Genomic DNA, 125,993 nt, shown 5'->3' on the forward strand with positions numbered 1-125,993 from the left:
TGTAGCATAGTGTATAGTGTAGTCTATAGTGTAGTGTGTAGCGTCGTGTAGTGTATAGTGTTGTGTGTAGTGTATAGTGTAGTGCAGTGTTCACTCATTTTCACAGGGGTGGGAGGGGGAACTTTCGCCGATAAGAAGACTTCATCAGTGCGAGGGCCGCCACACATTTGAAACCATTGGGAGTTTGACAGCAGCACGACGATAGATGGGGGGTGTTCTCTCACTGTGTATTGTCGGGCGGGGCCCCGGAGGGCCGCCAGTGGCCCGCTGGGGCCTTGAAATAAAGAACACATGCATAGACTCGTATGAATGGTCTCCGGCTAAAAGCTTGCAACAGCCGTGCCTTGCCACCCATCACACTCATCACAGCAATGTTGAGCAAGCAATGGTTCCCCATCCACCTTGGTGAAGCTGCCAGCATCCCAGGATGGCCAGGAGATGTTACCTACAACTCCGGTATGCAGGAGGTCGTGCGTTCGATCCCATCCCTAACAGCCTGCTGTATATGTATTTGGAGTTTGCGTGTCACTCTCTCCCCGTGGTTGCGTGGATTTTTCTCCAGATCCTCCGGTTTTTCCCCTCCACATTTAGAATCAACGTCACGCGTTCAGAGTACTTTGCTGGTATACATTTCCACGCGAATAGCCACTTTGTTGAGCTGTCATTTGTGATGGCCCGGTCGCTTCTGAAAAAGAGCTATACAGCTCAGTGGCCTTACCTGGTAAAATAAAAAATAGTTTTCGTTTAATAGCTTAGATTGAATAATGGACTCTCGTGCTCCAGCACAGTTTAATCCTGACACCGGCAACATTCCGGCGTCAGCTGCCCGCAAATTCACAAAACGTGGAAGACAAAGCCAGGAAAATCCAAACCAGAACGATAGAGAACACTGGAAAAGGCCTCGAAAAATATCTAAAGAAGACCATAAAAGCCTCGCCGTATGCGGGGGGGGGTTACCTTTCTGGAAAATGCCGTGTTGGGAAAAAACTGCATTTAACAAATAACGGACCTTGTGGGACAACTAGGGTTGTGTTCCTGGGTCTGAAATGATCACTTCCTCCCTCTCTTTGGATAATTAATTCTACAAGATTTTTCCTAGACCACATCGCAAAAAGCCACTTCATTTGTTTTTCTCTCCTTTACATGGTCAGCAATCTTGATTTGAAGCTATCGTGACTGCAGGAATCCATACTCTTTGGTTTTTTCGTTTTATCCCTACGTGACTTTACCGAAAGAACCAAAGAGTATGGTCAGCAACTTTGGTGACCTTTTAGAGGTGGGAAGTATAATAATCTGCAAACGTCTTTCATTGCCGTACCGCAACGTATCGATGGGTCAGCATTTAGAACAAAGCTCGCATTTTGACCACGAAACAACGCAGCCTGGGAGGGCGATGGGAGGTAATTTCTACCGATGGCTTTGCCAGTCGCACACGAGGCAGTGGTGGAGGCCAACACCACGCACTTTGCAAAGAGTGCAGCGTAAAATGTATCTCTTGAAACGAAATTTTAGGCCACAAGGAGGGTAGAGGCGGGAAACATTGGAGAGTCAAGTGGGGTGTTCGTTAGCAGTTAGAGCAGTCCACCTTACAGACCACTTTGAACCAAGGGGACGAAGTGAAGGCTACCGTGCAGCGATGTTTTCGTATTGTAAACGCATTCTCTGAAGTCCTTGAACAGCATCCCTACGCCTCCACACGTTATGCCCACCTCTGGTAACGGAGTTTCTGATAACGAAGAGATATCTGGGAACGTTAACCGAGGTATTAACTGCAGTAAATGCATACCAAGACAAGTGGGGACTGGTTAACACACCGCACTGCGAACCTGATTACGAGTTTCATTCCCCACTAAGGCTGACGTGCGTGAACAAAGGTTTAAAAATAAAAACAACGTATTCTGGGCCTCATGTGAGTAGACGCAGCCTCAACACGAGTGTCTGGTACAGAGTTTAATGCATCAGCACTGGGGCGAAAAAGGCAGCCGAGTGTGGTGGTGGTGGTGTTGACCACCCCACGTGCGTGTGAACATTGAACGTCTTTCGCGCCACATGTAGCCAACCGTGCTAATCGGAGGTGTGGGGTGAAAGGACAACTGGTGGTCTCTGGCCGAGTCTCTGTACGTACGTTGAACTTATTTCGCACCGTGCGTAGCCAACCGTACCAATGATAGGTGCGGGGGGGGGGGGGGGGGGGGACAAGCTCAACACAACAAGCAGTTTAAAGAAATTCGTTTTCAATCTCGATGGTGTAAAAATGCAGAGCGCCAGTGGCTTCCTCCATCAGCTCCACCACCTCCTGGCGCAGCATTCCTGGCTGCAATAGGCTCTCACCCCAACAAGCTGCGTAATCAGCTGCGTGGGCACATTTTGGTTTTTTTTTCCATGTACGTGTTTGAGCGGTACACGTGGTGGTCAGTGTGGTCTCCTGCCAACGCTGAACAAGCAGTTTAAGTTCGGAAAGATTGTAACAGAAATACAATTTTTTGTATTAACTAGGGGCCGTGTCACGGTGGGGGTAGCGAGACCAAATCTACATACAAGGTGCTGCGGTGGCTGAGATGTTAACTACCTCGTCTGGTATGCAGGAGGTCGCGGTGGGTTCGATCCGTAGTTGTATATACGGGGAAGAGCTGATGATGCAGGCAGTGATGACAAGGAAACTGCCACTATTTGGATACACATATGTAGCAGGATGGACAACAGGGAAATTTAAAGTGTGTTGTTGTCGTTCGGAAAAATGGAAGGAACTCGAAAGAGAGGAAGACTAACAAGAGAATGGCTTGACGGTCACCTCCGATTGGCTACGTACGATGTGAACGAAGTTCTACATACAGATTGGTTTCAGACAGATGTGCACTACTTGAGCATATTGGCACTACAAGACAGGAGAAAAATGGAAACAAATAACAAAACGTGCAGTGGCTATCTGCCCATGGCTCGTGATGATGCACTGAGGGGCCGACCATAAATGACGTCACACGATTTTGGACGATTTTTGACCGCCCCCTTCGTCACACGGCGTCACAAAAAGTCAGACCCCCCCTCAAATATGACGTCACAAAGCTCTGCCCCCCCCCCCAAAAAAATATAAAACATGCTTCAAATCTCTTTCAACTATTGCCATTGTAGTGCGTATTTAATGTGGCGCTGCACTCTGATGTTGTAGGAGAAAACATTTATTTAAAAGTATATTTAATTAATGTGTTGTCTATATTTATTTAAAGTTGCGCACTTTGATGTGACGTCACATTTCTCACCCCCCCCCCGTCACACATAGTCACAAATGTCTGACCCCCCCCCAGGTGCGTGACGTCATTTATGGACGGCCCCTTACACTACATTACTATACAATACACTACTAAGATGCGCACTACTTGAGCATATCGGCACAAAACAGAGAGCGTAAAGTGGATTCAACAAAAGACGAAATGTGCAGTGGACACCAACTACGGGGCTATGTGCCCATGGATCGTGGAGATGCGTTCCCGAAAGCGTTATTTATTTAGTACGAGCAATATATGCACACACGAGGGCTTCACTGGGGTTTTGAGGTTTCCAGGGTGTGGGAGGAACACGTGTGCGGGGATAGGAGGAGGGAGCTGTACTGAATTAAAGATGAAAGTGACGCGAAGGGTTCATCTCCAAGTTCCTCGTCGTGAAATAGCTATTATTCAGAATGGGAATGTTTATCCTGGAGAAATCCGATGAGCTATGACGATCATTTTTTTTTACAGATGTCCCAGTAGGGGCACGGGGTAAAAAAGTAAATTAAACAATACAAAAACTCCTTTAAAAAAGTTTGTTTTAAACGGTTTTATTATCAACATCGTTTAACTCACGGTCGAGAAGTACGCGAATGGCGTCTGACACACGCGGCGCCTGCTTTTTGTGCGAGCCGATTCCACAGTTTAGGGACGGCAGCGTTTTTGACCTACACAAAATATATATAAATAATAAGGCATCCTTACAAAATGTAAATTGTTTTAAAGTAGCGAATTAATTGATTAATCAATGCCGATTTTGGTACAGGCATGCATTGTCACCGGATCTGAGTATGTGTGCAAAATGTGGAATTGATTGGACAACGGGAAGTGGACGAAATTTTGATCACAAGATTTGACCACGACAAACAGGAATCAAGTTAACTGTTGAAAAAGAAACACGATAGGAGTGCAAAGTATCCGAAAGGTAAGCAAAACTCAATACAAATAAATACGTAAAAGATAAATATTTCTATTAATAAAATGGGGAAGATGGCAGCATTCACGTGGTCTTCCCCGATACATTAGCACAGTTCGCGATGTAAGGTGCGAAAGACGTCCAACGTACATACCTACATGTGATAAAACACAAAAAATGCCATCGTTACAGCGAACGAACGTCTCTAAACAACCTTGCGGTCAGAAAGATTCCACGTACATGGTAGGACAAGAGCATTGCATAAGCAATATTATCCAACTTTTCTCTCGAGAGACGAAACTCCTTTTAGAATGTTCACGCCACATCGTGTGTTCTAGTGTGTATCTCTAAATTGTAGCGATAGGAAAACCCCTTCCCGCACTCCTTGCACACATGGGGCTTCTCACCGGTGTGCGTTCTCGCGTGTGCCTCCAAATTGTAACGTTGCGCGAAGCTCTTCCCGCATTGCTGGCACGAGTGCGGCTTCTCGCCGGTGTGCGTTCTTGTGTGCTTCTCTAAACTGGAACGATGTGTGAATCCCTTTCCACACTCCGAGCACTTGTGCGGCCACTCGCCAGTGTGTGATATGGAGTGTGCGGCCAAGTTACAGCGCTTCGAAAACCCCTTCCCACACTCCTTGCACACGTGCGGCTTCTCGCCGGACGTGTGCGTTCTTGCGTGGTTCTCCAAATCTAAAAGTTGCGCGAAACCCTTTCCGCATTCCTTGCACAGGTGCGGCCACTCGCCCTTGTGTGATAAAGAGAGCTTGGTTAAGGCAGAGCGCTTTGAAAACCCCTTTCCACTTTTCGTGCACACGTGGCGCTTCTCAGAGGCGTGTGTTCTAATGTGTGCCTCCAAATTGTAACGCTGTGCAAAGCCCTTCCCGCACTGCTGGCACGCGTGCGGCTTCTCTCCAGTGTGCGTCCGCGCGTGTTTCTCCAAATTGGAACGCTGTGAAAAGCCCTTCCCACACTCCTTGCACATGTACGGCTTCTCGCCCGTGTGTATCCTCGTGTGTTTCTGAAAATCAGAACGGTGCGTAAATCCTTTTCCACACTCCATGCACACGTATGTCCACTCGCCAGTGTGTGAAATGGAGTGGGCAGCCAAGTTAGAGCGGTTCGTAAACCCCTTCCCGCACTCGTTGCACACGTGCGGTTTCTCGCCGCTGTGTATTCGCGAGTGTTTCTCCAAATCGGAAAGTTGTGCAAAGCCCTTTCCACACTCCATGCACATGTGTGGCCACTCACCAGTGTGTGATGGAGTGTGTGCGGCTAATTTAGAGCGCTTCGAAAAACCCTTCCCACACTCCTTGCACCGGTGCAGCTTCTCGCCCGTGTGTGTTCTAATGTGCTCCTTTAACGTGGAACTTCGTGCAAACCCCTTCCCGCACTCCTTGCACGCGTGCGGCTTCTCGCCCGTGTGTGTTCTTGAGTGCTTCTCTAAATCGGAACACTGTACAAATCCCTTTCCACACTCTGTGCACACGTGCGGCCACTCGCCCGTGTGTGAGATAGCGTGCGTGGTTAAGGTATAGCACGTTGCAAATCCCTTCCCACACTCGTGGCACACGTGCGGCTTTTCGACGGTGTGTGTCCTTGCGTGTTTCTCTGAATCAGAAAGTTGTGCAAATCCCTTGCCACACTCCTTGCACACGTGCGGCCACTCGCCCGTGTGTGATATAGCGTGCGTGGTTAAGGTGGAACGCTTTGTAAACCCCTTCCCACACTCGTTGCACACGTACGACCTCTCACCGGTGTGTGTTCTCATGTGCGTTTCTAAATCAAAACGTGATGTAAACCCCTTGGCACACTCCTTGCAAACGTGCTTCCTCCCATCGGTAGCCACTGCCATGCACAACGCGATGCCTTCAAGTGTCTTCCCGCACTGCTTGCAGGCTTGCGGGATCTTGTTGCTTGTACATTCCGCTTTGTCTGTCTTTATTTCCAAGCCATTGCCCTTCCCGCAGTCCTCGCACAGAAGTTCTGTTTCATTTGCTTCATCTGCTGCACGTTTAGAAAATTGCAAAAGCACATTTCAATCAACCGATGCATTAACGATAAAAGATGATTGCCAAAAACAGCACCAGTAACATTTTAGGTGATCCTACTGCAGTAGCCTCGTTTCTACCTACCTTTGCATTCGCCAAATAAAGAAATAAATCTGCAAATGCTCACAATCATTCTCTATCACTCTTGTTTAAGGAAGAATAATCATATATACATGCACTTGAATGAAAATTAATTTGGATTTAGATCGAGGATGGCGCTGCCGTGATCAAATCTTCAAGATTAAGCAATCATATTGTCAAGATGAAGATTTGATCATCTTAAGCCAAACTAATGTTAATTAATATTCTTAGTTCTTTCAGGTGTGAAGACGACCGTTTGTGTTATGGTCGAAACGTCGTGAGAATTTTTTATTGTTTTATATATTTTTTATTATTTTGTTGTTTCCCTTCAACGTGACTTTACCGAAAGAACTAAGAATATGAATTACTGCAGTCACGAAAGCTTTAAATCAAAATTTAATGTTAATTAAGTCTATTTCTATTCGAGCATTCGTTCTGAAACAAGACGACGCTGCATTGTCTTTGTTAACTTGACCAAAGGAAACTCACCTTCACCAACGTCCTCCTCCGATAACTGAACTTCGATGAAGTTCTGGTCTGAAGTGACCAGACATCCGTGGGAATCCCCTGTCTCCTCTGGCCTCTCACCAGCTCCTTCAACCTTAACAATCTTCACATCTGGAGCTGTGATATGGAAAATGCACGATGGTTCTTTGAAGGATGGGAGATATAATGCACGTAATAATGCAGTCAAGCTGGTCACCTGTATGTGTGTTGCACTTGCTGTCACACCGTACGTAGCCAACCGTGCTAATAGGAGATGCTAGAGTCGTTTATCCGTACACTCTTAGAATTATTGCCTTCGTTTGGCTCTTAATTCTTGGTTTTGCTCTACGAAGCTGTATGCAGGCATCTTACCATCTTCGTCCACTTCCGTTTTCACCACAATCTTCATTTTCTCAGTGCCCAGACTGCCATCATCTTCTTCCTTGATGCCTGGTCCTGCATATGCACACGCGTTCACACTCGACTGTCACAGACGACAACTTCCAGAAGGTGGCAGAGCCACAGATATATCCTGCTGGATCAGGGTTCTATTGCTACAATGCCTCGCGTCACTTACACCGCTATTCCAGTAGCACATTCGAGCAGCGCTCCGCAGGCCGTGCCTCCGATAGCACAGTGGGCTATGTACGGTGTGAAAGAAGTTCACACATATTGTGACAAAGGCTCTTTTGCACGGGCTGTTTCCCATAGCTAAATGCATAAAGAGGGTTAACAACTGGCTAAGGGAGATAGGCAGTATGGCCAGTTTTGGGACCAGTCTAGGTGGGGTTGATAGGGGTTGGGTCCCCCTGGAGTAGTATAAAAGGCAGTGATCAAAGTGAAGCACAGAGGAGCCATAACTCTTAGCACTTCAGAAACCCATACAGCAGTGGAGGAAGTAGGGCTTCAAACCAGGAGCAGCGGACTGGACTCTGGGAAAGGGAGACTTCCTGAGACGTAAGTAGAATTTAGACATCATCATTAGGGTGGATTGTGGGTTGTTGGGAAAAGTATTGAAGGTTAGACGGGCTTTATTTGTGTTTCGGCACCCAGGGCGGGCGTTGGCAGGAGTGAGGCTGGAACGTGGCAAGCTTGAAGAGCAAGAAGAGAGAAGCACGACCGATAGCGGGACCAGTGCACCGTGCCACTGCTGGCTGTACTCCCCGTGACTCTTGGGGAAGGGGGGGGGGAGTTGGCCTCTGCTGATGCTGCCAGGGTGCCCTCACGTGGAGAATGCGTCTGGCTTGGAATATACCGTTATATGCACAGTAGTGGCTAATGTAAGACTCGCATTGAGGGCTGCATGGTGATAAATGGTGTGTCCAGGGAGAGTCGCACAATTACAGCGTAGTGTGTGTGTACGACGGGTTCACGCGAGTCATTAGGTGTTTATGGTTTTGCGCAGCGGGAATATGTCCTTGAACTCGTAAGGAGAAATTGTATAGATAGAATCATGTTAATTTCAAAGCCTCTGTGTGTGTCTGGCTGATTATTAATAGACATCTCTCTTCAGGACTTATATCTGAGACCTCCGTTAATTGTCTGACAATACACACCCACACTACAAAATCACCCCGTTTAAAGGGGAAGAACGCCCTGGCTCGTAATTTACTACTATAATGAGCCAATGTCTGTGTCCCGCGTGTGACGTCACTCCACATCGACCAGCTCCCCTCATTCACAATCATGAACAGGTGACATCCTCCAAATGGACACCCCCCCCCTCTCCATTAATAATAATTAGTGGGTGATGGCACTCCACATGGGGGGGGGGGGGGCGAGGCGCCTCCTCCCCCCTCCTCGGCGTCAACTTATAACCCTCACTACAAAGGCAGAACCCTCACGTCACGCGATCACCGTAACGCTATTGAGACATAAAAGTAAAAAGGACGTCATGATGAACAAGGGATTATAACCTTTAAATGAAATAGGTCTGTCACCGCAGCCTTACAAATTGCACACGAATGGATGCAATGAATATATCACGTCGCGGTCTGCTTTTCTCTTGCAAGTTTCAGATTTACTGCAATACACCCGTCCTTGGACGGGAAAAAGGCTAGTTAAAAAGTAATTACTATATGTTGCGGGGAGTGAAGTTTGGGGGAGAGAGCAGAATTCCCCTCCAATTCTCCCAGTCGCCCGGCGCCACATACTGAATATACATACGTGCCAAGCAAACCCAGGGTCTCTCAGGAGGCCGAGCTATGCCAAGTTGCCTGTAGATCAGAATATGTATTTATACCGGTGGAATCCCATGAGCTATAAAGAACATTTTTCCATTAGGGGCGAGTCAGAACGTTACATGCGTCATTCATCGGGGGTCTCGTATCCAAACACTGTCCAGATGGAAAGCCCGCTCGGCTTTCCACAGTGACGAGATTGGGGAGCATGCCGTGTTACTTTTATGATTTGGTTCGAGGCAGCGCGATCTTACCAGAGTCACGATTCACCGTCACGTCAGGATACATCCTCGGGCTTGGCGTTTCATCGTTTTCTTGTTTGATGAATGCCAACTCAACGTGTGATGCCATCTGAGAGGAGGCAGACACACAGACACCCAGACACACCTCGTCAGATGTGCATTTGAACGTATTGGGCCGTACTCCAGTGTGGCGGGGGTGGTGATATGAGCGGGCTGAACACGAAGCTTCACACGGTCTATGTAATAAGATGTTTTTGGGTTAGATTGCGCAACCGCTTATGGATGTTGGTCACGAAAGTCTACGTGTTAAACCTTCCAACACGGTGTGTCGCCGTATAGCAAGCAATCCAGCTCTGATGCCGATGGGCTGGCTCCGTGTTCCGAAGGCGACAAAATTTGTACTCCTGGCCACAGAGAGACTTGGGTCAGGACGGATGTTCTTCCTCGATTCATTTCTTGGCGGACGGTGGCATCGCAAAGATGACGACTCGCAGTGTGGTGGTGGTGGTGACATCACCACACGTTCGAGTCGTTAAAGCAGCTGCTGAATCTAAGTATGGTAAAGTTATTTTTATAGTAAATAATAAAAGTGATACATATTCTTGGTTCTTTCGGTAAAGTCACGTTGAAGGGAAACAATAAAATAATAAAATATATATAAAACAATATTGTAAAAAAATATAAAACAATATTGTTTTATATATTTTATTATTTTAATATAAAATAACAACATTGTAAAAAAATATATTAAAAATATTGTTTTATATATTTTATTATTTTATTGTTTCCCTTCAACGTGACTTTACCGAAAGAACCAAGAATATGTATCACTGCAGTCACGAAAACTTTAAATCAAAATATAATAAAAGTGAAATTTTGATTTAAAGCTTTCTTTACTGCAAGGATTCATCTTCTTTGGTTCTTTCGGTAAAGTCCTCCAGACAGTCTCGTCCCTTCACCTGATGAAGGCCGCTTGTGTTGTGGCCGAAACGTCGTGAGAATTTTATTATTTTATCAATTTATTATTTTATTCTCATTCTACGTGACTTTACCGAAAGAACCAAAGAAGATAATAAAATTGATTTAATTTATTTTTGTATAAAAATTGTGATTTAATTTCTTTTTATATAAAATAAATTGTGATTTATTTTTTTATTTTTATATAAAATAGTGATTTAATTTATTTTTTCTACCTACGTGACTTTACCGAAAGAACCAAAGCGTATGGATTCCTGCAGTCACGAAAACGTCAAATCCAGATTCTAAGTGCGCTACTTCTGATGGGAGAGTCTTGCAGCTACGCAAACATTGACGTCGTAAATTTCGGTGCCTCGTCTTTACCCTTGGGATGGATCACCCCCACCGGGTCAAACCGAGGTCAGCTCAAGTCGTCCCACGGGAGCGCCGTTGATTAAATAACAGGGAGTTTCAACACTTTTGATTTACATGGGACTATCGTTTTTAATAGGGGGGGGGGGGGCGGGGGAAAACGGCTAACACCGCAACGTGATAAAAATGTAATGTTAACAGGGACCACGCCCGGCCGCCTTTGTCTCTTATGCCCAGCGACGATGTTTTACTACACCACGTACTCATCATTTGAGGCCGAGTCGACCTAGGGGAGGGCCCAGGACCGGTTCAGATAATCGTCGCCTACTGAGTGGTGTTGGTGGTGGCCGTGAGCGGGAATCGAACTCGGGACTTTGCCCTGGTTCGTAGAGCCGCGCAGCGCTAACCGCTGCACCACCGCTCCCCACGCTCACTCGTTTCACCCCCGGCCTCCGTTGAAGGACTCACTGTGTGTTTGTCTCTCTCCACGTGTCTCTCGCCACGTGTCTCTGTCCCTGTTTGTCTCTGTCCCTGTTTGTCTCTCTCCACGTGTCTCTCGCCACGTGTCTCTCTCCCTGTGTTTGTCTCTCTCCACGTGTCTGTCTCTCTCCACGTGTCTCCCTGTGTGACGTGTCTGTCTCCACGTGTCTGTCTCTCTCCCTGTTTGTCTCTCTCCACGTGTCGCTCTCCACGTGTCTCTCTCCCTGTGTTTGTCTCTCTCCACTTGTCCCTCTCCACGTGTCTCTCTCCACGTGTCTCTCTCCAGGTGTCTCTGTCCCTGTTTGTCTCTCTCCACGTGTCTCTCTCCACGTGTCTCTGTCCCTGTTTGTCTCTGTCCCTGTTTGTCTCTCTCCACGTTTGTCTCTCTCCGTCTTCCTGAGTTTCCGTCTGGCGCCACCCCTGCGCGTTAGCAAGCGGAAAGATGCTGCGACAAGACGCCTCTCCCTCCACCCATTCACCACCCAGCAAGCGGCAAGATGCTGCGACAAGACGCCTCTCCCTCTCATTCACCCAGCAAGCGGCAAGATGCTGCGACAAGACGCCTCTCCCCTCCACCACCCAGCAAGCGGCAAGATGTTGCGACAAGACGCCTCCCTCCACCCATTCACCAAGCTAGCGGCAAGATGCTGCGTCAAGACGCCTCTCCCTCCACCTATTCACCACCCAGCTAGAGGCAAGATGCTGCGACAAGACGCCTCTCCCTCTACCACCCAGCAAGCGGCAAGATGCGGGGGAAGACGCATCGCTCTCCACCCATTCACCACCCTACAAGCGGCAAGATGCTGCGACAAGACTCCTCTCCCTTTACCCATTCACCATCCAGCGAGCGGCAAGACGCATCGCCCTCCACCCATTCGCCACCCTGCAAGCGACAAGACGCAACAAAAACGCACTCCCTATTCGCCACCCTGCAAGGGAACGATATGCAGCAAGAAGACGTAAGACAACTCCTACACTTCAAGCCATCGTCTCAACTCCAGCCCCTGTGACTCCCACACCTGTCTCCCTCCCACCCCCCACAGTTCAGCTGTCCTGAATTACCAACTATCGGGTGTGTGCAGTGGCTACGTTTCTCCAGCTGGGGTCTGGGGGTGAATGGGGCAACACGCAGTCACGGTAACCTCGGCATCCGACTTGCTCTGTCAACAAAAGTAAAATGTCGTAATCGAGATGCCTTAATTATCGGTCCTCTATTCTCCGGACCAACAACGCTGCATTGTTCACAAACAGCAATGAACAACTGATCAACAACAGAACTGGGGTAAATTCAGAGTTAAAACCCACAAAAAACTGGATGTGCTTGCCAAAAAACTCCAGTTACCTGGGTTTCGATCGACTAATGACATTTTTAATGTGTGTGTGTCTATGCGATCAAGCATTGATTGTTCTGCCCCACGGCAGATATGGGGGTGTGTCTACACAGGAACTTCCTGATAATTATGATGGTGTTGAGCTTGGCCACGTGACCAGGAAGTTCCGGTATTGATTTGAAGCTTTCGTAACTGCAGGAATCGATACTCTTTGGTTCTTTCGGTAAAGTCACGTAGGTAGAAATAAAGTAAAATAAAACAAATCACAACGTTTCCATCGCAACACAAGCGGTCTTCATCAGGTGGAACAACCACAGCAAGAAATTGCTTAAGTCTTGCTGTGGTTCATCTTCTTTGGTTCTTTCGGTAAAGTCACATAGAATGAGAATAAAATAAAACAATTAAATTCTCACGTTTCGGCCACAACACAAGTGGCCTTCTTCAGGTGAAAGGAACAAACCTGTCGGGACGACAGAGCTACGTTCATTGTAGCTCGTTCATTGTAGCTCTGTCGTCCCGACAGGTTTGTTCCTTTCACCTGAAGAAGGCCACTTGTGTTGTGGCCGAAACGTCGTGAGAATTTTATTGTTTTATCTTATTATTTTATTCTCATTCTACGTGACTTTACCGAAAGAACCAAAGAAGATGAATCCTTGCAGTCACGAAATCGAAAAATCGATTTCGTGACTGCAAGGTTGTTCCACCTAATGAAGATAATGCTGAAGTCTTGCTGTGGTTGTACTACCTGATGAAGACCGCTTGTGTTGCGATCGAAACGTCGTGATTTGTTTTGTTATTTCTACCTACGTGAGTGACTTTACCGAAAGAACCAAAGAGTAAGGAAGTTACGAGGCCAGGCAGGGGTGTCAGCCATTACACAGAGTACAAAATGGAGGCACAGTTAGCATCTCGGTGAAGACGGGTGGGTGCATCTGTTCATTGCGGGATTTTAAGAAGCACTGTCTGTAAGTTCAGACCTAAGGGTTCGAAAGAGTCGGCGGTTTTAATGTGGGGTGCGATTCTTCGGAGAGAAGGTGGCACACCAGGCGGATTGGTCGTTTCGCCGCACTTTTACCAGATGGATTCTTTTATGCCCCCCTTGTCGGAAGAACCCCACAAGTATTGTCTCACGTGTGTGCTCTGTATTGTTACTTAATAAAGAAAAAGGAACCCGTTCGTACAAGCAGCGCAACCGAACTACTCCATCGCCATTATGCATCCGCCGGCATGCCCATTTACAGGGACTCGCGGTTCTGCGTGTCCCAGTTCTCAATAATCGGCTTGCAGCAGTAGAGCTCTAGTGACTTCTTACGTGTGGTACCTCCACAGTCCAGCAGCAGATAGAGCAATGGTGGCTCACGTAGGTAGAAAAATAAAACAAAATAATATATCACGTTTCGATCGCAACACAAGCGGTCGTCCTCAGGCGGAAACATTTTTTATCCAGCAGAAGAACTGCTGAACCAGCGAGAGAGCTGTTACAACAAGGTTATATATGTGGCGATGGCCAAGCAAGCGGGGTCTGTGCTGGAAAGGAATTCGAAACGAGGTTTTCAGGGCATGGGGTGACCCTTAAGGTCTGAATTGGGTCTGTAATAAGGTAGGGCACTGATAAGGGGTTGACAGGTACGTAGTGGTGAGTGTACTAGTGGTGAATTTACTTGTGGTGAGTGTAGTAGTGATTGTCTATTTGTGGTTCTCCCTTGTGATGGTACTTCGTAGGATGAACGTTGAGATTTATATGTGCACGGGGTGACCAATAAGCTCTGAATTTGATCTGTAATCGGGTATGCACATCTACCTATATAATGGAACGCTAAGAGACTTTCTGTTCCCCTGCAACACTTTGCCCTCTAGTTGGCACCATCGCACAGGCCGACTGTCTTCTTGCTGAGCCTTACGTCACGTGACCCAAATGGCGGTACCCTCGTGGTACCAAATCATACAAAATGGCCGAGGCAATGAAATACTTTATTTCTGGGACGCTATTTTTTTTTAACCAGGGGTGTTACTTCACTCCGCGACCTGGGGGCACCAATCAATCTGAAACAGGCGCCACTCTGCGATGTCGAAACGCCAAACATCGGCATAAAAAAATCCGTTATCGGAAAAATTAAACTTTGAATAGTGCATCGTGTACAGTTCGTCGAGATGAGTCCATTGCCGGATCGCCGACCACCAACAGACTACAAATGACTGCATCACGGACATTATGCGCCATAAGGTTCAAGTATACATGACCTGTATCGAGTATACATAACCTGTATACTCGATGCAAACTTCCGACAATAACATAAAGGTGAGGCACCCTGCCCATGCAATAATTGATCAACTTGCGCTCAAAGTGCAACGTTATTTACAATTGACCGTCATAACACGGTGTGGCCAGTTGCCCACCTGACGTTCATGAAGTCCAACTTGATCGTAAGTAAACACGGTATGAGCAAAAGAACAGGCGTTTACCCTATTTTGGCCGCAATAAAACAGGGGTTGTGATTTATTCTATACCTGCGTGACTTTACCGAAAGAACCAAAGAGGATTAGGAGTTGTGTTAAGATGTTCAAACGCCAACACAGAAACCTTTTGCAGGGAATCAAGTGACCGCATTAACCATGCACGGTACTTGTGAACATGCCAACAATCACGCTCTGCTAATAACATTATCTGGGCATTGTCTTTGAAACTGATTGGCCTACACGAGAGGCAGTAGCCTTCTTTTGGGCCAAGTCTCACCACCAGTGTGAGGCCGGAGGACGACGCCAAACAGCGAACAGTACAAAAGGCATAGTTATTGACTTAAAGTTTTCGTGACTGCCCACCATTGGCATTGGCTGCTGACACTTGGGCTACGCCCATTTCAAACCTTTTATTAACAGTTTGCCTTTAGAAGCTGACCCCCCTTTTCCTGATGATGACTGCTTGTGTTGCGATCGAAACGTAGTTTTTGGTTATTTTCCTTGAACCTATCTACGTGACTTCACCGAAAGACCCAAAGAACAGTACAAAGGCAATGCCACCATCAGAGCATTTGTGGCGGCCTTCATAGGTGCTCGCTAACTGCACTTGCCCCAACAGTCAAAGGCTACACCGGGTGATGGGGAATCTTTTGGATTGGTGTGCGCGTGTGACATTGTAGCGAGTTTACTCGACGAGCAAGCGCTCTTGCCTCTCGTCAAATCCTCTTGGAAGTTCCTCGGGGGATCTCCTCCTCCTCCTGCCTTGGTCTGGTCACAGTTACGGATACACGAATGCTCCTCAGAAGGGCACTCCGAAAATTCGTAGTTGACATTCCACAGCGCCGCCGGTGTCCCTCGGTGGTCGAAGTCACTCTCGATCCTCGAGAAGGGAGGGCAGAACACAACGCGGAGTGTTCGCTCATCGCCTCCTCCTAACTCGTCGATTCTTGTCGTCGTTACGATCATGGGAGGAGAGGGATGAGGGCCAGCCGGTTGCAAAAGCGACAGGACGTAAGACAACTATCATCTGTGCCACCCCCCCCCCCCACCCAGTTCAGCAGTCCTGCATTACCAGCTATCGGGTGTGTGCAGTGGCTATAATCCATAATACAGGCTTTTTGGGTGAGATAAAAGTGTCGTGAAACCCACCACCACCTGACACAGCCAATTAGTAAAGGTTTGTCACGTAAACAGAACGTGGCCAATTCGTTAACTAGTACAGCACTAACCGGTTGTGTGGAGAGCAAAGCCACAACATTTTACAATCTGAGTACGACGTTTCGCCAGTAATTACAAGCAGCTTCATCAGGCAGCAGCCAGATTTGTGGAGATGTGATTAAGTGGGGGAGGGATTCATGCATATCGATGACTATGGGTATCCATTACCATTTGCGTTATTTATATGGTAATCAACGTACATTATTCATAATACTGTGTTAAACGGTCATTATGCATGCCCATGTTTGCACCCAATTAATGGCTAGCCAGGGTATAAAATAACAGACTCTAGGGGCAAGTGCTGTTAGCGAGTAGCACCTATGCATACCGGTACGGCACACGAGGGGGTGGTTGGCCAGCACCACGCCCGACCGCCTTTGTCTCCCCCAGTGGCGATGTTTACTACACACTGCCACCAGGTACTCATTTGAGGTTGAGTCGATCTCGAGGATGCCCATGGCAATGGAGTTTCACGACATTTGTGCGATCTACTAACCCTCCCCTCCACAGAATCAGAATCTTTAGACTGGAGGTAGTTGTCCACATGCTGGATTACAAGCGTGCACTGTAATAGGACGACATGAATCATGCAACAGAATGATACGTAAATTTTTCAGGCTGATAGATGTATGGACTGAGCTTGGCTTTGCCCAATTACGTTTTTTTCGTGTATATTCTGGATTACTGGAATGGGAATCGACAGAAACGATACATTTTTTTCAGCAGCAACACGATCTGAAGCTCGATCATAGCTTGATCACTGCACGATCACATAGACACATTAAAATTGTCAATGGTAGATCACTGCTCAATCACAGAGACATTCAAAATATCATAGCTCGATCACTGGTCGATCACATAGATACGCATATTCGAAATGCCATTGCTTGACCGGTGCTCGATCACATCGAGACACATACTGAAACGTTATAGTATCATGTAATGGTGTGTTGATGTTGTTCATTGCTGGTCAGTGTGTAGTTACTAGCCATCCTATTTCAAGATAAATCGCAATGTCATCCATGAGGCGACCGTACATCTGATGGCGACCTCCAAATTGGAGCAGCAAGAAAACGCAACTCAACAATAAAAACAATCGATAACCACACCACTTATTAACAAACCATGCCCTTCACTAAAGCAATAAACTCAACACTTCCAATCACAACCATCAGTATGCACTACTTTTAAGAAATGAAATACAAGCGACCAACATTAATGAAAAGCACAAGACGTAATTACATTTTATTATCAGTAATATAAAGACTAGAAAGATTTTATCTGTAGCAGTGCAAAAAAACCAAGATTAATGCGCCTTTCTCCTGTAATCAACCTTTTAGTGTACAATGGCTCGTAAAAAAAATCATAAATTTCTGAAGCTTACTACTTAAATATGTGAAAGTTTTTAAAAAGCCGGTTTCAGTGCAGATACTGCTTTCACTGCAATTGTGCAGATGTTTTGGTCTGTGCCCTTGTTTTGCCCCTAGTATTATTGCTCGTTTGGTTAGCGAGGCACGTGTCAACAGATTTTGTTTCCTGCAGTGGTTGCTCAAACTCATGTAATTTCCTCTTTTTAGATATCTGTTTTGTGGCCGCCTGTTTCTCTGCTCGCTTTTTGGGGTGATCACGAGCGACGCATTTCTTGTGAGCACCTCCTTTGTGCTTGTCCGCCGATTGCCTTGTAATTCGTTTTGCCAAATCAATCTCTGGCACAGACATCGCGGCACTGGGAATTATTCCCCTTCCCAGGTCCCGCTGATTGTCCACACGTTCCACATCCCCTCCTGATAGATTGGCCAGGGAAAACTCAATTTTCTCAAGGCGACTATTCATAGAATTTTGTCTTTCCACAATAATTGTCAAGCAAGAATTCACATGTTTAAAGGTTTCCGCAAATTTTTCTTCTATTTTCTTATTCATTTCACCTGCAAAATATCACAAACGTTTACAGATTTTGAAGAAAATAAAAAAAAAAATTGGAATCAGTTGTGGTTGTTAATATTCCAATAATACTTACTTTTAATCCTTTCCTCCATTTCTGCCAGATTGAAATTATCTTGCACAATAGTTTTGCTCTTTTCTTCAACCTCAGGTGGTTCACCTACACTCATCTCCAGTGCGTCCTTGGTTGTGCTTTCAAGACTGTACACGTCTTATCAAGAAACAATGGGTTGCATCATTACGATAAATCTCGATAATAATGAGTAAATATTCACATGTAAAGCCCTATAAGATCAAAACAAACAAAAGATTACTCACCATTCTCATCCAAATCCGGCAAACCCCTAAGTTTGACAAAAACTTGCATGTAGGAGCGTAATTTACGTCCTTTGCCCTTGTTTTCCTCTTTATTCCAGAATGCATAATCAATCATCATGCGTCGCCATCGAAGCTGAATTTGCCTAGGGTACCTGCAGATTCCTTTCTTCAACAATTCTCTTTGAATTTTAACGAACAACCCGCCTTTATGTAAACCCGGCGGGCTGTTTATTTTACTTGAAATGTCAGGATTGTCTTCTATAATCTTTAACATCGCAAATGTTTCCAAGTCCGTCCACGGGGAACCGTGTGCAGCTGAAGATGCCTGGGTCAACCACAAAAATAATAAACGTAATGGATTTAATGCCACGACAAGCAGAATGTTTCATCACAAAAAGCATCGTTAAATATATTGCTATAAATATGATGAACTTGTACAAAAATATAAAAGCTCAATTCGCCTTGCTCTCTCGACGTTATACAACATATAATGCACATTTTTGTAAAATGCTGCTTGATGTGTGATGTATGTATAGAAGTGAACGTTATTTTTGATGATGAAATTTTAGCTACCGCACCAGGGTAACTTTATCATGAAACATTAAACGGCAGAACACTGTGTAATGTTTACTCCCTTTGTTACAAATAACCTTTTGGTTTCACAACTGTGAAATATTCAAGGGTCTAAACCTTAGCTCCTTTTCAATCGACGTAATTATATTGTAAACAAAACTCCTGGAGCGCCACACGACAGGTCACTGGTTGTGCCAAAAGAAAAACAAATCTAGCTGGGGCCAAGGGGTGAACGTGGCAACGCACCGTTACGGCAATCTCGGCACCGGACTTGTTGCTCTTTGTCAGCTATAAGAAACAACTGCATAATCGAGGTGACTCGACATCAGTTATTGGTCCCCTGTTCTCCGGAGCAACAACACTGCATTGATCACAAACACCAATGCATAGCCATACCACTTACTGACAACACTACTGACCAACAACAGGAGAACTCGGGTTTTTACGGGTAAAACCCCCAGAAAACTGGATGTGCTTGTCAAATAACTCCAGTTATCTGGGGTTCCGGTCGACTATTTACATTTTGAATGTGTGTCTATGTGATCAAGCATTGATCAGGCATCGATCAAGCTTTGATCGGGCACTAATCGAGCGACGATCCACCATCGATTGAGTACCAGTCAAGCTATGACATTTGAATGTGTCTGTGATCAAGCATCGATCATCGATCGAGCTTTGAACACCGATCTAGTTTTGATTGAGCACTGATCAAGCAGTGATTGAGCACCGATCGAGCACCAATTGAGCACCAATTGAGCATCATTCGAGCAGTGATTGAGGACCGATTGAGCTATAACATTTTGAGTGTGTGATCGAGCGGTGATCGAGCGGTGATCGAGTTAATACATTTTCAATGTGTCTATATGATCGAGCAGTGATTGGGGCTTGCTTAAGCTTTAATCGAACAGTACGGCGATTACTGTAACACGATTGTTGGCATTTTTGGCTGATAGCCCACCCATTGATAACCATTGGCTACCCTGTACATTGACATAATTTATCATTCTGTTGCCGATTCAATTGGTCCTGTTACAGCGCCACAACAGCCCAGTGTCTCCATGTGTATGTTGACCTTTACAAAACGGTGCAGTTTTTTAAAGCCATTTTCCCACATTCAGGACGTGACGACCCGTGTATACAAGTAAACCCAGACAACCAAAAACATCTAGGTATATCCCATGACCTCCTGTCGGCCAGCCTTAGACACTTGAAGGGGTGAGTCAGATTCACTTACAAATCTAGCAGATTGAGAATTGAAATGTTGCAATGATAATGCTGCTTTTCACGGACTCTTGGGCAAAAGAAGGGGGAGTTCAATGAAGTTTCTGGAAGGCAGGGTGAGGAGATAGGTATACAAATGACAGGAGACCCAGCTATGGCTGGCTCTCCTCTGATTCAGTGTTGAAGTCGGCCAGAAAGATGTTAGCCCTCAGTCGCCCAGCATAAAGGGTTGCCTGCCAACTATAAAGTAGAGGAGTCGAGATGAGTAAAGTAGCAGAGCGTGGTGGTCAGTGGTCGTGCTGGGTGGCTGCTCAGTCCCCCCCTCTCCTCCCCCACTCCTGCAGTGCCCAAATTCTAGGGAAGGGCAAAGAAAAGAGCCGAAAAAAAGGGGCAAGGCCTCACACTCCACCCGAGATGTTAACGACCTGGTCTGGTATACATGTCACGGGTTTCGATGCCTGCTTCATATTTAGAGTTTGCGTGTTCTCCCCGTGGTGGTCGCGTGGACTATTTCTCTGGGTCTTACGGGTTTTCCCCTCCACATTTAGAATTCAACGTGCGTTTCGAGAATTTGACTGCTAGAAATTTCCACATGGCAAGCCACTTCTCGTTGGGCGATCATTTGTGGTCAGGTTGCTTCTGAAACAGCGCTATATAGCTCAGTGGAGCCTTACCTGGTAAAATACAAAACTTTTAGTTTAAGGCAGGGAGTGGGAAGGAGTGAAGCGAGAATGGTCGAGAATCGGGGCGGTGTTTTGGGTTTAGCGGCAGCAATCCACCCGGGGGTGGGGGGTGGGGTGGGGGGGATCGCATGCTACGTGAATGGACTTTAAGAACCTTAGAAAAAAGTTTTTAAAGTTAAAATACTTACCAGTGAGGCAGGTGCCTCTTACACAGCTGCATAAAAGTGCGGGGGAAGGGGGGGCGATCCTTACCATCGACCACGAAGAAGGCGGCTAGTGGTGGGGGGTTATAACCGAGCCTCCCAAGGCATCACTCACCGAGCCATAGCCCCAGCCTGACTACCCCACACTGGCGCAGTGAGGCTGGGGCCGTCGCACGGAAGGGGCATTTTCTAAGTGCCCGCAGCGTAAACTGGGCGGGTGAGCAGGCCCACCCTCAAGGCCACCAAAGCATTCCCCAACTCCATCGAACAACGTGCAGCAGCGGACGCAACCGGGATTGGCTCAAATACAGGCGGGCCTCGCTGAGCGCTCAAGAAGAATGTGCCGTTGTTGTTCCTAGAGTATGTGAGAGCATCGCTATTCGAATCACAGTTAAAAGGAGCCATTATTCCCCATTGTATATATGGGGATGCGTTCCCGACAGTGTTGTGTTTCTTTCATGAGCAATATATGAGGGCTTAATCGGGGTTTTGGTAATAGCGCAAAGAATAATAGAGATGGTAAACGTTTCATAAGAAATATATATTTTATTATAACATCAGGGAGTATTATAGAGTGTACTCATGAGTGCATTCTACTTTACTCCTACAATGCAGTGGTGGGAGGTTGTGAGAACTGTCTGTGTTCCCAATCCGGGTGATTCTCAGAGAGCTCCAGGACCTCTGTGACCTTAGTGATGCCATGAGTCTATATTTCTGTCAGGTTCCTTTTAGGTGGAGCCTGAGACTCCATCATAGTCTCGTGAGTTCTCACTTGGCTAAATGTACCGTACTAACATTGGATTTTTTTTACACGTATTTATATAATCGTGACTGTGAATCGTGACAATCGAATCGCGGGGTGGTGGTCATTGGCTCAGAGCGTGCGTCGATTTCATTGGCTGAGCGAATTAATGGGCAGGGTACGTTTCCTCGGCCAGCGCTGCTGCGTCTTCTCATAAGTACTTTTTAGATTACAGTATTTGAGTTTATTCATTTTTTCGTGAATATTTTATCCGGGACTTATGATTTGGTGTTTTACAGGGTCGCGCTATGCGAGGTCTGCCTGTAATTGATTGGCATCCACCCCGAGCCCCCTCTCCTGGCTTTTAAACGCAGGTGGCCCAGCGCATTACCGTGTCGAGGTTTCCAGGGTGTGGGAAGAACACGTGAGCTGGGGTGGCAGAAACGCCAGTGGGGGACTTGTACTGAATGAATGATGAAGCTGACGCAGGGTTCATCTCCAAGTTCCTCGTGTGTCCGTTATTATCAAAATGGGGACGATGAATACCTTCACGTGGTCTTCCCTGTTACGTGGTAAAACGCAACAAATGTCATCAATCCGGCGACCGAACATTGACAATGGCAACAATGTCATCATTAAAAATAGAATATATACATTTTTCAGCCTCGGTAGAACAAAAAGATTCCACTCCATATCATTCCCCAACAGAGACCAGGTTTTCGCTTAATCCCCTTCATCACTGAGTTAATGATCAAGGTATGAGACATCAGCTCCCACAATCCCAAGCTTGGACTCCCTCTCAAAAATAAATTGGGTGCTCGCCATTTTTTGGGCAGACGCACCTCCGATTAGCACGGTTGGCTCTGTACGGTGCGAAGGAAGTTATCAAAGACTAGGTGGAGAACCCTTTGGTGTGCTGTTCATCACCTGCCCGTACCCGTCCACGAGACACGGTTGAGGCTTGTATGGCACGAGTATGGAATTGGTCGATTTACCAAAGCATATTGGCTGACCGAACCTCGCTTGAGACTATGAAGCATCGCTACTTCGTGTTTCACACAAAAGTAATGGGAGTGTGGCGTCTTCACTGTGCTTTGAGCGTGACCTGACAGTAAAGTAGAATGAGGCAGGGAGGCACATTATGCCATTGTGGAGTGCCGTTTGAAGCGACGCGTTTGTGGGGAAACACGCGAGACCACGGCGGAGTTGTTGTTTGGCATGAAAGGGTCAGTAGGTGGCGGAGTGACTTTTTTGGGAGTCAAAGGCTTGGTTTTGATTGAGGAACACCCAGGATGTGAGGTACAGGACTGCTATGAGAGACACGTCCTGTTGTAAGGGAGATATGAAATATTTGATTAGGGATATAATAAAAATAATCATTTAGATTTGTAATAGCGCATTTCATCCAATGATCCAAATTTGCCTCCTATGGAAATCAGGAAATAAGACGGAGCCAGCGTAAATGACCAAAAATATGGGCAACAGGCCATTTCAAAGAGGTAAGTTTGCAGGGGAGATTTAATTTTCTCTAAAGATTCTGATTGTCTTATTATCAGAGGCAACTCGTTTCATAGTCTTGGAGCTGTACTGGCAAAAGCCCCATCACCCCAGGAACGGAGCCTTGACCTCGGAATATTAAGGAGGAAGTCAGAAGATCTCAAGGACCTCATTGATGTATATAAGTGGATCAGTTTTTGTAAGTATCGTGGAGCTAAACCATTGACAGCCTTGTACGTCAATAGCAGGACCTTATAATCAATGTCATATTTGATTGGTAGCCGATGCAAGGACAAGAGAACGGGTGTGATGTGCTCTCAAAATGGTGTTTGCGTAAGCATTCTAGCAGCAGCATGCTGAACGAGCTAAAGTCTACCAAGCACCTTAATCTGAATCCCAATCAGTAATGTGTTACAATTGTCAAGTTGGGAGAACACAGACGCGTGGACCAGTCTCTGTAATCATCGGGCGACAGGAATCAACGCAGCCAGACATTTCTTAGGTGGAAAAAGTATGTTCTGACCACTCTAGATACATGTGCCTCAAAGGATAACTACTGATTAAATTGTACACCAACATTTCTGATCTCCTGTGATGGAGACATCATGACTATCTGTAGACAAACATAGTGATCTAATTTTAGATAACTGTAAGGGGGAACCAATGGCTATGAACTCAGTTTTGTTGGCATTCCATAAGAGAAAATTATTGTGAAGCCAAGATCTTACTAGAGATAATGATGCAGACAATCTTATCTTAAAGGAAGTTGTATAGCGCCTTAACCAAGACGCCTTACAAAGAATTAACAATGGTACATATGAATGTAATGGTGGAGATTAAGTAGATTAAATAGATGAGAGGAAGCAATGGGAAAATCTGTGATGCGTGAATTCGGTGAAAGGAAAATGATGACAGTCAATGATGATGAATGGATTGAATGGGTGAAAGCCATATGAGAATATGAAGTGGGAAAAGTAACAGTGGGGGGACATTAAGGGGTCGTGGGGTGAGCTAGGGGAAAATAAGTGAGTTTTGAGTGCAGAGCGGAACCTAGCGAGTGAACGTGACTGTTTAATGTGGAGGGGAATTTTGTTTGAGTGAAGGGGGGCAAGAAGAGAAAAAGAGGGAAAGCGTGATTCAGCACAAGGAGGAGGAACAGAGCAATGATTGAGAACGTAGAGGGCAAGAAGGCACGTAGCGAGCTACGAGCGTGGCAAGATATGGTGGGGCAAGGACATGAAGGGATCTGTAGACCAGCGTGGGGAATTTGAACATAGTACACATGAAGCCAGTGCAGTTGCGTGAGGAGGGTCGAGGTATGGGAATTATAGGGGAAGGTTGGATGAATAGACTGTCCTCGCACAATCGGAACCTATGCGGACATGAATTTTAGGTATCAGCATAGCAGTGATATGACAAGGCCAGATGTCATAGCAGCGTGTCCATAGGTGCCATATAGGTAATGAATAGAGGGCTGCCAAGTACTGATTCTTGTGGAACACTGCATTGATCCGGTCTAATTGGAGATTTGTAACCATCGATTGTAGCATAATGCACGCGATCCTGCATATAGCGAAACCATTGTAATGCACGACCAGAAATCCCCACTGAGTGTTGGAGTCGTTCAAGAAGGACCCAATGGTCAATGATGTCAAACGCAGCACTGAAGTCTATCAGGACAAGAACACTTGCTTGCCCCCTGTCCGCTTGCAGCAATAAATCGTTGGTCACCCTCACGAGAGCCGTCTTAAATGCTGTGCGCAGCACTGAAAGGGGTCGGATAAGTTGCACGTAGCTAGATGCTGACGGAATCGAGAAGCCAGAGCACATTCCAGAATCTTAGACAAAGAAGTTGGGAGATTGGACATATATATCTTTTTGTAATCTTGGGTTCAAGACGTGGCTTTTTCAAAAGTGGGATGACTGCCGCCATTGTAAAAGTGCCAGGAACTACACCAGTCTCAAAGAACATGCTGAAAATGCTAAGAACAAAGGGTGCACCAATGTGAAAAAGCTATCCCCCAAAGCGGTCTGGAAGGGAATGGATCCAGTGGACAATAGGTTGGTCGAGAACCAACAATCGGAGGCGAGTTCGGCGGTCGTAATAGTGGGGAACTTCGTCGAGAGAGTGCCATTAAACCAGAATGGGGGTCAGTCTAATGGAAGGGCAATGAGGGGGAATATATTAATTGGGAACAGATAGTGGAAATTTTAACCCCAAGCGACTGCTGAATAGAAGTACAGCGGCCTGTGGAAGGAGAATTACAATTGTTGTACCTTATGCAGAAGATGATTGATGGTAGAGAATAAGGTTCGTGCATTAGCCTTACTTACTGGAATGCGACTAGCAATATAGGGATGTTGAAATGTTGACGAAATAGGCGTGTAGCTGTTCTTTAAAAAATCTGGCGATGTATGGTGAGACCAGACTTCCTCCATGTACGTTCAGCACGACGAACAATGGCTTTTTGTGCTCTCAGATCAGTATGATCTTTTTTTATTAAAATGATTCATGAAATTATCACAGCTAAAAAAAAAACATTCAACAGGGGAGTTGAAGATAGTTAAAGTTGAAATAGCGATATAATTCAATAAAATTGAGGCTTATTCAGTCATTTACACAATTTGAATAGTAGGCTGATCTAGCCAAACGCAGAATGGTTCTGTATATCAAAACACTATAGTGTGGACCGGTAAATGAGCGGACCAGTAAATGTCTCTGCATCTATGTACCAATTCTCTTCTTGCTTATAGTAGTATATTCAGAAGCCGAATGACAAATGTTAAGGTTCTGCTAGCCACGTGAGGGCTTCAGCAGAGAGTTTGCGTAGTTTTGCTGTTTCTCTATTGAAGAAGGCCAGACAACAGTGGTTTACTATACGGTCCATAGTTTGGGTTGGTCACAATTACACGGTGGCTTGTCTAAAAAATTTCATTTACATTACCCACGCACATGGTAGGACAATAGCATTGCATAAACAATATTACTCACCGTTGCTTTCAAAAGGGACAATACTCCGATTTGAGTTTTCACTCCACATCGTGTGTTCTAGTGTGTTTCTCTAAATTGTAACGATGGGAAAAGCCCTTCCCGCACTCCTTGCACACATGGGGCTTCTCACCGGTGTGCGTTCTCGCGTGTGCCTCCAAATTTGAACGCTGCGCGAAGCTCTTCCCACATTGCTGGCACGAGTGCGGCTTCTCGCCGGTGTGCGTTCTTGTGTGCTTCTCCAAATCGGAACGCTGCGTAAATCCCTTTCCGCACTCCGTGCACTTGTGCGGCCACTCGCCAGTGTGTGATATAGCGTGCGTGTTTAACGTATACAACTTTGCAAACCCCTTTCCGCACTCGTTGCACACATATGGCTTCTCATCGGTGTGTGTCCTTGTATGGTTCTCTAAATCGGAACGTTGTGAAAAGCCCTTCCCGCACTCGTTGCATACGTGCGGCTTCTCGCCGGTGTGCGTTCTTGTGTGTTTCTCTAAATCGGAACGCTGTACAAATCCCTTTCCACACTCCACGCACACGTGCGGCCACTCGCCCGTGTGTGATATAGCGTGCGTGTTTAACGTATAATACGTTGCAAACCCCTTCCCGCACTCGTTGCACACGTGCGGCTTCTCGCCGGTGTGTGTTCTTGCGTGTTTCTCTAAATCGGAGAGTTGTGCAAAGCCCTTTTTACACTCCTTGCACGCGTGCGGCCACTTGCCCGTGTGAGATATAGCGTGCGTCGTTAAGGTGCAGCGCTTTGAAAACCCCTTCCCACACTCCTTGCACACGTGCAGCTTCTCCCCCGTGTGTGTTCTAATGTGCTCCTTTAACGTGGAACTTCGTGCAAACCCCTTCCCGCACTCCTTGCACGCGTGCGGCTTCTCGCCCGTGTGCGTTCTTGAGTGCTTCTCTAAATCGGAACACTGTACGAATCCCTTTCCACACTCCGTGCACACGTGCGGCCACTCGCCCGTGTGCGAGATAGAGTGTGTCGTTAAGGTAGAGCGCTTTGAAAACCCCTTTCCACACTCGTGGCACACGTGCAGCTTTTCACCGGTGTGTGTTCTAGTGTGTGCCTTTAACGTAGAACGCCGTGAAAATCCCTTCCCACACTCGTTGCACGCGTGCGGCTTCTCGCCCGTGTGCGTTTTGGTGTGCTCCTCTAAATCGGAACACTGTACGAATCCCTTTCCACACTCAGTGCACACGTGTGGCCACTCGCCCGTGTGTGAGATAGCGTGCGTGGTTAAAGAATAACACGTTGCAAACCCCTTCCCACACTCGTGGCACACGTGCGGCTTCTCGCCGGTGTGTGTTCTTGCGTGTTTCTCTGAATCAGAACGTTGTGCAAAGCCCTTTCCGCACTCCTTGCACACGTGCGGCCACTCGCCCGTGTGTGATATGGCGTGCGTGGTTAAGGTGGAACGCTTTGTAAACCCCTTCCCACACTCGTTGCACACGTGCCGCTTCTCGCCCGTGTGTGTTCTCATGTGCGTCTCTAAACCAAAACGCGATGTAAACCCCTTGGCACACTCCTTGCACACGTGCTTCCTCCCATCGGTAGCCACTGCCGTGCACAACGCGAAGCCTTCAAGTACCTTCCCACACTGCTTGCAGGCTTGCGGGGTCTTGTTGCTTGTACATTCCGCTTTGTCTGTCTTTATTTCCAAGCAACTGCCCTTCCCGCAGTCCTCGCACAGAAGTTCTGTTTCTTTTTCTTCATCTGCTGCACCTTTTGAAAATGCAAAAGCACATTTCAATCAACTGATGCAAGAACGCTAAAAGATGCGTGCCAGAAACAGCACCAGTAACATTTTAGGTGATCCTCCTGCAGTAGCCTCGTTTCTACCTACCGCTATCAACTCTGTCTTAGAAACACTTATCTTAAGAACCCAGTGTCCAGTCTCAGTGGCTAAGACTACCAACGGCTACCACAGTCCGAGCCGACAAACCTGCATAATTTTCATGCTCCAAATCCCACACATTCACCATACCTGTAATTTACTCCCGGCTTTATTCCTGTGCTAACTACATTCGTGGTGTTCGTAGACCATTTATGGTATTCGCACACCATTCGCAAACTCCTCCAACGTGCTACGATTGCCCACAGCCCTCCTCTGATGTAATGCGGGATCGTACTTGACTCGATAGATGAGTTGCAACAGGACATTTGTTCACCTCATGTCATGACTCCAACAGCAACACAACTAAACTATTTCTTTTTTTACCATTTATATGTTACCAGGTAAGGCCCACTGAGCTATATACAGTGAGGGAAAAAAGTATTTGGTCCCCTGCTGATTTTGTACGTTTGCCCACTGACAAAGAAATGATCAGTCTATAATTTTAATGGTAGGTTTATTTGAACAATGAGAGACAGAATAACAACAAAATCCAGAAAAACGCATGTCAAAAATGTTATAAATTGTTTTGCATTTTAATGAGGGAAATAAGTATTTGACCCCTCTGCAAAACATGACTTAGTACTTGGTGGCAAAACCCTTGTTGGCAATCACAGACGTCAGACGTTTCTTGTAGTTGGCCACCAGGTTTGCACACATCTCAGGAGAGATTTTGTCCCACTCCTCTTTGCAGATCTTCTCCAAGTCATTAAGGTTTTGAGGCTGACGTTTGGCAACTCGAACCTTCAGCTCCTTCCACAGATTTTATATGGGATTAAGGTCTGGAGACTGGCTAGGTCACTCCAGGACCTTAATGTGCTTCTTCTTGAGCCACTCCTTTATTGCCTTGGCCGTGTGTATTTGGTCATTGTCATGCTGGAATACCCATCCACGACCCATTTTCAATGCCCTGGCTGAGGGAAGGAGGTTCTCACCCAAGATTTGACGGTACATGGCCCCGTCCATCGTCCCTTTGATGCGGTGAAGTTGTCCTGTCCCCTTAGCAGAAAAACACCCCGAAAGCATAATGTTTCCACCTCCATGTTTGACGGTGGGGATGGTGTTCTTGGGGTCATAGGCAGCATTCCTCTTCCAAACACGGCGAGTTGAGTTGATGCCAAAGAACTCCATTTTGGCCTCATCTGACCACAACACTTTCACCCAGTTGTCCTCTGAATCATTCCGAATGTTCATTGGCAAACTTCAGACGGGCATGTATATGTGCTTTCTTGAGCAGGGGGACCTTGCGGGCCTTGCAGGATATCAGTCCTTCACGGCGTAGTGTGTTACCAATTGTTTTCTTGGTGACTATGGTCCCAGCTGCCTTGAGATCATTGACAAGATCCTCCCGTGTAGTTCTGGGCTGATTCCTCACCGTTCTCATGATCATTGCAACTCCACGAGGTGAGATCTTGCATGGAGCCCCAGGCCGAGGGAGATTGAGAGTTATTTTGTGTTTCTTCCATTTGCGAATAATCGCACCAACTGTTGTCACCTTCTCACCAAGCTGCTTGGCAATGGTCTTGTAGCCCATTCCAGCCTTGTGTAGGTCTACAATCTTGTCCCTGACATCCTTGGAGAGCTCTTTGGTCTTGGCCATGGTGGAGAGTTTGGAATCTGATTGTTTGATTGCTTCTGTGGACAGGTAACAAGCTGAGATTAGGAGCACTCCCTTTAAGAGTGTGCTCCTAATCTCAGCTCATTACCTGTGTCGTGGATTAAAACGCGCATACAGGGTGGATGGTAAAGACGCGCGAGTTATGGACAGTGGGGTTACGTCGGGCCGGCCAGGTGCGGCGGTGGGGAATTGTGAAGTAATAACGGGCCAATTAAGTTGGTAAGCGATGTATGGCGGTGATTGGCTGGGGTTGTTGTCAAGGGCGGAGTGGCGCCGGAATGTCTGGTAATAGAGGGGGCAAGTAACAGCTGCGGGGGGGTGCGGGGGGACGCGGGGCGTCGGTGGCACGCGGCCTAATTAATTGGTTGGTAATGAGAACGGGGATATATTCTGGAGACGGGAAGAACGAGGGGAGCTGTCGCTGGGACTGGAACAAAGACAGAACTGGCTAGCAGTGGAATAGGGAGAAGCAGAGACAAGCAGAGACAAGCAGAGACAGGCAGAGACAGGCAGAGACAAGCAGAGACAGGCAGAGAGATACAGAGACAGCGGGAGAGGAGACATCGAGCGACGGACAGAGACAGCGAACGACGGAGAGACAGAGACATCGAGTGACGGAGAGAGACAGAGACAGCGAACGACGTAGGGAGACAGAGACAGCGAGTGACGAAGAGAGACAGGGACGACGCAGAGGGACGACGCAGAGGGACAGTGATGGATAGGGGAGGAAGCGGAGTGAGCGAGATGGGCGGAGCACGGCAAGCGAGCTGCGGCTAAGCGGAATGACGAAGTCACAGACATAATGTGAAGAGTTGTAATAAAAGTGGTGTCGGAGAAAACAATAAAGTTGTCCACGTCAAGTCGACCACTACATTTGGTGTCAGAAGTGACTACGGAACAATGCTGACATGTCAAAGAAATCGGCTAATCGAAAGAACGTGCCGACGGACTCGTCCGACGACAGCAACGACATGGACGTGATTCCCGCGTCCGGGCAAGAAGGTCCTGCTCCCCCGGCGGACCTGGGCGACCAGGTGTCTGCGGGGCGGGAGGACGGACCGAGCGGGGCCGAGACCCCGGGGCCAACTCAAGAATGGAGGGCCCTCATGACCCAGTGGGAGACCAGGCTGGCGACGCTGACGGAGGCGTTCGACCGCTTTATGACAACGGAACGGGTGTTGCCGACGGTGCCACGCCGGCCCGCGGCCGTTCCCGCGCCGCACCCCCCGCGGCGCTGCCAGCGGAATCGGGCGCCGATGGGGTGCTAGGGTCACCACCCCCGGGTTCGAGATGGCAGCTTCATGTCCAACGCTTCGAGGCCAAGGTTGGCGATTGGACGGCGTTTATGCGACGGATCCGAGTGGCGTATCAATCACTCGAATGGATGGAGAGTGATGCGCTGCGGACCCTGCCGACTGCCCTCGATGACGACTCGCTGGCGACATTCAACGGGATTCCGGCCGACAATTGGGCGTCGCTGGCGGGGGCGTTCGCAGCTATGCAGGTCGTGTACGAGCCGCGTTCGGTCGCCAAATGTAAATTTCAGCAAAGGAAGCGGGAGGGCACAGAATCTCCCCTTGCATTCCGCAGCGAGCTGTTGGCCTTCGCGCAAGCAGCCTACCCGGCGATGGACCAGGCGGCCCTAGACTCTCTGGCCCAGGAGAAGCTATTGCTGTTGGCGAAGGAGCTACGCGTAATCCTTTCAAGTCAACCTGGACCTCCGCGACGAACCAACGGTGGCGGAGGCACAGCCTCTGATGGTGAGCGCCAACGTGTCCGGGTGCGCGGTGGAGCTGGAGGAGCCACCGCCGGCTGCAGCGGCAGCCGGATTGCCGCCTGCGGGCACGCCACGTCGCCCCGCGATGTACGGAGGTGGCGCACAGCGGGCGTGCCACGAGTGCGGACAGCGAGGACACCTCGCCCGCGACTGCTGGCGGCGCAGGGGCGCTTTTCCAAGGGCGCCGACCGACTACAACCAAGGATTTTCCCCCGCTCCGAGGTTCACAGGCAAGTCGCGATGCATTCTATACACGGCCGCTTTCCCCACATCACCCATCCGCACCACCTCACATTGTAACCGCTCATTCGTACGCTTCGCACAGCCAGGTTGTGTGGGGCGCATTGGTACATCGCGTTTTGGGTGCCGCGCTGGGCTCGTCGGACGTGATGGCGCTTATTCAAGGGGTGATGGTCAGGGTCATTGTCGATACTGGGGCTTCGGCGACCCTCATCTCCTTACAGACTTTTCGTTCATTGCCAACCTCGCCCCAGGCCTTGGAACCGGTTGACGGGCCGTGTATAGCGCCAAATGGGGGTAGCCTTGGGATTTTAGGCCGCATGCTCGCAACAATCCAGATCGGGGAGGTGTGCGTGACGGGGTATATTTTGGTGTCCACAGCCTTGGCGGTACCGTGTTTGCTGGGTACGGATTTTTTGCAGAGGATGCTGCTCAAGATCTCAATAGAGAGGGGTTGTTTGGAATTGCCGTCTGGGAAATGTCTTAAATTTTTGGGAACCCCGTCTAAATTGAGGGCGGCAAACGGCGTGGTGCAGGCCGTAGTTAGCCGCACAGTGCGTGTTCCGCCTGCCACGCAGATGCTCATGCCGCTGCGCTTCAAAAAGGGCTTGCCTTTAGATAATCCGGTGGGGGGAATATTGCTAACACCTTCCAATACTGTGTCACGGACGCCCACCTTGGTCGGGGCTTTGACGATGGTACCGGCAAATTGCGACCCCTTTATACAGATTGTCAATGCGGGGCACGAGCCCATTGTCATTCAAGAGGGGACCACGCTAGCGCATGCGACGGCAGCGCCGGGTTCGGAAGGGGAGGCGTGCTTGGCAACGGGTGTGGGGGATGCATTGCCATCGAGCGACAATGAACCAGACAGGTTGCGTGATTTGTGCATCCAGAACCCCGAGCTGACGCCTGTGCAGCGGTCGTCTCTCCATGGGCTGCTGTTGGGAGTTCAGGGCTGTTTTCAGTTCGGGCAAATATGATGTTGGTCGTACGTCCCTGTTGCGGCATCACATAGAAACTAAAGATGCATCCCCGATTCGCCTAAATTCCCATCGCATGAGTCCGCTGGAAAAAGATTGTATTCGGCAAACCGTGGATGAAATGTTGGAACAAGAGATTGTTTCTCCTTCCTCCAGCCCGTGGGGGGCTCCTATCGTACTGGTTAAGAAACGTGACGGGTCCCTGCGATTTTGCGTCGACTATCGCAAACTCAATAAGATTTCTGTTGCGGATGCGTACCCGCTCCCACGCATTGATGATTCGTTAGACGCCCTGTCCAGCGCGAAATGTTTCTCGACCCTCGACCTCTTGTCGGGATTTTGGCAATTGCCTTTGGACGAGGAGTCTAAGCCAAAAACTGCCTTCCAAACACCACAGGGATTGTTCCAATTTAACGTGCTTCCGATGGGGCTCCACTCCACGCCGGCCACCTTCCAACACCTGATGGAACTTGTGTTGCCCGGATTGCAGTGGGAATCGTGCTTAATATACCTTGACGACGTCATTGTTTTCAGTAAAGATTTTGACGAACATTTGCAGCGGTTGCGTGCCGTGTTTGGCCGAGTGCGGCACACCAACTTTAAATTTAAGCCCCAAAAGTGCCATTTGCTGAGGACGTCCGTTAAATACTTGGGTCGCGTTGTTAGTGCATCGGGAGTCGCCACTAATCCGGACAAAACGAGCTGCGTACGCACGTGGCCAGTGCCAAAAACGGTGTCAGAAGTGCGTAGCTTCGTGGGCTTTGCGTCATATTACCGCCAATTCATGAAAGATTTTGGCACAATTGCAAGGCCGCTGCACACGTTGACCGGTAAGGGTAAGAAGTTCCTCTGGGGTGACGAGGAACAGCGTTCATATGAGACACTTCGGGGCGCTTTGGCGGACGCGCCGCCGCTTGGATATCCGGAATTCATGAAAATGTTTATCCTTGACACAGATGCCAGTGACACTGGCATAGGCGCCATCTTGTCGCAAAATATCGACGGTGTTGAGAGAGTTGTGGCGTACGGCAGCCACGTGTTGTCTCCGACTGAGCTAAAAACTTGCGTGACGCGCAGGGAACTGCTGGCCATCATGCACTTTGTCCGGCTGTACCGACCGTACTTGTATGGCAGGGAATTTTTGGTCCGCACTGACCAGGCGGCACTGCAATACTCCTTGCGGGTTGACCAGCCTTCGGGCCAGATGGCCCGTTGGCTCAAAATCCTGCAAGGGTATTCCTTTACGATCCAACATAGGAAGGGGACGCGTCATGTCAACGCCGACGCTTTATCGCGGTTGCCGCAGCCGACCGGCTCGTGTCGGTGTGCAGAGGGCTCGCTGCGTTGCGGTCCACCGCTGCAGGGCGTTCCGGCTATGGTCGCCGCAGCCGATTCGGTCACAGCGGAGGGGGTTCCCGCCGAGGCGTCCGGCATATTGGGGTTGACGCTGGCCCATTGGAAGCGCCTACAGATGGAGGATTCCTCCCTGGCCAGAATGAGGCTTCGGGCCTCTCGTTCGAGGGGATCGGAGGATCGCCCCTTCCTTCGGCTTATCGACGGTCTCCTCGTGCGCTGGGACGTCGAACTGCAAAAATTATATGTTGTTGTCCGTTGTAGTTGCGAGGAAAGCTCATTCATGATACGCATGAGAAACTGATGCATTTGGGTGAAAAAAAAACCGCGCTGACCTTGGGGAAGGATTTTTACTGGCCGGGCATGCATAACGATGTTCAACGATTTACTAAGTCCTGCCACAAATGCGCACAGCGGAAGGTGCCGGCGCAACCCTATCGCGTGCCATTGCAATCGATACAGGTTTCCCGTGTCAACAAAATTGTTGCCCTAGACATATTGGGTCCGTTTCCCGTCACCCCAAGGGGTCACAAATACTTGCTCGTGGGCATCGAGTACCTCACTCGCTGGCCTATGCCATGGCCATTGGTGGACCAATCTGCGGGGTCGATCGCTGAAGCTTTCCTGCAAGGATACGTCCTTGATAAAGGTGCCCCGGAACACCTGCTCACCGATCAAGGCAAAAATTTATCATCCCGGTTACTTAAAGAAGCGTGTGATTCACTAGGAACTAAAAAGATTCAGACGTCCCCGTACCACCCGCAAACTGACGGGATGGTCGAATGCCTGCATAGGACGCTAACGTCTATGCTATGCCAACAGGTCAACTCCGCGCAGAATGATTGGGATCTATACGTTCAGGCAACCCTAGCCGCTTACAGGCTGGCCCTGCATGCCTCGACGGGGTACTCGCCCTTCTATTTAATGTACGGTCGGGAGCCGGAGGCCGCGGCCCTGGTCAGATTGGACGTGCAGGCGCGAGGGAAGTCGTCGGCGGTACCTGCCCCCATGCAGGTGGCATTGGACCGTCTGAAGGAGGCTAGGGAGGCCTCGTTGGGTAACACCGCGAGACGGCAAGCCGCCAACGAACGGTTGCATGGCACACAGCCTCCTTGGGAGCCCTGGCGTGTGGGGGACAGGGCTTGGCTGCACTGCCCCATGGTGCCAGTGGGCACGTCTCCAAAGTTCCATCGACCCTGGCAGAGCCCCGTCGAGATTGTGGAAACTCGTCGGGACCAGAGTGTATGGATTCGCTTTGGTCGCCGCGTATGGCATGTTCACCCGTCGCGTCTTAAGAAATTTGTACCTCCCTACGACGCGTCATCTCCCATCCCAAAGCGGCCTGTGTTGGATGTGTCCGACGAACCTGTGGTATGGTCGTATGTGAACGCGCCTCAGCAGTCTGCCTCCCATGTGCCTGCAGGACCGCCATTATTAACTCGGAGGAGGCTTTCTGGCAGATTCTCTGGCCGTAGGCCGGTTGGACAGCCACAACCTCGGGAAGCGGCCCGGGATGCACAGGAGCGGGATGCGATCACGCCAGCTGATGATCGCTGCGACGAGGAGGGGCACGCATCGAGGACAGGACGCAGCCCCGTGTTAACGAGGGAGCGTTCCCCGCCCTTGTCCCGTATTGACCCTTTCAGGGGTGATGGACCAGCCGCTGGAACCCGCTCCCGAGGAAGGACTTTCCATTGACAACGCGCCTTAAACGGCTGCTGTACATACGTCGTTAAGCGACGCCATTGTTGTTAATTGTTGTATGATGTTATTGTTGCTCACCACTGTTCAGGTGTCGGATTGTTGTTGTGGGGGGGGGGGGGGTGGTGATGTCGTGGATTAAAACGCTCATACAGGGTGGATGGTATGGTAAAGACGCGTGAGTTATGGACAGTGGGGTTATGTCGGGCCGGCCAGGTGCAGCAGCGGGGAACTGTGAAGTAATAACGGGCCAATTAAGTTGGTAAGCAATGTATGGCGGTGATTGGCCGGGGTTGTTAAGGGCGGAGTGGCGCCGGAATGTCTGGTAATAGAGGGGGCAAGTAACAGCTGCGGGGGGGTGCGGGGGGACGCGGGGCATCGGTGGCACACGGCCTAATTCATTGGTTGGTAATGAGAACGGGGATATATTCGGGAGACGGGAAGAACGAGGGGAGCTGTCGCTGGGACTGGAACGAAGCAGGTCGGGGAGAACCGGAGCGAAGACATAGGAGACAGAACAGGCTAGCTGTGGTATAGGGAGAAGCAGAGACAAGTAGAGACAAGCAGAGACAAGCAGAGACGGGCAGAGAGAGGCAGAGACAGAGCGGGAGCGAGATACAGAGACAGCGGGAGAGGAGACATCGAGTGACGGAGAGAGACAGCGAGTGACGAAGAGAGACAGGGATGACGCAGAGGGATGACACAGAGGGACAGTGAGGGATAGGGGAGGAAGCGGAGTGAGCGAGATGGGCGGAGCACGGCAAGCGAGCTGCGGCTAAGCGGAATGACGAAGTCACAGACATAATGTGAAGAGTTGTAATAAAAGTGGTGTCGGAGAAAACAATAAAGTTGTCTGCGTCAAGTCGACCACTACACCTGTATAAAAGACACCTGGGAGCCAGAAATCTTTCTGATTGAGAGGGTGTCAAATACTTATTTCCCTCATTAAAATGCAAATCAATTTATAACATTTTTGACATGCGTTTTTCTGGATTTTTTTGTTGTTATTCTGTCTCTCACTGTTCAAATAAACCTAGCATTAAAATTATAGACTGATCATTTCTTTGTCAGTGGGCAAACGTACAAAATCAGCAGGGAATCAAATACTTTTTTCCCTCACTGTAGTTATTTTTCAGAAGCGACCTGGCCACACATGATAGCTCAACAAAGTGGCGTATTACATGGACATTTCATTGCAGCCAAATTCTCTAAACGCATGTTTCTAAATGTGGAGGAGGAAAACGGGAGTACCCGGATAAAAATTGGGAGAACATGCAAACTCTAAATATACAGGCATCAAGGTCATCTCGCCACCGTGGAATATGGCTGGTGATAATACAAGAAAACATTGCATTTTTCTCCATGACGTGACCAAAGGAAACTCACCTTTACAACTGTCCTCCTCTGATAACTCCACCTCGATGAAGTTCTGGTCTGAGGCGGCCAGACATTCATGGGAATCTTCCGGCTCCTCTGGCCTCTCACTGATCCCTTCAATCTTCAGATATGGACCTGTCATATAGAAAATTAATTGTTGTCTTTGATGGATGGGAGATAGAATACAGAAAATAATGCAGTAAAACTGGCCGGTTAGTCATTTATCCTTATATTGCTGGAATTCTTAGTTTCTTGGTTTTGCTGTACCTAGCTGTATTCAGGGGATCTTACCATTATCGTCCACTTCAGTTTTCAACGCAATATTCATCATATCAGTGCCCAGACTCCCACCATCTTCTTCCTTGACAGCCGGTCCTGCGCGCACACACACGCGTTCACACACTCCACTGTGACAGACGGTAACTTCCAAATCGGTGCCCCACGCAAGCATGACTCAAGACTGGAACCCTGCTTAGCTTTGCGAGATGTGACGAGCTTGGGCACATTCCACGTTGTTCGTTCATATGCAGGGGGTCGGCAACCTGCGGGCACCGGAGCCGTATAGCGACTAGTTTGGATGCCCCCTTGCGGGTAGCCGGTTTAAAAAAAAACATTCATCTTAAAACGTAATTTAACGTAAAGATAATTGATTAAATATGGCAGGGAATGGGGTCGCTATGGAATGGCTTGGTGACAAAAGAATGTAGAAACTGTAATGATAAAGAATAACTAAGCGGGGAAAGACAACTAGACACAATAGACAGTTTATTCCATCGCCTATTTTGTTTATTGAAGTCAGAACGTGTTGGTTATCTGCTGTATACCTGCTGCTGTGTTTTGTGTACACGTAGCTCTGTGTGTGTGATACGGTTCTCGAGCTATTTTGATCAAAGACCAATAAAATGGCTCTCCTTCTTTGAAAGGTTGCCGAACACCTGGCCACAAGCAGTGTAATCTTACCAGCATCCAACTTCACCGTCACGTCGGGATACATCCTGGGGCTTGAAGTTTCATCGTGTTCTTGTTTGATGAATGGCAACTCCACGTGTGACGCCATCTGATAGGACACAGGCACCCAGACACCTCGTCAGGTGTGCGTTTCACTGCAAGGCAAACCATCACTAGCCCCGGCCACTTCTTTATAACCCTTGAGCTACACCCATTTCAAACCTTTTAAACCAGTCTGCCTCAGCAGAAGGCCATGCTTTCCCACCTGATGGACGCTTGTGTTGTGCCCGAAACGTCGTGATTTATTTAATTTTATACCTACGTGACTTTACCGAAAGATCCAAAGAGTATGGATTCCTGCAGTCACGAAAGCTTCAAATCAAGATTATCTCCACACAGCCACGAAGACAAATGGGACAAGTAATGCTAGTTCGCACTTATTAAGGGGGTGTTGTGGCCAATACCCTGTCTGGCCACCTTTGTCTCCCTAGTGGTGATGTTTACGAACTGCACCAAGCGCTCATTTTAGGAAATCTAATGGAGGCCCAGGATCGGTTCACAAATTCTTCACTGATATTGGTCGTGAGCGGGCATCGATGTTGGGTCTATGTGGATTCATAGCACAGCACGCTAACTAATGCGCTATCACTCCCCACATACGTGCAAACACTAAATGATGATGACGTCACCACGACGCTTGTGTCAGGCTAACTGCCCCTCGAAGCCAGGTGAAGTGTCAAAAGGCTTGCTGGCAGGTCACAAAAATGAAGCACACACGAAAAATATACAAAGATCCCCCATATAGCTTCAACAGACTGTTGGGGCAAGTGCTGTTAGCGAGTAGCAACTATGATGGCCAGCCGGCACAGCGCATGAGGAGGTTGTTTGGCCACCACCACGTCCGACCGCCTTTGTGTTCCCAGTCGTGATGTTTACTACACACCGCACCAGGTACTCATTTGAGGCTGAATCGACCTAGGTGAGGACCAGGACCGGTTCAGATAATCGTCACTGGTGGTGGCCGTGAGCGGGAATCGAACTCTGGTCGCCGGATTCATAACGCAGCGCGCTAACCGCTGCACTAACACTCCCTACTAATGAAGCACGCACACGTACAGTAAAACCTTGTTAATTCAACACATGGTGATCTGGCCTTGCCGAATTTTCCAATATTCACAAATTATGTACATTGCCTCCTGCCCCAATAACAAACAAAAAATCCCAAGAGGCCTGTATCATCAGCGTTGTATACCCGGGCCGTGAGTTGTGATTCTTCAATAATCTCGACCAGGCGCTTCCTAAAGGGATCAACACTGGCCTGGTCAGCACTTGCAGACTCTCCAACAACTTGGCGGTTTCCCATGCAGTGACGACTTCGAAAGTTGAACAGCCAGGAAGCGCCTGCGTTGAAGTCCTGAATATGCAGGCGCTGCGCCAGGCGTACTGCAGCGTGTTGAATGTCCACGCCGCGAACGTTCACGCCAGCTGCACGCTCCTGTTTGTACCACTTGAACACTGCACTATCCAGGTCGACAAACTTCGTGGCCTTGATCCTCTTCTGTACCCTTTTGGAGCCACTAGGATCCTCCAAGGTTAAGGCATGCTTCCTGATCTTCTCCCGGCCTTTCTTGATGTCGTAAAAGGTGCCTGATTTTATGTCAAACTCTTCGCACACCATACGCATTGGCGCACCCGCATCAATTCTATCCAAAACTTTGGATTTATCCCGCAGACTTATGGACTTACAGTGAGGGAAAAAAAGTATTTGATCCCCTGCTGATTTTGTACGTTTGCCCACTGGCAAAGAAATGATCAGTCTATAATTTTAATGGTAGGTTTATTTGAACAGTGAGAGACAGAATAACAACAACAAAATCCAGAAAAACGCATGTCAAGAATGTTATAAATTTATTTGCATTTTAATGAGGGAAATATGTATTTGACCCCTCTGCAAAACATGACTTAGTACTTGGTGGCAAAACCCTTGTTGGCAATCACAGAGGTCAGACGTTTCTTGTAGTTGGCCACCAGGTTTGCACACATTTCAGGAGGGATTTTGTCCCACTCCTCTTTGCAGATCTTCTCCAAGTCATTCAGGTTTCGAGGCTGACGTTTGGCAACTCGAACCTTCAGCTCCCTCCACAGATTTTCTATGGGATTAAGGTCTGGAGACTGGCTAGGCCACTCCAGGGCCTTAATGTGCTTCTTCTTGAGCCGCTCCTTTGTTGCCTTGGCTGTGTGTTTTGGGTCGATCGTTTAGCCTACGTTACATATGTCGGTGATTGTAAAGAGAAATCGTAAAAGTGTCTATCTGTGAATGAAATAAATACGACGAATCCTTGATTCCTTCCCAAATGCAGTCGGGTTTAAATTCTCACTCATACCACGGTGTTCCGGCCCATTTCCACAACCGGCCCATTTCCACAACCGGCCCATTTCCACCATGATCATCTAGGATGCGAGGTCTACTTTAAAAACTTGCTCATCACGGTGGTTACATTCTTGAGAACTGCCGTAGCCGGTAAATCCACGGTCCGCAAACTCACGACGAGGGGTTTGGTTCACGGTTCCAAATAAGACACCCACCTGCGTCCTTCTTTTTGTTTCCCTGCAGCAGGGGTGGAGGAACCTTTTTTTTTTCTGCCAAGGGCCATTTGGATATTTGTAACATCATTCGCGGGGCCATACAAAATTATCAACTTAAAAATAAGCCCGTTATATTTGGTCAAACATTTCATTAACTCACCGCTAATGCGATGGGCTGGAACTGCTTCTCTTTGGCGAGGCGTGGTGATGATGTTAGCTGGTATTGATGATGTTGCTACTAGCAACAGGTTTGCTCCTAGATTTATTGAATTTCGAGTCCCGCCTGCGGTTGGCTTGGCAGGGCCAGACCCAAATGATTTCGCGTTCCCCACCCCTGCCCTACATGAACCCAAATATTGCTAAATTTGAGAGAGAGACAAAACACAGATACGGAGACATATAGACACACAAGCAGAGAGAGACACAGATAGAGACATGTGTGTCATGTGTCTCTCTCTGTGTCTCTGTGTCTATCTCTGCTTGTGTCTGTCTGCGTCTCCGTGTCTGTGTTTTGTCTCTCTCTCAAATTTAGCAATATTTGGAAGAATGTAATCAACTACAGTGAGGTAAAAAAGTATTTGATCCCCTGCTGATTTTGTACATTTGCCCACTGACAAAGAAATGATCAGTCAATAATATTAATGGTAGGTTTATTTGAACAGTGAGAGACAGAATAACAACAAAATCCAGAAAAACGCATGTCAAAAATGTTATGAATTGATTTGCATTTTAATGAGGGAAATAAGTATTTGACCCCTCTGCAAAACATGACTTAGTACTTGGTGGCAAAACCCTTGTTGGCAATCACAGAGATAAGACGTTTCTTGTAGTTGGCCACCAGGTTTGCACACATCTCAGGAGGGATTTTGTCCCACTCCTCTTTGCAGATCTTCTCCAAGTCATTCAGGTTTCGAGGCTGACGTTTGGCAACTCGAACCTTCAGCTCCCTCCACAGATTTTCTATGGGATTAAGGTCTGGAGACTGGCTAGGCCACTCCAGGACCTTAATGTGCTTCTTCTTGAGCCACTCCTTTGTTGCCTTGGCCGTGTGTTTTGGGTCATTGTCATGCTGGAATACCCATCCACAACCCATTTTCAATGCCCTTGCTGAGGGAAGGAGGTTCTCACCCAAGATTTGATGGTACATGGCCCCATCCATCGTCCCTTTGATGCGGTGAAGTTGTCCTGTCCCCTTAGCAGAAAAACACCCCCAAAGCATAATGTTTCCATCTCCATGTTTGACGGTGGGGATGGTGTTCTTGGGGTCATAGGCAGCATTCCTCCTCCTCCAAACACGGCGAGTTGAGTTGATGCCAAAGAGCTCCATTTTGGTCTCATCTGACCACAATACTTTCACCCAGTTGTCCTCTGAATCATTCAGATTTCATTGGCAAACTTCAGACGGGCATGTATGTGCTTTCTTGAGCAGGGGGACTTTGCGGGCGCTGCAGGATTTCAGTCCTTCATGGCGTAGTGTGTTACCAATTCTAGATTTGAAGCTTTCGTGACTGCAAGGATCCATACTCTTTGGTTTTATTCGGTAAAGTCATGTGACTTACAGTACCCCCGGGTTTACAAATTGAGCTGCACCTGTGGTGACTGCTATATTGGGGAGACGAAACGACATATCTCTGACCGAATTCGCGAGCACAAATCAGATTTGAAACACGGCAGAACGAATTCTTCTGCCGTAGCTGATCACTGTTACAATGCTGTGGGTGATCACGATATAGTTTTCTCCGATACCAAGGTTCTCTGCAAACCTACCGGTTTTTATCAGAGATTTGTCCACGAGGCAATTCAGATTTACAAAGACACAATTTCAACCGAGAGGATGGTTTCAAATTAAGCAATCACTGGAAAGATGTTCTAAATCAAACCAAACATTAAACTAATTTTCAATGGTACAGTATATTTTTTCAAGTAGTGGTATCCCAAACTTTCACAGCTGCTTATTTTCCCTTCACACTAACATTATGTAAACTCCCCCCCCCCCTTCACCGGTCTGAACATGTTCCCTCTACGTGCATCAAGCTAATCCCCCAATTACATGCTAATCTTTATGCTAACTCCTTTGTCAAGGCACTTTGTTTGCTCCCACACAGCTTGAAGGACGCGGTCTGGGCTTGGCTGTGTTCACTCCAGCGCTGTTCTCTGGACAGTCCGGTCCCTTCACCTGATGAAGGCCACTTGTGTTGTGGCCGAAACGTCGTGATTTTTTGTTATTTTATTTTTTTACCTACGTGACTTTACCGAATAAAACCACAGAGTGTGTTACCAATTGTTTTCTTGGTGACTATGGTCCCAGCTGCCTTGAGATCATTGACAAGATCCTCCCGTGTAGTTCTGGGCTGATTCCTCACCGTTCTCATGATCATTGCAACTCCACGAGGTGAGATCTTGCATGGAGCCCCATGCCGTGGGAGATTGACAGTTCTTTTGTGTTTCTTCCATTTGCGAATAATCGCACCAACTGTTGTCACCTTCTCGCCAAACTGCTTAGCAATGGTCTTGTAGCCGATTCCTGCCTTGTGTAGGTCTACAATCTTGTCCCTGACATCTTTGGAGAGCTCTTTGGTCTTAGCCATGGTGGAGAGTTTGGAATGTGATTGATTGATTGCTTTTGTGGACAGGTGTCTTTTATACAGGTAACAAGCTGAGATTAGGAGCACTCCCTTTAAGAGTGTGCTCCTAATCTCAGCTCGTTACCTGTATAAAAGACACCTGGGAGTCAGACATCTTCCTGATTGAGCGGGGGTCAAAATACTTATTTCCCTCATTAAAATGCAAATCAATTTATAACATTTTTGACATGCGTTTTTTCTGGATTTTTTTGTCGTTAATCTGTCTCTCACTGTTCAAATAAACCTACCATTAAAATTATAGACTGATCATTTCTTTGTCAGTGGGCAAACGTACAAAATCAGCAGGGGATCAAATACTTTTTTTCCCTCACTCTATACTTCAGTTCCTTTCGATTACTTCTTGATGTGGGCGCAGAGGACATTTCCGAGAGGGTTGGTTGCACAGGGTGCGTGAACAAGGTGAAGTCCAAAGCGACTGGTCTGCACGAATGCTCACCACGCGCGCTGTCACCAGACCGAGCAATTGTATTGGTCGTGGCTATGCCACGAAATTTGAGTATTCTGTGCGGCAATTCGGCACATTGGCGAAGTGCGAATATGCCGCATGCATGCCGAGAGCGCAGCCGTGCAGAATTATCTCCCGATTATGAATGATCAACTACCGCATTAACGAGGTTTCACTTATGTACGTAAAAACTACGACACAGACGCAGCTACGCACATAGATACATGAACTAACACACAAACTACACGCATATATACACGTAAAAACTAACGCTGCAACACACCTACACGCACCCATATATATACATGGACACACAACTACACACCTATAATATACGTGAGCATAGATGCACATAGCTAAACAAAGACAAAGATCCCCCGTGTAGCCTGTAACAGACTGCAGGGGCAAGTGCTGTTAGCGAGCACCTATGAAGGCCGGCACTGTGGCACACGAGGGGGTGTGTGGCCAGCACCACGCCCGACCGCCTTTGTCTCCCCAGTGGCGATGTTTACTACACTACTACATATCGCACCAGGTACTCATTTGAGGCTGAGTCGACCTAGGGGAGGCCCAGGACCGGTTCAGATAATCGTCACTGGTGGTGGCCGTGAGCGGGAATCGAACCCGGGTGGCCGGGTTCATAGCGCAGCGCGCTAACCACTACACCCACCGCTCCCCACATACACACAAACATATACACTTACCACCAATACACAGCGTCCGTGCCAGGCTAGGTGCACACAGACACGTCTAAAAAGACACACATACGTTATTTACACACCTAACAAAACAATTTCATGAACTTAACGCTTTAAAAAAAAAACTACGTACGGTTGATGCAAAAAATAATGTTTTTACTTGAATTCAAAAGCAAATATATATTAACGAGACAGTATTTATACATTTGCAGCGAATAAAAATGACAAAATATAATAACGAAATAACAATAACAATTGTTCGAATTTAAAATCGTTAACTTATAATAAGTAAAGCCTGGGGCCTCCGTGAAAGCTAGGGTAATTTATTTGTTATTATTACTATTATTGTTATTTCTCAAAAGGGCAATACGAAATACATACAAGGACACAGACAAAGGTCCCCCAGGTAGCCTCTAGCAGGCTGTAGGGGCAAGTGCTGTCAGGAGCAACTATGCACAGACAAAGGTCCCCTGTGTAGCCTCTAGCAGGCTGTAGGGGCAAGTGCTGTCAGGAGCAACTATACACAAAGGTCCCCCGTGTAGCCTCTAGCAGGCTGTAGGGGCAAGTGCTGCTAGCAGCGAGTAGCTTCACCTATGCAGGAGACACAGACAAAGGTCCCCCGTGTAGCCTCTAGCAGGCTGTAGGGGCAAGTGCTGTCAGTAGCAACTATACACAGACAAAGATCCCCCGTGTAGCCTCTAGCAGGCTGTAGGGGCAAGTGCTGTTAATAGCGAGTGCACCTATGAAGGCCGGAAGGGCACACGACGGCATGGGTGGCCAGCACCACGCCCGGCCGCCTTTGTCTCTCCACAGTGGCGGCGTTTACTACACACCGTGTGGTTACCCTAGACGTGGGGGGGGGGGGGTACCTCTACCGTGCTGGGCGACGTTTCGGGGCACGGCTCCTTCTTCAGAGAGGGCCTCGAGGCGACGTGGAGGAGGTGGAGCGGAGCAGGCGCCCAGGGTGGCAACAAGATGCAGGGATAAGACGCGCAGCGTCCGTTTCCTAAAGGGGCCGTCCATAAATGACGTCACGATTTTTACCCCCCCTCCTTCATCACACGGCGTCACAAAAAGTCAGACCCCCCCCTCAAATATGACGTCACAAAGCTCTGCCCCCCCCCCAAAAAAAATATAAAACATGCTTCAAATCATATTCTTGGTTCTTTCGGTAAAGTCACGTTGAAGGGAAACAATAAAATAAAAAAAATATAAAACAATAAAATTCTCACGACGTTTCGGCTGTAACACAAACAGTCATCATCAGGTGTGAAAACCACAGCAACAATAAAATAATAAAAATATAAAACAATAAAATTCTCACGACGTTTCGACTGTAACACAAACAGTCATCATCAGGTGTGATGCTTCTTGCCGTTGGTTTTCACACCTGATGATGACTGTTTGTGTTACAGTCGAAACGTCGTGAGAATTGTTATTGTTTTTATATTTTTATTTATTATTTTATTGTTTCCCTTCAACGTGACTTTACCGAAAGAACCAAGAATATGAATTACTGCACTCACGAAAGCTTTAAATCAAAATGGTATGCTTCAAATCGCTTTAAACTATTGTCATTGTAGTAGTTGCGTATTTAATGTGGCGCTGCACTCTGATGTTGTAGGAGAAAACATTTATTAAAAAGTAATTTTAATTAAGTAGAACGTGTTGTCTATATTTATTTATAAAGTTGCGCATTTTGATGTGACGTCACATTTCTCAACCACCCCCCCCCCCATCGTCACAAATGTCTGACCCCACCCCCCAACCCCCTAGGTGCGTGACGTCATTTATGGACGGCCCCTAAACCAATTAAAATGATTCAACCCTCTTCCCGTCTCGAGATATGATCAGAATATTAATTTATCCTGCATGAGGAATCAGGTTGAGCTGTAGAGCTATTTGGGGGGGGTCACAGAGGTCCAGTAGGGTCACGGGGTCAGAACGTTACAACCACAAACACAGCAATTCTAGATTTGAAGCTTTCGTGACTGCAAGGATCCACACTCTTTGGTTCTATTCGGTAAAGTCACGTAGGTAAAAAAATAAAACAACAAAAATCACGACGTTTCGGCCACAACACAAGCGGCCTTCATCAGGTGAAGGGACCAGCCTGTCTCGAAGACTGCGCTGGAGTGAAACAGAGGCGAGCTCAGACTGCGATGAAAGGTGCACTGCCGCGTGCTACACCTTTCACCATGCTAAGTCCGCCAATCAAATGCTAATTTTTTTATGCTAATTCCTTTGTCGAGGCACCTTAATCCCTCTCGCACAGCTTAAAGGTCGCGGTCTGAGCTTGGCTCTGTTTCACTCCAGCGCTGTCTTCGAGACAGCCTGGTCCCTTCACCTGATGACGGCCGCTTGTGTTGTGGCCGAAACGTCGTGATTTTTGTGACTTTACCGAATAGAACCAAAGAGTACAAACACAGCACACAAACAAGCTGCGTAATCAAACTAGGGCTGAACGATTTAAAGCTTTCGTGACTGCACGGATTCATCTTCTTTGGTTCTTTCGGTAAAGTCACGTAGAATGAGAATAAAATAATAAAATAAAACAGTAAAATTCTCACGACGTTTCGGCCACAACACAAGTGCCCTTCTTCGGGACGACAGAGCTACATTGTAGCTACATTGTAGCTCTGTCGTCCCGACAGGTTTGTTCCTTTCACATGAAGAAGGCCACTTGTGTTGTGGCCGAAACGTCGTGAGAATTTTATTGTTTTATTTTATTATTTTATTCTCATTCTACGTGACTTTACCGAAAGAACCAAAGAAGATGAATCCTTGCAGTCACGAAAGCTTTAAATCGAAATTTAAGGCTACTTGTGTTGTGGCCGAAACGTCGTGAGAATTTTATTTTATTACGTTTTATTTTTTATAATTTTATTCTCATTCTACGTGGTGACTTTACCGAAAGAACCAAAAAGATAGGGATGAACGATTTGGGGAAAATGTCTAATTGAGATTTTTCAAACATATTGCGATTTGATTCGCGATTAAAACATGTTTTTTAAGCCGAGCTTCAGTTCAATGCTGACTGTGTAACAGATTTAAAACATGTGATGGAGCATTACCACGTGATACCATCAAAATATGAACTGCTCTATATATTATAACGCAAGGATGAGAACTTAAAAGATATGAATTGCTTCCAACTTGTATTTATTAAAACGTTTTAATTGACACAGAACAATCACACATGGAACAATTAAGTTAAATAAATACAGTTATAACAATAAAATAATAAAACAATCACAATAAGTAATAGGATTTTTTAAATCGCAAAAAATCGCTGCCTTTGCGATTTGCTAACCGCATTGTTTCAAATTGCGATTTCGATTTGAAATCGGGTTAATCGTTCAGCCCTAAACCAAATCACAAAAACACACACAAATACAACAATTAAACCATCCCCATCCTACCAGGAAAAGCCCATTGTCTCTGAGCTCCAGCCCCACCGTCTCTGTCTATCTAAGGCGTCGTCACAGAGATTCGGCTTTACTTCTTCACTGTGTGCCTGTCTCTCCCCATGTGTCTCTTCACGGTCTGTGCTCTATCACTCTCTTAAATTTCACACTTAACTTACAATTTAGCAATCTTTGAAATAGCGTAATCTACCAGCGCATGCGTTAATTGTGCTTTAACCGACCGTCTGTGTTGCTTTGTATAGTTTCCAAATTTTGCTAAACCCTGTTTGATTTAGTGTGCTCCGTCTCTCTCTGTATCCCCTGGTGTGTCTGTGTTAATTCCCTCTTATCTGCGGTTGTGTTTCCTCTCTCTCTTAAATTTAGCTCTTCTGTACCTGATGATGATTGCTTGTGTTGCAATCGAAACGTCGCATGCTATTATATAATTTTCTTTTTTAATTATTTATACTTGACTTTACCGAAAAAAACAAAGAGTAACCCCACTGAGGTGTTAAACTTATTGCAAGGCCGTAGCCATGGACTCAAAATTGGGGGGGACCAAATCTTCCAGGGGGTCTGGGGGTCCCACCCCCCCCCCCCAGAAAAAAAATCTAAATTTAAAAACGAATTTCCTGCCTAAAATATAAAAAAAATTCACTAACACATAAGATGGACTTTTTATTTGTTTTTTTACAATAATGTCTAATAGTGTTATTGTATTTACATTGCTATTTTTTAAATATATTTTTAATTTTCTTATTTCATTGTATATAATGGCAGAGATTCGGGATTCATAAAGCACAACCATAACCACAATTATATACACAGATATCTATTTTATAGCAATATATTGGGAGGTCGGGGGGGGGAGGTGGATATTTTGAGCATATTTATTATAATTACGGCCTTGAGTCAGAATTATCGCTGGGAGTAGGAGCGAACCGTGTCCCATGTGCGTCCAGGAAGGGGAGCGGTGGTGCAGCGGTTAGCGCTATACGCTGCTGCGCTACGAACCCGGCGTCCCGAGTTCGATTCTTGCTCGCGGCCACCAGCGCCGGTGACGATTATCTGAACCGGTCCTGGGTGCCTCCCCTAGGTCGACTCAGCCTCAAATAAGTAGCCGGTGCGTAGTAAACATCGCCACTGGGGAGACAAAGGCGGCCGGGTCGCGGTGCTGCTGACCACCCACCCCCCTCGTGTGCCGTGCCGGCCTTCGCAGGTGCTGCTCGTTAACAGCACTTGCCCCTACACTCTGTTAAGGCGACGCGGGTTGATCTTTGTCTTCGTGTTTAGGAAACAGACGGTTCCCGTCTTGTCCCTGCATCTTGCTGCCTACGTGCGCCTCCTCCCCGTGGCCTCTGCGCCCTCTGAAGAAGGAGGCGTTCCCCGAAACGTCGCCCAGCACGGTACAGATCACACACGGACACGCACGCACGCGCGCAGAGTGTTCGTATGACGGATGCGCGTTCGTTATCCGTGTTCGTACAGCACGGTTTAGCAGCAATAGCATCACCACCACCAAATACTGGGTATCCTTTTCTTCATTTGCCCTGTATGTGTGTGTAGTTAAACATCGCCACTGGGGAGACAAAGGCGTCCAGGCGAGCGGGCGTGCTGCTGGACATCCACCCCCCTCCCCCTCCACGTGTGCCACAGCGCCGGCCTTCATAGGTGCTAACTCGCGAACAGCACTTGCCACAACAGCGTGATGAAGGCTACACGGAGGATCTTCGTAATGTACTCTAACGTGGTGGGGGGGGGGAGTGGTGGCCGAGTTGTTAGCCTACTGCGTTATGAACTACTGCGTTAGTGCCAGGCCAGGTGCGCTATGAACTACCGGGCATTTGGAGGCAGTTGCCCTTCTGCGTCAACGGAGGGCAGAGGAGCGACGCTCACAACAACAAAGATCGGAGCGCCGGGTGGATAAAGCGCAGGAAGTTGTCACAGTAGGGGGTACACCTGGTGCATCTGCCAGTCATCTCGGTCAGTCGACCCATGGCACCTGGGTCTGTTCCGTGACCTCCTGCACTTAGCCTGGCACAGCAGTCAACCCATGGCACCTGGGTCTGTTCCGTGACCTCCTGCACTTAGCTTGGCACAGCAGTCAACCCATGGCACCTGCGTCTGCCCCGTGACCTCCTGCACCTAGCTTGGCACAGCAGTCAACCCATGGCACCTGGGTCTGTGCCGTGACCTCCTGCACTTAGCCTGGCACCGCAGTCAACCCATGGCACCTGGGTCTGCCCCGTGACCTGCTTCTGCACCTAGCCTGGCACAGTAGTCAACCCATGGCACCTGCGTCTGCCCCGTGACCTGCACCTAGCCTGGCACAGTAGTCAACCCATGGCACCTGCATCTGCCCCGTGACCTCCTGCACCTAGCTTGGCACAGAAGTCAACCCATGGCACCTGCGTCTGCCCCGTGACCTCCTGTACCTAGCTTGGCACAGCAGTCAACCCATGGCACCTGGGTCTGCCCCGTGACCTCTTGCACTTAGCCTGCCACAGCAGTCAACCCATGGCAACTGCGTCTGCCCCGTGACCTCCTGCCAGCAGCGAGCCTTCGACACTTCACATGGCCTCAAGGTGCACATGGCCTGGCACAAGCGCCTCGGTGATGCAATCATCACAGAGCGTTGGGCCTGTGTTCGGATCGATGATGGTGCAGGAGTTCGCGCACCGTGCTATCACCCTAGAGACCCGAGTTCGCTTCCCGTCACGGCTAACACCAGTGACGAATATCTGAACCGGTCCTGGGTCTCCGTTAAATCGCCTTAAATGACCGTGGTCATCCAGAACAGACAGTACACGACACATGGCAGCGCAATGCCCCAATCCTCAAATACGAAGGAGACATCACAGCGATGATGATGATGATACACTGCTCCGCTGCTCCTCCTGACGCGGTTGTCTGGGCTTGACCACGCGAATGTGCAATTGCCGTTACGTTGCGTCTACGTCAGCCGTGCAAAAGAAGAGGAACGAGTACCGGATGCGATGTGTAAACATCGCCACTGGGGATGCAAATGTGCCATAGGCATCAGATGTATATGGCTCACCTGGCGAGGTGTGTCTGTGTGTCTTTCCTCTCAGATGGCTTCGCACGTTGAGTTGCCACTCATCAAGCAAGAGCACGATGAGACTCCAAACCCCAGGGTGTATCCTGACGTGACTATGGAACGTGGTTATGGTAAGATCGCAATGCCTGTGACCCGTTATAACTACGGAATGGGCCAAATCTCGGCACATCGTGCAAACCCATGCGAGTCATGCTTGGATGTGCAACCGCCACGCATGACGAGTTGTTGTGGCGCCGTGTGTTCGAATGAATGGCGTTAATTTTGCCTGCGTTTAATTGCATAGATCGCTTACGTCTCGACTGGTTAATTTAGAATCGATCGGTACACACAGTGTCACTACATCCTCTACACCGGTGGTTCTCAACCTTTTTTTGTGGCTATTCTAAACTACCCCTTGTTGAATTTTGTCTCAACCGTGCTACCGCCTTGCCTGACCCATCATGGTTCTGAGAAATCGATGTATGAGTAACGAACATCGATATTTTAACCAATCGTCCATTTTGTCGGGCATCCTACCTAGCTGCTGGTAACTGCAGCAATGCCTGCCCGCAATTTTGTTTACGCTCGCTGGTTACTCTTGGAAACCACACTGCTTACAATCAGTGTGTTTAGAAAGGTCTTTTATATCATTCTAGGGGAGCATTTTGATTCACATTTTATCGTAGTTATTTTATATTGGCAGATTCATACATGATTATTCACCAATGACTCTCACGTAAGATATAATTTCACACGTTAATAAATCATCTCACGTTACCGCCTGGGACATTGCCACGTGTACCCACCAGGGTTCAGCGTACCACCCCCGGTTAAGAGCCACCGATCAACATGAGCCATAACTGAATTAACGGTGACGTCACCACAACTCTTGTGCCGGGCAAGGTGCACTTTTGAGGTCACGTGAAGTGTCGAAGGGTCACTGGCAGGAGGTCAGAGACGAGACCCCCGGATATTTTGGGTTAAATGCCTCAGATGACTGACATACTGCAAGACCTATGCTCCCCACTGTGCCACCTTTGTGTGTTTTAGCCGCCCGGCGCTCCGTCCGTTGCAAGCGCCGTGCTTCTCAGCCCTACGTTGTTGGTGGAGGGGGCAACTGCCTCCCAACTCTCCAAATACCCAGTAGCGTATATACTTTGGAAGCCCCCATAATCTTCAAGGGGCCTGACGTCACGTATTTTGTGCGTGACATCGGTGGGCTGGCATGGCACAGTTGCTCGGATGTGCTACTGGAATAGCGGTGTAAGTGACACGAGGCGTTGTGGCAATAGAACCCTGAACCACCCGGATATATCTGTGGCTCTGCCACCTTCTGGAAGTTATCGTCTGCGAACGTGGAGTGTGAACGCGCGTGTATATATGCAGAACTGGGCGTCAAGGAAGAAGATGATGGGAATCTCGACACTAAGATAATGGAGATTGCGGTGAAAACCGAAGTGAAGGAAGATGGTAAGATGCCTGCATACAGCTCAGTAGAGCAAAACTAAGAATTAAGAGCCAAACAAAGGCAAGATATCAAGAATTATAAGGGTATACGGATAAACGACTGTAGCTGACCAGCTTGATAGCATTATCACCTGCATTATTTTCCCCATCCATTAAGGAAACCATTGTGACATTTTATATATCGCAGCTCCAGATGTGAATATTGTTAAAGTTGAAGGAGACGGTGAGAAGCCAGAGGCGACTGGGGATTCCCACGGATGTCCGGCCACTCCAGATCAGAACTTCATCGAAGTGGAGTTATCAGAGGATGACGTTGGTGAAGGTGAGTTTCCTTTGGTCACGTCACAAATAACAGACCTCATGGGAAAACTAGGGTTGCGTTCCTGGGTACGAAATGATCACCCCCTGCAGCAAGATCACTGAGCATGTAACTGGTCTTCATCTTTCGTACGGCTGCTGTAGATGCAGATCAACAACTACAATTTCAAGCCAGATAACCACGTCAGGAGCAGCGGAGTGTATCGCTGCGATGTCTCCTTCGTATTTGTGGATCGGGGCATTGCGTCGTTATACGTTGTGTACGGAGAGTACGGTCTGTTCTGGATGACCACAGTCGCACACTACTGGAGATTTTTCTATTTTCCATTTGTGCATCAGATATCCGCATCTGACATGGTTTGTGCGGATGTGGTTTCGGTCGGACTATGAGCTACGTGTAAGATTAAACCTAAGGGTATTCTTCGTTGTATCTTTCACAACAAGGTGGTGTTTGTTTGTGAGTTCCTTTGAACTCCATTTATTCCAAGCATCATCTCGTATTGTTAAATGTTAAACACATGGATCCAGAAGGGCTTGCTTAACTTCATTGCAATTGGTGCTGTTCTGGCACTCATTTTTTTTTTATCTTGCATCAGTTAATCGAAATGTCCTTTTTCATTTTCAAAATGCGCAGCAGGTGAAGGAAAAGAAATGGACCTTCTGTGCAAAGAATGCGGGAAGGGCAGTTGCTTCAAAACAAATACGACGGACAAGGCAGAACGCACCAGCAACAAGAACCGGCGAGCCTGCAAGCAGTGTGGGAAGGCACTTGAAGGCATCGCGTTGTGCACGGCAGTGGCTACCGATGGAAGGAAGCACGTGTGTAAGGAGTGTGCCAAGGGGTTTACAACGCGTTTTGGTTTAGAGACGCACATGAGAACACACACGGGCGAGAAGCCGCACGTGTGCAAAGAGTGTGGCAAGAGGTTTACAAAGCGCTCTACCTTAGCCAGACACGCGATATCACACACGGGAGAGTGGCCGCACGTGTGCAAGGAGTGTCAAAAGGGCTTTGTACAACGTTCCGATTTAGAGAAACACGCACGAACACACACGGGCGAGAAGCCGCACGTGTGCACCGAGTGCGGGAAGGGCTTTTCACAACGTTCAGATTTAGAGAAACACGCACGAACACACACCGGCGAGAAGCCGCACGTTCGCATGGAGTGCGTGAAGGACTTTTCAAAACGATCTACATTAGAAGTGCTTGTTAGGACACACACCGGTGAGAAGGTGCATGTGTGCAAGGAGTGTGGGAAGGGGTTTACAAAGCGCTCTGCCTTAACCACACACTGTATGTCACACACGGGCAAGTGGCCACACGTGTGCAACGAGTGTGGGAAGGCGTTTTCAAAACGTTCCGATTTAGAGAAGCACGCGAGAACACACACCGGAGAGAAGCCGTACGTGTGCAACGAGTGTGGGAAGGGGTGTTCACAACGTTCTACATTAGAGGCGCACATCAGAACGCACACCGGCGAGAAGCCGCACGTGTGCAAGGAGTGCGGGAAGGAGTTTGCAACGTTTTATACTTTAACCACACACTCCCTATCGCACACCGGCAAGTGGCCGCACAAGTGCGCAGAGTGCGGAAAGGGATTTGCACAGCGTTCTGATTTAGAGACGCACACAAGAACGCACACCGGCGAGAAGCCGCACGTGTGCAAGGAGTGCGGGAAAGGCTTTTCTAAGCGATCGACATTAGAGGCGCACACTAGAACACACACAGGTGAGAAACCGCACGTGTGCAACGAGTGCGGGAAGGGGTTTATAAAGCGTTCCAACTTAGCCACACATTGTATATCACACACGGGCGAGTGGCCGCACGTGTGCAAGGAGTGTAATAAGGGCTTTGCACAGCGTTACGATTTTGAGAAGCACGTGAGAACACACACCGGTGAGAAGCCGTATGTGTGCAACGAGTGCGGGAAGGGCTTTGCAACGTGCTACACTTTAACCACGCACGCGATATCGCACACGGGCGAGTGGCCGCACGTGTGCGTCGAATGTGGGAAGGGCTTTACGCAGCGTTCCGATTTGGAGAAACACACACGAACACACACCGGCGAGAAGCCGCACGTGTGCAAGGAGTGTGGGAAGGGATATTCACAACGTTCCGATTTGGAGAAACACGCAAGAACACACACCGTTGAGAAGCCGCATGTTTGCAACGAGTGCGGAAAGGGGTTTGCAACGTTTTATACTTTAACCACACACTCCATGTCACACACTGGCGAGTGGCCACACGTGTGCACGGAGTGCGGAAAGGGATTTACGCAGCGTTCCGATTTGGAGAAGCACACAAGAACGCACACCGGCGAGAAGCCGCACTCGTGCCAGCAATGCGGGAAGAGCTTCGCGCAGCGTTCAAATTTGGAGGCACACGCGAGAACGCACACCGGTGAAAAGCCCCATGTGTGCAAGGAGTGCGGGAAGGGCTTTTCCCATCGTTACAATTTAGAGAAACACACTAGAACACACGATGTGGCGTGAAAATCTGAATCAGAATTTGCTTCGTCTTGAAGGCAACGGTGGATGATATTTTTTTTGCAACTTGACAAGAGCCGGGTACAAAACACAGACTGCAACAAGGTTGGGGGGGGGGGGTGTACAGGAGGAACTCCGCGTACTAAATCCCGAACCCTGTGCTCCTGGGTCTAAAGATGGGGAGCAGATTGGGCTTACTGCCCCCACTCACACCGGAACTACGAGCGGGAGCGAAGGTTTTCATACGGTGAGGGGGAAAGATAAATAGGAACAAACACAGGGGGAGCCTACGTGCGCCAGGTGAATTTATCGGGGCAGTGATTAACTCTTGTCCATCCCCCGCGGGGGGGGGGGGGCATGATAATGGCCATCTGTTAAAAAGAGCTTTATGGCTCATCAGATTCCTCCAGTATAAATATTCTGATACCACAAAGTGCTCGGCCGCCCCGACTTCCTTGCATGCGCACCTCATGATAAGCTCCGTAGGAATGGGGCCCACCTGGTTTCGAACTCCCCGTTAACCCTGCCTTTTAAGCTCGTGGCTTAAATGTTCTGCTCCCGCAAGGACTAAGAATGGTACCGCGCCACTGAAGTTTTTGCCGGCATGGCCTTCCTAGCCCTGTGAAAGCGGACCGTAGTGGTGCGTGCTAGACATTTTTGACGCACCGTTTGGTTTCAGGCCCGGCCCCCCACCCCCCCCCCACCTGCAGGGTTGAGGAGCTTAAGTTTTTTAAAGTCCAATTATGTCCGAGCAAATGTACTGGTGGATTTTTCTTTTTTCAAACCACGGGTGTTGGGGAGTAAATATTTGCCGAGACTTACCACAGGTGCAAGCTTGGGTTAGGCAAAGAGGGCATTAGGCTTCGATGGTACAATGAACCATCCAAAAGAAGGGGGAACAGCTCGACTAAAAAATGAGGGGGAAAAAAGACACAAGCATCCCTCTGGGGTCTCGGGACTAAAAAGGAAATAAATTAATGTTTAACAAGAAAAAAAAGAGATCGTTTACTGGCTTGGAATCTGAAGTAGGGGTTTGAGAGGCCCGTTCAGCGTCGCTCACTCGGCCATGTGTGTGTAATGCGATTGTCGTAAATGGACCTTAAAGATACGAGCCACACTAGTGCGACTCTGGCTATCCAACCCAAACTGTGGATCCTCTTGTAAATGCCACAGCAGTCTGCGCTCCTTCAATGGAGAAGGAATGGCGAAGCCACACGCACTCTTCTCCTGAAGCAATCTCGTGGCCGGCAGATCTCGACATTGGCGTTGAGCTCCTGAACATTAATTTGCTTGCTCTTTTTGTTTATTTTACCAGGTGTAACCGGCTCACCATATATCCCTCTCCTCCCGTAATCGTTGCGAGGGGGCAGGCTGGTTAATAAGTACAAAAAAACAGCTACGATAATGGTCGATGAGTTCGGAGGCGATGAGTGGATACTCTGGGTTGTGTTCTGCCCTCCTAAGAATCGGACGATTCCACCGACAAGGGACACCAGAGGATTGTGTAACTGCAACTCTTTAAATTTCGATTTAAAGCTTTCGTGACTGCAAGGATTCACCTTCTTTGGTTCTTTCGGTAAAGTCACGTAGAATGAGAATAAAATAATAAAATAAAACAATAAAATTCTCACGATGTTTCGGCCACAACACAAGTGGCCTTCTTCATGCTAAATTCTCCTGTTTGATATGTAAACCCCATTGTCAAGGTGCCTCACTTCTCTCAACCAGCTTAAAAGACGCTGCGAATCTTAGCAGCGTTCATTGCAGCTCTGTCGTCCCGACAGGTTTGTTCCTTTCACCTGAATTAGGCCACTTGTGTTGTGGCCGAAACGTCGTGAGAATTTTTTTGTTTTATTTTATTATTTTATTTTCATTCTACGTGACTTTACCGAAAGAACCAAAGAAGATGCAACTCTTTATTTCAAAGTGTTCTTCTGAGGAGCATTTCGTGCATCTGTAATTATGACCAGATGCACAGCAATCAACCCCAATTAACACCATCTCACTGCTCAACCTATGTACCGTACAATGTCCACCATAATCTGAATAATGATAACACCTGCTTATCATATACAATACACATTCAACGTATAACATCTGAAAGATTTGACAAAAACTTATTAAATATTTAACAAAACTATCTTCTAGAAACATCTAGATTATTTCCTAAATACTGTATTCTAGTCAGCCGCTGTGATAATACTGCACAAATTAAATACTAATATAATAAGCCAAGAATGTGTGTCCCGTGCGTGACGTCACTCCATATGAGCCCCCCCCCCCTTATTAATAAACGTCTTTTTTTCTTTATTTTATTCTTTTTTTAACCTATCTACGTGGCTTGACCTAAAGACCCGAAGAATATGAATTCCTGCAGTCACGAAAGCTTTACGTCAATATTTACCTGTACATTGTCCATCTGGATATGTGCCCTGTACCCTAAATTTGGTGGGCGTGGCCTACTGTGCATTCACGTGACTCTATTGGTCCAATCCATGGTCATTATTACTTTCATTCACAATTATACTTGTGGTCAAATTTCGATTTAAAGCTTTCGTGACCGCAAGGATTCATCTTCTTTGGTTCTTTCGGTAAAGTCACGTAGAATGAGAATAAAATAATAAAATTAAAAGACAATAAAATTCTCACGACGTTTCGGCCACAACACAAGTAGCCCTCTTCAGGTGAAGTAACAAAACTGTCGGGACGACAGAGCTGCAATGAACGCCGCTAAGATTTGCAGCGTCCTTTAAGCTGGTTGAGAGACGTGATGCACCTTGACAAAGGGGGTTTACATATCAAACAGGAGACTTTAGCATTGAAATAGCTGAGGGATTAGCTTGTGACTGGTCACAGAAATAGCTGTGTTAAAGTCAAAGCTGCGAATCTTAGCGGCGTTCATTGGAGCTCTGTCGGCCCGACAGTTTTGTTACTTCACCTGAAGAGGGCTACTTGTGTTGTGGTCGAAACGTCGTGATAATTTTATTGTCTTATTTTATTATTTTATTCTCATTCTACGTGACTTTACCGAAAGAACCAAAGAAGATGCACCTGTGGTCATTTACATTAGCCCATACCGGCTACAGATGCAAGGCCCCACAAAGCTACTATAGCGTTCTTTTTATACACGCTTTTTATTAACTCACTCTGTTGCATCCTCAAATCTTGTAACTCAATTTTTACCCGCTTCCCAATGTGGAATCGACTGCAAACTTGGTATACTTATGTCATACTGATGACAATAACTATATTCTATCATTAACTATAAAAAATAAATATTTTTCAACATTTGTTTTAATGTTATGTTTCGGCTTGGGTCTAATTGTACCACGCTCAACTCACGTTGGCTGTAAATCGCCACCACGGTCCCCTTACTAGAGTCGTGGCAAGCCTCGTGGGCCACTTCCTGGAATCGTGGAGTTCCTCCATTACTAGTACGGTACATTTAATTAAAGCGTGTTTAAAAAAAAAAAATGTTTTACTTATTTCAGAAGCAAACCACCTGGCTATCACAAACGAAGTGGCTTTTTCGCGTGGACATTTATATCGGCAGCCAAACACTCTAAACGCGTGTTTCTCAGTGTGGAGGGAAACACCAGAGGGCCTGGATAATAAGGGGCCGTCCATAAATGACGTCATGCGAGTTTGTACGAATTTTGACCCCCCCCCTTCGTCACGGCGTCACAAAATGTCAGACCCCCACCTCAAATATGACGTCACAAAGCTCTGCCCCCCCCCCCCCCCAAAATATATAAAACATGCTTCAAATCGTACTATCACTACCCCAACCACTATCACTACCCCAACCCCTATCACTACCCCAACCACTATCACTACCCCAACCCCTATCACTACCCCAACCCCTATCACTACCCCAACCACGATCACTACCCCAACCCCTATCACTACCCCAACCCCTATCACTACCCCTATCACTACCCCAACCTCTATCACTACCCCAACCACTATCACTACCCCAACCACGATCACTACCCCAACCCCTATCACTACCCCAACCCCTATCACTACCCCTATCACTACCCCAACCTCTATCACTACCCCAACCACTATCACTACCCCAACCCCTATCACTACCCAACCCCTATCACTACCCCAACCACTATCACTACCCCAACCCCTATCACTACCCCAACCCCTATCACTACCCCAACCCCTATCACTACCCCAAACCCTATCGCTACCCCTATCACTACCCCAACCCCTATCACTACTCCTATCACTACCCCAACCCCTATCACTACCCCAACCACTATCACTACCCCAACCACTATCACTACCCCAACCCCTATCACTACCCCTATCACTACCCCAACCACTATCACTACCCCAACCCCTATCACTACCCCAACCCCTATCACTACCCCTATCACCACCCCAACCTCTATCACTACCCCAACCACTATCACTACCCCAACCCCTATCACTACTCCAACCCCTATCACTACCCCAACCACTATCACTACCCCTATCACTATCACTACCCCAACCCCTATCACTACCCCAACCCCTATCACTACCCCAACCACTATCACTACCCCAACCCCTATCACTACCCCAACCCCTATCACTACCCCAACCCCTATCACTACCCCAAACCCTATCGCTACCCCTATCACTACCCCAACCCCTATCACTACCCCTATCACTACCCCAACCCCTATCACTACCCCAACCCCTATCACTACCCCAACCCCTATCACTACGCCAACCCCTATCACTACCCCATCCCCTATCACTACGCCAACCACTATCACTACCCTAACCACTATCACTACCCCAACCACTATCACTACCCCAACCCCTATCGCTACCCCTATCACTACCCCAACCCCTATCACTACCTCTATCACTACCCCAACCCCTATCACTACCCCAACCCCTATCACTACCCCAACCCCTATCACTACGCCAACCCCTATCACTACCCCATCCCCTATCACTACGCCAACCACTATCACTACCCTAACCACTATCACTACCCCAACCACTATCACTACCCCAACCCCTATCGCTACCCCTATCACTACCCCAACCCCTATCACTACCTCTATCACTACCCCAACTCCTATCGCTACCCTAACCCCTATCACTACACCAACCCCTATCACTACACCAACCCCTATCACTACCCCATCCCCTATCACTACCCCAACTCCTATCACTACCCCAACCCCTATCACTACCCCAACCACTATCACTACCCACCCCTATCACTACCCCTATCACTACCACTACCCCAACCCCTATCACCACCCCAACCCCTATCACTACCCCTATCACTACCACTACCCCAACCCCTATCACTACCCCAACCCCTATCACTACCCCAACCCCTATCACTACCCCAACCCCTATCACTACCCCAACCCCTATCACTACCCCAACCCCTATCACTACCCCAACCACTATCACTACACCACACACACTATCACTACCCCAACCCCTATCACTACCCCAACCCCTATCACTACCCCAACCCCTATCACTACCCCAACCCCTATCACTACCCCAACCCCTATCACTACCCCTATCACTACCCCAACCTCTATCACTACCCCAACCACTATCACTACCCCTATCACTACCCCAACCACTATCACTACCCCTATCACTACCCCAACCCCTATCACTACCCCAACCCCTATCACTACCCCAACCACTATCACTACCCCAACCCCTATCACTACCCCAACCACTACCACTACACCACCCACTATCACTACCCCAACCCCTATCACTACACCAACCCCTATCACTACCCCAACCCCTATCACTACCCCAACCCCTATCACTACCCCAACCCCTATCACTACACCAACCCCTATCACTACCCCAACCCCTATCACTACCCCTATCACTACCCCAACCCCTATCACTTCCCCTATCACTACCCCTATCACTACCCCAAACCCTATCACTACCCCTATCACTACTACTACCCCAACCCCATATCACTACCTCTATCACCACCTCTACCCAAACCCCTCCTTAGCCACTTCCAACTGTTCTGTGACCAGAACTAATCTCATCACCGTCAATCACCATCTCATCTCAATCCTATAATGGAGCAAGTGTGAGCTTTTTTTAAAGCCCATTTATTTGGAGCACGTAACATTTGTGAAACATTACAAAAAAGCATTTGATATCAACTTGATTTGGTGCTTTCGTGACTGCAGAAATTACGCTTTGGTTTTTTCGGTAAAGTCACGTATAAATAAGAAATAATAATAAAATAAAATTACATAATACTATTATAAAATTCCATAATACTATTATTTTATTATTATTTCTTATTATTTCTTATTTATACGTGACTTTACCAAAAAAACAGAGTAATTTGATATCAAGTTTGGAACACATTACATCCGGTTTGTCGGATTTTCATCGGAAACAGGAAAGGGTTAACCCTTTCCACATACGTCATTCCAATGACGTGCACACGCGTACACGTCATCGGAACGGAATCGGAAAAAGAACTAATAATTTAAAAAAAAACTTTATCAGTACGTCTTCCGGTCGGAGGTCGTACCGAGGCTCTCAGAAGGCGGCGCGGGGAGGGCGTCTGGCACAGTTTGACGCCAGCTATCGTAAGGTGCGGCGGTCGTGTCGCAACGGTTCTCTGCGATGAGTACAATGTCTTCGCAAACATCGGCGCGACGCCTCTGTAAATAAAATTAACGGTGAGCCGCGAGCGCGTGAACGGGGCCCAACCCCGCAACTTGCAGTCGCCTCGGAACGGGAAAGGGTAATACAAAGTTGAAGAAACAGACGGTTCGAGTCTTGTCCCTGCATCTTGTCGCCTTCGTGTGCCTCAACCCACCCCGCCCCGTGGGGCTCTTGCGCCCTCTGAAGAAGGAGCCGTAGCCCGAAACGTCGCCCAGTACGGTACAGGTCCCCCCCTCCCCCGCTCCCCCACGCACGCGTGCGCAGAGTGTTAGTGACGAATGCGTGTTTGTTATTTGTGTTTGTACAGCACTAACAACGCAGCAGCAGCATCACCACCACTAGATATTATCTCTGCATTCGCCTTGTGTGTGCGACTATGTAACTTATAGGTCGACTCAGCCTCAAATGAGTACCCAGTGTATGGTAAATTTCACCACTGGGGAGACAAAGGCGGCCGGGCGTGGTGATTGCCCCCCCCCCCCACCTCGTGTATCGTGCCAGCCTTTATATTAGCTGCTCGCTCGCAGCACTTGCCCCAACAGTCTGTTCAGGTTGTACGGGGGACCTTTTTGTCTTTGTGATGTGTAAACTTTGCAACTAGGGGAGACAAAGGCGGCCGGGCGTGGTGTTTGTCACACCAGCACCTCAATAAGTGCTCACCAACATCACTTGTCCCATTTGCTTCCGTGGCTATGTGGGTATAGTTTGTCTTGTACGTTGTTGATGCACATCTGACGAGGTGTGTCTGGGTGTCTATCTCCTCTCAGATGGCTTCACACGTTGAGTTGGCATTCATCAAACAAGAAAGCGATGAAACTCCAAGCCCCATTATGTATCCTGACGCGACAGGGAATCGTCTCTCTGGTAAGATCGCACTGCCTCTGACCAAATCGTAGTATTGATAATAATAACAATAACACGGCATGCGTCCAATCTCGCCGTTGTGGAAAGCTGGGCAGGGCTTCAATCTGGAAACCCTGGATATGGGACCGCCATGCATGACACATCTAGCAGCGACTTCGGCATAACTCGGCCTCCTGAGTCACCCTGGGTTGGCTTGGAACGACTTTTAAACTATGAAACCACCTTTAAACGTCCTTTCGAGTGATACTAAAAGTGCATAAATTGCCCCAATTATTTACCACAGGAATGGTTAGTTTATCTCAGTATTAAAATTAGAATACTCTTTGGTTCTTTCGTTAAAGTCACGTAGGTGTAAAATAAAATAAATCACGACGTGTTGCGCCCAAAACGTCGTGATTTATTATATTTCTACCTACGTGACTTTTTCCAAAAGAACCAAAGTGTGGATTCGTGCGTTCACGAACGCTTCAAATCAAGATTAAATTAGAACGTTTCGCAAATGTCTGATTTTTAGTTTTCATCTCTGGTTCTAAAAGTACAAAGTTAACTTTATACATATAAATTACTTTTTATTTGACCAGTTAAGGCCCCACTGAGCTATGTAGCTCTTTTTCAGAAGTGACTTGACCACGAAAAGATAGCTGAACGAAGTACCTTGTCATTGTGTGGAAATTGTATAGCATCCGAAGAATACTCTAAATGCGTGTTTCTAAATGTGGAGGGAAAAAATGCAGGACCTGGAGAAAAATCCACACCACCATTGGGGAGAGAGACATGCAAACTCCAGATATAAAGGTGTTGGGGTCGGGATCGAACCCACGACCAGCCGCATACCGGGCGAGGTAGTTCACATCTCGCCACCATGGTGCCATTGACCTTGGCGAGGCTCGGATGTGTTACTGGAAGAGTGTAAGTAACACGAGGCATTGCGGCAATAGAACCCTGAACCACCCAGATAAATCTGTGGCTCTGCCACCATCTCGAATATGTCGTCTGTGACAGTCCAGTGTGAACGTGCGTGTATACGCAGGACCCGGCGTCAAGGAAGAAGATGATGGGAGTCTGGGCACTGAGATAATGAACATTGTGGTTAAAAGCGAAGTGGAGGAAGATGGTAAGATCCCTGCATACAGCTCGGTAGAGCAAAACCAATCGTTAAGAGCCAAACAAAGGCAAGATGCAAGCAGTCTACGGGTTACGGAAGAGTTCGGGTTCAGAGAACAATCCGTAACCCGAATTTTTCGTACGTCGGAAACTGAACAATTTCCCCCCAAAATTAAAGATTAAATCCCATCGCCGGGAATAGTTGTGCCTCCCCTACCATTGTTTCTCAGTACTCTAATCACACTGTCCGTTTGCTATCGCTACCTCTGTCGTATCGCTGTACATATGCTCTGCACACCCTATGATTCTTTCATTTAATTGAATATCTACCCTAACACTACCCATAATTAAACTATATTATTTGTTAACAGATAGCAGCCACTTCTGAATGTTCGTTTACCATGCATTAGGCTAGACCTAGACTTCATACACGTGAAGTGTTGTACACCGAGGCACACACTCTGGAGTTGGAGGCAACACGTTTATTAACAACTTCCTGCACAGGGTAACACTAAACGTAACTCTGGTTCTATAGTAGGTGATACGGTACTCTCTGGTTCTTTCGGTAAATTCACGTAGATAGAAAAAATAATAAAAGAACACGACGTTTCGGTCGCAACACAAGCGTCCGTCATCAGGATGCTTGTGTTCCTGCAGTCACGAAAGCTTCAAATCAAGATTAAGTGATACGGCTAACTATGTGAGTAGCGAGTTAACTCTAACGAAGACCCGGAGACGATGGATGAGATGCGGGACCCAGGCTTGATTCCACAGACGAGCCCCGTTCCCTGCCAGGGCTTCCCCTTTATATCCCCGGTCGTGGCTCCGCCACGCCCTTGGCCCCGCCCCCTACTGTATGAAGGCGGGGCTCTCGGCCCCCGTTCACGTGTCCCTGCAGTAACCGGCGCTACAGCGTAGTGACAGTATATGTCACTGCACACGCGCACAATGGCAAGACAAAGGCAAAGATCCCCCGTATAGCCTTTAGCAGACTGTTGGGGCAAGTGCTGTTAGCGATCACCTATGGAAGCCGGCACGGCACACGAGGGGGTGGGTGGCCAACACCATGCCCAGCCGCCTTTGTCTCCCCAGTGGCGATGTTTACACACCGCACCTGGTACTCGTTTTGAGGCTAAGTCGACCTCGGGGAGGCCCATGACCGATTCAGATAATCGTCACTGGTGTTGGCCGTGAGCAGGAATCGAAACTCGGGAACCATTTACCTCAATCCTCGTGAAGCTCGGGGAAGGTGGCATTTTTGTGGAGCGAGGCGTAAGGTGGGGCCGCCTTACGCCTCGCTCCGCGGTATTCATCCGCAAACCTCACCGCGCTGCACTCTTTGCGCCTACGTAACTAACGCAAACATTTCCGCACACTGTATTGATTTTTTTTCATGATATATGGGAACATTTCCATGAAGTCGGATTTCCGTAAGTCGGGTCTTCCGTAACCCGGGGACTGCCTTTATCACAAATTCTAAGGGTATACGGATAAACGACTGTAGCTGACCAGCTTGATAGCATTATCACGTGCATTGTTTTCCCCATCCATTAAGGAAACCATTGTGACATTTTATATATCGCAGCTCCAGATGTGAATATTGTTAAAGTTGAAGGAGACGGTGAGAAGCCAGAGGAGACTGGGGATTCCCACGGATGTCCGGCCACTCCAGACCAGAATTTCATCGAAGTGGAGTTATCAGAGGATGACGTTGGTGAAGGTGAGTTTCCTTTGGTCACGTCACAGATACAATGCATTGTCTTCTTGCTTTGTCACCAGTCTTATTCCAGTCGTGCTATGACTGGAGCCGTGGCTGCAGTTAAATAAATGTCCTCATGGAACTCATCCAATCAGTACGATTCATAGAATGGCTCTTGAGGATGACACAACGTAACTTACTTCTCGAGTACATTGTCAAGGTCTCACTTGATCAATCATTTTAACTTGCATCACCACATCTACTACCATCCTTAAGGGAAATAATGGTAATCTACACTCCAACCCATGTATGATTTGCTGAGCTTTTCTGTGAGACTTTTGAGGAAGGGCAAGTTATCTAAAACCACGAGAGGCCTCGTGAACAAAGGTACAGATATCAAAATGGGTATTACAGTGCTAAACATATCATTAAGAATCAAATTCAGGAAAATATTTGAGAATGTATGTAGCCATACTAATTAACGTATTGGGCAATAAAGGAACACAAATATAGGCATGGACAATGAGAGATACAGCAATATGTTATGCTCGATGATCGGTGTATTATGTGGTCAGAAGATATTCTTGGTTCTTTCGTTAAAATCACGTAGAATGGAAATAATAAAATTAAAATAAAACAAAATTCTCACGACGTTTCGATTGCAACACAAGCAACCATCATCAGGTGGTGATTGCTTGTGTTGCAATCGAAACGTCGTGAGAATTTTATTGTTTTATTATTTCCCTTCTACGTGACTTTACCGAAAGAACCAAGAATATGAAACCCTGCAGTCACGAAAGCTTCAGATCGAATTTGGTCAGAAGATGTTTAATAAAAATTGGGCTCGAACCGGTCAAGAATAGCAGAAGGGCAGCATAGAGGGATGAAGTGCTGGAGGTATGTTGGGTATGGTTTAGATGTGTTACATAGGGAGGTTGCCTACAGACTGGGTAGACTCATTTAAGGACATCGGGCAGCAAAAGGATGTTTCTTTGCCAAAGTTGTGTTTGTCTTCCACGTTGTTTGATGTTGTACTTGGTTATGTATTCACAAATAGCAGAGAATGGAGTTGGCATAGCAATAAAGCCGGGGGTAAATGCAGGTAGAGTGAATGCGTTGCGATTTCGGAGTATGCAAACAATGCGGGTTTGTTAGTCTAGGACTGCCACTGAGGCTGGACACTGGCTCCCTTTACCCTTTACCCATTCCGATGACGTACAATTATATATGGTAAGTTTTCCTTCCAATTCCATTCCGATGACGTATGTGCACCAAGTAAAATAATAATAAAAAAAATCATTAACTATCTATGTCAGTACATCACCTGGTTGGAAGATGTATCGAGGCTCCTACAAGGTTATGTGGGAAGCCGTGTGGCTCAGTATTGGCGCCAGTTGTCGTAGAGTGGCGGTCGTGCCGCTGTAGTTCTCTGTGGTGTGGTTGTATTCTTTACGTAAAGTTCACCAATATTTTCGGTGCTATTTGATTTCTTTAATTTTTATTTTATCAGTGGTGCTGAGAACACTGGTGAACATGCCGAAAATGCATCCATCCCGAAAATCAGTGTCTAGTGCGCGCGAAGATGTGGAGAAAACACCGATACCTCTTCGGAGCGTAGCTGGCTCTGCCATTACAGATGCTGCTGTGCATGGACCTCGTGAGGCAGGCACGGCTTTTGGGCCCGCTCGAGAATTTCTGCTTGAACACAATACCGACGAGAGTGGCAGCGACATCGAGGAGGCGTCCTGTGCCTTTGAAGAAGATGTTGGTCGGAGGAGAGGAAGGAGGCCACGTGGCCATGGCAGAGGTGGACGGCCATTCCCGCCCTCCTCACCCTTGGGTGAGTGGGCCACCCCTACCCATGGCGATAGTGGAGATGAGGACCGAGCCAGTGATGGCGGACAGCAGCAACCGCGTGCTGGAGAATGGACGGAAGACAACGCCGGAGTGCGCTTGCTCGATTTCACCGCAGTTCCAGGAATGCAGACACCGGTTCCCGCCACTCCTTTGGGTTTCATTCAGCTGTTTATCACGCGGGAGTTGCTCATGTTTTTCACGAATGAAACCAATTCGTATGCTAACTGTGCCTTGGCAAACAAATCAGCAGAGGAGAGGGCAGGGTGGGAAGGTGTCAATTTGATGGACATTGCAAACTATTTGGGACTAACCATGGCGATGGGCGTTGCATCTCTTCCCGAAATTCCAATGTACTGGTCAACAGGGAAACCCTATTCGATGCCAGCCTTCAGGGAGACAATGTCGTGCAAGCGTTTCAAAAGCATTGGGAGATTTTTTAATTGCCATAACAGCTGTGCAGTGCCTCGCGACAACACAGACCGGTTGCTGCAAGTGCGCACGGTCATGGAATATTTTCAAAGTAAATTCAAGGCGTTGTACGCCCCGAACAGGGAACTATCTTTAGATGAGGCCACGCTGGAATGGAAGGGGAGACTGCCTTTCAAAGTTTATAACCCGCAGAAACCGGAAAAGTATGGCATCAAATTTTACATTCTTGCTGAGGCTCAGACAGGATATGTATTTAATTTTGACATATACGTGGGGATTGAGAAGTCAATTCGCAACATTGTGTTTGGACTGATGGGACCTCTGCTGGATAAAGGCTACCAGTTGTATATGGACAACTACTACAACTCGGTGAAGCTAACAGAAGAACTCTATGAACATGGAGTCCATACTTGTGGAACTTTGAGGCTGTCAAGAGGAGCCCCAAAGGATCTGCAAGCCCTGGCAAAAATGAAGATTCCACGTGACAGCATTCATTTCAGGAGGAAGGGAAATACCTTTGTCATATGCTGGATGAACACGCGCCTGGTCACACTTATAACCAATATTCACAATGCCGACACTCACAACTTCGTTCGGCAACAAAAGACCAGGAAGAGGGATGGCACTGCACTCCTAAGTCGAATTGAGCTGCAGCGACCTAACGCCATAGCGGACTACATGGACCACATGAGGGGCGTGGTTCATTTTGATCAGATGATCCAATACTACCACTTCACAAGGAAGACTCATAAATGGACCAAGAAAATCGTGCTGTATTTCCTGCAAATGGCACTGCACAATGCCTATGTGTTGTACAAGAAATATAGCACAGACGAAAAGAAGTTGACATTGCTCGCATTCCATGAGGTGCTGTTCAACGCCCTCATTCATTTTGATCCTCAGGAGTGGGCCGTAAGCGTAGATGTCACCCCCCATGCACCCAACCTGCCTCTGGCACTCGTCGGTGCACCCGTCACCCCACGCATCACCATCGCCCGAACCAATGCCGCCGCCGCCACCAGCACCACCACCGCCGCCGCCACCGGAGACGAACAAGAAGCAGGGCCTTCAGGTGTATCCACCACAAGAAGGCAGCGGTTTGCACCTGGCAGTGACGTGGACGACGAGGCACCGGATGACCCTTCTCCAAGCGCTCCTGCGAAGCACAAAAGGCCAAGGCTTGTTGACCCTTCGTGCAGGTTAACGCAAGTGACCGAGCATGCCATGACCTCCATAATGCCAAGTCAGCGACGATGCCGGGTGTGCTACAGGAATGGTCGACGGCGTGACACCACCTGGGAATGCAACGTATGCAAGATTCCTCTGTGTTTACGGGGAGATTGCTTCGTTCAGTACCATTCCCAGAAGCAGTATTGGACCCCGCCGCCCCCATCAACACGGAAGAAAGACACTGCTTCAAAGAGGACGGCCACGGGCTCCAAGAGGGAATGAACCTCTTTGGCTCTCCCCCTACCGATAAGAAAGCCACAACATCAAAAATCTACAACCTGTCACCTGAGGTTGTAGTTTGGTAAGTGGGGTGGGGGGTGAATGAAAGAGCTCTTCAAGGAAGAAGGTGGTGAGTACAGCCATACTTTTGATTATATTATTACATCTATGTGTATGCATGATTACGTGTGTTTTGTCTTTATTTTCATGCCAAAGAAATGGTATATCTTCGTAAATAACCTTAAGAAAGATAAAATATATACTGACATTTACAGATGATTCATTTTACCATTGAATATTTATTATTACGTGGCAAAGTTTTATATACCATTTTCTTGGCAATTTAATCATTTCTAAAATGATTAAAATTTTTATATATCTTCCAATCTTGATTTACAGCAACAATAATTTTTGTTTACACGTAGTATACCAAAAAAAAATCACATTTTGCATTTTTTTAAATAATTTTTTTATAGCAATTTACTTTCAAAATGAGACCAAAATGAGTCCAATATCTTTAAAAACAATGGCGCTACTACGCCTCTCAAAGTCAAATTATCGCTAACCACTTGCCGCTTTTTCCGAGATTCAGCGGTGAAACGGGACACACACCCTGTAACTTGCAGACGTCTCGGAATGGGGAAAGGGTTCAGATTAAGAGTTCCTTAAGACAGAGTTGATGGGGCGGGAGTTAGAGACGAGGCTACTTGCAGGAGGATCACATAAAATGTTACTGGTTCTGTTTCTGGCGGTCAGCTTTTACCTTTCTTGCATCGGTTAATTTAAATGCACTTTTGCATCTTTCAAAACGTGCAACAGGTGAAGCACAGCAAAGCGAACTCGTGTGCAAAGAATGTGGGAAGGGCAATTGCTTCAATACAAAGACGACGGACAAAGCAGAATGCACCGGCGACGCGACCCTGCAAGCCTGCAAGCAGTGCGGGAAGGCACTTGAAGGCATCGCGTTGTGCATGGCAGTGGCTACCGATGGGAGGAAGCACGTGTGCAAGGAGTGTGCCAAGGGGTTTACAACGCGTTTTAGTTTAGAGACGCACATGAGAACACACACCGGCGAGAAGCCGCACGTGTGCAACGAGTGTGGGAAGAGGTTTACGACGCGTTTTACCTTAAGCACGCACGCCATATCACACACGGGCGAGTGGCCGCACGTGTGCAAGGAATGTCAAAAGGGCTTTGCACAACGTTCCGATTTAGAGAAACACACACGAATACACACGGGCGAGAAGCCGCACGTGTGCTACGAGTGCGGGAAGGGCTTTTCTCAACGTTCTACAATGGAGGCGCACATCAGAACACACACGGGCGAGAAGCCGCACGTGTGCAAGGAGTGTGGGAAGGGGTTTACAAAGCGGTGTAATTTAACCACACATTCTATATCACACACGGGCAAGTGGCCGTACGTGTGCACGGAGTGTGGAAAGGGTTTTGCACAACGTTCTGATTTAGAGAAACACACACGAATACACACCGGTGAGAAGCCGCACGTGTGCATGGAGTGTGGAAAGGGCTTTTCGCAACGTTCTACATTGGAGGCGCACATCAGAACACACACAGGCGAAAAGCCACACGTGTGTAAGGAATGTGGGAAGGGGTTTTCCAATCGTTACAATTTAGAGAAGCACGCCAGAACACACGATAATATTGTTGATGCAGAAACTATTGTCCTGCCATGTACGTGGGCGTTGTGAACGGAGAATTGAAGACAAGCCACAGTAGTGCGATTTTGGTCATGCATCCCAAACTATGGATGATATAGTAAACTGCTGTAGTCTGCGCTACTTCAATGGAGTAGGAAAAGCAAAATGACACGAATTCTCTCCTGAAGCCCTCTCGTGGCTAGCTGGCTTCGATATTAGCATTTAGCTCGTGAACGTATTTCTTTTCGCATGAATAGAGTTGAAACACATGATCAGACGCCAATTTACTGGTCCACTATATTGCTTTGACGCATATTATTTTTAGAATACACAATCACTCTAGCCTTCTATTCAAATCCTGAAGACAACTTGAATTATCCTCGATTCGTATGTCATTCTATCGCTAAACTATTCCAACTATCCGAACCTCTGTTGAATGTGTTTTGGGCTGTGAATCCAAGGAATCTTTTTCAATAAAACAATGCTTGTATTCCTAATCAAGTGTTTAATAGTACTGTTACAACAGGATGTGTCACCAATAGCAATGAAATGCACCAAAACCTTGCCCATCGTGGGATTTCCCAACGCGGATTTGACTACTCGCGCTTTATAGAGGTACAGTTCAACCAATCGCGTGCCCTCCTACCCCCCGCCTTGGCTCAACAATTTCGCGGTTGACTGCGAGATTCCTGCTGTACGCGTCGTAACTGCACTGCTCGCATTGACGCTGCCGCGGAAGAACAGCACGCGGCGCCATCTTGTCTCCCACACAGCCCATCGTGCGTCCCAGGCCACGTGGCGGTCTTCCCCACCTCCAATGAGGGAGGAGGAGGAGGCAGCGAGGTTCAGCTGTGAACCGCGATTTGTCTTCTTGTCGTGTACAATACTGGACACTACATTATTTGTTTTTTTTTCATTCTACAGGCGACCCCCCCCCAACCTTACGACCTAATTGGTAACTGGACGACGGTCGTATGTCGACTGTCGTAAGTCGAACACCTTATTTCTCATAGGAACAATGTTATAAATTGGGGATTCCGTTCTTGGAAAACCATTGCATGCCTTTTTAAAAGCGCCGAAATTTACCGCGAACATAAATTCGAATAACTCCAACAAAAATTTTTTGTAAATTAACATCACTTTTACAAACGTGAAGTGAAAAACAAAACATTTGAAAATGCTTAAGTACTTTTCTGCATGTGCATCACATTTCCTCTTCTCGGACATAGCAAAAGGCAAAACAAATACAAAAATGTGAAGAAAACATTTGTAAAAAATGTTTTTTCAAGAGCGTTGCGAAAGAGACGCTGCATCCGCTCTAGGCGCACCTGCAGACTGACGGGCCATAATACTATACACACGCGTACGGTGGAAGAGCAAAGCAGCGCCGTTTGTCGACGAGTGCCATGTGCGCGATGCGCGAAGGCTCGTCGCCAATTGGCTCGGCGTCGGTAGCAGTCGTTGGGCTTGAAATCAAGACTGAACAGTTTATTTTGAACTAGCTGTACGATTCGGCTTCGCCCGAGACTTGGATTCTTATAGTAATAGGTTTTACCCTTTTAACTGGCACAAAAAAACTGACACCTTTATTCAAGGCATCATGTCAGCAATAACCGCAACACAAGCAGTCAAAATGCAAACAAAAAGACAACTCTGATAATGATATGCACTGTCCTTGAATTTGATTGGTCCACACCCGAGACGGCTTTCTTTAGAGCCTAGTCTCCACTGGTGTTGGACCAGAAGATTAATACACGGCCTATGCGGAGGGTGGGGGGGGAGGGTGCGTGACGTCAGCAGGCATACTGCGTGACGTCAGCAGGCATACTGCGTGACGTCAGCAGGCACACTGCGTGACGCTGCCCGCATGCGGGTGACATCACAGATGTGACGTCACCGCTCACTTGCCGTGAAAAATATATCCATTATAGCGCCCCCCCCCCTCCCCCCCAAAATACAAAAGTCTATTTTATACTTTTTTCATTGTGTACAGTCTGGAAGCTACCCACATGCCAAATTTCAAGTTTGTTGCATGTTGCGAAGTATGCTTAACATTAACCTTTTATATATATAGAAGATGCCCTGTGAGCTAAGAAGCTCTTGAATCAGGTTTCATCACCCAAACAGAAAAAACTTATCAAATGAAAAATACAACGTTTTGCAACAGGTCGCATAAAAATATATATAAATACAACACATACAGCAATAAAAAAAAGTCAACGAAATAAAAAAATGTACAATATATTACTTCATTATAAATTCAACATTTAACTAAACTGAACATTGAGATAAAATAAACATACAGGCGGTCGTAGATACGAGTTTTCGTCGTTACTGTGGGGGCCTTGGTGTAAGAAAGGTCGGAAAAGTGGCGGGGGTGTTGAGCCGTCGTAAGTCGGGGTTCACCTGTATACAGTTACTGAACAAGTTCTATTTTGAACACGAGATAATATGAACTCATTTTTATCATTCAAAACACTTCCTCTTTCGTGCCTGGGTTGATGTAAGATGTAAGGCATCGGCGGAGTTTGACTTCTGTATTTTGGGGGGGGGGGGCAGTGGTTTGCTTTGTTCCTCACATTGGGAATAGCGGGTGCATTTAATTAATTCATTTTTTTCAAATCTTAATCGTAAACTACTGAAAAATGTATAAAGTTGTCCAATTTGGGGGGGGGGTGGGCTTTGCTTCCATTGAGAAGGCAGTGAGATTCAGCTGCTCACGGTTTTCAGAAAATAGATTGTGCGAGTTATATTTAACACTAACATTTTTTTTTATTTGTACATTCAAAGTACTTCCTGTTTAATGTTTGGGTTCATACTTGATTTGAAGCTTTCGTGACTACAGGAATTACTCTTTGGTTCTTTCGGTAAAGTCAAGTATGAAAGAAAATAAATTAAATAACAGAATACGACGTTTTGATTGCAACACAAGCAACCGACATCAGGTAAGAATGAATGAGAAAACAAACCTAGTAACTTTTAAATATAATTCAATACAATACAGACAGTCGGCTAACACAACAGTCAACACCCTACCTACAGTGAGGGAAAAAAGTCACGACGTTTCGGCCACAACACAAGTGGCCTTCATCAGGTGAAGGGACTGGACTGTCCAGAGGACAGCGTTGGAGTGAAGACAGCAAGCCCAGGTCGCGTCCTTTAAGCTTGTCGTCGCGGCATCTTTTGAGGAAGGTCAGCGTCTCGATGAGCTTTGACTTCTTGTCCCGTTGTCTGTTGAAAGCTCTAACAGATAGGTGAAAGCCCTCCCCGTATTGGTTATCAATTCTAGATTTGAAGCTTTCGTGACTGCAAGGATCCATACTATTTGGTTCTATTCGGTAAAGTCACGTAGGTAAAATAAAATAACAAAAAATCACGACGTTTCGGGCGCAACACAAGTAGCCTTCATCAGGTGAAGGGACTGGACTGTCCAGAGGACAGCGTTGGAGTGAAGACGTGACTTTACCGAATAGAACCAAAGAGTATGGATCCTTGCAGTCACGAAAGCTTCAAATCTAGAAGGGAAAAAAGTATTTGATCCCCTGCTGATTTTGTACGTTTGCCCACTGACAAAGAAATGGTCAGTCTATAATTTTAATGGTAGGTTCATTTGAACAGTGAGAGACAGAATAACAACAAAAATCCAGAAAAAACGCATGTCAAAAATTTTATGAATTGGTTTGCATTTTAATGAGGGAAATACGTATTTGACCCCCTCTCAATCAGAAAGATTTCTGGCTCCCAGGTGTCTTTTATACAGGTAACGAGCTGAGATTAGGAGCACACTCTTCAAGGGAGTGCTCCTAATCTCAGCTTGTTACTTGTATAAAAGACACCTGTCCACAGAAGCAATCAATTCCATTCCAAACTTTCCACCATAGCCAAGACAAAAGAGCTCTCCAAGGATGTCAGGGACAAGATTGTAGACCTACACATGGGCTACAAGACCATTGCCAAGCAGCTTGGTGAGAAGGTGACAACAGTTGGTGCGATTACTCGCCAATGGAAGAAACAAAAGAACTGTCAATCTCCCTCGGTCTGGGGTTCCATGCAAGATCTCACCTCGTGGAGTTGCAATGATCATGAGAACGGTGAGGAATCAGCCCAGAACTACACGGGAGGATCTTGTCAATGATCTCAAGGCAGCTGGGACCATAGTCACCAAGAAAACAATTGGCAACACTACGCCGTGAAGGACTGAAATCCTGCAGCACCCGCAAGGTCCCCCTGCTCAAGAAAGCACATATACATGCCCGTCTGAAGTTTGCCAATGAACATCTGAATGATTCAGAGGACAACTGGGTGAAAGTGTTGTGGTCAGATGAGACCAAAATGGAGCTCTTTGGCATCAACTCGCCGCGTTTCGAGGAGGAGGAATGCTGCCTATGACCCCAAGAACACCATCCCCACCGTAAAACATGGAGGTGGAAACATTATGCTTTGGGGGTGTTTTTCTGCTAAGGGGACAGGACAACTTCACCGCATCAAAGGAATGATGGACGGGGCCATGTACCGTCAAATCTTGGGTGAGAACCTCCTTCCCTCAGCCAGGGCATTGAAAATGGGTTGTGGATGGGTATTCCAGCATGACAATGACCCAAAACACACGGCCAAGGCAACAAAGGAGTGGCTCAAGAAGAAGCACATTAAGGCCCTGGAGTGGCCTAGCCAGTCTCCAGACCTTAATCCCATAGAAAATCTGTGGAGGGAGCTGAAAGTTCTAGTTGCCGAACGTCAGCCTCGAAACCTGAATGACTTGGAGAAGATCTGCAAAGAGGAGTGGGACAAAATCCCTCCTGAAATGTGTGCAAACCTGGTGGCCAACTACAAGAAACGTCTGACCTCTGTGATTGCCAACAAGGGTTTTGCCACCAAGTACTAAGTCATGTTTTCCAGAGGGGTGAAATACATATTTCCCTCATTAAAATGCAAATAAATGTATAACATTCTTGACATGCGTTTTTCTGGATTTTGTTGTTATTCTGTCTCTCACTGTTCAAATAAACCTGCCATTAAAATTATAGACTGATCATTTCTTTGTCAGTGGGCAAACGTACAAAATCAGCAGGGGATCAAATACTTTTTCCCTCACTGTAGTTGATTACATTCTTCCAAATATTGCTAAATTTGAGAGAGAGACAAAACACAGACACGGAGACACAGACAGACACAAGCAGAGATAGACACAGAGACACAGAGAGAGACACATGACACACATGTCTCTATCTATGTCTCTCTGTGCTTGTGTGTCTATATGTCTCCGTATCTGTGTTTTGTCTCTCTCTCTCTCAAATTTAGCAATAATTGTTTGCGTTCATGTAGGGCAGGGGTGGGGAACGCGAAATCATTTGGGTCTGGCCCTGCCAAGGCAACCGCAGGCGGGACTCGAAATTCAATAAATCTAGGAGCAAACCTGTTGCGAGTAGCAACATCATCAATACCAGCTAACATCATCACCACGCCTCGCCAAAGAGAAGCAGTTCCAGCCCATCGCATTAGCGGTGAGTTAATTAAATGTTTGACCAAATATAACGGGCTAATTTTTAAGTTGATGATTTTGTATGGCCCCGCGAATGATGTTACAAATATCCAAATGGCCCTTGGCAGAAAAAAAAGGTTCCTCCACCCCTGCTGCAGGGAAACAAAAAGAAGGACGCGGGTGGATGTCCTATTTGGAACCGTGAACCAAACCCCTCGTCGTGAGTTTGCGGACCGTGGATTTACCGACTACGGCAGTTTTCAAGAATGTAACCACCGTGATGAGCAAGTTTTTAAAGTAGACCTCGCATCCTAGATGATCATGGTGGAAATGGGCCGGTTGTGGAAATGGGCCGGAACACCGTGGTATGAGTGAGAATTTAAACCCGACTGCATTCGGGAAGGAATCAAGGATCGTCGTATTTGTTTAATTCACAGATAGACACTTTTTACTATTTCTCTTTACAACCACCGACATATGTAACGTAGGCTAAACGATTGACCCTGTAATTGATGGTAAATAAATGGCGAGAGCCCGTCGGATTGAAGATACTTTTTTATTATTATTTACAGCGCAGAAAATTAGAAACTTGAGTCGAGAGGCAAAGCACAACTCGACTACGAAGCGAGACATTAAAGAATGAAAACAGATCTGAGGCTAAAATTGAATCTCTATGCCAGGGCAGGATTAACCCATAGGCTAATGAGGGCTTACGTCTTATTTTGTATGCCCTTCAATCCACGGTAGCGTGTCCATCAGAAATGTTTTGCCTTTGATGTATGTTGACAATATTCGTGACTTTAAATTACATCGATATCATGTGTGACTTCGAATTACGACGACATTATTCGTGACTTTGAATCATGGTGACGTCTTTCGTGACTTGAATCACGGTGACATCATTCGTGACTTTACGATGACATCATTCATGCCTTTGAATCACGATGACGTCATTCGTGACTTTGAATCACGATGACATCATTCGTGACTTTTAATCACAGTGACATCATTCGTGACTTTGAATCACGATGACATAATTCGTGACTTTGAATCACGGTGACATCGTTCGTGACTTTGAATCACGGTGACATTTTTCGTGACTTTGAATCACGGTGACATCGTTCGTGACTTTGAATCACGATGACATCATTCGTGACTTTGAATCACAGTGACATCATTCGTGACTTTGAATCACGATGACATAATTCGTGACTTTGAATCACGGTGACATCGTTCGTGACTTTGAATCACGGTGACATTTTTCGTGACTTTGAATCAAGGTGACATCGTTCGTGACTTTGAATCACGATGACATCATTCGTGACTTTGAATCACGATGACATCATTCGTGACTTTACGATGACATCGTTTGTGACTTTGAATCACGATGACATCGTTCGTGACTTTGAATCACGGTGACATCATTCGTGACTTTTAATCACAGTAACATAATTCGTGACTTTGAATCACAGTGACATCATTCGTGACTTTACGATGACATAATTCGTGACTTTGAATCACGGTGACATCGTTCGTGACTTTGAATCACGATGACATCATTCGTGACTTTGAATCACAGTAACATAATTCGTGACTTTGAATCACGGTGACATAATTCGTGACTTTGAATCACGATGACATCGTTCGTGACTTTGAATCACGGTGACAATTCGTGACTTTGAATCACGGTGACATCGTTCGTGACTTTGAATCACAGTAACATAATTCGTGACTTAGAATCACGGTGACATCATTCGTGACTTTGAATCACGATGACATCATTCGTGACTTTGAATCACAGTAACATAATTCGTGACTTTTAATCACAGTAACATGATTCGTGACTTTGAATCACGATGACATAATTCGTGACTTTGACCTTGAATTGTGATACCATTCGTGACTTTGAATCACCGTGACATAATTCGTGACTTTGCCACAGCTCAAGCTAGGAGAGGAAAGAAAATAATGTTTTCCTTGAAGAAATTAGTGTCGTGAGCGATTCGTATTACATGCATTTACCGCGAGCCGAATTAATGTGTCAATTTTACAGTGGTGAATAAATAAATGTGTTTGATGACTTCATACTTATTTTCGTTTACAATATGTAGTACGTTTACATAACTAGGCCCTTCCCTCCTATTAGCCTTAGGCCGCTCATATGCTAATGCCATAGAATGCTTAAACATGCGTTTAGACTATTTTGCTGATTGACATTTCCACATGGTAACAGGCGCTCGCGTCTGATTGGCTATTTACAATTCCCAGAATGCGCACGCAATTTGGCATCAAGAGGCATTTCACTTCGCCGCTGCCCCAAAGTGTTTGGGAGCCACCTTGGCATCTCCATTCTGCCATCTCTGTTCTCATTTAAACCGACTCTGTTTTTAAAAATCACAAAAATGTTAAGTGCGAATGTAATTTTACAACATAAATTCCATTATTATTAAGTATGTTTAAAAAAAATCTATTGTAACTGAAATGCTTTTATGTTGTTGGGTGGGAAATCAACTTCTGATTGCAATACAGAGGGTGGTCCAGATGTCCTGTGACCCCCCCCCCCAATTTAATTCACTAAAACGTATTCTTTTAAAGTAAGGTTTGTTTAAAACTTAAACGAATATGCCAATAAATAAATACAAAATTCGAAGGGTCAATTCATTGGGGGTCACATGACATCTGAAACCACCCTGTACACCGACTACCACTGCACTAAAAAAAAAAATCTAAACAGGTAAGGCCCAATCTTGATTTGAAGCTTTCGTGACTGCAGGAATCCATACCCTTGGGTTCTTTCGGTAAAGTCACGTGGGTATAAAATTAAATAAATCATGACGTTTCGATCGCAACACAAGCGGTCGTCGTCAGGCAAAGGAGTCAGCCTCTAAAAATATGTACTCTTTGGTTCTATTCGGCAAAGTCACGTAGGTAAAAAATAAAACAAAAATCACGACGTTTCGGCCACAATACAAGCGGCCTTCATCAGGTGAAGGGAGCAGATTGTCTCGAGGACAGCGCTGGAGTTATACACAGCCACGCTCAGACCGCGACCTTTAAGCTGTGTGTCAAGGCACCTTGTTTCCTCGCACACAGCTTAAAGGTCGCGGTCTGAGCGTGGCTGTGTTTCACTCCAGCGCTGTCCTCGAGACAGTCTGCTCCCTTCACCTGATGAAGGCCGCTTGTGTTGTGGCCGAAACGCCGTGATTTTTGTTGTTTTATTTTTTTACCTACGTGACTTTACCGAAGAGTATGGATCCTTGCAGTCACGAAAGCTTTAAATCTAGAATCTAAAAATATGCCCCGCGACTATATCATCCCTCGTCACAGCCATCTCTGAGACACACTTAAGCGTTTGTGCTTTCGCTACATTGTCGCCACCTGAAGAAGGACCACTTGTGTTGCGCCCGAAACGTCGCGATTTAATTTAGTTGTTTTCATTTTTTATTATTTTTTTACCTACGTGACTTTACCGAAAAAAACAAAGGAGTCAGCTTCTAAAAACAGTTCGACCTTAGAGGCTGACTCCTTTGCCTGATGACGACCGCTTGGTGTTGCGATCGAAACGTCGTGATTTGTTTTATTTGAGTTCTACCTTCGTGACTTTACCGAAAGAACCAAAGAGTACGTAAGGCCCACTGAGGCTGCTTATGCAGCTTTTTTTCAGGAGCGACGTGACCACCACAGATGATGGCTCGGACCAAGCGGCTTATCGTCGCGTGGAAACTTACAGCATGTTCATGAGTGTGGAGGGTCAGACCGGAGCGTCCGGAGAAGAATCCACGCGACCACGGGGAGACCACGCAAGCCCCAAATATACTGCAGGTGTCAAGGGTCGGGATCGAACACCACGACCTCCTGTATACCAGGCGAGGTAGTTGACGTCTCGCCACCAATCAACTCCCCGACGTACAACACAACAATACTGCACGCCTTGACAACATATACTAACTGCACAGTAAGCCAATCAATCAAATCCCATTAAGCTAGCCAGGCGAATTCACAATATAGCACATTCACGCATGTTATGTATTTCATTACCATTATAGAATATATAGGTGTACATCCACCATCATTGGACTATACTGTACATGCGTCACTAGGGAAATAACAGATTTCCGATTAAAATTGCGATCCCAAATCATGATAATATGCACAGTCAAATCTCAATCAGCCCTATACTTTGTCGTGTTGTGTGTAATATTGTAACCTTCTGACCCCATGCCTCTACTGGACATCGGATTCCTCCTACAGTATAAATATTCTGATTCTGATCTCAGTCAACCCATGGCACCTGAAGCCTGTTCCGTGACCTCCTGCCAGCGGGCCTTCGACACTTGCCGTGACGGCCTCGGAGTGCACCCAGCCTGGCACAGGCGCCGTGGTGACGTCACCGTCACTTAGTGGTGAACGGCAGCTGCTGTTGTTGTGTTCTAACATGCTCCTTTAACATAGAACTTCGCGCAAACCCCTTCCCCACACTCCGTGCACACGTGCGGTCACTCGCCCATGTGCGTGACATCGCAACATAATCGCTATTATTGTTGGTTTTTAAAAAATCTGTAATTGTGGAATGCTTTGATGCCGACCGCCCAGCCGAGTCGCCCCCCCCCTCCCCTTTATAAAGAGCTTCTTAGCTCTACGGGCTTTACTCGGTGGGAAATGAACTACCGTTTCCGACTGAAGGAATTATTTCCGACGATTAATAGAATAAGGAACGGCAGCCGAGGGCCAGAATGCGTCCGCGAGGACATCCGGCGGGGAGATGGAGGGATGAAATCGGAGCTGGGTTGACGATTTACATCGCCGGATCATTGGGGGATGGCGGCGGTGGCTCTGATGATGATGATGATGATGAAACAAATCCATGAACCCTTCTCCCGCTCCGAGACGTGGTGTCCACGTTCACCGCCGAATCTGGGTACGCGCGAGCGCCTCGGCATTGTTATTTAGAGAGGCGTAGTGGTTTCAGCGGCGTTGTTGTTGTTGTTATAAAGACGTCGTCGCTCACCGCAGAGAACCGTAGCGACACGACCGCCGCCACTCTACGATAGCCGACCCTCCCGCGTGGCCTTGTGGTGGGAGCCACGGTGCACCGATGAAGTTGCTTTGTTTTAGTTTTTCCTCCGGTTTCGTTTTCGATGATGTACACACGTACGTCATCGGGAACGGGAGAGGGTTAACGGAGACAAAAAATTAAAATGCAAATGTGTTTAAGTCCAGAGTTTTTACGGAACATCTGTTTTTAGAGAGAGATCCGGGAAGCCCTTCCCGTACACGTCTGGTACACCTAAAGGAGCTTCTCACCGGTATCCCATCGAAAGTTTTCTCCCAAAATGTAAACTTCGGTTAAACTTCTTCACCCGCGCTCCTCGCGGCAGCGTGCGGAACCTCACCGGGTTGCGTCCCCGGAGCGTTTCGCCGAGCCGAGCTGCCGTGTGCACACCTCGCCCCGCCGACGTGCGTTTTGGAGTGCGTCTCTAAGTTGTAGCGGGTCGTAAACCTCTTCCCACACTCCTTGCACATGTATGGCTTCTCGCCGGTGTGCGTCCTGTAATGCATGTTCAAGGTGAAACGCTGCGAGAAGCCTTTCCCGCACTCCTTGCACACGTGCGGCCTCTCGCCCGTGTGCGTTAGGGAGTGCGCCTCCAGGCTGGAACGCTGCGCGTAGGCCTTGCCGCACTCCTTGCACACGTGCGGCTTCTCGCCCGTGTGCGTCCTCGCGTGCATGTTCAAGGTGAACCGCTGCGAGAACCGCTTCCCGCACTCGGCGCACACGTGCGGCTTCTCGCCCGTGTGCGTGCGCGCGTGGTTCTTGAGCGTGGAGCAGTGGGAAAAACCCCGGCCGCACTCCCGGCACACGTACGGCCTCTCGCCCGTGTGTATCTTGGCGTGCACCTCCAGGTTGTAGCGCTGCGCGAACGCCTTGCCGCACTCGGCGCACGCGTGCGGCCTCTCGCCCGTGTGCGTCGCCGCGTGAGCCTCCAGGCTGGAGCGCTGCGCGAAGCCCCGGCCGCACTCGGCGCACGCGTGCGGCCACACGCCCGTGTGCGTCGCCGAGTGCGCCCGCAGGTTGGAGCGCTGCGCGAAGCCCCGGCCGCACTCGTCGCACACGTGCGGCTTCTCGCCCGTGTGCGTGCGCGCGTGCCTCTCCAGGAAGGAGCGGTGGGCGAAGCCCTTGCCGCACTCGGCGCAGGCGTGCGGCCACTCGCCCGTGTGCGTGCGCGCGTGCGTGAGCAGTTTGAAACGCGTCGCGAACGCCCTGCCGCACTCCTCGCACGCGTGCCTCCTCCGGTCGGCGTCGACGGCCGCGCCCCCCGGCGCTTTGCCGCGCCGCTTGGGAGCCGGCGGGGAGGCCTCGCCCCCGGCGGGTTCCGCTCCGTCCGTTCGCGCTCCCGAGCGGGCGTCCTCTCCGCACTCCCGGCACGCGAGTTCCGTCCCTTCCGCTCGATCTGCCGCAGAGAGCGCACCGGTGGTGAACACCTCGGCCCCCTTTGCCGTTTCTTCGATCAGGATCTGCTTAGAGCAGTGGTTCTTAACATTTACAGCAGCCTTGCACCCCTTTGGTTCTCAATCGTAAAAACAAAATTTGCAATCTTGACTTGAAGCTTTCGTGACTGCAGGAATCCATACTCTTTGGTTCTTTCGGTAAGGTCACGTAGTAGGTAGAAATTAAATAAAACAAATCACGACGTTTTGATAGCAACACAATCAAACAAATCACGACATTTCGATAGCAACACAAGCCTTTTGGCGTCCTCTGCTCTAACACCGTTTGAGACTCAGCTCGAAAGAAAGCTGTCTCTGGTGTGGACCAATCAGTTTCAAGGACAATGCATCATACTATCAGATAATGTTTTTTATTTGCATTCTGACCACAAGTATTGTGGTTAATGCAGACGTGATTCCTTGTAAAAGGTTTCAGTTTGGTGTTTTAAACATCTTAACACAGCTGTTCTGTTGCCAGAAAAAAGGGGAAAACCCTATTCTCATAACAAAAATAGTTTTAAAATAGTTAGTGATGTGATTTTCTCTGTGATGTCGTCAAAGTGGGGGGGAGTGGGGGTGGGGGCGGGGAGGTGGGGGGGGGGATACTGACCTTCACAAATATCCTCCTCTGATAACTTCACCTCGATGAAGTTCTGGTCTCCGGTGTCCAACAAACGTCCGTGGGGTCCCCCTCCGTCTCCTCGCCATGCACCGGCCTCTTCGTTGTCGACGGTCATCGGATAGAGCGCTGCAGTTTCATACAAAAGCACGCAGATTTATTTCATTTTTTGTATTTGTCTTTTGCATGCTTGGGGAGGTTCTTAATAAGGTCCGAGGCAGTTGCAAAAGGTTCAGGCCCTTGGCCGTTTCTCGTGGCACTTGGAATGATCGGCATCAGTGCAGTCGAGCCCATTTTTTTCGAGCCTTGCGCGATGGAAGGCGATGAATCAATAAATTATTATTCGCGCACAGCGGTGGCATAAAAAATGTAAAAATGTAAAGCGCCGTTTGATAGGCAAATTCAGCGGCGCTAATGCGTTTTCAAGACATCTATTTTCAATCGACGGGCTTGCTTTTTGCACACTTTGTCTTCAGTATTGATGTGTAGACTGTAGAGGCACTACGCGAACTAGCGGTCACGAGTGGTAATTACAGGTGTAGAGACAGTATAGAGGGCTAGCGGTCATAAGTGGTAATAACAGGCGAGGTAACAGAATAGGAACGATCTGGGATCTTCGGGAAGGTTCAAGAACTTGCGAGAGAGTTCGAAAAGTAGGGACGTGGCCAGGGGTGGAGGGATGGCCACGCCGGGGATATAAAAAGGGGCGAGGAGCCAGGTTCGGGGCTGCTGTGGGAGTCGGGGTCGTCGCTGTCCGGGGAACGTGTCTTCAAGTCGTCGCTATCTTCGATGTCGTCGCTGTGAAGTGATCGTGTCTTCGATAAAGAAAACCCTCGCAATTCCGTGTCTCCGAGAGTCATTAGAGATGCACAAACACCTGTTGTATAATGACGGCTGACGTTGATGTAGGGCAGCGACCATAATTTTACATTGAAGTGGTTGAGCCACATGACTGCATCGTCGCTCCGAATTGTAATCGTGGTGCCATAGTGCGGCCTAGACATCTGTGGCAAAAGAGCTTTAGAGCTCATCGGATTCTTCCAGTTAACGTACGTTGTGTTTGTATGTGTGTATGCCGAACTTCTTTCGCACCACCCTACATAGCCAAAGAAGTGAATTTTCAATTTAGTATAGTGGTGTAGTGCATAGTAGTGTAATGTGTAGCTGAGTGTATAGTGTAGTATGTAGTGGAAAGTGGTGTGTACGGTGAGGGAAAAAAGTATTTGATCCCCTGCTGATTTTGTACGTTTGCCCACTGACAAAGAAATGATCAGTATATAATTTTAATGGTAGGTTTATTTGAACAGTGAGAGACAGAATAACAACAGCAAAAAATCCAGAAAAACGCATGTCAAAAAAGTTATAAATTGATTTGCATTTTAATGAGGGAAATAAGTATTTGACCCCTCTGAAAAACATGACTTAGTACTTGGTGGCAAAACCCTTGTTGGCAATCACAGAGGTCAGACGTTTCTTGTAGCTGGCCACCAGGTTTGCACACATCTCAGGAGGGATTTTGTCCCACTCCTTTTTGCAGATCTTCAAGTCATTAAGGTTTCGAGGCTGACGTTTGGCAACTCGAACCTTCAGCTCCCTCCACAGATTTTCTATGGGATTAAGGTCTGGAGACTGGCTAGGCCACTCCAGGACCTTAATGTGCTTCTTCTTGAGCCACTCCTTTGTTGCCTTGGCCGTGTTTTGGGTCATTGTCATGCTGGAATACCCATCCACGACCCATTTTCAATGCCCTGGCTGAGGGAAGGAGGTTCTCACCCAAGATTTGACGGTACATGGCCCCGTCCATCGTCCCTTTGATCCGGTGAAGTTGTCCTGTCCCCTTAGCAGAAAAACATCCCCAAAGCATAATGTTTCCACCTCCATGTTTGACGGTGGGGATGGTGTTCTTGGGGTCATAGGCAGCATTCCTCCTCCTCCAAACACGGCGAGTTGAGTTGATGCCAAAGAGCTCCATTTTGGTCACATCTGACCACAACACTTTCACCCAGTTGTCCTCTGAATCATTCAGATGTTCATTGGCAAACTTCAGACGGGCATGTATATGTGCTTTCTTGAGCAGGGGGACCTTGCGGGCGCTGCAGGATTTCAGTCCTTCACGGCATAGTGTGTTACCAATTGTTTTCTTGGTGACTATGGTCCCAGCTGTCTTGAGATCATTGACAAGATCCTCCCGTGTAGTTCTGGGCTGATTCCTCACCGTTCTCATGATCATTGCAACTCCACGAGGTGAGATCTTGCATGGAGCCCCAGGCCGAAGGAGATTGACAATTCTTTTGTGTTTCTTCCATTTGCGAATAATCGCACCAACTGTTGTCACCTTCTCACCAAGCTGCTTGGCAATGGTCTTGTAGCCCATTCCAGCCTTGTGTAGGTCTAAAATCTTGTCCCTGACATCCTTGGAGAGCTCTTTGGTCTTGGCCATGGTGGAGAGTTTGGAATCTGATTGATTGATTTCTTCTGTGGACAGGTGTCTTTTATACAGGTAACAAGCTGAGATTAGGAGCACTCCCTTTAAGAGTGTGGTCCTAATCTCAGCTCGTTACCTGTATAAAAGACACCTGGGAGCCAGAAATCTTTCTGATTGAGAGGGGGTCAAATACGTATTTCCCTCATTGAAATGCAAATCAATTTATTACATTTTTGACATGCGTTTTTCTGGATTTTTTTGTTGTTATTCTGTCTCTCACTGTTCAAATAAACCTACCATTAAAATTATAGACTGATCATTTCAAATAAACCTACCATTAAAATTATAGACTGATCATTTCTTTGTCAGTGGGCAAACGTACAAAATCAGCAGGGGATCAAATACTTTTTTCCCTCACTGTATATTAGTGCAGTGTATAGTGTAGTGTATCGTAGTGTAGTGTATTGTAGTGTCGTGTATAGTAGTGCAGTGTATAGTGTGGGATGTAGTGCATAGTGGTGTAGTGTAGTATTTATTGTAGTGAATTGTGTGTCGAACTTCTTTCGCACCACCGTACATAGCCAACCTATTAATCGGAGGTATGTGGGGGGTGGGGGGGGAAGGACGACAAACTGAACACAACAACAATCAGTGCTAAAGAAATGAGATTTGGGACGTTACACGTTTCATGGTCTCTGTTCTGAGCGACCACAGTATCCGCACACAGCTGGAGAGTTTTGAATGGAGGGGTTGTGCCCCTAAGATTTTTGTTAGCGGGCGCCACGGTGGCTAGGAGATGTTAACTACCTCGCATGGTATGCAGGAGGTCGCGGGTTCGAACACGGCCCTGACGCCTGTTGTACATTTGGAGTTTGCGTGTCTCTCTTTCTCCCTCTCCCCGTTGGTCGCGTGGATATTTCTCCGGGTTCCTCGGTTTTTCCATCCACATCACGTGTTTAGGGTATTTGGCTGCATTAACCACACGGACTTGTGGTGAACATGCAAACAAAAAACATGCTCTGATAATGATTCTGTTTGGTCTTTTAACATCTTGACACCTGTTTTATTGCCAGAAAGGGTAACACCTATTGTTATATTTTAATACTGGCAAGAAAGGTCCCCATCATCTGCATGCGGTTTATCCGATTTGGCGGATTAACAGCGCACCGGAGATTTTGACATCAATTACTATCGCGTGCATTTTTCCTTAAGCCCAAATTAATAATCTAAAAACAGCTATACGTTGTTATTCTCAAAAATCTTAAAAACAAGTCACGTGCTTCAACCGAACAAATGTTGCTCTGGTTAATCTAAAATCCACGTGATCGCCTCTACAGTACAGTAGTTGCCATATCTTTACAACAGTGGGCGGAGTTTTATTGATTTTACAGTAGTTGCCATATCTTTACAACAGTGGACGGAGTTTTATTGATTTTGATTGGCGTGGCTCTGCTGTTGTCCACTTAGTGGGCGGAGTCTTCTGCGCGGGAGCAGGAAAGTGATCCTATCACTAAGCAGGCACATTGGTCGATCGTCGTTAGTATTCGTTTTGAATCTAAAGAGTAACAATCATCGAGTAATTTGTCCAATCATTCATTTTGTGAGTTTTAATTTTACGGAAACTGTGTGACGGCAGAGATACTTAAAACATAATTTATACCGACTTGAGTAGGAAATTCTTAAAATTTTGGACCATCCACGATGTTCTAGATTTGAAGTTTTCATGACTGCAAGGATCCATACTCTTTGGTTCTTTCAGTAAAGTCACGTAGGTAGAAAACAAATATAAATAAATAAATGACGACATTTCGGTTGCAACACTAGCAATCATCATCAGGTGTGACAACCTTAGCAAGGAAATTTTAACCCCCCCTACTCTCCCCCTCTCTGGCTTATTTAACTGCCCTAACCCTGGTCTCTCTCTCACTTCAGTAAACATTTCCTTGCTGTGGTTGTCACACCTGATGATGATTGCTTGTGTTGCAATAGAAATGTCGCGATTTATTTATTTCTATTATTTTTTATTCCATATTATTTATTTAGTTATCACCGGCGTGACTTTACCGAAAAAAACAAAGAGTACCATCCGCGATGGTCCAAAATTATCCACGGCCGTCCTGCCCGTCATTAGCGGCAGATAATCGAGAGTCCTCACTGCAGTTGGCGATGTGATCAAAGTGGCCTCACCTTCGCCAATATCCTCCTCCGACAACTCCACCTTGATGAAGTTCTGGTCTGCGGTGGCCACATATCCGTAGGGACTCCCCGTCTCCTCTGAACCCTCATGGGCTTCAACTTTAACAATCTTCAGCTCTGGAGCTGTCAAGGAGAAGAAGAAGAAGAAACATGGTCTTTGATGGACGGGAGGTCTAGTACATAAAACGAAACCATTTTTGGTTCGACACGGAGGGCTTTCGCGACCAATATTATCAGTAATAAAGGTTTATTTTAGTTTGTTTTGGGGTAGAGCGCGTTAACGTAAACCCACCCACCACCACCCGACACACAGCCAGCTAGTGAGGTTTGTCACCTAAACAAAACATGCCAATTAGTTACTACGTCACCCCACCGGTTGTGTTGGAGAGTACATCCATAACATTTACAATTTGAGTATCATCATGTTTCGAAGTACAGTAGAGCCCCTCTTAACGACCACCCCTGCTAACGACTAATCGCTTACCGACGGGCCTCCATAGAGCCCGATGTGTAGTGTATAGTGTAGTGTATAGTGTAATGTATAGTAGTGTAATGTATAGTAGTGTAGTTATAGTGTAGTGTATAGTAGTATAGTGTATAGTGTAGTGTACAGTGTAGTGTATAGTGTTGTCTATAGTGTAGTAGTGTAGTGTATAGTGTAGTGTATAGTAGTGTATAGTGTAGTGTATAGTGTAGTGTATAGTAGTGTGGTGTATAGTAGTGTAGTTTATAGTAGTGTAGTGTATAGTGTAGTAGTGTATAGTGTAGTGTATAGTAGTGTAGTGTATAGTAGTGTAATGTAGTGAATTCAACTGAGTCGCAGACGTAGACTTGGAGGCAACACATTTATTTAACTCCAACAGACGGGGTAACTTTCTCCTTAACAGAATAACAACCTGTGGTGGTGACCACCAGGCTAACTACACTAGTTACAACGTAACTGCTACTACGGACCGGGACCAACAGCTTGGGTCCAGGTCCACGTGTTGGACTCGTTGAACGGAGAACGTAGACGAAGGTTTCTTCCAAGATGAACAACAACAACCCCGGTACCTGTCGGAACCCGGCTTATATTCCCTGCGGCGTGGTCGGCTCCGCCCTTGGCCACGACCACTTTCTAGAACCCTCGGGAAGGATCTGGGTCCCAACCACGTGACCACCCCTCGCCCCTACTTGGGGGGCCCTTTGTAGACTTAATTGGTCACGTGTCCTCAACCAGAGTGCCATGGCCTCGAGTAACCTCATCCCTCGGCCGGCACCCACACACCCTGTCCTGTAGTGTTGGCACTGCACGCAAAGCGTGGGGCCATCCAGCGCTATCAATCAGCGCTCACCGGACCCCTCTAGGGCCGGCACTACGCCCACACCCTTGTGGTATCCGCGATGTCGTTACACCGCACTCCGTGCCTCTCTAGGGCCGGCACTGCACATTGACATCCCGCGATGTCACTACAGGAGTGTCATGTATGGTATAGTAGTGCAGTGTGTAGTAGTGTACAGTGTAATGTATAGTAGTGTATAGTGTAGTGGAGAGTAGTGCGATGTATAGTCGTGTACAGTAGTGTAGTGCCTCCATAGAGCCCAATGTGTTCGCTTACCGACCATTCTAACGACGGGCTGACAGTAGTTACTGTAAATATTAATGCATCAATTAATATTACGTGTTTATAATCTTGTTAGCATCTTTCTGCATTAATATCCATTGTTTACATATTATAAAGTACGTTTTTTTGGGTGAAAAAGGGGCAACTTTCCATGCTATCGGAACGAATTAAGCCTTGAACCGTGTATTTCCGATACTCGCTTTACGACAAAATCACTTAACGACCGGTTTCGTGGAACCAATTACCGTCGCTAAGAGGATGGGTTCTACTGTCATTGAATCCAGCATCGATGGGCAATGTTACCAGAGATGTTATTTTACCAGGCAAGGCTCCACGGAGCTACTGTGTGGGTTGTTTACAGAAGCGACGTGGCAATCGCAAATGATGGCTCAACGCAGTGCCGGATTGCCGGAGTAGACAAAGTAGCTACATATTGCTACGGGCCCCCGCACTTTCAAAGTCCCCGCGCTAAATGTTTTCGAGCTATCAATTCCGGTTCAGTGATTCTGCACTTGCTCTATTAATATAGTACTATACCGCCTTCAACTTTTACGAACGACTGGGTGTTTAAGGTTAGCGATTTGTCGTATTATCTGGCTGTATAGCAAATGAAAAAATACAATTACTTTACTAAGCAACCAAAAAAATGTGTGTTTTAATATTTACGTGTTTTTTTATTTTATTTAGGGACCCTTTATAACGTACGCTACAGGCCCCGCACGAGCTTCATCCGGCACTGGCTCAACGAAGCGGCTCCTCATCATCGCCGTGTGGGAATTTAAAGCAGCAGCCAAATACCCTGAACGCGTGAGACGTTGATTCTAAACGTGGGGGGAAAAACCGGAGGACCCAGAGAAAAATCCACGCGACCACGGTGACAGAGAGAGAGAGAGACACGCAGACTCCAAATATGCAGCAGGCGTCAGGGTCGGAATCGAACCCACGGCCTTCTGCATACCAGGCAAGGTACGTAGCCTGGTATTCAGCTACCGAGGAGTGGCGGCGGTCATGTTGCTACGGTTCTCTGCGGTGAGTAACGACGTCTTTATAAAAACAACGGAGCCGCTGCAACTAAGCCGCTGAGCTGCTCGCGCACTGCTCCGAAATTCGGCGGTGAACGGGCCACCACCCACCCACCCACCACCCTGCAACTTGCCAGACATCATCGGAACGAGGAAAGGCCTTCGAAGATACGTTGGAACATCCAGCACAAACTCCTCACTGTCTCACTCTACCTGTCTGTAGAGCAATGGGTCTTACCGGATCCCTTCAGTGCGGTTTGAGGCACGCTTCTCAGCGTTCCGTCATCCAGGCTCCCGTCATCTTCTTGCTTCACAGCTACTCCTGCACAAGCGCACAAAAAATATATAAACTATTTTTTATTTACTTTCCCAGCTAAGGCCCCACTGAACTATGTAGCTCTTCTGTCAGAAGCGACCTGGCGGCTAGCACAATCGATAAGCACAACGAAGTGGGAGGATCGTCACCATGTGGAATTCTATAGCAATGCGTGACGTCAATTCTAAACGTGAAGCGAAAAACTGGAGGATCCGGAGAAAAATCCACACCACTTTGGGTAGAGAAAGAGGCACGCAAACTCCAAATATACAGCAGGCATCAGGATAGGGCTCGAACCCACGACCTCCTCCATACCAGGCGAGGCGGATAACATCTCGCTACTTAATGAGCGTTTACACGTGAGAGTAAACCGGAGCACCCGGAGAAATCGCATGCGTGCGAGGGTGCAACACTCTATCCCCGTACATACGGGACAGGTGGGGTTCACATTCATGCTGTACCGCCTTCTACCTGGCAGAGCCAGGGGTTACGGCTCCTCCTTGATTCCCACTCATGGGAAGGGAGTTTCACAACCCTTCTGTGAGGTGACCAACCAACCTCCTCACTGCTGCCTCCTCCACCAGTGCTGGATTGTAGGCCGCATCCGCCACCACCGCCTGGCTAAATTGGAAACCCAGCCTTAATGCTTTATTAACCCATGGATGCAGCTGTGTTCAAGGGACCTGACATTGCGTCTTTGATTATATATGTGTGACAGGTTCTTTTGCACCGTACATAGTCAACCGTGCCAATCGGAGGTGCGGAGGGGGGAAGGACAACAAACTAAACACAACAACAAGCAGTTCTAAAGAAATGAGTGTGTCAAGCTAGACGAAGATTTTGAAGTGCATTTCCCCGGTGGCTTCCTAATATCGGAAGAGCGTTCCAGACGGCCCACAGAAGCGCATCCGAAAGCGCTGCGCGATGCGGCGACCGTCTTTGTTCGATGGCTGGCCAAAAGCCGCTGCTGCGAGGATGATGACCATCGGAGTTGGCGTGATGATGGCTTACACCCCTTGACGAGGTAGGCGAGGTATTGTGGGTAATATTCACGGCGAGCATTTTGTGCCCGTGTTGAATCGGCGCGACTTAAAAACGCGCTCGCTCGGCAACCGTAAGCAAATGCAGCTCGTCGAGCACCGGGCGGACACGGTCGGACCTTGCGGCACCCGTCACGCAGCTTGCTAATGCTCTTGCACGACCACACACGAAATAATTTATTAAAATAAGGAATAAAAGTCCTCTTTAGACTAAACGAATACCACGGTAAAACATTGGATTGCGAGTAACTTGGTCTGCGAGTGTTTTGCAAGACGAGCAAAAATGTTTACTAAATATTAATTTGATAAACGAGCTAGGGTCTTGCAATACGAGCAGTGTAACGCGTCTACGCTTTGTCTGCCGAGCGTCACGTGTGCTTTGGATTACAAACATGTTTCCGGAACGAATTATGCTCCTCGCAATCCAAGGTTTTCCTGTACATCACTGCTTGCACTGGTTTTCTTTTTTCAGATCAGGCTGCGTCCCGAGGGTCGAGTGGTTTGTTGTCGAGCATCAAAGGACGCTCCAACAATGATTTGAACAATTTAATGACAGCTGTCGTAACTTACCAGCGTGAGAGTCTTCATCTTTCACCGTCAATACAGGACCCATCCCTGGGTACGGATTGTCTTCATTTTCTTGTTTGATGAACGGCAATTCAAAGTTTGAAGCCATCTGATGAGCAAAATTGAATACAATGTCTCATTATTATTATTACTGCCGTATTACTGTGAGCGTACAAAGTCACTCTACGTAGGGTATTGCCGAAGTTTGCACTACAATTTCTCATATGCGGTACGTAGTGTATGTATCAGGGACGTGCGGTCAGGGGAGGCAGTGGAGGCAGAGCCTCACCTGTCATACTCCAATGAAAATAGCTGTTACGAAAAGTAAAAAAAGTAATGAAATAAAAATTAAGATTTTTTTTTTCACTGATCTGTGTTATAAATGTAATTTCTGTATGATTCCAATCATTTTCATACAGAGAGATAGTAACAGGCACGCGCTTATTGCCCGCGCTCCATCCAGTTTCTGAGGGGTCGCGCTATCAGAATGGAGGCTGAGCCCATCGTTGCGTCTCCTCTCGTCTCTCCCTGTATTTGCAGCGGAGAACAGCAAATTTGGCGATCTTGACTTTGAAAATGATTGGAATCGTACAGAAATGACATAACACAGATCAGTGGAAAAATCGAAAATTTTATTTTATGATTTTTTACTTTTCGTAACAGCTATTTCCATTGGAGTATGACAGGTGAGGCTCTGCCTCCCCTGCCTCCCCTGACCGCACGTCCCTGGTGTGTATGCTGAACGTCTTTTGCACCGTATCTATCCAACCGTGCTAATCGGAGGTGCGGGGGAAGGACAACAAACTAAACACAAAAAGCACTTCGAAAGAAATGAGCTTGAAAAACGTGGACCCCTTTAAAAGAACACCTGTGCCAGTTTGATACATTCAGGCTGGCCTGCCTACGATCCATCCTGGGTTGAGCCTGCAGACTAGATCACGGTGCGAGGAGCCCGCAGATCCTTGGGGTATCTCTGGAGGCAGTCCCCATCATCGGCGAGGTCCTCCGGCAAACCATGTAGCCCGCATGCCAAGCCACCGCACGCGCGCAAACGTACACAGAGAAGGGAGGGGCATGACTGTGGCCGTGAATCCCCCCAGAACTTCGTATGGAGCGACAGGCCAGGAAAGCCTCAAGGCAGGCAAGCGCTACCGCAGCCGATTTAAAAGATAACGCCGCCGAAGCCAGAGCCGGTCATCAGCGCGCTTGGCTCAGGTACGCACATTTCTCCACTCTCTCCACAACTTGCTACATCGCTCGTGGGGAGTGGAACCAGTGGGGGGGGGGGGGGGCTGGAGTGATTGATGACTTAAAATAAAACAACCAGGCAGGTGCTTTGTTTACGGTGGCACTATCCAGGTTCAGCAACAGCAGAGCCTCCCAACTCCTTCTCAGAGCGGGCAGCAATTACAAAGGTCATCGGCGATACACAACATGATTGATCAATACGGGAGCCGTCCCTTGGACCGCACAACGGCAGTGTATAAAGATCCCGCCCCCCCCCCCCCCCGTATAGCCTGTTGGGGCAAGTGCTGTTAGCGAGCACCTATTAAGGCCGGCACGGCACACGAGCGGGTGGGTGGCCAACACGACGCCCGGCCGCCTTTGTCTCCCGAGTGGCGATGTTTGAACACACGGCACCGGGTACTCATATGAGGCCCAGTCGACCTAGGCACACACGAAGACAAAGATCCCCCGTGTAGCCTGTAATAGACTGCTGGGGCAAGTGCTGTTAGCGAGTAGCAGCACCTTTGGAAGGCCGGCACGGCACACGAGCGAGGTGGGTGGCCAACACGACGCCCGGCCGCATTTTTTACGCACCGCTACACCAGGTACTCAATTAAGGCTGAGTCGACCTAGGGGAGGCCCAGGACCGGTTCAGATAATCGTCACTGATGTTGGTGGGCGTGAGCTGAAATGGAACCCTGGGTAGCCGGGTTCTTAGTGCAGCACGCTAACCATTGCGCCACCACTCCCCGTGCTCACACCACAAAGATAAAGATCCCCCGCATAGCCTTTAACAGTCTGTAGGGGTAAGTGCTGTTGGCGAGTAGCAGCAGCGCCGTGTGGCGTGGTGCTGGCCGCCCCACCCCTTCGTGTGCCGTGCCGGGCTTTATAGGCGCTGAAATACACCAACACCAATACACCGCCATTCGCCACTTCACCACGGTGCCTGTGCCAGGCTAGGTGCACTTTGAGGCGTTGAAAGCTCCCGCTGCTAGCAAGGAGGGTAGGAGACAGACCCAGCAGGTGCCATGGGGTTGACTGCTGTGCCAGGCTAGGTGCAGCAGGAGGTCACGGGGCAGACCCAGCAGGTGCCATGGGTTGACTGCTGTGCCAGGCTAGGTACATCAGGAGGTCACGGGGACAGACTCAGCAGGTGCCATGGGTTGACTGCTGTGCCAGGCTAGGTACAGCAGGTTACTGGACAGACCCAGCAGGTGCCATGGGTTGACTGCTGTGCCAGGCTAGGTACAGCAGGTTACTGGACAGACCCAGCAGGTGCCATGGGTTGACTGCTGTGCCAGGCTAGGTACAGCAGGAGGTCACTGGACAGACCCAGCAGGTGCCATGGGTTGACTGCTGTGCCAGGCTAGGTACAGCAGGTTACTGGACAGACCCAGCAGGTGCCATGGGTTGACTGCTGTGCCAGGCTAGGTACAGCAGGAGGTCAGGGGACAGACCCAGCAGGTGCCATGGGTTGACTGCTGTGCCAGGCTAGGTACAGCAGGTTACTGGACAGACCCAGCAGGTGCCATGGGTTGACTGCTGTGCCAGGCTAGGTACAGCAGGTCACTGGACAGACTCAGTAGGTGCCATGGGTTGACTGCTGTGCCAGGCTAGGTACAGCAGATTACTCGACAGACCCAGCAGGTGCCATGGGTTGACTGCTGTGCCAGGCTAGGTACAGCAGGTTACTGGACAGACCCAGCAGGTGCCATGGGTTGACTGCTGTGCCAGGCTAGGTACAGCAGGAGGTCAGGGGACAGACCCAGCAGGTGCCATGGGTTGACTGCTGTGCCAGGCTAGGTACAGCAGGAGGTCACGGGGACAGACCCAGCAGGTGCCATGGGGTTGACCGACTAAACGGACCAGCCGTGCCATCTCGCAGCACGATTTGCCCCACCCAGCGGATTAATAACAAACCCGTGACAGTCAGAACGAACATGCAACAGTAACAACAACCGACCAGCAGTGGATAAATCATTCACCCCCCCCACCCCCCTCTGTTTACCGGTTGCGTAAACGCCACCCGCTCCACCCTTCCCGGACGCGTCGATGCGTCCTCTCGCCAGCCGGGGAGGTGACGGGGAGCGGAGAGGTACCGCGGACAGCGACTCGATGCGGCGCAAGACGACGACCCTGGGCACCGAGAGATTGTCTCAGTTTCATTTCAGTTTCATGTAACAGGTCCCTGCAGGGTGGGCTGGTAGGACAAGTCTCTGCGCGGTCTATTGCTGATTTTACACCCCAACAGCACGAGATTTCACTTCGTTAAAGTATTGAAAGGGGACGGACGGACACATTAATCTATTGCAGGCTGGTACACTCAGTTCACAACTTCGTTCCTACCAGTATTAGGGTACGAGCTGTACTACCCGGCTTCGCCCGGGACTTGGATCCACCACGCGCGCCCGCATTTGTCTCCCCAGTGGCGATGTTCACACACCGCACCAGTTACTCGTTTGATGCTGAGTCGACCTAGGGTGAGGCCCGGGAGCGGTAAAAAAAAAATAATCGTCACCGGTTGGTGGCCGTGAGCGGCGGGAATCGAACTCGGGTCGGCGGGTTCGTAGCGCAGCGTGGCGCGCTAACCACTACACTACAATGCGTTACGCTTCCACACAGATACACACACACAGACACATACACAGCGCGCTAACCACTACACTACAATGCGTTACGCTTCCACGAAGATACACACACAGACACATACACAGCGCGCTAACCACTACACTACAATGCGTTACGCTTCCACGTGCGCGGGTCACGTGACAGATGTGACGTCACAGCTCACTTGCCGTGCAAAAAAAATAAATTCATTATTGAGCTCCCCCCCACCCAAAAAACACAAAAGTGTATTTTTATAATGTTTGCATGGTGTACAGACTGGAAAGTACCCACATGGCAAATTCCAAGTTTGTTACATGTCGGTAAGTACGCTAAACATTTTGAACAGACACACAATCACAACTTTTATATATATGGAGATGTATGGAGATAGCCCCTGTGAGCATCATGCGGCTCTCGACTCGGGCGCAACCGCAACAAACAAAAGCATGAACGAAGAAAACATCTTAAAGTGACTACTACACGCAAACAGAAACATCCAGGAAAAAACGAAACACAGCAAAAGTCTTCCGGAAAAAAAAAAACAGTACCGCGTATCAACGCTGCGTGCAAAAAAATCCCAGGTGGGATGCGAGTCGAAAAATAACAACCATAAGACAATTTAGATAACGTTATCAGGCTAACTCCTCGTACTTCAACAAACAAGCATGGCTTAAACCATACGTTTTCGAAATCACCAAAATAAAGCTATACAAACAATGATCACAGAAACTGTTGATTCAAATGTAACAATAAACAATATACGTAACATGTACCACCAAATTTCGATTTAAAGCTTTCGTGGCTGCAATGATTCATCTTCTTTGGTTCTTTCGGTAAAGTCACCACGTAGAATGAGAATAAAATAATAAATTTATAAAATAAAATAACACAATAATATTCTCACGACGTTTCTTCTCACACAGCTTAAAGTTCGCGATCTGAGCGTGGCTTTTTCACTCCAGCGCTGTCCTCCAGACAGTCTCGTCCCTTCACCTGATGAAGGCCGCTTGTGTTGTGGCCGAGACGTCGTGAGAATATTATTGTGTTATTTTATTTTATCAATGTATTATTTTATTCTCATTCTACGTGGTGACTTTACCGAAAGAACCAAAGAAGATGAAACCACCAAACTTTTGGAGCCACAGCTGGGTGAGTGGAACGGTACTCGGGATCCTGGTATTTTGGTACTGCAGCAGGAAGAAGTCCAATACCGTACCTGCTGTGCGTGACTGTCAATACCTTATCAGTTGCCCTACCTTATTACGGATCAATTAAGACGTTATTGATCACCCCGTGCCCCTTATAAACCTCAACGTTCATCCTACAAAGTTCCCATCACGAGGGAGAAACACAATTAGATAACCACCACTAGTACACTCACCACTAGTACACTCACCACTAGTACACTCACCACTAGTACACTCACCACTACACTCACCACTAGTACACTCACCACTACTACACTCACCACTAGTACAATCACCACTACACTCACCACTACACTCACCACTAGTACACTCACCACTAGTACACTCACCACTACACTCACCACTAGTACACTCACCACTACTACACTCACCACTAGTACACTCAACACTACTACACTCACCACTAGTACACTCACCACTACTACACTCACCACTAGTACATTCACCACTACACTCACCACTAGTACACTCACCACTACTACATTCACCACTATACTCACCACTACACTCACCACTAGTACACTCACCGCAACTAAACTCACCACTAGTACACTCACCACTAGTACACTCACCACTACACTCACCACTAGTACACTCACCACTAGTACACTCACCACAACTAAACTCACCACTAGTACACTCACCACTACACTCACCACTAGTACATTCACCACTACACTCACCACCACTAAACTGACCACTAGTACATTCACCACTACACTCACCACTACACTCACCACTAGTACACTCACCACTAGTACACTCACCACAACTAAACTCACCACTAGTACACTCACCACTACATTTACCACTAGTACACTCACCACTAGTACATTCACCACTACACTCACCACCATTAAACTCACCACTAGTACACTCACCACTACACTCACCACTACACTCACCACTAGTACACTCACCACTAGTACTCACCACTAGTACACTCACCACTACACTCACCACTAGTACACTCACCACTAGTACACTCACCACCACTAAAGTCACCACTAGTACACTCACCACTACACTCACCACTAGTACACTCACCACTAGTACACTCACCACGCCTACCTTATTAGAAACCAATTCAGATCTTATTGGTCACCCCGTGCCCCTTATAAACCTCAACGTTTATCCTACAAAGTCCCCATCACGAGGAGACAAACACAAACAGACGAATGTTTTGTTTGTGTGCCCGTATTGAAACGGCTGTACGCCGTATGGGCCTGAAAACTCAATTTCCCTGCACAATAATACGGGGTAAACCGTACGTGTTGACACGGTATGCGGCAACCACCACCAACAACAACAAACAATAGCGGTGACGATTGTCTGAATCGGCCCTCTGTGCTTAGCTAGTCCAACTCAGCCTCAAACGAGATGCTGTGGCACCGACTTACGAACGAGACGCCGTGCCCGTCACCGACTTACGAACGAGACGCCGTGCCCGTCACCGACTTACGAACGAGATGCCGTGCCCGTCACCGACTTACGAATGAGACGCCGTGCCCGTCACCGACTTGACGAACGAGATGCCTGCCCGTCCCCGACTTACGAATGAGATGCCGCGCCCGTCAAGGACTTAACAAACGAGATGCCGTTCCCGTCCCCGACTTACGAACGAGATGCCGTGCCCGTCACCGACTTACGAACGAGATGCCGTGCCCGTCACCGACTTACGAATAAGACGCCGTGCCCGTCACCGACTTACGAACGAGATGCCGTGCCCGTCCCCGACTTACGAATGAGATGCCGTGCCCGTCACCGACTTAACGAACGAGATGCCTGCCCGTCCCCGACTTACGAACGAGATGCATATTCGTCCCCCGACTTACGAACGAGATGCCTGCCTGGCACCGACTTACGAACGAGACGCCGTGCCCGTCACCGACTTACGAACGAGACGCCTGCCCGTCCCCGACTTACGAACGAGATCCTGCCCGTCCCCGACTTACGAACGAGATGCCGTGCCAGCCCCCCGACTTACGAACACGCTTCACTTACGCCCGCACTTACGAACCGCCCCTCAGCTGCTATTGTTGTGACAGATGATTTGACGACCCTTTAGCTGGACGTATCGCCCGCGTGCGTGCGCCTGTGTCCTTACGCGCGCGCGTGCGTGCCAAAACGGAACCCGGCGGAGGAACTATTTCGTTCCGGCGGAGCGATTCCGCCGGAACCCACCACCAACACCAACACCTCCACCCCCCTCCTGCTCCTCCTCCCGCTCCACTCTTCCTCCCACCGAGAACGCGCGTGGGCCGCTTCTCCCTCTCTCTCTCCACCCTCCCGAGCCCCATCACCGCCACCGCCGCCGCCAACCCCACGACTTCTGCCGCGCAGAGTGAAGAGCCGAGGCGGCCGAGGCGGCGGCGGTGGTGGCGGTGGAGGCGACGTTCACCGCTCGCCATCACCGCTCGGCTCCACAACAACAACAAACACAAGTCGCCTCTCACGCCGCCGCCGCTGTTCGTAACTTGGTTTGTTTTAGGGGAGGAGGAGAGGGGAGGAGGAGAGGGGGGGAGGTTTGAACGTCATCCTCACCACCACCCTCACCACCCCCTCACCACCACCTCACCACCTCCTCACCCTTACCACCCTCATCACCACCCCCTCACCACCACCACCCTCACCATACCCTCACCACCACCCCCCTCACCACCCCCTCACCACCCTCTCACCACCCCCCTCACCTCACCACCCCCTCACCTCACCCTCACCACCCCCTCACCTCACCACAACCCTCACCACAACCCCCCTCACCCCCACAACCCTCTCGCCATGTCGGCCAAACGGAAGCTCGACAACCCGGCAAACGACGACCACAACAACGACCACAACAACAACGACCACAACGACATCATCCCAGCATTAGACGACGACAACGACATCGACGATGACCCCGCGGCGCCGCCACCGCCGCCGCCGCCTCCATCGAAGCGCCGCCGCCGGCGACCCCGCCACACCATCAGCATGAGGACGAAGGTCGCCATCATCCGCTGGTGGGAGGGCGGTGGCACGGCCGCGGGCATCGGCCGAGCGCTGGGCCTCAACCGCTCCACGATCTACACCATCATGAGGGACCGGGCGCGGATCGTCGAGCACGTGAGGGCCTCGGCGCCCGTCGAGTCGACGATCATCACCAAGAGGCGTAGCGGCGCTGGCGGCGTCGAGGAGATGGAGAAGCGACTCGTGGCGTGGCTGGAGGAGCAGAGATTCGGTGGTGGTGGCGTTGATGGCGGAGGTGATGGTGGTGGTGATGGTGGAGCTGTCGTGGTGCCACTGAGCTTCAGGGCGATCCAGAGGAAGGCGAGAAGCCTCTTCGAGGAGTTGACCGCTGCTCGCCTCGTCCACGACGACATGGACGTCCACGACGTCGTGGACCGAGACGGAGGAGGCCGAGACGGCAGAGTGCCCCCGCCGTTCGTGGCGAGCCGCGGCTGGTTCGATCGCTTCAAGGCGCGGGCGAATCTGCAGAGCGTGAGGCTCTCCTGCGATGGTCGATGCTGCGGTGATGATGGTGGTGGTGATGATGGTGGTGGTGTTGTTGTTGGTGTTGAAGGCGGCTCGGGTGAATTCCCCGATCTGTTGGCGCACGTTGGTAGCATGCGAGGCGGCGGTGGTGTTGGTGGTCGTGGTGGTGGAGGTCGTGGTGGTGGTGGAGGTGGTCGTGGTGGAGGTCGCTGTTGTTCTCAGCGCCTCACTCTCTACGCGATCGGCAAGCCGCCGGCGACGGCGAGGCTGGAGGTAAGACGACGGAGAGATGAAGGCAACTCTTGGCGCCGTTTTGACACCGACGTGTAAAGCAGCGCTTTCGCCACCAATGTCATCATCCATGGGTTTTGGAGGGTTAGGTCGCGCGTCATCTCTATATATATAAAAGTTGTGATTGTGTGTGTCTGTTCAAGATGTTTAGCGTACTTCCCGACATGCAACAAGCTTGAAATTTGCCATGTGGGTACTTTCCAGACTGTACACCATGCAAGAATTATAAAAAAAAATACACTTTGTGGTTTTTTAGGGGGGGAGCTCAATAATGCATTTATTTTTGTTGCACGGCACGTGAGCTGTGACGTCACATCTGTCACGTGACCCGCGCACGTGGAAGCGTAACGCATTGTAGTGTAGTGGTTAGCGCGCTGTGTGTGTGTATCTGTGTGGAAGCGTAACGCATTGTAGTGTAGTGGTTAGCGCGCCGCGCTACGAACCCGGCGACCCGAGTTCGATTCCCGCTCACGGCCACCAACCGGTGACGATTATTTTTTAACCGCTCCTGGGCCCTCCACTAGGTCGGCTCAGCCTCAAACGAGTAACTGGTGCGGTGTGTGTGAACATCGCCATTGGGGAGACAAAGGAGGCCGGGCGTGGTGAATCCAAGTCCCGGGCGAAGCCGGGTAGTAAAGCTAGTATTTATATAAATGTGTCGTCAAAGGCCGCCACCACACGACGCGGCCGACTAAGTGAGGGTTGTCACGTGAACAGAACGTGGCCAGTTCGTCACTAGTACAGCACAGGCTGTCTGTCGCCTGATGAAGCCGGTTGTGGTTACTGGCGAAACGTCGTACTCGGATTGTAAATGTCGTGGCTTGGCTCGCCAACACACCGTGCTGTACTAGTACACTCCACTATACACTACACTATACACTACACTATACACTGGTGCTGTACTATACTACACTATACACAACACTACTATACACTACACCATACACTACACTATACACTAGTGCTGTATTAGTTTACTACACTATACACTACACCATACACTACACTAGTGCTGTACTAGTGACGAATTGGCACGTTCTGTTTACGTGGCAACCCTTACTAGTTGGCTGTGTCGGGTGGTGGCGGGTTTAACGACACAACATTTATATATTTTGATTTAAAGCTTTCGTGACTGCAGTAATTCATATTCTTAGTTTTTTCGGTAAAGTCACGTTGAAGAGAAACAACAAAATAATAAAATATATATAAAACAATAAAAATTCTCACGACGTTTCGACCATAACTCAAACGGTCGTCTTCAGGTGTGTTGGTTCGCATAAATTTATTTTTAAACGGCGCATTTATTTATTTATAAAAAAACGTTAGCGCCACGCGCAACGATTTGGCAGTTTACCCAGGACTAGTCCATCTATATTCTGAAAAGAGGAGGGGGGAGACGAAATTTTTTATAATGTATGCTGTCTGAAAGCCACTGTAAGCGTGAACAATCAATTAAGACCTGAAATGGTTTATCAAATCTTTCCAATGATGGTGCTGTTTGTATTGTGGGGCGTACAATGAAGACAAAGATTCTGGACTAACCCCCACAGTGTAGCCTGGAACAGACGCACCACCAAATAGGCACCTTTTTCCAGGAATCTGCTCACCCCGAGCTATGTGAATACCCTGATACGTGCATTGCCCTTGTACTGTGTTCACCTTAGGGCGTTGTTCTCCGGGTCTGACACTGGTAGTGAGACTAGGCACTTAAAGAAGGCTGCTGCAGTCACTGGTGTAGGCCAATCAAGTTTCAAAAACAATGCCCATTAATATCAAGAGCGTGTTTTGTTTGCATGTTCACCGCAAAGTACCGTGCGTGTGGTGAATGCACGACATTATTCCTTGCAAAAGGTTTCCATTTGGCGTTTGAACATCATAACACGACTCCTGTTGTATTGCCAGAAAGGGTACAAAACTGGTAATGTTTTTTTTCATCCTTTGATACTGTTAACAAAATGTCCCATTTTTGTAGCTGCTCACCCCTAGCAATGAATGCTCTGATACGTGAATTGTCTTTGTACTGTTCGCCTTAGGGCGTTGTTCTCCGGTCTGACACTGGTAGTGAGACTAGTCCCTAAAGAAGGCTGCTGCCGTCTCTGGTGTAGGCCAATCGAGTTGCAAAGACAATACCCAAATATATTATGAGAGCGTGTTTAGTTTGCATTTTCACGAGGTACCCGTGTGTGGTTAATGCAAGACATGAGTCTTCGCTTTGCGGAAGTGCTGAGCATCTCTTGCCTCTTTGAAGATTTCACGGCTGTGTTGTGTATTGTCCTTGTGCGTGTATAGCACGCTTGGCTAAGTATGGTGCGAAATAAAGGTTCCACGTACGGTCTAACAGTGCGTGGAGTTTTCAAAACGCGAATTTGATGATGAAATGACGCGATGACGAACGTATTAAGGGAACGCATTTTTTTCATGGCCGCGGATGCGAATTGGATGTACTAACGCGATCGAGCGAACGGAACTGCGTCGCGCGAGTAGGAACAAGCGGCCGTAACGGCTGCCTCTGCGAAGCATCATCGTCGCACGAGGCATTGGGATGCTGCTGGATGATTCTAGACGCTACGCACGCGCCTCAGTCTTTGTTCAGCCTGTGTACGCATCATCTCACACGCTATTGCGACCTGTGCTTTACCCCTTACATGATATATCATTTATTGAGTTATTCAGGAACGCAACTACTACCACCGCCGTGTTGTAGGAGAACACGCTGTACGTGCATGCAAAAGTCTCTATTTCTGTTCCTTCTCAGATGGATTCGGGCATTGGGTTGCCCTTCATCAAACAAGAATACGATGGAAATCCATTCGCCGTGATGTCTTCTGACTTGACGGTGAAACGTGAACATTCAGATGTTGGTGAGACACTTAAAAAAATGCACGTCTCCCGCGTGGTCACATTTCAATCGTTGTTAACAGCATGTCCTCCATTGGCACACAGTGAACAACAAAAGCGCGGAGAAAGCAGTGGCCTTCATTGGGTTAAGAAGAGATCGAGGCCATCGTTCGTGATGGCCTCGTCGCTCCTGCAGAAAAAAATGCGACATCGCTCAATTTGGGGGCCTTTCACCAGGTCAAATAAAAAACAAGTTTAGTTTAGGAGACTGCTGTTGAAATTGCTCCGTGGTGTTTTAACCTTGGGGCCCTTCCCCGACAACGTGAGGTTCTGCCGGCTGTGGGAATAACTCGATTAAGCACGTTGCTGCATTTCGTGATATAAACACAACTCCGCTATGAATTTTGTTTTCCCTCACATTTGTTCAAGTTCCGTCAATGTCAAAGGCATTTAAAAAAATGTTATTTTACCAGTTAAAGCCCCAGTGGGCTGCTATATGTAGCTCTTTTTAAGAAGCTGACGTGGCTAACACAAATAATAGCTCAACAAAGTGGCTTTTCACGTGTGAAATTTATACCAGCAGCCAAATATTCTAAACCCATAGCGCTACAGACCCATAGATATACGTAGAGACCCACCGAGACCCATTTTCAGAGAGAGCCATAGAGACCCACAGAGATCCAAGACTCCTATAGAACCAGAGACCCACATAGACCCATACTCGCATGTTTCTAAATATATTTCCATTCACATTACCCGATCTCTTGGCGATTGAGACAACGCACGATGTCGGTAGAATGCCGACAGAAATTACTTCACAAGATGACTGTAGTCACTTAAAATCTTCCCTTTCATCTCCGGAGCAAGCGTGTTACGTGACTATAATACCTGTACTTCTCGTGTCAGTGAAATAAAACTTTTATCGCTCACTGATGGGTTAAGCTGCGTAGAGTCAGACAAATCTAATGTGAGAATTTCGTGTGTTAATTGGTCTTCTACTTTCGTACAGCTGCTGATGTAGATGGCAGGGAAAACAATTACAATTTCACATTCAGTTTAACACGTAGGCTTTCGCGACCAATATTATTCACAATAAAGGTTTTTGGGTTAGATCGCGTTATTTATAAATGTGTCGTAACCCTCCACCACCCGACACGGCCAATCAGCAAAAAAGTGTCACGCTGACAAAAGACAAATAGTTCACTACTTTAGCCCACCGCTGTGTTGAAGAGTGAATCCACAACATTTACAGTTTGAGTACGACATTTCACTGGTAATTACATCCAGCATCATCGGACAATTCTGGCGAATTGCCCGATGATGCTGAATGCCAGAATTCCCTGATGATGCCAGAATGCTCCATTCTGGCGAATTGCCCGATGATGCTGGATGTAATTACCAGCGAAACGTCATACTCAAACTGTAAATGTTGTGGATTCACTCTTCAACACACCGGTGGGCTAAAGTAGTGAACTATTTGCATTTTGTCAACGTGACACTTTTTTGCTGATTGACCGTGTCGGGTGGTGGAGGGTTACGGTACATTTATAAATAACGCGATGAAACCCAAAAACCTTTATTATGAATTTCACATTCAGTTTGGTCATGCCCAGATAACCACGTCAGGAGCAGCGGAGTAGTCTATCATCAACTCTGTGATGTCACCTTACTAGTTGGTAGATCGGGGAATTGCGTTATACATTACACGGTCTGTTCATTGGCGATTGGGCTGTACCCATCGACTCGCTACATTTGGGAGGCGCAGTTTTAATCGCAGGCTTCCGAAACCCCAGATACAAACTGCAGGATGTCGACGGTGCTGGCTCAGGAGTATCTGACAATCATCGTCTCTCTCTAGCCCTTCAGACACCCCTGGCTCCGCCACCCCGCGCCAACGATTTGTCCGTAATGGTCGATTGAACGCACGGCGTGTGCAGGAGCAGTGGCGACGCAAGAAGATGAGGGGAGTCTGGGCACTGGGATTTTGAGGATTGTGGTGAAAACCGAAGTGGAGGAAGATGGTAAGACCCCCCCTTCCTACAGGCAGGCAGAGCGGAAAGCAATAAACAAAATGGCCAAAAAAACACCGTCGACAACAAGACGTCAAGAATTATACGATCCTTCTGTAGAAACACCCCTCGCCCAGTCTTTATTATTTGTATGCTATGTTTGGTGGTGTTCCTTTGGCAGTGGTGCACAAGCACAACCAACAGCAATCATTTGTCAACAACACTGCCCCGTAGAACGTAACTATACATATGCACAGGCATATACCCCCTGTTTGCGCCCAGGATGTGTTCCTGAAGAGCAGAACGTAAATGGAAAGAACTTGAATCGAAGAAAGGAGATGGGATGGGGTAGTGGGATTGTGGATTGTAGCGTGGTACAGTAGCTACTCCTACTTAGTAGTACCTACTACGGCTATGTAGTAGGTACTATTAGAGATGGGACAGTGGATTGTTACGTGGTACAGTACCTAAACAGAGGATGCTCCAGTAACCCATTGCGCATATATACCACAGCACCGTCGGTGTGAAAAGTGTATATTATTTATATATTCATTTATATTACTATCTATTATATTAAATGTATTACTGTTGGGTTTTTATCGTTGAAAAAAAATTTCGGTGTGGGAAAAAATAGAAAAAAATATGGTACAGTGTACACACGAGACTATCCAGTCAGGGACACCAACGCTTGCGCGCCATCTGGCGCACGAATATCGCATTGCAACGTCAAAATATTTGGGTCTAGAGGGTGGTAAACAAAAAAAATAATACAGGGACTCCTCTACTGACGAAAATTATGAACAAACCCTGTTTGTACGTCCAGTTGCCTGTTTTGACTGAGAGTCGTAAGTGCAATATAGATGGCGGTGATGGCATCTTCCATCTGCAGAACGTTAATAACCAGTGGCATTTGCATCTACAGGAGATTATACGTTTAAAGCCATCCCCCGTGTTTAATGTACGTGCCGTACAACATGTTTGGAATCGACGGGAGTAAAGTTGGCCTTCCGAATAAACCAAATTGCGGACATACCTCTGGAACCTAACCCATTTGTAAATAGAGGAGTCCCTGTAATCTTTTTACCCGTTCTGGAAATAACACAGGAGTTGTGTTATGATGTTCAAATGGACACACACTTATAGCAAGGCATCATCAAGTCCGCATGAACCACAATACTTGTGGCAGCACATGCAAACAAACATGCTCCGATAATAATACTATACACGGATTGTCTTTGAAATTGATTGGTCTAAACCTTGTCTCACCACCTGTGTGAGACCAGAGAATGCCAAAAGTTAAACGGCGTAAATAAAGAATTAGTGGCTCGGGTTGAGCAGTTATATCGAAACGATATAAAAAATAAGAATAAGTTTTATACCCGTTCTGGTAATAAGACAGGTGCGTTAAAAACCGTTGGGGTCTTGGTGATAAAGTTGGTAAATGTCGAGTACGTTATGGCGCGGTACCCACGGTACATAAATCAGGACTGGGTCTCAATGGTAGATTTAGTTGAGTTCGGTAAATATATTTGAGTCTGCTTTGAAAATCCATCTCTTTAAAGTGGCCTTCCCTCTTTAGTTTGGTCGGTTGCCCCCTGGTTCCGTTTTTTTGTTTCCTGCATTCCACGCATTGCGCATTGGGATCCTAGGATGGAACGCACAGTATAAATTTGAATGATTATTTTTCGATTAGTCGAGTACGTTGTCGCGAAAGTACGTAACAACGGGAGGGGCGTGAATCGGGGCGTTATTGTGAGAGGCAGCATCTGGTGTAAGGGCTCCCTTCTCCAGAGCACACTGGGTCAGTGTTGCTGACAGATGCGTTGATTTTTTTTTTAGTTCGTTTTGTTTTTGCCTTTCGACACCCCTGAATGCATCCAAAGGCCACGGTGCGTTTTATAAATTACAGCTGCAGATCTGCAAATTTTGAAAGTCGAAGGATGCAGTGCGAGCGCATGGGAGAAGGGGGATTCCCTCGAAGGACGTCCGGACACTTCACACGAGAACTTCATCAAGGTGGAGTTGCCGAATGAGGACGTTGGTGAAGAAGGTGAGTTCTCCTCTGGAGGGCCCACTTTAAATCTTGAGTTCGTAGGTCATGGAATGCCTCTCTTGCGTATTGGGGCGCCGCTGTAGCGGGATGTTAATTCTCTCGCCTGATATGCAGGAGGTCGTGGGTTCGTTCACTGACCCTGACGCCTGCTGTATATTTGGAGTTTGCATGTCCTCCCCGTGATCACAATCGCAGATGAAGTGCAATGCTTTTTTAGTTTTTTTACTAACAATCTTATCCCAGTTGAATAAGAATCTTCACGTAAAACTATAAACTAAACATTTTTTTTATTTTACCAGGTAAGGCCCCACTGAGCCACCCTACGTAGCTCGTAGCTCATCACAAATGACAGCTCAACGAAGTAAGCGGCTCACCGTCATCACGTGGAAATTTATAGCGAGAAGCCACGAGGAGATGTTAACTACTCTCTCGCCTGGTATGCAGGAGGTTGCGGGGTTTTTTGTTTGTTTGTAATTTCGCTGAAGGAGGGAGACGCGGGGGGTGGGGGGGAGGTGTGGGCCCGTGGGGATTCCGAGCTACGTTTTCTAACGTAACTCGGACCAGGAAGCAAGTTATAATTTTTTTTCCCCGCTCGCTCCGTTAAAAACCAGGCGCAGTGCAGAAGAATTCGGCAAAGTTCCGGGGGGTGGCGTCGCGGCCGCTCGCCAAACGGGGGCGCCGTCGCGTCGGAGACCCCAAGGGGCCACGCCGTTGCTCGCACTCCGCCACGGGCCGTTCGGCCGCAGCGACGGGCCGCTTGGCGCCAACTTACACGGACACTACGACGGCGACCGCTGCGGCACCGGCGGCGGCGGCCGCCCCCCCTCGCTCGTCGAGGAGAAGGGCGAACTTCACGTCGGACGAGTTGGAGGCCCTCGTGCGCTGCGTCGGGGCCCACCTCAGCGACATCGACCTTGTGCCCAACGGCCAGAGCACGCGCCACGCGAGGAAGGAGCGCGCGTGGCTGGACGTGGCCTCCGGCGTGAGCGCCGTGGGTCTCTGTCGATCCGTGGCGGAGGTGAGCACCGACCGGTGACGCGAGTCTTTAAATCTCTGTGGCCTCGTGCCCCCCGCTCCTCTCATCCTCTTCGTTCCCAGTCTCTGTCTGCCCCCCCCCCCCCTTCTCCCAGTGCCCAGTGCTGTGTTGGGTCCTTCTCCCTCCTTGCACCCCTCCACTGGAATCAACTTCCCCCATATATTATGAGCAGCACTGCACCATAGACTCAACACTGCCCACAGACTCAGCACTGCCCATAGACTCAACACTGTCTATAGATTCGACACTGCCCGTAGACTGGACACTGCCCAGAGACTCAACACTGCCCATAAACTCAGCACTTCCCATAAACTCAGCAGTGCCTATAGACTCAGCACTGCCCACAGACTCAGCACTGCCCATAGACTCAGCACTGCCCACAGACTCAGAAGTGACTCAACACTGCCCCTGTACATGAAGCAGTCCCCCCTCATTAAGCTCCTTCCATTCTTCTCTCAAAGCCTCACCTCTTCTCCATCATCGCCCATCGCCTTCCTCTTCCCTTCCCTTTCCCCTCCACTCCTTCCTGTCCCTCCCCTGTAGCCCCTTTCGTCACCCTCACGTGCCCTCTGTTACCCCTGCCAACTGAACCGCTCGGTATTTGTTACCACTTTTAAACTGTCGAGCGCTTTCTAAAGATATTTTAAAAACGTAAGAAAGTTGTTGATATTCTTGGTTCTTTCGGTAAAGTCACGTAGAAGGGAAATAATAAAATAATACAAATAAAACATTTTCTTGCTGTGGTTTTCACACCTGATGATGATTGCTTGTGTTGTAATCGAAACCTCTTGAGAATTGTATTGTTTTATTTTTATTTCCCTTCTACGTGACTTTACCAAAAGAACCAAGAATATGAATCCCTGCAGCCATGAAAGCTTTAAATAAAAATGTGCAGTATGTTAGAAATGTGAAAGCTTTCGCGACCAATATTATCCATAATAGAGTTAAAAAAATAGTTTTTTATGTATCTATATTTTTTTTAAAGACCGAAGCAGGAGGATTTCTCCACAAATCTGTCCGTCGCCTGATGATGCTGTTGGGGTAATTACTGGCAAAATGTCACAGCTACTCGAATTGTAAATGTCGCAGTGGGTTTTACTCTCCAACACACAACTGGTTAGTGCTGTACTAGTAACGAATTGGCCACATTTTGTTTACGTGACAAACCCTTTCCTAATTGGCCGTGTCAGGTGGTGACGCGGTTTTAATTACGCATTTATATTTACGCAATCTAACCCAACAAAAACATCTCGTGTGATTGCTTTCGTACGCTCCGGAACCCCCCCTTAAACCGCTTTGCGCCGCTGCAGAAGATCTGCGGTGGTGATGCGGTAGCTGACGACCCCTTTCGAATTAATTCACGAAGGCGTGGGTAGGCAGAGGACACTTGGCGTTGCCGGACATCCGCGAGTGAAAAATAAACGAGGGCTTCACGTCCCGTAGGATTCCTCCGCGCCCCAAAATAAATCCAACGTCCCGATTTCTGAACGTTAACTCGGTGCACGTCCCCGTCGTTCGTTCGTTCGTTCGTTCCAGGTCAAGAAGAAGTGGTTCGACCTTAGGAGTCAAACGAAGAGGAAGGCGGCAGCTCTGAGACGGGAGGCCGCGGGCGCGGGCGGCCTTCTGCTCGCCGCCCTCCAACTCAGCCCCATCGAGGAGAAGGTGGCCGCCATGTTGGAGACGACCGAGGCCATCCGGTGCCTTGCTCCTCGCATGCTTGGTAAAGGTAGGTTTGGTTTTATTTTAAACTTAAACGACTATTAACTTTTTATGTATTTATTGTTACCAGGTGCAAGGCCCCCCCCACCCGAGGTACTACGTAGTTCTTTTTCAGAAGCGACACCTGGCCATCACAAATGATAGCTCGACGAAGCGGCTTATCGTACTTAATGTGGACATTTATAGCAGCGGCCAAATACTCTAAAAGCATAGAGATGGACTCGCATATACCCGTAGAAACCCAGAGATCCAGAGACTCGTGTCGAGTCACAGGGCCATATTCAGAGAGCCATAGAGACCCATAGATTACCAGAGACTCGTAGAACCTTAAGAGACCCACAGTGACCCATACTTGTATAGAATCTTAGAGACCCATATTTAGGGAGAGCCATAGAGACCTACAGAGATCCAGAGACTGATAGGACCATAGGGCATCGTAATGCAATTCTTTCTTGTTTTACAAACAATCATATCCCAGTTGAATCAAAATCTTCACTTAAAACTATAAACTCAACAATTTTTCTTCATTTTACCAGATGTAAAACCCCCACTGAGCTACAACGTAGCTCTTTTTCAAAAGTGACACTGGCCATCACAAATGATAGCTCGACAAAGTGTCTCGTCTTGTCGTCGTCCTCATCATCGCGTGGAAATTTTTAGCAGCAGTTAAATAATGTAGACGAGGGGTCGGCAAACCTGCGGCTTCTGAGCCCCACGCGGCTCTTCGAGGACTGCTTCTTCGTGGAGGTTTATTTATTTATTTATTAAGGATCCACCACCGTCTCGTATGCGCGCTGCATTGCGGCTCTTGAAACAATAACTTTATTTGACCAGCGTTATCGTGTACACTTGAACCCTTTGCCATTTCCATACGCATACCGACCAGGACCAGCCGCTAATGCGTCCGTCATGAGTTTTTCGGACGATTTTGTTCTGATGAATGACACGGGAAGAAAAACTAAAATCAAATAACTTTTTATTCCTAGTTTTTTCGGTAAAGTCACGTTGAAGAGAAACAACAAAAACGGTCATCTGAAGATGACCGTTTGAGTTATGGTCGAAACGTCGTGAGAATTTTTTTATTGTTTTATATATATATATTTTATTATTTTGTTGTTTCTCTTCAACGTGACTTTACCGAAAAAACTAAGAATATGAATTACTGCAGTCACGAAAGCTTTAAATCAAAATTCAAATAACTTTGTCGGAACACCGAGGCTTCCACCACAAAGCCCACGCGGTGAGGGGCGTGTCGCATGGTTTTGCCGCCGACTATCGTAGAGTGGCGGCGGTCGTGTCGCTACGGTTCTCTGCGGTGAGCAAACGGCGTCTTTATAAAAACAACGGAGCTACTGCTGCTTCTACGCCTCTCTCTGAATAAAATTAACGCTGAGCTGTTCCGCGCGCGTTCCGAGATTCGGCGGTGAACGGGGCACCCCACCCGCACACCACCCTGCGACCTACCAGACGTCATTGTTGAACGGGAGAAGGGTTAATAAAGTGTCTCACCGGCATCTGAATGTTCACGTTTCACCGTCAAAGTCAGAACACATCCCCGCCAGCGATTGGACTTTCTTCATTTTCTTGTTTGATGAACGGCAACTCGAAGCTTGACTCCATCTGAGAGAAAACTAAAATGGAGATCTAGACACCCTATTGAATTAGCATATCCGCACGCACACACAGCAGTTTATTCTCTCGTTATTCACGAACTTGCAATTCTGGCTATCCACCACCCTGCAACTTTTTCCAGACGCCCAAAAGACGGAGGATAGAGGTGTGTAAAAATTCCCACGTCTCACGAGACATCTGACCAGCATGGAAGAGTTGGCCAACATTCCCTCTCAGTGAGGGGGTGGGAGGGGGTCGTTCTCTGGCACTCTGTCTCGCGTGAAGCCCTTCCAGTAGCAGTGGCGTGAGCAAGGAATTTCAGGGCTGCAGCTTTTTTACCAGGTCGCACTCATTAGACAAAGTGTATCTCTTTCTCTCGCATACTCATGCATGCATACACACGCGTGTGTGTGCGTGCGTGTTTTACCCGGCAGAGCATCCCCGTCTTACCAAGGCAGTCACCACCAAAGTGGCTCCCCCAAGCCACGCAACCTCCACCGCCGCCAGTGACCAGGACAGCCGCTTGGCCGCCGCGCCGTTGACATCCGCCCAGCCTCTGCGTCCGTCGAGCACCACCTTGCTCGATCCTCTGGGCCCCGACGAAGATCACGTTCCCGCCAACGACGACGGGCCTCCCGCGTGGACGGCCTGCCCCGGACGGCCCCCTCCCGGCGGCCCCGACGGCGTCGCCGATGTCCCACCGAGCTCCCCGGAGCGTCACGGTGCCCCGCTCTCCAAAGGCCTCGCGGCTCCGTCGAAGCGGGCCTGCCGGGGTCGTCCACTCAGGGGCGGACGTGGCGGGCGCGGCGTGGGTGGCGGCGAACGTTGGGACCCCAACGACGGCGGCGGAAACGCGCGCCTCGTCCGGCTGATGGAAGAGCAGACGGCGCTGCTGCGAGCCGCCGCGGACAAGCTGAGCAGGGGGCTGAGGACCATCGAGGAAGACCTCAAGGGGTTGAGGAGCTTGGCCGAGTCTCAGGCAGCCCTGTGGAAGAACTGGCTGGAGGTGGGGCAGAGCGGTCGACCGTGACGCTGAGCAAGTCTCGTGCGCGCCCGCACGGGCGAACTCGTTCGTCGGCGATTGCTGTCGCGTTTGACGTCGGTTGTGAGTTCTGTGCGTGCGGACAAGGACGCGGTTTAAAAAAAAAAAACTAGCGAAAATTGCACGGAGTGTTCTTTGTCGGAAGGAGGAAGATTTAAAAAAAAAAGGTCGTCAAAGTCGACCTCGCGATTATCAAAACACCGAAATCTCACAAATTCAAATGCTCGTGACGATTATCTGAACCACCAGCCCTTGGGCCCTCCACGAGGTTCCAACTACCAGACTCAAAATGAGTAACCACCACCCCCCCTTTTGCCGTGTAAACATTGCCACGAGGTAGACAAAGGTGGCGGCAGCCTTGATCACTCCACTGTTAGATTTTAAAAAAAGGACCTCTTTACCTCGCTACCTCACGCGAGATTCATCTCCAGTTGCACAACCGTAACGGGTTGGCCGGGAGAATTCCTACCGGAATTGCCGTTCCATCTCTTCCGCGGCGGGTATTTTAAGGAAGCGATCCTGGAGATTTTTTTTGTAACGGGTTATAGTTAACTAAAATGTTAACTAATCACATCCGTCAACCCATATGGTTTGCCCGTATTCTTGTACAGGAAAATTTAGTTTTCAGTTCCATACAGTGTACAGCCGTTTCAATATGGGCTATTTTTTTGGTCTGTGTTTCTCTCTTGCGATGGGACTGCAGGATGAACATTGATATTTATAAGGGCACGGGGTGACCAATAAGGTCTGAATTGGTCTGTACTAAGGTACAGCACTGATAAGGGATTGACAAGTATGCACATAGAACCTTAGACCCATATACAGTGGTACCTCGGTATACATCGTTAATTCGTTCTAGAAGGGGTAGGACTTATACCAAAAATGACGAATACCAAACCGAATTTTTCCAATAAGAAATAAAGGGGAAGGAAATAATCCATTCCAGAGTATATGAAATTATATTTTATATGGCATATTATACATTAATGGGGTTGTGTAAACTAATTTAGACACTACTTATTACTAAAATGCATACATTAAAATAAATGCATAAATAAATTAAAATATAGCAAGGGTTGTGCACTGAACGAGATCTACAGGCAGACTGAGGAGCGGCGCTTTGTCTCAGTCGTGAACGGGGTCTACGCGGGGACGCGGTGACTCATCCCTGCCCGTACAAGTTCTAACAAGCGCCTCGTATCCCAAGCAAGACGTCGTATCCCAAGACATTTTTCTTCTCGTGAAAACACAACGTGTACCAAATTCGACGTATTCCAAAGTGGTCGTATACCGAGGTATACAATGCTTGTTTGACTAACAATGACACCCCAGTTGAATCAGAATCTTCACTTGAAACGATAAACTAAACCTTTATTTTACCAGATGTCAGGACCCCCCCGCCCACTGAGCTACCACGTGGCTCTTTTTCAAAAACGACACTGGCCACTATTGCATTAGCATCTACGCACACAGCAGTATACAGGTAGTCCCCGAGTTACAACGGTCCCCGAGTTACGATATTTGGATCTTACGATGGCGATAGCGATACGACGAAATTGTTAAATATTTTAAATTTTGCGCGTCAGGCAAACGCAGCAGCGTACTACGAGGTACGATGCTGTACGTTGGGACGCTGCCGGGATGTACGCACCCTCCCGCCTTGTGTGATGCAGATAGGATTGTTTCCTGCAAAAACTTTCTATTAAATTCCAGTTCATATAGGTAGGCTAAGAATTTACCTTGTTTTTTTTACTTTACATTTTACTGTGCAATACAGTATTGTAATTAATAAATACACAGTATATAGTTTATACAGTACGGTACTGTAATTGCTCTGTTTTGCTGAATTATGACCATTCTTTAAGACTCCTGGGTAGGCGAGGCAATCTTCGACTTACGATATTTTTGCCTTATGATGGGGTCTTCGTAATGCATCTCCATTGTAAGTAGAGGACTACCTGAATTCCCTCGTTATTCACGAACTTGCGATTCTGGCCATCCACCAACCTGCAGCTTTTTCCAGACACCAAAAAGATGGAGACGTGTGACAATTCCCACGTCTCGCGAGACATCTGACCACCGGCATGGAAAAGTTGGCCAAAATTCCCTCTCGGGGGGGGGGTTGGGAGCGGGGGTCGTTCTCTGGCACTCCGTCTCATGTGAAGCCCTTCCAGTCGCAGTGGCGTGAGCAAGGAATTTCAGGGCTTGATTTGAAGCTTTCGTGACTGCAGAAATCCATACTCTTTGTTACTTTCGGTAAAGTCATATTTCATACCTACGTGACTTTACCGAAAGAACCAAAGAATATAGTTTCAGGGCTGCAGATGTTTTACTTTGTCCCAGGTCGCACTTATTACACACAGTGTATCTCTTTTCTCTCGCTTACGCATGTATAATGGGTTCCGGAGACACTTGTAGAGGCCACGTATTTATTACACACACACCACTAACTACTGTACACTAACTACTCGTACAGTCTATCTCTAAATAGGCTTCCGCACAGCCCATCATACGCCGCCTAGGTTTACGCTCCCAGGTCCTCCGGCTATGATACCCTACGGGAGGCTGTCTGACCTGACCCAGCCAAGGTACAGGTCTAACCACTGGCTCCTCAGTCATGGCCCTTACAAGGACATCAGGTAAGGGAGTCCCAGGGTCCACCTCTGGCCTCACAGAGCCCCGGCCCTTACAAGGACAGCGGAGCTAGGGGTCCATGGTCCTATTCTAGCAGGTCTTGGACTGGCCTCGAACCCCTCCAGAGGGGTCCCTCTTTTATACCCTTCTCAGCCGAGGGGCGGGGCTCTGTGGGATCGTAGAACACCCCGCAGCGCCCTCCATCCGTTGGGGAGGGGGGGGGGCTGCGAGGGATCCCAGAACCCCCCACAGCCCCCCACCCGCTTCTGGGCTGTCTACCGTTGCAGACAAGTGCAGCCCATCTACGGCGCTACACATGCACGCACACATACGCGTCTGCGTGCGTGGCCTATCGTCGTCATCGTTGCCTGGAAATTTATAGCAGCAGCAGCTAAATAATCTAAATCCCAGGAGTCGGCAAATCTGCGGCTCGTCAAGGACTGCTTCTTCATGACAGGCATTTATTAAGGACATACCAACGTCTCGTATGGCACGCTGCATTGCAGCTCTTGAAATATTGACTTTTTTGGTTTGTTTGCCGAATCAGCCACTGATAAGGTGGTGGATGAGCGGGTGGGTTGACAGGTTATGACCAATATACAATGAACGCACAATTCACACGGGAGTTCATTCATTGTTTACGAGAGAGATTTACAAAAAAAACGTAACCGTCCGTGGATTTCTTTTGACGGCGTAACGACGCAGTGCGGATAATGTGGAGTGGAGGTACTGTCGGAGCTGACGCGAATGTCGTCTGTACGTCCCCTTACAAACGTTGCCTGGATGTTTCCACCCAAGTGCATTCCCGGTCGAGCGATATACATTAAAACATTTGAAACGTATTTTGTTGTTAGCTAACAGTTCAAAAGATGAACCCTAAACATGAATTACGGTAGTGAGCAGATCAGTGCTAATTCTTGAGCTAATGTAATTGTTTTTCCATCATATATCTTTTTTGAGTTAGATCGCGTAAATAATAATGTCGTGTTGTTAAACCCGCCACCACCCGACAGCCAATTAGTAAGGTTTGTCACGTAAACAGAACACGCCAATTCGTATTTTTGTGCAATATTTATTATCCGACATTCACAACGGTTATATCTTAACAATGCATAGCTCCAAATGTACACATTTGTTTTAATCAATGACACTCAAAAGAGTCAACGAAGCTCCCCCCCGTGTAGCCTACTGGCTACCTTCAGAGATTTGTTTATGAAGCCATCCAGATATATAAACATAGACACAGCTTCAACCGAGGGGATGGGTACAAACTGAGCAATCATTGGAAGGACGTTATTAACCAGGTAAAGTCTTAACTGACTGTGATGTTTCCATCCTACCTGCCTATGCCAGCTGTTATTTCATGCTAATCTCTCACATTATAGCTACTGCCGTGCCTAGTTACATGCTAATTTCTCACTTTAACATCATGCTAATCTCTCATTATCATAGCTACTTCCGTACCCAGTTACATGCTAATTTCTCACATTAACATCACTAGACCCAGCCACTCCTTTATAACCCTTGGGCTACACCCATTTCAGACCTTTGGAACGGTCTGCATCAGCAGCAGGCCACGCTTTCCCACCTGATGACGGATGCTTGTGTTGCGCCCGAAACATGATTTATTTTAGTTTCTACCTACTACGTGACTTTACCGAAAGAACCAAAGAGTATGGATTCCTGCAGTCACGAAAGCTTCAAATCGAGATTAGACTGTAGGGGCAAGTGGCTGTTAGTAGCAAGTAGCAGCACCTATGAAGGCCGGCAGCTGTGGCAACACAAGGAGGGGGTGGGTGGCCAGCCTCACGCCCGGCCGCCTTTGTCTCCCCAGTGGCGATGTCTGCTGCACACAACCAGTTACTCATTTGAGGCCGAGTCGACCTAGGGGAGGGCCCAGCACCGGTTCCAGATAATCGAACTCGGGTAGCTGGGTGCGTAGCGCAGGGCGCGCTAAACGCTACACCACCGCTCCCCACATTTACACGCTCCTTACACCACCACCACAATAAAATCTGAATATTTCTACTGCAGGAGAAATCCGATGAGCTGTTAAGCTCTTTGTTCACAGATGTCCAGTTGGGACACGGGGTAAGAACGTTACAACAACGGACAGTACACAAAAGCAATACGAGCACAAAGTATAGGAAAGGTAAAGAAATCGCTTAACAAAAAACACTGACGGCTTGACATTGTGAACTAGGATAAATAGAAATAATTGCGTTACGTTATGTTGGAAGAGGGAACACCCACAAACATTTCTCCGAATGGATTCAAAGTCAAGAGTTGGCAACCCCATAACCTGTTGGTGGCTACTGCAGGGGTGGAGCCAGGATTTTGACTTTGGGGGAGGCTGAATTCAATATTCTGAGATATCCAGTGTAATGTTTTCCAAAGGGCGCCATAAATGTATAAAACAAATTTTATTGAATTTGAACGCGGAGTTTATTAATGGGTCGGAGCCGCTAATGTGGCTAATAAGTTCGATAAGTTCGAAAGGCTGCCGCTCAAGCAGCCTGCAGGGCAGCACAAGGTGGCAGCCTGCAGGGCAGCACACGAGGTGGCAGCCTGCAGGGCAGCACAAGGTGGCAGCCTGCAGGGCAGCACACGAGGTGGCAGCCTGCAGGGCAGCACGAGGTGGCAGCCTGCAGGGCAGCACACAAGGTGGCAGCCTGCAGGGCAGCACACAAGGTGGCAGCCTGCAGGGCAGCACACAAGGTGGCAGCCTGCAGGGCAGCACACAAGGTGGCAGCACGAGGTGGCAGCCTGCAGGGCAGCACAAGGTGGCAGCCTGCAGCATTTTGCAGCAGCCGGATATCCGGTTATCCCGATTACTGACTCCCAAAATTTCAGGGGGGGCTAAGCCCCCCCCCAGCCCCCCCTGTGGCTCTGCCCCTGGTGGCTAGGAAACGTTACCTCCCTCGCCTGGTATACAGGAGGTCGTGGGTTCGATCCCGACCCCGACGATGCCTGTTGCATATTTAAATATCTCTATAATAAAATAAATGTAAGTTTACTATTTGGAGTCCGCGTCTCTCTCTCCCCATGGTGGTGGTTGCGAGGCTTTTCCTGCGGGTCATTTGGTTAATTTCTCTCCACGTTTAGGATCAACATAACGCGTTTAGATTGTTATGGGTTTCTGTGTATCTCTGGTTCTAACATGTTTACACGATGTAACACGATTTTTGTTCCTGGGTGGTAAGTGATATTATTATTCCCCACAAACTTTGCTTTTGTGACCAGGACTTTGTGAAGGAATGACACATGCACACCACGTTTTCTCATTGAAAATAGGTAAATTTCAAAATATCACTGTCCTGGTCACAAAAGCAAAGTTTGTGGGGAATAGTAGCCACTTGCTGTACTTTTGAGGCATTAGCAATTCGGAAATAACACTTACTACCCAGGATTTTTTTGTTACACTTATCTGGGTCTCCGTGAGTGTGGGTCGGTCTCTATAAGTCTATGGATCTACATGCGTCTCTGAATCTGTGTGGTTCTCTGGCCGTCTCTAAGTATGGGTCTCTGTGGTTCAATACGAGTCGGGCTGCTAATGCACAGCAAGTTGGCACAGTAGGGGGCACATGTGGTGCATGGGCCAGTCGTCTCAGTCGACCCGTGGCACCTGGGTCTGCCCCGTGACCACCTGTCAGCGGGCGTTCGACACTTCACGTGGCCTCAACGTGCACCTAGCCTGGCACAAGCAACGTGGTGACGTCACCGCCACTTAGTGGCGAATGACGGTTGTTGCTATATGAGTCTATGGTTCTGTCTTTAAGTATGGGTCTCTGTGGGTCTCTGATTCTATATGTGTCACTGGAATCTGGGTTTCTGTAAGGAAAGATGAGTATGGGTCTCTGTGTCTCTGTGGATCTCTGTGAGTTATGAGTCTGTGTGTCTCTGTGGGTCTCTGTGAGTATGGGTCTCTGTGTCTCTGTGAGTTATGGGTCTCTGTGAGTTATGGGTCTCTGTGAGTATGGGTCTCTGTGAGTATGGGTCTCTGTGTCTCTGTGAGTTATGGGTCTCTGTGGGTCTCTGTGAGTTATGGGTCTCTGTGAGTTATGGGTCTCTGTGAGTATGGGTCTCTGTGCCTCTGTGAGTTATGGGTCTCTGTGGGTCTCTGATTCTATATGTGTCACTGGAACTCTGGGTTTCTGTAAGGAAAGATGAGTGTGGGTCTCTGTGGGTCTCTGTGGATCTCTGAGTTATGAGTCTGTGTGTCTCTGTGGGTCTCTGTGGGTCTATATGAGTCTCTGGAACTCTGTGGGTCTCTGTGAGTTATGGGTCTCTGAGTTATGGATCTCTGTGAGTTATGGGTCTCTGTGAGTTATGTGTCTCTGTGGGTCTCTGTGAGTTATGGGTCTCTGTGTCTCTGTGGGTCTCTGTGAGGATGGGTCTCTGTGACTCTGTGGGTCTCTATGAGTGTGGGTCTCTGTGTCTCTGTGGGTCTCTGTGAGTTATGGGTCTCTGTGGGTCTCTGTGTCTCTGTGGGTCTGTGTCTCTGTGAGTTATGGGTCTCTGTGAGTTATGGGTCTCTGTGTCTCTGTGAGTTATGGGTCTCTGTGAGTTTATGGGTCTCTGAGTTATGGATCTCTGAGTTATGGATATCTGTGAGTTATGGGTCTCTGTGGGTCTCTAATTCTATATGAGTCACGGGAACTCTGTGGGTCTCTGTGAGGAAAGATGAGTATGGGTCTCTGTGAGTTATGGGTCTCTGTGGGTCTCTGTGAGGATGGGTCTCTGTGACTCTGTGGGTCTGTATGTGTCTCTGTGGGTCTCTGTGAGTATGGGTCTCTGTGTCTCTGTGGATCTCTGCGGATCTCTGCGAGTTATAGGTCTCTGTGGGTCTCTGCGAGTTATAGGTCTCTGTGGGTCTCTGTGAGTTATGGGTCTCTGTGTCTCTGTGGGTCTCTGTGAGTTATGGGTCTCTGTGAATATAGATGAGTGTGGGTCTCTGTGAGTATAGATGAGTGTGGGTCTCTCTGTGAGTATAGATGAGTATGGGTCTCTGTGAGTATAGATGAGTGTGGGTCTCTGAGTATAGATGAGTGTGGGTCTCTCTGTGAGTATAGATGAGTGTGGGTCTCTCTGTGAGTATAGATGAGTGTGGGTCTCTCTGTGAGTATAGATGAGTGTGGGTCTCTCTGTGAGTATAGATGAGTGTGGGTCTCTCTGTGAGTATAGATGAGTATGGGTCTCTGTGAGTATAGATGAGTATGGGTCTCTGAGTATAGATGCGTGTGGGTCTCTCTGTGAGTATAGATGAGTGTGGGTCTCTCTGTGAGTATAGATGAGTGTGGGTCTCTCTGTGAGTATAGATGAGTATGGGTCTCTCTGTGAGTATAGATGAGTGTGGGTCTCTCTCTGTGAGTATAGATGAGTATGGGTCTCTGTGAGTATAGATGAGTGTGGGTCTCTCTGTGAGTATAGATGAGTGTGGGTCTCTGTGAGTATAGATGAGTGTGGGTCTCTCTCTGAGTATAGATGAGTGTGGGTCTCTCTGTGAGTATAGATGAGTATGGGTCTCTGTGAGTATAGATGAGTGTGGGTCTCTGTGAGTATAGATGAGTGTGGGTCTCTCTGTGAGTATAGATGAGTATGGGTCTCTGTGAGTATAGATGAGTGTGGGTCTCTCTGTGAGTATAGATGAGTGTGGGTCTCTCTGTGTGTATAGATGAGTGTGGGTCTCTCTGTGAGTATAGATGAGTGTGGGTCTCTCTGTGAGTATAGATGAGTATGGGTCTCTCTGTGAGTATAGATGAGTGTGGGTCTCTCTGTGAGTATAGATGAGTGTGGGTCTCTCTGTGAGTATAGATGAGTGTGGGTCTCTCTGTGAGTATAGATGAGTGTGGGTCTCTCTGAGTATAGATGAGTGTGGGTCTCTCTGTGAGTATAGATGAGTGTGGGTCTCTGTGAGTATAGATGAGTGTGGGTCTCTGTGAGTATAGATGAGTGTGGGTCTCTCTGTGAGTATAGATGAGTATGGGTCTCTCTGTGAGTATAGATGAGTGTGGGTCTCTCTCTGTGAGTATAGATGAGTATGGGTCTCTGTGAGTATAGATGAGTGTGGGTCTCTCTGTGAGTATAGATGAGTGTGGGTCTCTGTGAGTATAGATGAGTGTGGGTCTCTCTCTGAGTATAGATGAGTGTGGGTCTCTCTGTGAGTATAGATGAGTATGGGTCTCTGTGAGTATAGATGAGTGTGGGTCTCTGTGAGTATAGATGAGTGTGGGTCTCTCTGTGAGTATAGATGAGTATGGGTCTCTGTGAGTATAGATGAGTGTGGGTCTCTCTGTGAGTATAGATGAGTGTGGGTCTCTCTGTGTGTATAGATGAGTGTGGGTCTCTCTGTGAGTATAGATGAGTGTGGGTCTCTCTGTGAGTATAGATGAGTATGGGTCTCTCTGTGAGTATAGATGAGTGTGGGTCTCTCTGTGAGTATAGATGAGTGTGGGTCTCTCTGTGAGTATAGATGAGTGTGGGTCTCTCTGAGTATAGATGAGTGTGGGTCTCTCTGTGAGTATAGATGAGTGTGGGTCTCTGTGAGTATAGATGAGTGTGGGTCTCTGTGAGTATAGATGAGTGTGGGTCTCTCTGTGAGTATAGATGAGTGTGGGTCTCTCTGTGAGTATAGATGAGTATGGGTCTCTCTGTGAGTATAGATGAGTGTGGGTCTCTGTGAGTATAGATGAGTGTGGGTCTCTCTGTGAGTATAGATGACTGTGGGTCTCTGAGTATAGATGAGTGTGGGTCTCTGAGTATAGATGAGTGTGGGTCTCTCTGTGAGTATAGATGAGTATGGGTCTCTCTCTGAGTATAGATGAGTATGGGTCTCTGTGAGTATAGATGAGTATGGGTCTCTCTGTGAGTATAGATGACTGTGGGTCTCTGAGTATAGATGAGTGTGGGTCTCTCTGTGAGTATAGATGAGTATGGGTCTCTCTGTGTATAGATGAGTGTGGGTCTCTCTGTGAGTATAGATGAGTATGGGTCTCTCTCTGAGTATAGATGAGTATGGGTCTCTCTCTGAGTATAGATAATTGTGGGTCTCTCTGTGAGTATAGATGAGTGTGGGTCTCTCTGTGAGTATTGATGAGTGTGGGTCTCTCTGTGAGTATAGATGAGTGTGGGTCTCTCTCTGTGTATAGATGAGTGTGGGTCTCTCTCTGTGTATAGATGAGTGTGGGTCTCTCTGTTGGTATAGATGAGTGTGGGTCTCTCTGTGAGTATAGATGAGTGTGGGTCTCTCTGTGAGTATAGATGAGTGTGGGTCTCTGTGAGTATAGCTGAGTGTGGGTCTCTGTGAGTATAGATGAGTATGGGTCTCTGTGAGTATAGATGAGTGTGGGTCTCTCTGTGAGTATAGATGAGTATGGGTCTCTGTGAGTATAGATGAGTGTGGGTCTCTGTGAGTATAGATGAGTGTGGGTCTCTCTGTGAGTATAGATGAGTATGGGTCTCTGTGAGTATAGATGAGTGTGGGTCTCTCTGTGAGTATAGATGAGTGTGGGTCTCTCTGTGTGTATAGATGAGTGTGGGTCTCTCTGTGAGTATAGATGAGTGTGGGTCTCTCTGTGAGTATAGATGAGTATGGGTCTCTCTGTGAGTATAGATGAGTGTGGGTCTCTCTGTGAGTATAGATGAGTGTGGGTCTCTCTGTGAGTATAGATGAGTGTGGGTCTCTCTGAGTATAGATGAGTGTGGGTCTCTCTGTGAGTATAGATGAGTGTGGGTCTCTGTGAGTATAGATGAGTGTGGGTCTCTGTGAGTATAGATGAGTGTGGGTCTCTCTGTGAGTATAGATGAGTGTGGGTCTCTCTGTGAGTATAGATGAGTATGGGTCTCTCTGTGAGTATAGATGAGTGTGGGTCTCTCTGTGAGTATAGATGAGTGTGGGTCTCTCTGTGAGTATAGATGAGTGTGGGTCTCTCTGAGTATAGATGAGTGTGGGTCTCTCTGTGAGTATAGATGAGTGTGGGTCTCTGTGAGTATAGATGAGTGTGGGTCTCTGTGAGTATAGATGAGTGTGGGTCTCTCTGTGAGTATAGATGAGTGTGGGTCTCTCTGTGAGTATAGATGAGTATGGGTCTCTCTGTGAGTATAGATGAGTGTGGGTCTCTGTGAGTATAGATGAGTGTGGGTCTCTCTGTGAGTATAGATGACTGTGGGTCTCTGAGTATAGATGAGTGTGGGTCTCTGAGTATAGATGAGTGTGGGTCTCTCTGTGAGTATAGATGAGTATGGGTCTCTCTCTGAGTATAGATGAGTATGGGTCTCTGTGAGTATAGATGAGTATGGGTCTCTCTGTGAGTATAGATGACTGTGGGTCTCTGAGTATAGATGAGTGTGGGTCTCTCTGTGAGTATAGATGAGTATGGGTCTCTCTGTGTATAGATGAGTGTGGGTCTCTCTGTGAGTATAGATGAGTATGGGTCTCTCTCTGAGTATAGATGAGTATGGGTCTCTCTCTGAGTATAGATAATTGTGGGTCTCTCTGTGAGTATAGATGAGTGTGGGTCTCTCTGTGAGTATTGATGAGTGTGGGTCTCTCTGTGAGTATAGATGAGTGTGGGTCTCTCTCTGTGTATAGATGAGTGTGGGTCTCTCTCTGTGTATAGATGAGTGTGGGTCTCTCTGTTGGTATAGATGAGTGTGGGTCTCTCTGTGAGTATAGATGAGTGTGGGTCTCTCTGTGAGTATAGATGAGTGTGGGTCTCTGTGAGTATAGCTGAGTGTGGGTCTCTGTGAGTATAGATGAGTATGGGTCTCTGTGAGTATAGATGAGTGTGGGTCTCTCTGTGAGTATAGATGAGTGTGGGTCTCTCTGTGAGTATAGATGAGTGTGGGTCTCTCTGAGTATAGATGAGTGTGGGTCTCTGTGAGTATAGATGAGTGTGGGTCTCTGTGAGTATAGATGAGTATGGGTCTCTGTGAGTTTAGATGAGTGTGGGTCTCTGTGAGTATAGATGAGTGTGGGTCTCTCTGTGAGTATAGATGAGTGTGGGTCTCTGTGAGTATAGATGAGTGTGGGTCTCTCTGTGAGTATAGATGAGTGTGGGTATCTGAGTATAGATGAGTATGGGTCTCTGTGAGTATAGATGAGTGTGGGTCTCTCTGTGAGTATAGATGAGTGTGGGTCTCTCTGTGAGTATACATGAGTGTGGGTCTCTCTGAGTATAGATGAGTGTGGGTCTCTCTCTCTGTGTATCTGTGCGTCTATATTAGTTGGCTGCTATAAATGTCCACATTTTGTACGATAAGCCGCTTCGTTGAGCTATCGTTTGTGATGGTCAGGGTCGCTTCTGAATACGTAATATTACAAACAAACTTTGTTTTAAAACACGCTTTAATGAAATGTACCGTACTGGTAATGGCAAAACTCCAGGAAGTGGCCCAGAAGCTTTGCCACAACGTAAGGGGACCGTGGCCAGTTACAGCCAACGTCAGCTGAGCGTGGACAATTAGACCCAAGCCGAAACATAACATGTAAAAATGTTTACATTTTGTATTATTATTTCTATTTTTATGATA

At 47.9% G+C, this 125,993-nt stretch overlaps 7 protein-coding genes across 26 annotated transcripts; 4 read left to right on the forward strand and 3 right to left on the reverse strand.

Annotated features, from left to right (window-relative positions):
• Positions 1-3,798: 3,798 nt before the first annotated feature.
• Positions 3,799-11,567, reverse strand: LOC116956618 (uncharacterized). 4 transcript variants are annotated; one of them, XM_076054602.1, is made up of 5 exons: positions 11,510-11,567; positions 9,231-9,327; positions 7,169-7,252; positions 6,800-6,934; positions 3,799-6,182 (listed from the first exon to the last, which is right to left on the reverse strand). In XM_076054602.1, exons 1-5 carry the CDS (start codon positions 11,552-11,554, stop codon positions 4,495-4,497), a joined length of 2,049 nt encoding a protein of 682 aa, XP_075910717.1. In that variant the 5' UTR covers positions 11,555-11,567; the 3' UTR covers positions 3,799-4,494. The 4 variants fall into 4 exon arrangements, with proteins under 4 accessions (XP_075910717.1, XP_075910716.1, XP_032834253.2 ...); XM_076054601.1 differs by having other exon boundaries at positions 3,799-6,185; positions 11,510-11,564; XM_032978362.2 differs by lacking the exon at positions 11,510-11,567 and adding an exon at positions 11,016-11,501 and having other exon boundaries at positions 3,799-6,185.
• A 13,492-nt stretch (positions 11,568-25,059) lies between these two features.
• On the reverse strand, positions 25,060-45,503 carry LOC116956620 (uncharacterized). Of its 5 annotated transcripts, none has more exons than XM_032978371.2 (6): positions 45,351-45,502; positions 44,482-44,527; positions 38,114-38,210; positions 37,445-37,528; positions 37,163-37,288; positions 25,060-27,929 (listed from the first exon to the last, which is right to left on the reverse strand). In XM_032978371.2, the coding sequence occupies exons 3-6, from the start codon at positions 38,208-38,210 to the stop codon at positions 26,242-26,244; spliced, it is 1,995 nt and encodes a 664-aa protein (XP_032834262.1). In that variant the 5' UTR covers positions 44,482-44,527; positions 45,351-45,502; the 3' UTR covers positions 25,060-26,241. The 5 variants fall into 5 exon arrangements, with proteins under 5 accessions (XP_032834262.1, XP_032834258.1, XP_032834260.1 ...); XM_032978367.2 differs by having other exon boundaries at positions 25,060-27,935; XM_032978369.2 differs by having other exon boundaries at positions 25,060-27,935; positions 45,345-45,502.
• Positions 45,504-48,844: 3,341 nt separating this feature from the next.
• On the forward strand, positions 48,845-58,502 carry LOC116956617 (uncharacterized). Of its 5 annotated transcripts, XM_076054597.1 has the most exons (7): positions 48,847-49,101; positions 49,176-49,288; positions 49,449-49,553; positions 50,975-51,071; positions 52,327-52,410; positions 52,595-52,729; positions 53,360-58,502. In XM_076054597.1, the coding sequence occupies exons 4-7, from the start codon at positions 50,975-50,977 to the stop codon at positions 55,216-55,218; spliced, it is 2,175 nt and encodes a 724-aa protein (XP_075910712.1). In that variant the 5' UTR covers positions 48,847-49,101; positions 49,176-49,288; positions 49,449-49,553; the 3' UTR covers positions 55,219-58,502. The 5 variants fall into 5 exon arrangements, with proteins under 5 accessions (XP_075910715.1, XP_075910712.1, XP_032834250.1 ...); XM_076054600.1 differs by having other exon boundaries at positions 48,845-49,288; positions 53,363-58,502; XM_032978359.2 differs by having other exon boundaries at positions 48,847-49,288.
• Positions 56,617-61,487, forward strand: LOC142906531 (uncharacterized). Its single transcript, XM_076054543.1, has 2 exons — positions 56,617-56,635; positions 58,937-61,487. Exons 1-2 carry the CDS (start codon positions 56,617-56,619, stop codon positions 61,294-61,296), a joined length of 2,379 nt encoding a protein of 792 aa, XP_075910658.1. The 3' UTR covers positions 61,297-61,487.
• A 67-nt stretch (positions 61,488-61,554) lies between these two features.
• LOC116956615 (uncharacterized) lies at positions 61,555-71,456 on the forward strand. Of its 5 annotated transcripts, none has more exons than XM_076054593.1 (5): positions 61,555-62,118; positions 62,667-62,763; positions 63,794-63,877; positions 65,453-65,587; positions 67,203-69,429. In XM_076054593.1, the coding sequence occupies exons 2-5, from the start codon at positions 62,667-62,669 to the stop codon at positions 69,302-69,304; spliced, it is 2,418 nt and encodes an 805-aa protein (XP_075910708.1). In that variant the 5' UTR covers positions 61,555-62,118; the 3' UTR covers positions 69,305-69,429. The 5 variants fall into 5 exon arrangements, with proteins under 5 accessions (XP_075910708.1, XP_032834245.2, XP_032834246.2 ...); XM_032978354.2 differs by having other exon boundaries at positions 61,555-62,113; positions 67,077-69,429; XM_032978355.2 differs by having other exon boundaries at positions 61,555-61,825; positions 67,077-69,429.
• A 5,524-nt stretch (positions 71,457-76,980) lies between these two features.
• LOC116956625 (uncharacterized) lies at positions 76,981-99,953 on the reverse strand. 3 transcript variants are annotated; one of them, XM_032978386.2, is made up of 7 exons: positions 99,863-99,953; positions 95,949-96,076; positions 92,717-92,822; positions 91,029-91,112; positions 88,156-88,287; positions 83,535-83,672; positions 76,981-82,887 (listed from the first exon to the last, which is right to left on the reverse strand). In XM_032978386.2, exons 3-7 carry the CDS (start codon positions 92,820-92,822, stop codon positions 81,785-81,787), a joined length of 1,563 nt encoding a protein of 520 aa, XP_032834277.2. In that variant the 5' UTR covers positions 95,949-96,076; positions 99,863-99,953; the 3' UTR covers positions 76,981-81,784. The 3 variants fall into 3 exon arrangements, with proteins under 3 accessions (XP_032834277.2, XP_032834276.2, XP_075910724.1); XM_032978385.2 differs by lacking the exon at positions 99,863-99,953 and adding an exon at positions 99,760-99,852; XM_076054609.1 differs by lacking the exons at positions 88,156-88,287; positions 99,863-99,953 and having other exon boundaries at positions 95,949-97,387.
• Positions 99,954-99,984: 31 nt separating this feature from the next.
• LOC116956613 (uncharacterized) lies at positions 99,985-119,478 on the forward strand. 3 transcript variants are annotated; one of them, XM_032978350.2, is made up of 7 exons: positions 99,985-101,502; positions 104,276-104,381; positions 106,296-106,379; positions 108,277-108,417; positions 109,032-109,438; positions 110,993-111,182; positions 113,221-119,478. In XM_032978350.2, the coding sequence occupies exons 1-7, from the start codon at positions 100,537-100,539 to the stop codon at positions 113,814-113,816; spliced, it is 2,490 nt and encodes an 829-aa protein (XP_032834241.2). In that variant the 5' UTR covers positions 99,985-100,536; the 3' UTR covers positions 113,817-119,478. The 3 variants fall into 3 exon arrangements, with proteins under 3 accessions (XP_032834241.2, XP_032834243.2, XP_075910707.1); XM_032978352.2 differs by having other exon boundaries at positions 110,993-111,176; XM_076054592.1 differs by lacking the exon at positions 106,296-106,379.
• Positions 119,479-125,993: the final 6,515 nt, after the last annotated feature.

This window comes from Petromyzon marinus, chromosome 66, assembly GCF_048934315.1.
Source record: "Petromyzon marinus isolate PM22_M1 ecotype Great Lakes invasive population chromosome 66, UKy_Petmar_22M1.pri1.0, whole genome shotgun sequence".
Classification (NCBI taxonomy): Eukaryota; Metazoa; Chordata; class Hyperoartia; order Petromyzontiformes; family Petromyzontidae; genus Petromyzon; species Petromyzon marinus.

Bases quoted from the DNA above. Each gene is read 5' to 3' on its own strand.
- LOC116956620 (XM_032978368.2), bottom strand. From the start codon at position 38,210: ATGGCGTCACACGTGGAGTTGCCATTCATCAAACAAGAACACGATGAA. The intron at 37,529-38,113 runs GTAAGATTACAC...GTGTGCGCGCAG, and splicing joins GACGGTGAAGTTGGATGCTG to GACCGGCTGTCAAGGAAGAA. The intron at 37,289-37,444 runs GTAAGATCCCCT...TCTATATGACAG, and splicing joins AACTGAAGTGGACGATAATG to GTCCATATCTGAAGATTGAA.
- LOC116956618 (XM_076054601.1), bottom strand. From the start codon at position 11,554: ATGAGAGGGAGAGGCGTCTTGTCGCAGCATCTTGCCGCTTGCTGG. The intron at 9,328-11,509 runs GTGGTGAATGGG...GCCTCCTCTCAG, and splicing joins AGCATCTTGCCGCTTGCTGG to ATGGCATCACACGTTGAGTT. The intron at 7,253-9,230 runs GTAAGATCGCGC...GTGCATATGCAG, and splicing joins GACGGTGAATCGTGACTCTG to GACCAGGCATCAAGGAAGAA.
- LOC116956617 (XM_032978359.2), top strand. From the start codon at position 50,975: ATGGCTTCGCACGTTGAGTTGCCACTCATCAAGCAAGAGCACGATGAG. The intron at 51,072-52,326 runs GTAAGATCGCAA...GTATATATGCAG, and splicing joins GACTATGGAACGTGGTTATG to AACTGGGCGTCAAGGAAGAA. The intron at 52,411-52,594 runs GTAAGATGCCTG...TATATATCGCAG, and splicing joins AACCGAAGTGAAGGAAGATG to CTCCAGATGTGAATATTGTT.
- LOC116956625 (XM_032978386.2), bottom strand. From the start codon at position 92,822: ATGGCTTCAAACTTTGAATTGCCGTTCATCAAACAAGAAAATGAAGAC. The intron at 88,288-91,028 runs GTAAGACCCATT...TCTCCTTGACAG, and splicing joins AACCGCACTGAAGGGATCCG to CTCCAGAGCTGAAGATTGTT. The intron at 82,888-83,534 runs GTCAGTATCCCC...TCTCTGCGGCAG, and splicing joins AGAGGAGGATATTTGTGAAG to ATCGAGCGGAAGGGACGGAA.
- LOC116956613 (XM_032978350.2), top strand. From the start codon at position 100,537: ATGTCGGCCAAACGGAAGCTCGACAACCCGGCAAACGACGACCACAAC. The intron at 101,503-104,275 runs GTAAGACGACGG...GTTCCTTCTCAG, and splicing joins CGGCGACGGCGAGGCTGGAG to ATGGATTCGGGCATTGGGTT. The intron at 108,418-109,031 runs GTGAGTTCTCCT...GTTAAAAACCAG, and splicing joins TGAGGACGTTGGTGAAGAAG to GCGCAGTGCAGAAGAATTCG.
- LOC116956615 (XM_032978354.2), top strand. From the start codon at position 62,667: ATGGCTTCACACGTTGAGTTGGCATTCATCAAACAAGAAAGCGATGAA. The intron at 62,764-63,793 runs GTAAGATCGCAC...GTGTATACGCAG, and splicing joins GACAGGGAATCGTCTCTCTG to GACCCGGCGTCAAGGAAGAA. The intron at 63,878-65,452 runs GTAAGATCCCTG...TATATATCGCAG, and splicing joins AAGCGAAGTGGAGGAAGATG to CTCCAGATGTGAATATTGTT.